This window comes from Xenopus laevis, chromosome 1L (assembly GCF_017654675.1).
Source record: "Xenopus laevis strain J_2021 chromosome 1L, Xenopus_laevis_v10.1, whole genome shotgun sequence".
In the NCBI taxonomy this organism is placed as follows: domain Eukaryota; kingdom Metazoa; phylum Chordata; class Amphibia; order Anura; family Pipidae; genus Xenopus; species Xenopus laevis.
The window spans coordinates 151,541,584-151,656,258 of NC_054371.1; the positions used below are offsets into that span (position 1 = coordinate 151,541,584).

General features: G+C 39.2%; 5 protein-coding genes across 12 annotated transcripts; 3 read left to right on the forward strand and 2 right to left on the reverse strand.

The window, feature by feature from the left end:
* Positions 1–2,370: 2,370 nt before the first annotated feature.
* On the reverse strand, positions 2,371–55,096 carry acin1.L (apoptotic chromatin condensation inducer 1 L homeolog). Its single transcript, XM_018259573.2, has 19 exons — positions 54,611–55,096; positions 48,694–48,759; positions 45,942–46,053; positions 38,971–39,087; positions 38,097–38,185; positions 34,351–38,016; positions 32,760–32,996; positions 31,483–31,604; positions 15,005–15,125; positions 11,279–11,324; positions 10,429–10,580; positions 8,104–8,253; positions 7,299–7,479; positions 7,038–7,186; positions 6,513–6,620; positions 6,193–6,300; positions 5,627–5,915; positions 4,323–4,423; positions 2,371–3,210 (listed from the first exon to the last, which is right to left on the reverse strand). Exons 1-19 carry the CDS (start codon positions 54,746–54,748, stop codon positions 2,932–2,934), a joined length of 6,231 nt encoding a protein of 2,076 aa, XP_018115062.1. The 5' UTR covers positions 54,749–55,096; the 3' UTR covers positions 2,371–2,931.
* LOC121394321 lies at positions 16,028–25,240 on the forward strand. 3 transcript variants are annotated; one of them, XR_005961653.1, is made up of 2 exons: positions 16,028–24,886; positions 25,132–25,240. XR_005961653.1 is itself a non-coding variant. In XM_041565063.1 (2 exons), the coding sequence occupies exon 2, from the start codon at positions 18,746–18,748 to the stop codon at positions 24,581–24,583; it is 5,838 nt and encodes a 1,945-aa protein (XP_041420997.1). In that variant the 5' UTR covers positions 16,028–18,093; positions 18,339–18,745; the 3' UTR covers positions 24,584–25,240. The 3 variants fall into 3 exon arrangements, 2 of the variants coding, with proteins under 2 accessions (XP_041420997.1, XP_041420998.1); XM_041565063.1 differs by having other exon boundaries at positions 16,028–18,093; positions 18,339–25,240; XM_041565064.1 differs by having other exon boundaries at positions 16,028–17,109; positions 18,339–25,240.
* On the forward strand, positions 53,943–59,427 carry c14orf119.L (chromosome 14 open reading frame 119 L homeolog). The gene is made up of 2 exons (XM_041565095.1): positions 53,943–54,022; positions 58,246–59,427. Exons 1-2 carry the CDS (start codon positions 53,950–53,952, stop codon positions 58,623–58,625), a joined length of 453 nt encoding a protein of 150 aa, XP_041421029.1. The 5' UTR covers positions 53,943–53,949; the 3' UTR covers positions 58,626–59,427.
* Positions 57,913–72,966, reverse strand: LOC108714878 (leishmanolysin-like peptidase 2). Of its 6 annotated transcripts, XM_018259585.2 has the most exons (15): positions 71,640–72,947; positions 67,113–67,197; positions 66,727–66,778; positions 66,495–66,641; positions 66,238–66,363; positions 65,394–65,478; positions 63,979–64,115; positions 63,340–63,520; positions 62,764–62,833; positions 62,596–62,692; positions 62,409–62,498; positions 62,031–62,153; positions 61,664–61,929; positions 59,549–59,734; positions 57,913–59,246 (listed from the first exon to the last, which is right to left on the reverse strand). In XM_018259585.2, exons 1-15 carry the CDS (start codon positions 71,944–71,946, stop codon positions 59,036–59,038), a joined length of 2,163 nt encoding a protein of 720 aa, XP_018115074.1. In that variant the 5' UTR covers positions 71,947–72,947; the 3' UTR covers positions 57,913–59,035. The 6 variants fall into 6 exon arrangements, 5 of the variants coding, with proteins under 5 accessions (XP_018115074.1, XP_041421011.1, XP_041421008.1 ...); XM_041565077.1 differs by having other exon boundaries at positions 57,913–59,734; positions 71,640–72,953; XM_041565074.1 differs by lacking the exon at positions 66,238–66,363 and having other exon boundaries at positions 71,640–72,948.
* Positions 72,967–80,256: 7,290 nt separating this feature from the next.
* Positions 80,257–100,210, forward strand: nrl.L (neural retina leucine zipper L homeolog). The gene is made up of 5 exons (XM_018259602.2): positions 80,257–80,370; positions 82,946–83,032; positions 86,417–86,484; positions 96,768–97,190; positions 99,042–100,210. Exons 1-5 carry the CDS (start codon positions 80,298–80,300, stop codon positions 99,417–99,419), a joined length of 1,029 nt encoding a protein of 342 aa, XP_018115091.1. The 5' UTR covers positions 80,257–80,297; the 3' UTR covers positions 99,420–100,210.
* Positions 100,211–114,675: the final 14,465 nt, after the last annotated feature.

The following is a 114,675-nucleotide window of genomic DNA, read 5'->3' on the forward strand; positions in this document are numbered from 1 at the left end:
TGACCATTAGATTGTTAACTCCATATCCTTCAGCTTGGAAACTCCGCTGGACAGAATCTGCACCGAGGGGTAAGTAAAGCGTTAGGGGCATTTGCCCGGGGTAGCAGCTAGGCTTGGGGGGAGGAGGGAGGGTTGGTCTATGTAGGATAGGGGGGTAGGTTTTTTTTTACTTTACGGTTGAATTCTCCTATGAGTGGGGATTCCTCTCTCAGTTTAGAGATCACCAGCTGTGTTATTTGAGTGAAGTTGCTCCTGGCTGGCTGGCAGGCTAGCTGTATCACTGGAATTTAAAGGTATAGTGTCCTGCCAAATAAATCCATCAACCTTTCCACTGTTTATGTGTATTGTGGATCAGAGAAGTTCCAAGGGAGGGGTATTACAGTCCTGATTCATTTTATAGTGTACCTGCTCTCCCATATAACGGAGGCACAGGACTCCTGTAGCTCCATACACAAGTAAATGCGTAATAGATCTCATGCAGTAGCAGAAGACGGCTATATAAAAAAAAAAAAAAAAAAGGAATATGGATAGGAGAGGGCCTGAACAGTCATTAGCCATTCTATAACATACTAAAAGTTACATCATCCCTTTACAAAGTACTGAACTGAATGCTTAGGATTTATTTTCTTGTGTGTTGCTATTTTTCTAGCTACTTTTTAGTGTTTCTCCCCCCAAGTTTAGGGTATATGTCACAAACTTATCTTAAGAGTAAAGTATTACATAATTGGATAAATACATATTTTAAGGGATTGATATCTGGGCCCTTCTCCTAACCTCTAATTCAAAGAGTAGATTTGTTTTCCGTTAATAGGTAAAAGCAGCTCTAGTTAAAGCAATCATAAAAAACTCATTTCTGTATTTGACAAAAATGTAAAGCCGTATTAGCTCCTCCTACTAGAATGCTATGAGTATTGACATAGCTGCACTATGCAGAAATGCTGGCTTGCTAATTTCCATTAATATGTTAATTATATGCTAGTGGAACTAATAAAGTCAAGTTGAAGGGACAAAATCCTTTTCTTGGGAAAAAAAAAATTACTGCTACGAAGCCCAGCTGGCAGTTAGTGTTAGCAGCCCTGCAGCAGCACCTCCAAACAGCTTCAGTTAGGGAGACAGATAATAATAAGCATATTCTGCATGCCACTCTAAAAGAAGCCCATGTTCAATGCCATGGATTATCTGCCCCTCAATATGCTGAATAAATGTGATCCAAGAAATGCTTCATTCAGAGAGATGAGGGCAATGAATGGTGGCGGATTTGGTTCACTCATTACCGCAACAGGGTAGAACACTGTACAGCTGTTGGGGACAGAATGAAGCACAGCAGCCTTATTTTAAAAGAATGACAATATCTCTGACCATAATGAGAATTGGTTTTGACTTAGTATTAGACAATCGTATTGTGCATATACTGTTAAAGGGGTTGTTTACCTTTACATTAACTTTTAGTATGATGTAGAGAGCAATATTCTGAGACAATTTGCGTTCAGTTTTCATTTTTGATGATTTGTGCTTTTCGAGTTATTTAGCAGCTTTCCAGTTGCAATTTCAGCAACACTGTTGCTAAAGTCCAAAGTACCCTAGCAACCATGCATTGATTTGAATAAGAGACTGGAATAAGAATAGGAGAGGGCCTGAATAGAAAGATAAGTAATAAAAAACATGTAGTCTTCCAGAGCATTCTTATTTAGATGGGGTCAGTGACAACCATATGAAAGCTGGAAAGAGTCAGAAGAAGGCAAATAATTCAAGAACTGTAAAAAAGAAAAAATGAAGGCCAATTGAAAAGTTGCTTAGAATTAGCCATTCTTTAACATACCAAGAGTTAACGTAAAGGTGAACCACCCCTTTAATATAGTTTTAAGGACTCTGTTTAAAGGGGATATAAATCCCCTAATCAATTTAAACTAACTCAGAGTTGTACTGCAAGAGGTGTCTCCCTTCTCTGCATGAGTAAAGACCCATCGGACAGACGTTACCAACACGTGAAACCCAGAGACCCGCACAGCAAACTCATAAATATGCCCAATGCAGCTGTACTCTGCACTTTGATTTAATCTCGGCTCCTCACTGAAAAGAACAGATGCATCGATGTGGCTGCATTTTCATCTGACATCAAGCCGCACCTATTGTACTTACACTGGCTTCCAAATGTGTGCAAGGATCTCAACACATCATTCAGTGGAATTGTGAGAAACCAAGCTGTGGCAAAGTTGCTGTGACTACTGGAATGTAACAACTCTCATTTGAAAACCAAAGAAATCTGGCAGAGTGATGCAATCTTGTCTGTACTGTTGTAATGTGTTTAGAAGCTGCTAATGCCAAGTACCATACCACAACTGAAATAACATCCAAACTGAGCCAGGGTGATAAAACTAACTCAGATTTTTATTTTCTGATAATCCACTTCATTTATAATAAAAAAAATAAACAAAAATAGGTTTAAGTGGGGAAGATGCCACATGTGAAAGCCACTTGAGCAGAGGATGTAAAGTAACCTTCTTTCTACCATGGATATGTCCTTGGGCATAAGGCAGTTAGAAGATTAAGGTGGGAACATTGGAAAGGGAGAAAAACCTCATTGCACAAACTGTCCAGAAACACCCGGTATGTTAAATCTACACCCGGAAGTATACAATTAAAATGGGGAGCGGGGGGTGGATAAAATAAAAAGGAAATTTACATACCAAAGGGGACCAAACAAATTGGCTTGCAAGGGCAAAGCTTCAAAATGTATTTTGGAACCACAGAAGCTATATCCTGCATTTTAAATACACCTTTCCCTTTGGTAGGGGCCTTAAGAAGCACCACTTCTCTAACCACATGGTTACTGTACATCTGTGTGAACCGGTGCACTATTAACCCCTTTGATGCTGGACAGGAGTTTTAAGAGGCTGGATGTCAGTAGAGGAGGTCATCAGCAGGTTGTGTTCAGCGCCGGCCTCCTCTGTCTCTCACTGGTGTACTTCTACTGCGACTACGGCTGTGCCTCTTAGTTTCCCGCCGCTCTCTTTCACGTGGGCGCTCTCTACTGTGCTCTCTTCTTTTTTCTCTATCAGCCTCTCGTGCTCTCTCTCTATTTCTTTCAGCCTCTTTTTCCCTCTCCTTTGCTCTCTCTTTTCTCTCCTCCTCTTCTTGCTCCTCTTGCTCTTTCCTCCGCTTCTCTCGCTCCTTGGCACGCTCTGCCCTATCTGCAACTTTTTTCAGAATCTGCAAGAAAATATCCAGTTAGAACTCAAGGTTTCCCTTAAGCTAAATTGTTCAAGCATGATGAGCTCAAGATAAAAACACTGAAAATGGCAGTCGTCATTATCAACTGAAAAATCGCTGGTTTGCATGTTTTGGGCAATAATCACTCCAATAGAATGACTCATAGTGCTAACCACTGATACGAATAGAGATATGTTTTGGTAATTGTACGCAAGATGAAAAGCAACATTTGTTTGCAGTGTGGAAGCCTATAATTGTATTTAAACTAGACATGCTGCAAGTTATATATGGGCACCTGTTGGGTTCAAGTTACTACATAAGAGAAGGTAAAGTTACAATATGAACTGAAAATTCAAGGCCACTGCACTGACTGCAAACGGATTACATTTTAATGAAATGCAAACAATTCAGCCCTGTAAGCCTGGTTTTCTACAGGTGTCCCTGATTTTTCACAAGATCTGGTAACCTTATGCTGCTGTTAATTCCAGGCAGTGTCGGACTGGGACACCAGGGGCCACCAAAAACCCTTAGACCAGGGGCCCACCCAAACACCTTTAGACCAGGGGCCACTCTAAGTATTATTTTCTTCCTTTCCCTAGTCAACCTCTATTCTCCTATTCGCTTTTCTTTCCATACTATTACATTATTCCATCTATTTAGCCTCTTTATTCTCATAGAAATAGGCAATAACCATGAAATATGCCAAATGATTAGAAGCAGGAGGGCCCACTGACACCATGGCCCACCGGGAGTTTTCCTGGTATGCCAGTAGGCCAGTCCGACACTGATTCCAGGGTTCCCTTGTGTGTAAGGTAGAAGGCACATTGGTGTTTTCTGCAAGTTGTTTAATGAGTTGTCATATTGGTTTTTCCATTGTGAACATGTAAACTAGTAACTCTCCTAAACCAAAATTAAAATAAGTCGTTTGTACAGTCTTCTGAATGTTACATTGCTTGCAAGCACAAAAAAAGCATGATACAGAGACACTGGAGAGAGAGCTGTGGTTGATGAGGGCTTGAAAAGGCAGCAGATATTTCAAAAGGAACACATTTTAACATCCTTTACGGTCTTAAATTAACACAATAATCTGCAGTCTAGGCTAATGCAATTACCTGGTCTTCAGTGAGTGGGAGCCAATATATACAAGGGGCAGCTTTGGTTTTGTGAAATAAATCATCCAAGAGTTTTGCTGGGGGTTCTTCTTGTACTTTCTCTGTAAAAAATCAAGCACAGTGGTGCATTAGATTATGGACTTTGAGCTTTGAAGAGGACCTAATAAGTTTTAGATCTGGATAAAAATAAACCACAAGACGGTGGTGCTGACAGTTTCACTAGCAACAAGAAAATGCCAAAGTACTCATGCAAAAGATGCTACAAGCTACTATGGCATGCTGCGTTATCAACTGCCTGCGACATACACAAAACTACTTTGAATATTTGAGAACCACCAGGAAATGAAAGGGCCATACAAGCATGTAAATGTAATAGTCACTTAGCCTACACTACTAAAAGAATTTGGCACAATTAGATGGAATAAATTGTATTAAAAAATACAAGTTTTCTGGTAAGGCTGTACCTCATTTAAAAGGTACAATACATACTGTAAACATAAAAACCTATAGGATGTTTTTGCCATCAATATGGCTTTATACTACCCCAGTTAAAACCAAGTAAAACATAAAATTTTAATTAAAAAAAAAAAAAAAAAAAAAAATACAGGGAAAAAATCTGTCAAAAATGAAGAAAAGAATTGTTTGAGTATTTCAGATAGTTCTAGATAACGTGTTTTTGGATAAGAGATTACATACTTGTATCTGTTTAAAGCTGAATGTAGAAGACGAAGCAGAAGACAAGCCATGCAATTCACACATGGCAGTAGCTGCTACTTCTGCGCTGGCCACACTAATATAATGTTTCATATACTACTGAACTATTACAACTATTCTGGTAATACAAATAACAGTGCAACAGCAATATCTACACACACGTTATTTCAAAAAGGTTAGGCATGGGTTTTGAGCTGACCTAAGATAGCGTCATGAGACCTTAGTGAATACAATCCTAATTCAGTGCATGTTTAGAAAACAGACAAGAGCCTAAATGTTTGTGTGGTTATCATTACAAAGACTAGAAGAACAACAGTTTAAGGTATAATACCAGAAGCTTGCACTAATAGGTCTGCTTGAGAAAATTCTATAAAAATTCAGTGGCTGCTAAAGGGATATTAGTATATTCTTCCTCTATAATTGGAAATAATTACTTTGACTTGGCCTATGGAGATAAAGGGAAAACCTGTTGTGTTGAGTGTATATGACGCGATTTCCTTACACACGAAGGTTGAAATTGAACTAACAGCAATGTGTTCAGACTGGGTTGGGGAATGTACTCATATTTAATACTTTCTAAAAAGATTCACCTTTCTTTTCGTTCTTCTTCTCCTTGGACTTTGCGTGTTCTTTCCTCCTACGGTCTCGAGAGCGTGATCTGGGTCCTTCCCGGATCTTATCTCTATCCCACTCTCTCTCTGAACGTGTGCGTTCTCTTCTTTCCATCTCTCGCTCTCTCTCTGCCCACTGCTCTCTAGCTCCTCGTTCGTGCTCTCTGTGCTCACCTCGCAAAGCAGGGATGTGGGGGTGGGGATGAGGTTGTTCCTCTGGTTTTGGCTCTGGCGGGCGCTCGACCAAAAGACCCCGATGGAAATCCAGCTAAAATAGAAAAAAGACTCTGGTGTCTTAACAAATAACCCCTTTTATGCGGACTGTAACAACATTTTCCAGACTCAATTTACATGACTGAAGCAAAAATGTATTCTCTCAATATGACTCCTATATGTGAAAGAAGAAAATCACAACTCGTTTGATAAATCACACACACTAATAACTAATCTCTGCATAGAATTTAACTGTAGAAGGATCCAGGATCCCCATATTTTTTCTTGGGCACTTATAAATATATTTGCCAACAATAAAATTGCAAGTTTACCTCATCTTGCTCAGCAAAGTCAACGGAGAGAAATTTTGGATTGGACTGCGGCCATTTTACACCATGAAGAGAGTTCCTAGTTGCAACAGCTTCTTCTGTTGTGGAATACTGTCAAAAAATGAATAAAACACGGAGATAACTTCAAAGAAAGATATATGTGTCCGAGTACAGGGCATGAAATAAGACTGAAGGAGAGACTTAAATATAGGATTATTCACCTAGATCTTATTTAATGTGATTCTTTTAGACGTGCGTTTACAGGTACAGTGTGACTTTAAGAGTATAAACAGCGTCCTGTATAGCTCTATGGTACTTCTTACCGTGACATAGCAGTGCGATTTGATTTTGTCTATCCAGAAGTTTTCCTCTACTATAGTTCCTGAACGAGAAAGCAACTCCTTCAGTTGTCCCAAAGTGAAAGGTCTGACCTAGAATAGAAAACCATTAGACTGTTAAAAAAAAAGGTGTTGTTCCTTACTTGATACACATCCAGCAAATAATGGTTCTGCTTAAGTATTTTAGGGTGGTACCAATCAGCAACAGTTATAAAATGTGGCCGATCATGCCAAAAAGACTATGTACTTAGAAATTAGCTAAAAACCATTAGTGCTGCCTACAACTCAACGTCATAGATCAGGGCGTAATTTGCAAAAAAAAAAAAAAAGACTTCAATACAGGAAAAGTAACATTCACAGGGGATGAACAGTTTTTTTTATTAAAAAAAATAGGCCAAAATGCAGCGGCCAATGCTCTCATTGAAATGTATCAGAACATAAAGGGATTGAAAAAAAAACAAGGGAAAGTGGAATCTTGGCTGACTTGTGACTTTCCTTCTTAGAACTTACCAGATTACAGATATGCACGATACAGCTAATTTTGTTGCGTGGGGGAGAAGGAAGCTGAGATGCTGTTCGGACAGGGTCATCTATAGTAACAGAAACACCACTCTTTTGCTGACTGATTGAACGCCTTAAGAGTGTATCTCCCAAAGTTACTGTAGGAAGAATGAATTAAATTGAATTGTTAGAGGCTGTATCAAAGTTGATGGAAAAGTAAAGCATCTGCAGAAAATTAAATCAAGGTTGACAATGTTCTGATCCACTCACCTCTAACCTCTGCTCTTGCAGGACTTTCTTCAGGGGGCTTCTTGACTTCTGGTTCACTAGGAAGAGCTACCTCAGTCTCCACTGGAACAGGACCCACTTCAGGTTCAGCAGCATTTTCTGCCTCATCTTCTCTCACTTCTCCTTCCTCTTGTCCATTCTCTTTAATCTCTGCTGGTACCACCTACCAAAAATGTAAACTATGACTCATGCCCATTGTGTCTTAAAGGGGAACTCCACAAAAACATAATTTAAGCTTTTTGAAAAGTAAACAATTTCAAACAACTTTGCAATATACAGTACATCATTAAAAATCATGAAAAGTCTGCATATTTTTGAATTGGTTTCTGACAATTCCCTAAGCCTCTCCCCGTTCTTCTGATGATCTTTCTGACTACTTTGCCAAGCTGGCTGACTACTGTTACTTTGTATCAACAACCAGCTGTCCTTAGACTGCATCCTCCAAGTCCCACAATTCCCTGCACAATTGATTTCAATAAGGAACAGAAAATCACAGTGCAATGCATTGTGGGTTATGTAGTTCCTGCATGCTGTCTGTAAGCCGTGGAGAGGTTGTTACAATTTGAACATCAGTGTTTAGTCCCTCCTTCCCTGCCAGATTTTCAAATGATACCGAAAGAGAAAAACTGTTCACCAGCTGGATTTCAGCATAGAAATTACATTTATTCATACCTTTTGAAGAAACAGGTAACTGTTTGTGGGCCTCTTTTATCAAATTTTGGTTTGGAAGCCAGAGTTCCCCTTTAACAACAGCAATTCCTTACTGGAGATAACACATCAAGCTCACCTGTGTAACCGTTCTGCAAATTTTGAGGCCTTTGTCATGGGAATTGTCATCTCCATTTCTCTCTGCCTCGTCTTCAGAAATGTGAGTGTCTTCAGCATGAAGGTCCACCACTGCCTCTTGCTTTATCTCCTTAATCTCTGGGATTAGGTTCTGGGAGAAGAAAACTCAGTTTTTGATTGTTGCATGCACATTCTACATTTGGCAGATACTTTAACTGCTTAATGGCAAAAGATTCAGACATTTTGTAAACAGACACATAGATTATAATTCTTCCAATAACAATAGCATATATACATATATTTTTTCTTTGGATGCATATACACATTACTGTTATAATACACAGTTTTGGTAGCTGGTATCTGGCACAAATCAAATATATTCAAATAAAGCACCGCAGATCACATTACATGTTTGCTGGGGTTTCAAGTGATCATTTCCCATGCAGTTCTGTCTTGACTGCTATTGATCTGTGATGCCAGGAAACAGATATGGCAAAGAATCCTAAATGTCCTGGGTAAAGTGCTCTCTGAGAAGACAGAGGCTTCTAGGTTAGTCTTTGAAACTGACCAAGAGCTAACTTCTGTTCACTACAGTGCAAAATCATTCCAGGAGATGCCTATACCAAGTTTGAGTGGCTTCTTTAGGACTGTTCTATGCAATAAATGATTGCTTCAGTTTTGGTCAGGCCCCCAATAACAGGCACTGCCTAGTAATTTACCTTAATAAAATAAACTCAAATACACCATACTGTTTGGTACCTGATCTGCACAAGTGTATACTGGCCACTGTGTTGTTCTATGAGAATGATGAAACCCTAAAACAGGTTATATTTTCTTAAAGGCAAATAACCTCCACTTGGATGTTACGGTTACAAGGAAAACCGTCCACCCTACCTGCATAATAACTCTACCTAAAACACAAAGATGTAAGAAATTTGTGAGCACTATGGCTAATTTAAGTACGTATTATGCAGTAAAACACAGCAGCAAACAAAAAATACACTAAACTAAAGAACTAATGCAGTATCAATCAATGTGACATAGTGTATAACAAATTAGTAGAGGTATGAGACTGGTATCCAGAAAGCTCAGGGCTGGAGATTTTCAGATAAGGGGCATTTCCGTAAATCTCCATACTCAATATAAGTCTGCTAAACATTAAATACACAATAGGATTATTTTGTCCCCAATAAGGATTAATTAATCTTAGTTAGAATCAAGTACAAGGTACAGAGGTAAAAGGAAATACATTTTAGAATTTTAAATAGTTTGATTAAAACGGAGTCTATGGGAGATGGCATTGTAAACAGTTGGTGCAGCAATTACAACCAAAATCATCCGACTGTACAAAATTGTACTAACTGCCGGTGCATCTAATTTCAGTGAGGCTACTCCCATGTTAGGTAGCGATTGCAGCCAAAACGTAACCGACTCAAAAGCTGTAGTGTGGAAAACTGTTTATAGACACCTCACTTTTTTTTTTCTTAATTCCATTAAACATAAAAGTTCTGTTTGCATGTACAGTAAGTTATACAGTGAAACCTCAATTTTATATTCCCTCATTTTAGAATTTTTTGTGGTCCCAGCAATGGATAATGCATTACCCTGATGTTACTTTTTCCCAGATTTTACACCATTTTTTTCTGGTCCCCTGAAAAATGTAAAATGAGGGTTCTACTGTATTCAGATATCAATTTACATTTAAAAGTGAATGCATGAAATAAAAATAATAAATAAATTTAATCAACAACAGCTAAAGCGGTTGTTCACCTTCAAACAACTAGTTGTTTACAGATAGTTCACCAGAAATAACTTTTTCCACTGACTTTCTATTTTTTATTTGCGACTGTTTTTCTAATATTGATGTGGTCATTTTTCACCTTCAGAAGCAGCTGGGGGGGGGGGACGTTTGCCAACCCTGTAAACTATTCTAAATGGATACATTTAGTTGATACATGTCTTATCTTTGTCAGTGCTCAGCAAAATCTCTGGGTTTCATTGCAGGCAGCTGTTAAACTAGATACATTTCTCAGCAGCATCTCTGGAGTATTAGCAACTATTGTATCAACTAAATGTTGCAAAATTGTAACAGTCTAGAAGAGTCTGCCCCTGAATTACTGAGCTGCCGGACTCCACCAGACACACGAACATTCAACTTTAAACTTAAGATTTTGGAAAAACCAGTAACAAACAAATAATGGAAAGTAATTAAAATAAAGTCTTTATTTCTGGGGAACAATCTAAAAACAACTGAATTTAAAAAAGTGTTTGGAAGGTGAACAACCCCTTTAAATTAGCAATAACAGCACCACATTCAATATTGTACCTTAAGTGATTCAGTGGAGATGCTTATTGAGGGTTTTTTCTGGGTTGTTGCTGTACTGGCCCCCCAGCGCCTCCGTCTTGCTGGATGAGCAGCCTCATTGTCGCTGTTCGTTGTAGTGGATGATGAAGGCTGAATAGAGCATTTACCAGCAGCTTATGGGAAAGAAAAATGTTATAATGTTGCAGGGCAAAAATATTTTCCTTACTTATAAAACAAATTGCAATGTTCCATCTAGGCCAATTAAAAAAAATGAAAATACATTCAGGGCAATGGAACACTGATGATAATTGTGTGCATACCTGAGTGGATTTCCTTTACTAACTTGGGGCTTATTTACTAAAATAGGTGTTAAACTGTACAAGCAAATATACTTGTTGCAACCAATCAGGTCTCTGCTGACATTTTCTGGATCAGAAGCAACTGTTGATTTAGGTAACTGTTGATATAGGTAACAGTACAAGTGCAATCTGCCATGTTTTGTCAATTAGCCCACTATAAAAGGATTTTAGTTGAGAAGAAGGAAGTTGGAAGGCCAGAATTGCTTCTAAAATTTCCATTAACATGGAATACCTTAGATACTGAAACTCACCCATGGGGTTTTAAAACACTGTGGGTAAGGTTAAGTCTCTAGAGAATTCCATGTAAATGAAATGGGCTTCATTCCAAGAATTATTTCCATCAGATGAGCCTACTAACAGATAAAGGGCATTTCTATCAACTGAGAGTTCACAGGGAGAATTCCTCAGCACATTACTCATTTTCAGAGGCCTTATTTGGTGAACTATATTTTAATGTCCTAATCTTGCGATATAAGTGAATGAACTGAGTGAATTACTAGCTTTTTACTTACATATAACCGAGATCTTCCGTTTGAATGTTCTTGGTGGAGTAGTACTCTAAGGAAAGGTAGAAAGTGGCAAAAGAAAAAGTGGGGTGGATGTAAAAATTGCACCCCGGGAAGAAAAGACAATTGTTAGTCATTTTACAATATTTTTTTAAAAAAAAAAAAACAAAGAAATTAATAAAATAAAAATCCTGTAGCTGAAATTCAGTATGATTGCGTCAGTCAAACTTCATGTAAGTTAAAGCATCAAAAAGAAATCTCAAAAGTGCTGGTATAAATCAATGATATTACAGACATATTTCTCTAAATAGAAAACTTAATTTCTGAAATATTCCAGGATTTTAGAGAGTAAAGTTTTAGCATATTTGCAGTGTAACAGGTCATTCTCAAAATCTGCATGTAGCAGAAAGTTTATTTAAAACTGAGGTTTTAAAGGCTAGTAACACCATGACAGAATTCAGGGGGAAACAAAAGCCCCCTTTTTTTTTTTTTTTACATAAGCTCATTCAGTTGAGCTTATCCAAAAATGTACACAAACTTACAAAAATATATATATTTTTTTTACATAACTATGATTCATTGAATTGAAAGGACACCTTGACAGTTTTGCCTCTAAAGCTGGCCATACATGGGCATATAAAAACTACCAAATCAATACCTCCAGAACAAGTCATCCTCTTATTGGCCCATGCAGACAGTGTATCTGGCTAAAAATCAGCCAAATATCTGCTGGATTTAAAAATAATGCATAGGCAGGTTGAGAAAGTGCTTTCTGGGTTCCAATTGCATTCTCTTGATCAGCTATAGCAAAGATGGCAGCCACAAATACAGCTGCGCTGCTTCGCCCTTGTCCACGGGTACAGGAGCAGACTGTGGGAAGGGCTGCTAGTTAAAAAAATGAGGGCTACTAGTTAAAAAAAATCCTATTCTACATGAGAGGTTCTAATTATGTAATCCTGTAGAAAGCCAATAATGGTGTGACCCCATTTCTTTATTTGTAAGAACTAAAACTATTCTACACAGCCTGTTATCTGCTATGTAATCGTATGCCTTTTGCCTTATTCAACCTGATTTACACATAATTGAATAAAATCACTTGTGATTAACATGATCTAAACCAGCACCAAGGGATTCACCAAATACTGTTAGCTGCTTTTTCTTACAAGAAGAGAGAGAGAAGGACATTTTAAAGGGATTTGTCATGCCACTGCTCATAAACTGTTGTCTGCTCCTATGAAAATAGACCATACAATTGGAAGGAAAAAAAAATATTCCTGTTACAAATGAAAAAGAATGGGTTATATGATAGAATTAAGTCTGAGAGGTAGCGCTTCCAATTACAAGAATTTAATCAGCTTCAGTTTAGCTTTGTTCTATAGCATACAGGGCTAAGGCTTTAACCCACTGTTTTCACTAAACGCTATCATATTACAAATGGCTCTTCTAACGACAGCTGCTTGGACAATTTTCTGTTATGCCAAACATAATTTAACATTGGCTAATTGAACAGGTCTACTTCCAGTGAAATAGACTTAAGATTTATGGACAGTGGTGAGTATCTTTGCCCTTTAATAATCCATCAGCATAAAAAAGGGGGGGGCTAAGGAGACAGAGGGAAAAAGAGATAAAAGAAAATATGTAAACCAACGATTAATCAGGAGTGAAGAAGTGTCCTGGTACCCCGTGTTTCTCTCCCACGTGGCTCGGGAATGGCCAGCCGATGCCCCTCTGAATATTTTGGAATTGGTTTTGTCGTAAATTTTTGGAGGGTGTGATGGGAGGAAATGGCGAGCGGTGAGGAGGGTGGGTGAGGGGGGAAATTGTCCCATTGAGATCCTTGCCATAAAGAGGCCATAAGTCAATTTTAAGCAAAAGTTCAAATTCATTTAGATCTTGTAGAGAGACCCTTTCCAAGGTGCAACTCCCACAGGTTCAAAGTGTTACTGAGGGGATGCATACCTATGACCCTTAACACAAAACTTTGGTCTGCAGAAGATAAGCACTGCTGGCAAAATGGTCCAAATCTTCATACCACCATCTTTAAAGGCCAAAATAACACATAGTTGAAGCGTTCCAATCAGATCGTAATGCCATGTGGTCTGTTGAATTTACAGCTTATATGTAAGAAGATGAGAGTCTTTGGTAGGAGCATGTTAGATGTTGCAGTTTAGCAAGACAAGATCAAGAGTCTGTATAATGTCCAACAACTCTGCTCCATAGAGTCTCGGAAGATCCTATTTTCAGTATAGCTATACTTTCTTGTTTTCACAACTTTTTTCATTGTGCTTGTGAGCTGAGCAAATCCAAGCTGTGGAATTCATGTTTGTGTGTCATATGACTGAACTAAACAAAAGAATATTCTGGAGACATTCGTTGCCAAGACACTTTTTTTGTAAAATAGGAAAACCCCAGCGGTAAACAGTCAAGTGTTTTAAACATATATCATTTTTATAGTGGATGCAGAACATTGCTCATTCATGAAGAGCAGCTCACACATATTTCCAAGTGTATGGCTTTCTTAGAGTACATAATTGCACCCAGTCTTTGCTTTGGGACCATGTGTTAAAACAATTATATTTCTTGACATCAGAATCAAGCTGAGCGGGATATGATGCCCACCCATTCCTCCTTTCTTATGGCACACAGCAGCGTCTGTCCAACACCCTCCGGGCTGCTTGGGTAAAGCTGGGCTCTGAATGGGTGGTGCTGTGCCCGGTAGTCCAGCAGGGATTTGGTGAAGGCGCTGGGGCGATGGGACACAGGTCTTTACAGAGGAAGGAACGGCACACACACACATATACAGGCTTCGCTGGTTGACAAGGGAGGTGGGAGAGAGCAGGGAGCACCTTATAACACCCTCTCACCCTCCCAATGAATACCCCAAACTGCAAATTGTTGTGGTTCCAACCCACAATTCCTAGTGTTTCACCTTTGTATCGGCTTTTCGTTTTTTGTAGCTGTATCAGTCCTAAGAAAATTTTTAATTGACACTAATTTTTTTTTTAGCCTTCCTGTTCTACTTTTTTTTTAACCTCAACATTTACCTTTTTTGGGAGTAGAAAAAAATAGCCCATGGAGTGTAACCTTTCTAATAAACCCATCTCCTCTTAATTTTGCATTCTGACTTCAAATTGCTGCCAGGTTACTATGATAATTAAGCCTTAGAAGTCAGATAGATCTAAATTCAAAGACTGGAAGCAGCATAAGATGAAAAGCAAATTACTCAAACAACGCAAAAAATAAAAGGCAAATTAAAAAAACAAAACAAAAAAAAAACCCTACAATCTAAGACATGCTAAAAGCTAAAATATTTGACTCTAATTAAGGTAAGGTCATGTAAAATGTTCGTTTACCAAACGCCCATAGTGAAGTCATTACACCCATCAGCACCTTCCATCTTAATGCACTTGTGTATGTGACTCCACACACCAAATTATTATAGTAACATGGTTACTACTATGTTACATAGGTTATATAAACTGCGATAGATTAAAATGTAGGCAATTGTTGCTTATGTTTAATCTATAGAATTTCATATAACCTATGTAGCATTGAATATTAAGATATGGAAAAAGCAGGTGTGGAAAAGCAGGGTCAAATCCATCAATAACGGATTGCTTATTTTGTAAGAGGGTATTGGGTCCCATACAAATAATGTTGCAATACTCTGTAGCTAACTGAATACCAGTCTCAGACCCATGAAAAGGAGGGTGTAGAGCAATATTTGCTTACCTCTTTTTTGTCATCTCCTTCACAGCAATCCTCTGAGGACTGTGGGGGTGCAGCCTCTCGGGTCTCACCCTCTGGTTGACACTCTGAAGCCTCCATCACCACGTCCTCGCTCTCTGGTGTGCTGCAAAAATAATAAAAAACAGCAATTTAGAAAGAGCAAATGACCAGTCTATATGAACCACTGCATACAATATTGAAAACCATATTCATTCCATATGTCGCATGTTAAAAATCTTTATTGTACATGAAGGAAGGCAGTAAATGTGTAACAGACATAATACAAGTCAGTGGCGCAACAGTTTTTATTGGGAGAGAAGGCCCTAAGTTCCCCTTAGTTCTGCTAGGGCATCTTGTGATTAAGAATCCCCATTACAAATACAAAAAAGCATATAAACAACTCCTTTTAGAGTACAAAAATCCTGAAAGCTGCAGCAGTAAATATGGAGTTTTGACAAACATTATAATGCAGTCAGGTTACAAATGGTCTTTGTGACAGACAACAGACTAAACAATAGGACCACAATCATAACTCATTGTGCACCCCATCATGCCATATATTTACCATTACGGTACACTAATGAAGACTTCTGAGCTATGACTATCCTACATTATTTATTAAATATGCACACCACCTATCCATTCCAGCTCACTGCCACATATGCATGTAACATTACTCACAGGACACCATTTGATCTAGCAATTTGCACAGAGAAAAAAAAGAGAAGAAACGTGCAGACAAAGGTAGCTTTTTGAATTCGAAAATTTGTAGTGCAAATTGTATCCATTTGTTAAGGATCTGTAGAATGGGACCTACATCCAGAGACAGACACACGACAGAATCAGTTGGATACAATAAGTACCAGCTATCTGGACAATCTTGCTAGGAGGAAGTAGTATAATACTATCCCTTTAATAAAACAAAATGTTTATTAGTGTGAGAAAAACAGACACAACCTATTCAGCCCAAACACATTCTCTTATGGCATCTAAATCTAAGTAACCCAAATCTGTCCTTAAATTGCCCCCTTATTTGCTTCCTTTCTGCCAAACAACAAAAATTTTCCATCAGGACAGAATTGTTGTTCTACCAAGATTGCAGATATTTGTCTAAAAGGCAAACCTGACTTAGTCTAAATTTACAGAAGGATGAAATCAGCCAAACTGCAATCAAATTGCCCTATATAGTGTAATCCATCTGGGAAATAGATATACCTTTTGATGTTGTAATAATAACTACAAGTTTCTTTCTTCTTTGCTTATAGATTGAACCTCAAATGCTTCAAGTACAATAAAGAGGTGTCCCCACCTACAGCACAAGCTCACAGCTCTGATGCCTTAAACCATTCATTCTAGTGAACTTTACAGTGGAAAAAAACCCCATACAGGACACCTAATACGGAGACCCTCCAGCTGCTGTTGAACTACATCCTTCAACATTCCCCTGGCAGGTAAGAATGAGAGGTTTGTTGAATTTGAGACAGGAAAGGGTGGCCCAGTTGCCAGTTAAATGGACGAGCATGACGTCGAGCAGGAGGCCACGAAGCCCAGGAGGCTATAGCCCACACAGCACGCAAGCCCTAGGCGCTCACCCACTGCGGCAGCTCCAGCACGTCCTGCTCGTCACATGGCTTCCCGGCACCAATGCAACCCTGCCGCCCAGCCACCCCACGAACACTGTAAGCACCTCTAGCACCCACACGGAATCCTCTTACCAGTCTTTGTTTTCTGATAACATTTCCCTGGCAGCCGGCTGAAAGGAAAAGGGGGGAGGGATGGGAGGAGGGAGGAACCTTTGGAGGTCGAATGGAGTAGGTGAGAGGGAGAAAGGGAAAAGAAGCAGCGGGAAAAGGGGGAAGTAAATGAAAGAGAGAAGAGCGAAGGCAGCCGCGGGTCTCTGGCCTGGTCTTCACGGTACTACCAAATTTAGCTCGTTCTCCGGCAGGGGAGCTACACTCAAACATGCTCGGCAGCCATCTTGATTATTACCCAGCAGCCCCCAGTGCAGAGAGGAAGGTTCTCAGAGGCGGGCAGAGGGTGGGACGCGACTGTGAGCTGCTCTGGTTACAGAGCGTGGAAGCGGTTTCCGACCGGATTGCTGAGCAAAGGTAAAGCACTGCTATACACGCTGGCACGTCAGCCCACGCACAACCCCCTTGTAGTTCGGCTACAGCTGAGAAAGCTTGTATTTGTCATTTCTGCATTCATTCGTTTTCGCTTATTACGAAAGCTGACTATTGCTTCCGGGCCTCTGGATCAAGCTGGACTACAACTCCCAGCATGCTATAGGCGCACACAGAAATGTACAGAGATTATAAGAAAGAAATGCTTACATTTCTCTTTCAATACTGTATGTAATAGAAGCGGTTGCATGTACCGTAATATAGTGGTGGGGCAACGTCTATGCAGGGATTACAAAGGCCCAGTAGCTAAGTGTTCCAATAGAACAATGGAGGGTGTTGAATGGAGCAGTACAATCCCTGCAGGGGAGTCCAGGTCTGCAAACAGCTGGGCAAACTTAGTACGCAAGCAGCATTTCACAACACTGAACGTAGATACCTAACTGGTTGCTAAGGGTTACTGCTCTGAGGCATTTTTGCACAGCGACCCTGTCACACGTTGCATTTTGTCCAATACAATACACCTCTCTGCACACTATGTGGGTGCCTTGGCAGGGTTGTATCTGTCTGCCAGTATCACACACTTTTGGTGACAAGAGTCAGTGGGGAACTAAATTGACATGGTAAAGGAGACTTGCTGATCCTTTATGCAGTTTGTGGGATCTACTGTACATAATATGCAGTGTTCTGCCCCACATCAAGGGTTGAAGAATCATTACTACTTCAACAAGCTAGAATCTGTATAGCTAGTTACGTAACAGCGCCATCTAGCGGCAGTAGAAATCCACTGCAACCTATGTTTCTTACATTTGTATAAATAAAGTTCTTAATTATGCAACTACAGTGCATTGTGGGTGGCTAGTGCATTCTGGGAAGGAGAAGGGAGCCACCATACTGTTTACAGCACATTTGCATAGCTCTCCTAGCATTCCTGCTTCTTAAATCTCCACTACCCCACAGCCAGCATATCTGGTAAGAATTATACAAGTCTCAGGATAGTCTGTTCTTTAGTGATGTTTTTATAGTTCTAATCTGCACTTAGTAGTTGTTACTCTAGTAGATAGCCAGTCATGCGGCCTTATAGGTTGTCAGCCATCTTCAACATGTGCTTGTGCTATGTAATATGTTCAGACATGCTGATTTAGAATGAATGCTGCTGTATATGTTATTCATATGTTTTTGCTATATACTTATACAAACCATTTGTATCTTTATAGTTTTACCACATGAACATGCATCGACACACATACATCGATGCTCCTGTTTACTAATTGCAACTGACCACTTACAGTCAAACAACCTGTTATCAATAAACAAGTTAGATTACAAGACGGTCTGCTTATTTGGAAGACAGGGATGGTTAAGCTGAATGTTGGATTGCACACTGTGAGAACGTGTATGAAGGCAGAACAGTAAAACAGATGCTGGTCAGCAACGATAGTGGATGTGACCAAACGGAGCTGCCATCACACACGCGGTTCTGCGTATACGATTGCAGCGTCTGCCACACGGTCAGTGACAAGAAGTGAGAGTGCAGCTCAACACGATCCAGACCACGCTGAAGCCCGGTCCTATATAGACTGAGTCCACAAAGAGACATTAAGCGGCCGGCAGAACAGGCACAATGTCTGTTAGCCGAGCATCATCATACAAAACCAGATCACGAGCAAGCTGCTCTAGCAAATCCTCCATAAAAGAAATGGCTGCTCTCGCACGTGCAGAAGCTGAAGCTGCAAAAGTAAAGTCTTCCTTCGCTGCACAAGAGATGCAACTAAAGAAAGAGAGGGCATCATTAGAAAAGGAACGAGTAGATCTGCAAGCGTCGCTAGAAAGACTAGCCGCAGAGAAGGAAGCGGCAGCCGCAATAGCCAAAGCAGAATACCTGGAAGCCCTGGAGTTTTCCGGATCTGAGAAACACAGCCGAGTACTTGGGCCAGACCTAGATGAACAAGATCCAGCCCAGCGTGTCTCAGAATACGTCCACCAACACCCCAAGACAGAGGGCAACTATGAGCCAGGACATCAGCCAGCTTATAAAGAGTGCCAAAGATCCTACCTTGAACCACAGTACCTTAGGCAGGACGATATGCGACCAAACGATGCTGACAACTACCGCCCTATGGAGCAGAGACTACCACCTTTGCCCCGAATTAAAGGGACACCTTTTGCATCAGAACGGCATTATACTGACTGCTCTAAGCCAGAAGCTCTTAAGAGGTATGGTAATACACCACACGTGCAGCATAACAGCACACCGGATTGTACTAATGCTAACTGGGCCATCATGGACTTTGCTAAGTTCTATGCTAAACGGGAGCTGGTTACCAAGGGACTTACAAAGTTCACCGATCAGGCTGAGAACTACAGGTCATGGCGAGCCTCCTTCCAAAACGCCATAAGAGACTTAGACCTTTCCCATCAGGAAGAGTTAGACCTCCTGGTAAAGTGGCTTGGAAGCGAGTCAGTTGAACACGCCAAAAGAATCAGAGACATTAACATAAACTATCCTGACAGAGGCCTAAAGATGGTGTGGGAAAGACTTGATGAGTGTTACGGGTCCATAGAAGCCATTGAAAATGCTTTGTTCAAAAGGATTGATAACTTTCCCAGAATAGTGGGTAGGGGTTACCAGAAGCTCAGAGAGCTCAGTGACTTGTTAAGAGAGGTACAGGTTGCTCAAGAAGAAGGAGATCTACCAGGGCTAGCTTTCCTAGACACCGCCAGAGGGGTCAATCCTATTGTTCAAAAACTCCCTCATAACCTACAAGAGAAGTGGGTCACACATGGTTCTACTTATAAACGGGTTCATAATGTACCATTTCCCCCCTTCGAGGTGTTTGTAAACTTTGTCAGTGAACAGGCAAGAATCAGAAATGATCCCAGTTTTGATCTCACAATGTCATGCCCCACTACCCCTGGTGTCAGACCTCATAAAACACCAGTGGCAGTCCATAAAACTAACATTGCCTCCACAGGTTCTCCATACAAGCCGTCTAAGTCTTCTCAAGAAGGGAACGGACACAGAGATCTTAACAAAGAATGCCCCCTGCACAAGAAACCACATTCTTTACTAAAATGCAGAGCCTTCAGAGAAAAGACTTTAGAAGACCGGAAAGAGTTCCTCAAAGACAACAACATCTGCTTCAGGTGCTGCACTACAACATCGCACTTTGCCAGGAACTGTGAGGTCAGTGTGTCATGCTCAGAATGTGGTAGCACAGAACACAATACGGCTTTACACCCTGGACCACCCTCTCAGGCAGTGCACCAAACAGAGGATCATGAAAAGAAGCAGATAGACACTAACAAAACCAATACAGTAGTCACTTCTCAGTGTACCGAAATCTGTAAAGGAGTGGTAGGAGGAAAGTCCTGCTCGAAAATCTGCCTTGTCAGAGTTTACCCGGCCAGTCACAGAGATAAGGCGATCAAGGCATACGCAATCTTAGACGATCAAAGCAACCGGTCTTTAGCAAAATCCACCTTTTTTGACACCTTCAACATCATAGGACCTGGTTCTCCCTACTCCTTAAGGACATGTGCAGGTACAGTGGAGACGGCGGGGAGGAAGGCAACGGGATACAAGGTAGAGTCCATAGACGGGCAGACCTGCTTGTCACTGCCAACCATACTGGAGTGCAACCAAATTCCTGACAACCGTTCTGAGATACCTACACCAGAAGTAGCAGCATACCACCCCCACCTGAAGCGTATAGCTCACCAGATACCAGAACTGGATCCAGAAGCACCAATAGCCTTACTCCTAGGAAGAGACATACTACGTGTTCACAAGGCTAGAGGACAGATTAACGGTTCCCAAAACGCTCCATACGCCCAGAGACTTGACCTAGGGTGGGTCATCATAGGAGACGTCTGTCTAGGAGGAGCACACAAGCCGATCTCTGTCAACAGCATGCTCACCAACACACTTGAAAGTAGACGTCCTTCCTTATTCCAACCATGTCAGAACAGTTTCCTGATAAAAGAATTGCCTCATAGAGATCCTGTCCCTTGTCCCTTCATGGATCCTTCCAGCGAAGACCACGCCTGTGATGGTGAACGAGATCACTTAGGGTGTACAGTTTTCCATAGGTCAAGAGAAGACAACAAGGTCGCAATGTCCATAGAAGACAGACTGTTCTTGGAGATCATGAATCAAGGAATGACAAAGGACAAGTCAAAAAGCTGGGTCGCGCCTTTACCATTTAGACTCAAGAGACAACGCTTACCTGACAACAAAGAACTTGTCTATAACAGATTTATCTCCCTCAAGCACAAACTTCAGAAGACACCAGAGATGAAAGAACATTTCTTTACCTTCATGGAAAGAATATTCCAGAACAACCACGCAGAAATGGCACCCGCGCTCCGAGACTCAGAGGAGCGTTGGTACTTACCCACATTCGGCGTATATCATCCTAAAAAGCCAGGCCAGATACGAGTAGTGTTCGACTCAAGTGCCAGGTGCAAAGGCTTATCACTAAACGATGTCTTACTGTCTGGTCCAGACCTCAACAACCGACTTCTAGAGGTACTTCTGCGTTTCCGTAAAGATTCCATAGCATTCATGGCCGACATACAACAGATGTTCCACTGCTTCCTTGTCAAGGAGGAACACAGAAATTACTTGAGGTTCTTCTGGTACCGCAACAATGACCCTAACGAAGACATCGTAGAGTACCGAATGAGGGTGCACATCTTCGGAAACAGCCCTTCACCTGCAGTCGCTATCTATGGTCTCAGACTTTCAGCTCAAGAGGGTGAAGCGAAGTATGGGTCAGATGCCAGATCCTTTGTAGAGAAAGATTTCTATGTGGACGACTGCTTGAAATCCACACCCACGAATGAGTCGGCAATCAGTCTCTTAAAAAGGACTCAAGAGATGCTAGCTTTGTCTAATCTGAGGTTACACAAAATTGCCTCCAACAGCCGTGAGTTAATGGAAGCCTTCTCAAACCAAGACCATGCAAGCGACCTTAAGGACTTGGATCTTGACACCGATTCCCTTCCCATGCAACGGAGTCTCGGTTTGCTCTGGGATTTGAAGGCAGACACCTTTACCTTCCAGATCAACAAAGAAGAAAAGCCCTTCACACGCAGAGGAGTTCTATCTACAATAAACAGCTTGTACGATCCTCTGGGATTTGTAACACCTGTCACCATCCAAGGCAAAATTATGTTAAGAGACCTCACCACAGAGATGTCCGATTGGGATGATCCGCTTCCCACAGAGAAAAAGGACCTGTGGACAAGTTGGAAAAAGTCTCTTGAAGCTTTGACCAGCCTTCATGTGACACGACCCTATGCTTCCATACCATCTACAGAAGTCAAGATGCAAAAGCTACATATCTTCTGCGATGCTTCAATCAAGGCAATTGCTGCTGTAGCATACCTGAAGACCATTGATGCCAAAGAACAATGCCATGTAGGGTTCGTCATGAGTCGGGCCAAACTGACACCTCTCCGTGAACACACGATACCCAGACTGGAGCTCTGCGCTGCTGTGCTTGCGGTAGAGTTGGCTGAACTTATAACTTCAGGAATGGGCCTAGAAATCGAAGAAGTCGAATTCCACACGGACAGCAAGGTAGTCCTAGGATATATCTGCAACGAAATTAGACGCTTTTATGTCTATGTCTCCAATCGAGTGCTGAGGATCAGGAGATCCACTAGTCCTCAACAGTGGCACTATGTGCCTACACAACATAATCCCGCAGACTACGCAACCAGATCCGTCGCAGCCTGCCACCTGAAAGCCACAACATGGTTCACAGGTCCTGCGTTCCTGTACCGTTCAACGGCTTGCAACATCGGATGTGACACATTTGAATTGATAGACCCAGACGCAGATGAGGAGATCCGACCTGAAGTGTCTGTTCTTAACACAGTGACTTCAGATCGTCAACTCGAATCCCATCGTTTCAGCAGGTTCTCCACCTGGATGTCTCTGGTCCGTGCGATAGCCATCTTGATTCATATAGCTAAGTCCTACACATCTACATTACCTGTGAGTCAGAAACCTTGTAAAGGTTGGCATCACTGCAAGAGCGCCTTTACAGCTTCCAATCTGGAGAGGTCCAAGGACATAATAATCCACACAATTCAACATGAATGTTACACTAAGGAGATAGAATACCTCAGGAAAGGCCAAACAGTCTCTAAAGACAGCGCTTTGAGAAGACTTGATCCCGTCATTGACCAAGGTGGGTTGATGAGAATAGGAGGCCGCCTTCAGGAAGCCAAAGTAGACTTCAGAGAAAAACACCCTATAGTAATTCCGGGACATCACCATGTCGCGACCCTACTCATACGACATCACCATCTTCAAACAAAACACCAAGGCCGAATGTTTACCGAAGGGAATCTACGAGCCGCTGGACTATGGATTGTTGGAGCGAAGAGACGTGTAAGCCAGGTCATTTTCAACTGCATTACCTGTCGCAAACTTCGTGGTGGGTCTCAGAACCCAAAAATGGCCAGTCTCCCAGCTGAAAGACTCAGCACAGATCCTCCCTTCACTAACGTTGGCTTAGACGTATTCGGCCCTTGGTCAGTGGCTACCAGGCACACAAGAGGTGTTCACACCGGTGCAAAGCGTTGGGCAGTCATGTTTACTTGCATGTCCAGTAGGGCAGTCCATATAGAAGTGATCGAATCTATGGATGCTTCCAGCTTCATAAATGCATTCCGACGGTTTATCGCCATTAGAGGACCTGTGAAATGTATTCGTTCAGATAGAGGCACAAATTTCGTTGGAGCAGTAAAAGAACTCCAAATTCCTTCCAATTTGGATACGGCCAAGGTGGACAGATACCTAAATGAGCAAGGATGCACATGGACCTTTAATCCACCGCATTCCTCCCACATGGGCGGCGTCTGGGAAAGGATGATAGGGATAGCAAGGAAAATCTTGGATTCCATCTTCTCGCAGGTAGGGAGTACGAGACTCACACACGAAAGTCTGGTCACATTCTTGGCAGAAGTCTCAGCCATCATGAACGCAAGACCGTTGACTACCCTTTCCAGTGACCCTGAAGATTTGACGATCCTTACCCCTGCCATGTTACTCACACAGAAGACCAGCACCCTGAGTGCTCCATCTGGAGAATTTACCGAAAAAGACCTGTATAGACGTCAATGGAGGCAGGTGCAAAGTCTTTCTAATGTCTTCTGGGACAAATGGAGAAAAGAGTATGTCTCTACCTTGCAGTCGAGAAGGAAGTGGCAAACTAACAAGCCGAACATCAGACCTGGGGATGTCGTGCTCATGAAAGACCACCAATCACATCGGAACGAGTGGCCACTGGGCCTCATCACCAACACGTTTCCAAGCAAGGATGGGAATGTACGTAAGGCCGAGGTCAAAATTTGTAAGCTTGGCGAGTGCAAACTATTCCTCAGACCAACAACAGAGCTCGTGTTGTTGTTTTCACCTGAGAAGACAAATAGTGACGTCCGTTGACGCCAGACGGGGAGTGTTCTGCCCCACATCAAGGGTTGAAGAATCATTACTACTTCAACAAGCTAGAATCTGTATAGCTAGTTACGTAACAGCGCCATCTAGCGGCAGTAGAAATCCACTGCAACCTATGTTTCTTACATTTGTATAAATAAAGTTCTTAATTATGCAACTACAGTGCATTGTGGGTGGCTAGTGCATTCTGGGAAGGAGAAGGGAGCCACCATACTGTTTACAGCACATTTGCATAGCTCTCCTAGCATTCCTGCTTCTTAAATCTCCACTACCCCACAGCCAGCATATCTGGTAAGAATTATACAAGTCTCAGGATAGTCTGTTCTTTAGTGATGTTTTTATAGTTCTAATCTGCACTTAGTAGTTGTTACTCTAGTAGATAGCCAGTCATGCGGCCTTATAGGTTGTCAGCCATCTTCAACATGTGCTTGTGCTATGTAATATGTTCAGACATGCTGATTTAGAATGAATGCTGCTGTATATGTTATTCATATGTTTTTGCTATATACTTATACAAACCATTTGTATCTTTATAGTTTTACCACATGAACATGCATCGACACACATACATCGATGCTCCTGTTTACTAATTGCAACTGACCACTTACAGTCAAACAACCTGTTATCAATAAACAAGTTAGATTACAAGACGGTCTGCTTATTTGGAAGACAGGGATGGTTAAGCTGAATGTTGGATTGCACACTGTGAGAACGTGTATGAAGGCAGAACATGCAGAGTGCTGGCCTCTCCAAGTCACTGCTTTGCTTGGGCAGTTGGTCACTGTGCTGTGGAAGTGAAATCCATCTGACAACACAATGCTCCGCATTAAAGGAAAACTATACCCCCAAAATGAATACTTAAGCAACAGATAGTTTATATCAAATTGAAGGACATATTAAAGAATCTTACCAAACTGGAATATATATTTACATAAATATTGCCCTTTTACATCTCTTGCCTTGAACCACCATTTCGTGACTCTCTGTGCTGCCTCAGAGATCACCTGACCAGAAATACTACAACACTAACTAACAGGAAGAAGTGAGGAAGCAAAAGGCAGAACTCTGTCTGTTAATTGGCTCATGTGACCTTACATGTGGTTTGTATGTGTACACAGTGAATCTTACGATCTCAGGGGGCGGCCCTTATTTTTTAAAATGGCAATTTTCTATTTATGATTACCCAATGGCACATACTACTAAAAAAGTATATTATTATGATAATGGTTCATTTACATGAAGCAGGGTTTTACATATGAGCTGTTTTATGCAGTATCTTTTAATAGAGACCTACATTGTTTGGGGGGTATAGTTTTGTTTGGGGGGTATAGTTTTCCTTTAAATCAGAGGACAAATCTTCCACTACTAATGGCTGATATTTGTTCAAACAGTGGGTGCATGTACATTTCTGCCTCTGTAATTGTGCTCATTACTGTATCTTGCCCCTGAATTTGCTCTCCTTTATAGCTTCAACTTAAACAGAGCACTTTATAGAGGCTCTAATCCAGAAGTGCCCATACATTACGAATGCGAGGTCTACTTTTAGTAGACCCATTATGATCTACATCCATAAAAGCATTGTTAGCATTCTGTTCCATGGAAACTATTCCTTAAACATTGATTTATGAGAATGTATATTGGTATATTTAACAAACAACTATTGCTTATGTAACCTTAACATAATAAATATCTGAATGAAAAGCACGAAACAGGAGAGTGATTTAGACAAGCCGTTTGTTGACAGTGTCTTGAAATCTACTGATCACCAGCTAAAGGTCTACCATTTTTCTAATATTGAACTCTAAAGTGTCATTTCTTACCTTCTAAAGCAGCTCGGGGAGGGGGGGGGTCGCCGACCCTGTAAACCAGGGATCCCCAACCTTTAGAACCCGTGAGCAACATTAAGAAGTAAAAGGAGTTGAGGAGCAACACTAGCATGAAAAATGATCCTGGGGTGCCAAACAAGGTCTGTGATTGGCCATTTAGTAGCCCATATGTGGATTGTCAACCTACATTGAGGTTCTGTTTAGCAGTGCACCTGGTTTTTATGTAAAAAAAACGCAAGACTTTGCAATTTTGCACCAACACGAGCAGAGCATGTTTGCACCAGAGCCAACAAAACAGTTCTGGGAGCAGACAGATGAGGAGGCCATTGCCACGTAGGGGCTGATTTGGCATGCATACTACAGTCCCTGAGTGGCACGACTTATGTACAACTGAATAGTCTAAGCCCAAGTGCAGTAAATACCAGTTTGGCAAATAGCTTCGATTAGCCAACCGCAGATGGATTGTGAAACTATGTTTTTCAAATTTGTAACAAAATGGGGAAAAATGGAATATAACAAAACAGTAACTTGTACTTGATTCCAGCTAAGATATAATTCATCTTTATTGGAGGGTAAACAGTTCAACTGGGGTTTATCTATTGTTAAAATGATTTTTAGCAGACATAAGGTATGAAGTTGTAAATTATGCAAATACCCCTTATCCGGAAAACCCCAAGTCCTGAGCATTCTGGATAACAGTACAGCATTGTTGCATTTCACATCCACCTGGGGTTAGAAGCTATTAGAAACCAGCTGTATGGGGTCCACTAAATTTAGTTACACCCCGTGTCCAATAAAGGCATTGATCACTATGTATTTCAAGATATACCTGTCTCAGTAAAGGGGAATTTATTATTATTATTATTATAAGCAAGTCACCAGTGCTTCTCACATCATTGGTTCTGGCCAATAAAGAGAAATGCTACCATGAATGGGGTTTGGCACAGAACCAAGATCACTGTTCAGGGATGCAATTACATTTACAAAAGAGCACATCATAATATGCTACATTTTAATGGTAAATATGGGATTTTTGATAAATACTCTTTTAAAAATCCATCTTAGTAAAAAGTAAAAGGAGAGCACTCAAATTGCAGATTTAACTGCTTATGCTTGTTTATTTCAGTCTGTGAGATACAACATGTTTCGGGCCCATAAAAGCCCTTTCTCAAGTGTGGGGCTTTTATGGGCCCGAAACATGTTGTGCTAATACTCCAGAGTCTGCACCTGAACTACTGAGCTGCCAGACTGAAACATGAGAGACAGGAACATTCAACTTTAAACTTAGATTGTGGAAAACAGTATAAAAATAAATAATGGAAAGTAATTGAAAAAAGTCTATTTCTGAGGAACAAACTAAAAACAACTGAATTGAAAAAAGTGTTTGGAAAGTGAAGAACCCCTTTAAAGGTGAATTCAACTAGTGGGGAAAAAAAACCCGTACCCTGCTTCCACCAGGCTAACTACCCCCACGGGGAAATACTCCATACTTATCCCTCGCCGCAGATACTTCCAGCGAAGTTGCACGCATCCATCTTCCACGTCCTCTGTAAGCTGACTGAGAGATCACAATTTCAGTGTAATTCCATGAATGTGCAGTTGTCGCAAACCGGCAAACTGCTCCAAATGTGCAGAAATACCGATCTCTCAATCAGCTTACAGAGGACGTGGAAGATATATGCGTGGAACTACGCTTGAAGAATCTTCGGCGAGGGGTAGGTTTGGAGTATGGGGCATTTCCCCCGGGGGGGTCTACCTGGGGTGGGGGTTATGGGTTTTTTTCCCCACAGGTTGAATTCTCGTTTAATGCACCCAATCAAGTACTGCAAAATACTGGGTAACTGTTAATATATGGAGAACCAATTCTCACCCGCATTTACCTCCTATAAAGGGAAATCATTGTCTGAAAAAATTTTTTTACTTTGTTTTGTTTTACTTAAAAAATGTTATAGCCATGTTCCAGTTGCTCACTTAAAAAAAAAAATCAGATGCTAGTACTTGAAGAGGGACCGAGCCCTTGCAGTCATACAGTTGCACTGGAATCCCTGGACTCACTTTGTTGCAGAGGCAGAAGTCTTTGGAGGTAAGAGATTAGTTATATTACTCAGTCCTCTTGTGTTCAAGCAATTACTACTATTATCCATAACCCAGCCACCTCACACTCAAACTATTACAAACTACTACTTTTCTGAAAATACATCTTAATCATGTATGCCATTCATGCCTAAAACTATATGCTGAGCTTTTACAGGTCTTACATGTTCTCTAATGTGGCCACTTTCATTTATTAGGCGGACAAAAATATAAAGAGAAACATAAGTGTAGAGAGAGATTAAATGAGTCTTAATTTGCCTTTACTTTTGTAAATCACTATAATCAGATGCCAGTACTTCTAAAACTTAATATGGCAAAAATGCAATATTTTATATACTGAACTTATTGCACCAGCCTAAAGTTTAGCTCCTCAATAGCAGCAATGATCCAGGACTTCAAACTTGTCACAGGAGGTCATCATCTTGCAGTACAGCAGTAAAGTGTGATTGAAGTTTATCATAGCACAAGTCACATGACTTGGGGCAGCTGGGTAATTGACAATATGTCTAGCCCCATGTCAGACTTCAAAATTGAATATAAAAAAAAATCTGTTCTCTTTTGAGAAATGGATTTCAGTGCAGAATTCTGCTGGAGCAGCACTATTAACTATTTTTTTCCCCATGACATTATCCCTTTAATATGTCCCACCACTGGGAAATGCAGGAAGAGACACAATCCATGCTTCCTGACTGGGCTGTACTTATTGAGGTGCATGCAAGTGCAGAATGCAGGTGGAACATAACTTAATGCGTGCCACTTTAGGGGGGGGGATGCAGGAACAAACGCTCATGTATAAGGGTCCCAAGCCACTTCTAAGCTAGGATCTAATATGGATCACAGCAGCAGGAAAGTGCGATAGGTTGTCCACAAGTCATACATTGTCATATACATACAGACATGAGTAACTGCAGAAGCGTTCAGTGATTAACTCCTATCCTATGTACATAGCATAAGACACATTATAAGACCCACGCTGCACCTGCAAATAATTTTGTGCAATTATTTATGTCTTTCTTAAATGTAGTTGAGCTAGTTGGTTATTTGTCTTTACTAGCGGCGTGTTGCGGGGCAGATCTAATATATTTGGAACATTTCAAGTTGTGAAGTGAATTGACTCATACACAATTAGCAGCTGCACACTGCAACAAAAAGAGGGTGCCAGTCAAACAATTAGTTTAGTATTACCAGACCACTTGAAACCTCAGGGACAGAACTAGAAAGGCTGCACTGACTGCAACTGAAGTTCAATGCAGTCACTGCAGCACTGCATTTGTTAGACAAGTACTACATTCAAACTGGCAATAATGGAGCCCTTTGCAGACCACCCCAGAAAACGATTACATCTCTGGTCTTATGTGGTTCTTGCCCAGTTGGATTTTCAATCCTGCCTGATTTCAATTCGTCTGAATATGTCCAATGTCGAACTGCATATGGCCAGCCTTACTCTGAATAAAAATCTATTCAAACAAATTTGTTCTCACCAAGGACTGAATCACAAAGAATATTTAAAGCCCAGATAACCGGGATTTTTTTTTAACACTTTTAATACTAAAGAGAATGACAGCTTTCTATGCAGTATAAATCAATTTAAAGTGATACTACCACTTTCTTCTTTCAGGTTACCCCATGTGAATGCTAACAAGAGCAGAAAATGAATGCAAATCAATTAAAAAATATTGCATACTAAAAGTTAACTTAAAGGTGGACCACCCCTCTTAATGATAATTTAAAAAAAACTCTGCTGTTTTATGTAAATAAATATAAGTTTGTTGGAGTCAGTCTTTGTTAAAGGGATTATGTCATGATTTTTGTGGTGTAGTTTTTATTTCTAAATCACACTGTAAATAATTCACTCTACCATATAAAATTTAATTCCTGAACCAATAAGTGTATATTTTTTTAGTTGTAACATTGTTGTGTAGGTAGCCATCTCAGGTCATTTGCTTTCGGAAAGAGCCAGAATTTTTTTTGAATGCTGTTCTTAGATCTACCAGGGAGCTGTTATCTTTTGTTAGGAAGCTGCTATCTGGTACCTTCCTATTGTTTCTACTGATGGGCTGCTGGAGGGGGGAAAGGGAGGTGGGTGAAATCACTCCAATTTGCAATATAGCAGGAAAGAGTGACTAAAATTTATCAGAGCACATGTCACATGGCTGGGGGCTCCAGGGAAACTGACGATATGTCTAGCCCCATGTCAGATTTCAAAATTAAATATAAAAAAAATAATAAGATTGCACTTTTGAAAAATGGTAAAGTGTGCAGGAGCATCACTACTAATGCTGAAAACATGTTTTCCCATGAGCGTATATCTTTAATTACTATATTGCTTGCCATTACAAAGCTTAACGAAATATCAATTTCAACAGCATCCTAAGTGGCAAACCATATAGGCCACTCAGTATGGCAGCTCTCATTCACGTGTATAATTTGGCTATGTTGCAAATAAAATTCCCACATGAGCTGCAGTGTGCACTTTCAATTAAAATTCTTACTAAATAATTTCTAATGGGCCATATTAGTATTAGGCATTAACTCCCCTCTCTAACTACTTATTGCACTAAGGGTCACAATTCTGTCACTGCTCCAGCACTTGGTCTGAAACCTATAGTAACATAGTAAATGAGTCAATGGTAGGTCTTGTTGAGCCATATTTCATAAACATATAAATTTGAAGAGCTACTGCTAAGCTGTAATGGTTAAACAAGCAGATACAATCATTAACTTAGCTTTTTGGGTGATTCAAATTCAACTAGTCATTTCTACTGTAATACAGATGAATGTGATCTATTGCAAAATACAGTCATACTGCAAAAGTGGAAAACCAGTAACTAAACTTGGCAGTATTAATACATGGTAACCATACTAGTTTCCAGCAAGTGTATGAGTGGGATGGCTAAAGTGTTGTGCAACATGTAATTCAACGGGAATTTTATAGATACAAACTGACACAATTTTAATGCCACTTACCCACTGCCGACTTCTGGACTTTCTGGACTTTGCTCCTCTTCCACCTCCTGCTCCATGGGGACTGGACTTTTAGAGTCCCGGTCCTCAGATTCTTGCTCCAATCTTATTCGTTTAGTTTGTTCCTAACATTAGGCAGAATGAGGGGATGAATCAAAAGGGATAGGAAGTTAATAAGAGGATAAGAGGGTAAAGTGAGAAAGGGAATGATATAGAGGGGTGTGGTGGAGTGAAAAAGGAGACAGTTGAAAGATCATTATTCATAATTCATAAATACTTACAAAGTTCACAAGTGCCCTATTACAGTGTATAGTGCAAATAAACGTATTCATTGTTTTTTTTAGTGTTGTGGTACAAGGATGCTTAAAGGGGAAGGAAACCTAGTCGGCGCAAAAACCCTCCCCCCCCTGCCGTGTGTTGCCCACCCTCCCTCCTCCCCCCTGGCCTACCCGTCCCGCTGGGCAAATGCCCCTAACTTGTTACTTACCCTTATGCGCAGGTCCAGTCCAGGGAGTTCACAGACGATATCTTCTTCCACGCGATCTTCTTCCTGCTGTGAACGGCGTTTTGGCGCATGCGCAGTAGGAGCATTTCGCCGGTACGGATCTACTGTGCATGCGCCAAAAGTCACAAAGTTTTCGTGACTTTTGGCGCATGCGCAGTAGATCATACCAGTGAAATGCTCCTACTGCGCATGTGCCGTTCAAAGCAGGAAGAAGATCGCGTGGAAGAAGATGTCGTCTGTGAACTCCCTGGACTGGACCTGTGCAGAAAGGTAAGTAACAAGTTAGGTGCATTTGCCCAGCGGGACGGGTAGGCCAGGGGGGAGGAGGGAGGGGAAGCAACACACGGGAGGGGGGAGGGTTTTTGCGCCAACTAGGTTTCCTTCCCCTTTAACAGTCTTAGGTTTATTGTAGTATATTTCTATCAGCAGTGGCATTTTATGTGTTTTTATCGGGGGGGGGGAGTGGTAGCTTTGGTGCCAAGTTTTCGGCAACTGCAGTCACTGTGATTGTTAGTATCTTTAAAATAGGTGACCAAGCTCCTCCACATCAAGTAGAAGGACATGCAGAATGCCCACCTTTCATGCATTTGAATTAATTGGGGATGCAAAAAGAGGAATGTGGCTGCTGGCTGTAGATGCAAAAAAAAAACATCCCTATGCCAAAATACTTATAGATTATGATTGTAAAAGAAGTAGAGTAATTCATAATTATTATTACAGTAGCTACAACAACTAATGCAATGCTATATTAAGAATAAACAAATACTTCACTCACCTGCAAGTCTGGGTCTTCTGAATCTGAATGCAACTGCCGACGCACCCCACGACCTGGTTGGAGAGTATTTTGTAAAGGGGATATTATGTCTTCCTGCAGCTTCACTGGTGTAGATGAAGGAGGTGGAGAGCTGCTCTGCGGGGGTTCAGATGACTGCTGATGAGGAGGGGATGGGCTCCTAGGAGGCCGATGATCAGGAGAATTCTTTATTTCTGGGCTTACCATTTTTGTTGCCACCTTAAAGAAAATAAGTTTTCCTCATAAAGAAAACAGCAATAACAAGCAGATGTGCAGTTGATTGCATTTGCATTTCTGCCACAAAATGCAGTTCCTTTTGGCATAAAAAGAGGACATACTAGAAGAGAAATAATCAAAAAAGTATTTTAAAGACTTTTGTGTAAATTGACTCATAGTTGAACATGTTGTAGTAAGTAAATGGTGGAACTTACTAATGGAAACAGCATCTTCAGCCTCTCAGAGCCCTTTACCACCCCAGTTATATGTATACACGACTGGGACAGATAAGGGTTCTGGACCCCAGAATTTACATATACTACGGTAACATGCACATATATCACTTCAAAACCCAGTTTAAAATTCAGTTTCTCAATCCCCTCTGCCTTATAATGTCAAACCACTAATACTGTACAGGTATGGGACCTGTTATCCAGAATGCTCGGGACCTGGAGTATTCTGGATAAGAGATCTTTCTGTAATTTGGATCTTCATACCTTGAGTCTACTAGAAAATCATGTAAATCATGTAAACATTAAATAAACCCAATAGGCTGGTTTTGCCTCCAATAAAGATTAATTATATCTTAGTTTGGATCAAGTACAAGGGAGATGTCACAAACTGATACATTAGTTGATACTTTTCTTATCTTTGGCCCTTATGAGCATAATCCCAAAGTTTCATTAAAGACAGTTAATTGATACGATAGTTGCCAATATTCCACAGATACTGCTGAGATATGTATCAACTAATGTAGCAAATTGTAACAGTTCTGCACCTGGGGTACTGATCTGCCAGTGAACACTGGAACATTAAACTTCAATCTTCACTTTGGGAAAAACTGTAAAAAATTTTTTTAAAATATCTTCAATCTGAAGATAATTGAAAAAAGTTTGGAAGGTGAACAACCAACTTTTATGCTAAGTATTAAAATAGGTTAGACTAAACCTTCATTGGTTTAGTCAATGGCTTGATGCCAATGATGAACAGTCTCTGTAAAGCTCATTGTCCGACTTCCTATATATTCTCTGCCTTTACTGGCTTCTGCCATGACTTGTGTATTCACTTTTTTCTACATATACCACCTTATTTGTTAGAGACAAATTCCTTTCCTAGCCATTACTTGTATTTTTAATGGTCTGCACAGGTTCCATTTTTTAAATTAAAAAGATTCCTCTCAAAACTTGCAACTATATCTTAGCTCGATGTCAAACTTTATTTTTAAGGCAAATTATATTTTCATAATCCCTAAAGAATGATAAAACCTGCCATATATTCAACTGTGAACATCTGAGTCAGTAAAAGTATAATTACGCATATCCATACTAATCAAGACAAGTGTGCAGTGATGCCTCACCTCGTCACTGTGGCAAGAAGAAGATCTTGACTTAGATGAAGAGGCAGACGAAGATCTAGACCTCCGGCTGTACCGATCTAGAGACGATGACTTAGAATGGGAGCTATGTCTTGAATGGGATGATCTCTCTGAAGAAGAGCTTGATGAGCGAGAGGATGAGGAAGAAGATGAGGACGATGATGATGATGAGGAGGTTCTTCTTCGTGGTGAACTCCTGACAGGAACCACTGGTTCATCCTCATGTGGATCATGCTTTAGTTGTTTGTTACTGGAAATTTCTTTGTTTTCATCAATTAAATCACCTGTGTCTGTATTTAATGAAGGTTCTTCTGTTGCACGTGCTGCATCGTCTTGTTTTTCTACAGCTTCTTCTGTGCTGTGCATTTCGGAGTGAGGGAATCGAACAGTCTCGTTTTCATTTTTTTCAGGGCTGGGTTCTAATTTCTCAAGGGGAGAGGTTGGTGTCTTTTCCATGGGAGTTACAGATAGGCATTCTGGTTCTAATTTCTCAAGGGGAGAGGTTGGTGTCTTTTCCATGGGAGTTACAGATAGGCATTCTGGTTCTAATTTCTCAAGGGGAGCGGTTGGTGTCTTTTCCATGGGAGTTACAGATAGGCATTCTGGTTCTAATTTCTCAAGGGGAGAAGTTGGTGTCATTTCCATGGGAGTCACAGATAGGCATTCTGGTTCTAATTTCTCAAGGGGAGAAATTTGTGTAGTTTCCATGGGAGTTACAGATAGGCATTCTGGTTCTAACTTCTCAAGGGGAGAAGTTGGTGTCGTTTCCATGGGAGTTACAGATAGGCATTCTGGTTCTAATTTCTCAGGGGGAGAAGTTGGTGTTATTTCTATGGGAGTTACAGATAGGCATTCTGATTCAGAGGCAATATTGTCTTCCAATTTTTCTACAAATTCTACACTAAATGGCTGATCTACCTGTACAACTTTTGTGCAATCTGTAAGCTCTGTGCTTTCCTTGTCAATAGTTGTGCTTACTGTAGGTTTGTCTATGCTTTCCTCTTGATTTGTGGATTGTGGCAAGCTGTCTGAATCTATTATGTTTGGCTCTTCCATAACTGAAAAAGCAGCCTTGCTATCTTCCAACACATCTTCCATCTTCTCTATTTTTTGAGAATCATTATTGGCTTCATTGGTAGTTTTGCCATTTTCTAATTCATTACTTTCCTGTGTAATTAATGAGGCACTCTCTTCTAATTGCACAGTTTCAGAAGGTTTCTGATTGTCAGTCAACATCTCTGAGGCCATCATTTCAGAATTTTCATTGTTCGTGGGACAACCACTCTCTTTTACCACTAGGTCTGAAACATGATCATCCTGTAACTTTATGGGGGATTCTTCCATTACTACAGTTACTGTATGCTGTTGTAATGCTGAATTGGTGGTTTCTTGAACCGCCATAGAACTTTCATTAGGTGACAACACTGTTGTAGGTTCTTCATCTCTGATATTTTCCAAGCTGGCATGGATTGTTGGTTCATCATCAGCAGCAGGCTCTGATTCATGAGGAACATTTCCGATCACTGCTGTAATATCAGTTTTATCTTGGATAAAAGAAGTATTTTTTCCTTCTGTTGCTTCTAGTTCAGAGGTATCTTGAATTATAGGTGTATCAAAAATGTCCTGATCCACAGAATCTGTATTAACATTAGTCACAGATTCAGTTGTAGATTGAAGAACAGTAAGTTCTGGAATAATTTCTTTCGAATCTTCATTATTTATTAGAGCAAGGTCTTTTTCTTCCATTTCTAAATGCGTTTCTGGAGTTTTTAAAGGTGTTACTTCCTCTACACATCCAGGAATGTTATGTGGTTGTTCCAAAGCTTCCTCTACTGCAACATTCTCTTTTGGGGACACCAAAATAGGAGTATCTTTTTCTTGCTCATATCCTGCAGATAGTTGATCTTCTGTACATACAAATTTGTCATGTGGAAGTAATGTAGTTGATGTGACACATAAAACTGTTTCAGATGTCCCTTCAGAAACAATTTCCTTCACTGTCTCCAAAGATGCTTGTTCCTGTTCTTTGGTATTTTCTATTAGCGCTACACTAATATCTTCTTGAATGCTTTGTGGCACTTCTTCTTCAGTCTTTAATACTGAAGTTTCCTGAATCTCCAATGATATGTTAGAATCACTTCTTAGAGCTGTAGGGGGGTTTGCTGCATTCAATTCAATGGAAACAGGTTCTTCTTCTTTCGTAGCACCATCAGGGAGGCTATGTTCCTTTGCTATCTCTAAAACAGATAAACAAGTGGAACCAATTTCTGTTTTTTCCACCAGCTTTTCTTGATCAGAAATACTATAACTGGAGTCTTCTCCTCTTTCCACGTGTTCTTTTGTATTCACATGTTCCTCGGTCTCCATACTTTCCTCTCTCTCTAAATGCTCTGCAGTCTCCCTATTATCTACCTGCTGATTTATCAAAGATGTGTTTTCCATCTTTTCTTTTTGATGGGGTGTTGCAGTTTTATGCTCTGATTGTTGCTCACATTCCTTTACTTGAGGCACAAATGGTACATCTCTGCATACAATAATTTCACTTGATTCTTTACTTAACTCTGGTGTCACCTTTTCCAATTTGGCATGGCTATGTGCATATCTTATTTTCGCTATATCATGTTGTGAATGATCATGTGTCTTAATTTTCAGTTTTCTCATTTTGGTTAAGGGAGGTGCACCCAAGGAGGAAATTGCTAGTGACTTTTCTGATTCAGGAGATTCAATATCTGTTACTTTCTTCTCTGTTTCAGGTAATCTTTCAGTATCGGGGCAAATGGATATTTGCAAAGATTTGATGTCTTCTTTGATAATTTTATTTGTGGTTGGCTCTTGTTTTTCTAATACAGACATGGCTTGAACACCTCTTCCTGATGACTTTTCCACTATTTGAATGCTGTGATCTCCCACTGTTGTCTTTCTGTCTGACCTTCCTTGAGAAGGAGGCTTAATTAAAACCAGTGCAGGGCTTGTTTTTATATCCTTTGATGTTGGACTTTTTGTTATAAATAAAGGTTTGAGTTCTCCTTCATTCTCCTCATTCAACTTGAGCTCTTGATGTTTAATTCTAAGCTTTTCTGTTTCCTGGCTCCAGCTTGATGTTTTTCTAATAACAAATGAAGATTCCTGATATTTTTGTGCATCTGGCTCTAAACCTCGTTCCATCTTCTCCCTAGCTTGACGCCCCCACTTCTGAGGAGACTTGTAACTCCTGTCTATTTGCAGAAATTTTGGGGATGCTGGTTTTTCAGATTCTGGAGATGTATGCTTCTCAGAAATCTGTTGCTGTATGCCTTCTAAAGGCAGCAATGGTGGAACCCTCTCCTCAGGCACTTGTTCTGCCTCAGCTGATAGTGTTCTGCACCTCTTTTCTGTCAACCCAGACGGAGAAGGTGAACGATTTGGTCCTGGTGACTTTGTGGCTTGAGGAGTGACTGTCCTTGAAGATGACCTTCTTCTCTTGGGAGTTTCTTCATCAAGTTTCATCTCTTGATCTTCTTCCATCTCTTCTTCCTCTTCCCCCACATCTTCTGCTTCATCTTTTAAAGTATTTGCATCACCTTTAGACCGCCGCACACGTGTAGATACCCTCCGTGGCTCCTGCTCCTGTAATGGCTGCGCCAGCACCAAGGGCTTCAAAGTTTTGGCCTGAAAAGAAAAAATAAACATTAAGCTGAAATTTGTACAAAATAGAATGATCCTCTAATTTAAGTATAAGGATTACTTACCTGCTTTACCCGTGGTGATCTTCTCTCTCTTTTTCGAGGAAGCTCTTCCTCTGAATCCTCAGGCTCTTCCAAAACTGGCTGACATTTTTCTGTACATATTATTTAAGTTTAAAAAAGACAAAACAAAAACACTAATGACTTTTCCATTATAGATATTTTCACCTTACTGATTATATTCCTAAATTCCTTTACCATAGTAATTCATTAATTATAAATATATTTTTACGTTTAAACACAAACACACAAAAAATAAACTGTTTCCACAAATATTAATGAACTGAACGATTTAAAAGTAATATAATTACAATTCAATTAATATTACAATTCAACAGCCACATGTAACCTGGCTGTGTCCCTGGTGGTTAAAGAATGTGATAACAGAATTAAAAACTACACGCTTAATTAAAATTACTTTCTGTGCACGTTAACAGAAAGAAATAGTGAATACTGAATAAGAGATTCTATTAAGAGTACAGGAAGTGCTGGAAATGGTGTAGCAGCCCATCTTCCCCAATGAAAGTTTGTATCAACCACACTTCCTAAGTGCTCTGTAATGAACCAAAATAATATTAATCTTCAAGAATTCAGTTCCTGGGATAGGATCTTTAAGAATTTTAAAAATGTGTCAATATCTCTAACTGAACAACCCCACAATGACTTAAAGCAATTGTAAGGTAACAATGTTATAAATGTCCTTTTGTCAGCATCAATTGGTCTGCATTTTGTCATATATTTCAAGCACTGGCTTCTTCACAAACTAACTTGCAGGCCTAGCTGGCATCAGAATGTTAGCCTAACACCCTTCACATTCACCACCGAATATGTCGGCACTTTATAATTACTTGCTAATAATAATATATATGGCAAGACATACTTGGTGTGCGCTTTTGCAGCCCTTCTTCTGGAATCTTCATAACAGAGCGGATTAGATCAGGTGGCTCTGGAACCATGTCCGTGGGTATGTTCTCATCTTCAGATTCTGCTAAAGGCTCTACATAGCAGAAATGCATGCTGTGTATGACTTATTATGAAAATAATGATTTCCTTTACCCACAATCACTATTACTATTTATGAAAATAAACTCTTGATAGAGCAAGAATTTGTTAGAGGAGAGAGATTTATAACTATGTACTTAAAAAGTAAACATCCACAGTTATGAATTTCTTACCACCACCTAAGTTAAGGCCTAATGCCGATACAAAGCCATATTCTCTAGTCATGTGCGGGCTGGCCAGAAACGCACGGGTTGGGCCAAGTTTTTCCTGACCCACACATCACTAGAAAACTTTAGCTGGAATTCCTTACAACCCGCTCCTAATCCGAACTCACAGTTTGATAAATCTGCCCCTAAATGCCCATTGCTTTAATTAAAGGGGTGGTTAACTTTTAAATTAATTTTAGCATATTATAGAATGGCTAATCCTTAATAATTTTGCAATTGGCCTTCATTTTTTCTGTTATATAGTTTTTTGGATTTTCTTTTTTTTTTTTAAATTTCTTTATTTAATTAGTTTTTCCAAACAAAAAACATAGTAAATACAAAATACAAAAACAATAACCAAGAAAAGACAATAACAAAAAAAAAGGGTACAGAAAAAAAAGGGGTAAGGGAAAAGATACTTTGCACCTCCTTATACCCTATTTGAGATCACATTACAGGACTTATCCGATTCTCCCATAAACCTATGCCATGGATGCCATGTTTTCCAATAGGTGCCACTATTATTATGATAGATATATGTTAATTCCTCTAACATTCTTATTTCTTCCACAGATTTTAACCAGTTATTATATATCGGAGCATCCTTGTTCTTCCAGTTCCTTGGGATCAAAGCCTTGGCTGCTTGCATTAATTGAAAAGTAAGTGGATCATCTAACATCTTATTTTTATCAGGGAATACATTCAGCAATATTGTCGCATGATCTGCAACGTCCAATTTTATAGAGGTTATTTTATAAATGCTTTCTAATACCTGAGTCCAAAAATCTTTCAATCTTGGACAAGTTAACCAAATGTGTATGTGTGTGCCAACTTCTTTATTGCATCTCCAGCAAGTGTTAGAAATCTGTGGATGCATCTTATGAAGTTTAACTGGGGTGTAATGCCATTTTGTCACCATTTTATAGACTGCTTCTCTAATTTTCTCCGCCCTTGTCATCTTGTTTCCATGTTTAAAGATCTTTCTCCATTCCTGGTCTGAAAGGTTATATCCCAATTCCCTTTCCCATGAAGAGCAGAAGCCTGGGAGTTTAAATTCCTCTGTATTTAGTACAATTTTATACATTTTGGATAAAGGTTTGGTCAATTCTTTATTCTGATTGAGTAGCTCCTCCCACTCTGTGAGGGGTCTGTCCCAATCCCTTTCTTTTTTTCATTTTTATAAAATAATGCAGTTGGTAATATCCCCAAATCTCTCTTGGATGTTTCCCCCACCTCTTTTGTAATTCTTCTAATGGGCTCAGTTTTCCCCCTTTAATCAAATCCTTTATCCTCGTGGGTCTTTCGTCCCACTTCTCCCAAACTGCAAATACTCCTTTTTCCATTCCCGGGGGGAAATTTGGATTATTTCTTAAGTGTTGTAGCACGTAAGGTGCTTTCGTCAAGTTCGATGTAACTTTATTCTTATGCCAAATTTTTAAGGTTGCTCTAATTATCGGGTGTTGACTCAGACTTATGTGCTGCCCAGTTCTCATCCCATAATGAATTTTCTAGTGGGTAATGACACCATCCTTCTTCTAACTCACACCACTCTTTTCTTCCTGCCCTCATAGTCCAATTCCAAAGTCTCACCAAATGCACTGCTAAGCAATATAAATAAGTATCTGGTACTCCCATCCCTCCTTTTTCTTTTATTTGGGTTAGTTGCTTAAAACTAAGCCTTGCTGTTTTCCCTCCCCAAATAAATCTAATAAAGATCGATCTTAGTGTATTAAAAAAAGTAAGGGGGACGTCTATGGGAAGAACTTGGAGTAAGTATAAAGCTTTGGGCATGACCACCATCTTTATCGCTTGAATTCTCCCAAACCATGATATCTTTATATTCTTCCATTTGTCAATTGTTTTTTGAATAGAAGCTAATAATGGTACATAGTTATCTTGGTAAGCTCTTTCTACGTCACCTCTTAAATTCACCCCCAAGTATTTAATAGTAGAAGTCGCCCATTTAAAAGGGAAATTATCTTTTATTGTTGTGACTACGTCCTCCTCATTAATATTCATTAGCTCAGATTTTGAGTAATTAATTTTAAAGTTAGATAGTTCTCCAAATCGCTTTAATAAGCTCATTATATTTGGTAGTGTAATGCCTGGATTAGTTACATAAAGCAGTAGATCATCCGCGAATGCGGTGCATTTATATTCCTTTCCTTTTACCCGTATACCTGAGATATCTGGATTATTCCTAATGTGTGCAAGAAGTATCTCCATGACCAATAGAAACAGTGACGGGGACAGAGGGCATCCCTGTCTCGTTCCGTTGTGGATCGAGATCTTCTGAGACAATGTGCCATTAATTTTTATTTTAGCCGAGGGTTTATCATATAGGGCTAATATTCGGCTTCTAAATTGTTCCCTAAACCCAAAGTTTATCAATGTCCTTTCCAGGAATGTCCAGGATATTCTATCGAATGCTTTTTCAGCATCAGTCGTAAGTAAGCATGTTGAAATTTTTGATATTTTCGCGTATTGTATTAGTGAGATAGTTTTTGCTATATTGTCTTTTGCTTCTCTCTTAGGTACAAATCCCGCTTGATCGACATGTATCAGATCCGGTAAGTATTGTTTCAACCTTTTCCCTAATATTTGTGCGTATAATTTCATGTCTATATTTATTAAAGATATAGGCCTATAACTAGAACATAACAGCGGGTCTTTATCTTGTTTTAGTATAATGGTTATTAATGCTTCCTGGGCCTGCGTATAAAACCCATTTTCCCCTGTAATAGCATTAAAATACCTGTATAATAACGGGGTAATGTCCGCCTTAAATATTTTAAAGAAGGATGCTATATAGCCATCTGGGCCTGGACTCTTTCCAAGGGGCATGCTCGCAATTCCCTCTTCTATTTCTTTATAGGAGAATGGTGCTTCTAAATCTGATGCTTGGTCTGGCGTGAGGGACTTCACCTTAGCGTCTTTAATAAATTGCTCCAATATATCCCCCTTTTCTAGTGATTGGTCTTTTACCTGTATTTTATAAAGCGACTGGTAATACTCCTCAAAAGCCTCTGTTATCCCCTTAGTGTCATGATGAATGACGTTCTTAGTGTTATTAATCGCCAAGATATTGTTCTGGCTCTGTGTTTTTTTCAAAATTCTCGCAAAATATTTATTGCACTTATCACCGAATTCATATAGGTTCTGTTTAGTTCTCAAATAGGCTTTTTTAATTTTATGGTTAAGTAATGAATTCAATTGCATTCTCTTATTTTCCAACTCCACGTATGTCTTTCGCGCTATTGTTTCTTTATGTGCCTGCTCTAATTGTGCAATTTCTCCTATTAGGCTCTTAATCTCTTTTTCTCTCTTTTTTTTTAGGTTTGACCCTAAGGCTATCAGATGTCCTCTCAAAACGCATTTTAATGTTTCCCATAGTGTTATTGGGTTAGTTTCCGGGGTGTCATTATTGGTGATTATTTGTTTAATCCACTCTTGTATCCTTTCCCTGTTTTCCTCCTCGTGTAGTAAGAATTCATTTAATCTCCAGTTAAACTCAGGTTTAGAAACCCGTGGTATATTATATTTTACTATTACTGGTGAGTGATCTGAAACATTAAAACTCGCTATATGTGCCTGTGTAAATAAATGTGTCCATTGTTGTGATGCCATTATGTAATCTATTCGCGAATAAACTTGATGTTGTTTTGAGAAATGAGTGTAGTCTTTCTTCTTAGGATTCATTATCCTCCAGATATCCACTAATTGTAAATCAGCTAAAGCTCTTTTTACCCCTTTCAAGCTTTTATAAGGCTAAGGGCACACTAGGCGATAGCGCCGCGATTTGACTCGCGGCGACTTTTCGCCGCGACTTTTAATCCGCAATCGCTGTGGAAACTTTGGCGCTGGCGTCTATGGGGAATCGCGACAAATCGCCAGCGTAAAAACACACGCGGCGATCTTTTTTCTATTGTCGCTCGAAATCGCCTAGCGAGGCGATTTCGAGCGACAATAGAAAAAAGATCGCCGCGTGTGTTTTTACGCTCGCGATTCCCCATAGACGCCAGCGCCAAAGTTTCCACAGCGATTGCGGATTAAAAGTCGCGGCGAAAAGTCGCCGCGAGTCAAATCGCGGCGCTATCGCCTAGTGTGCCCTTAGCCTAAGAGATACTTGTTTTACCCGATGAGGAATCTATCAGGGGATTCAGCGTTAAATTAAAATCACCTCCCAAAATCAGTAATCCTTCTCTAAACGCCTCTAACGTCTGTAGAAATGTAGTCACAAAGTTACTCTGTTTACAATTCGGGACATAAACATTGGCTATTGTACACTTCTGATTGGCCAGCATACCCTTAACCAACACATATCTTCCTTCTGTATCTCTCTTGTTCTCTAGCATTTTAAATGGTAAATCTTTATGGATAAGTGTCATAACCCCCGTAGCTTTCTTTTCAGGATTGTTACTCAAGAATGCTTGAGAGTAGTTCTTAAAATTTAGCACAGGTAAATGATTCTGTCTAAAATGAGTTTCTTGAAGCATGACTATTTTAGCTTTATGCTTCTTACATACATATATAACCTTGGCTCTTTTGACAGGTTCATTGATCCCGTTTACATTTAACGACAGTACATTACATTCCATATTAGCAGGTTCAGTCATAAGTATACAGATAGATCAGCTTTATATTTTTGTAAAAAATTGGGAGATACCAGATCATTTGCATGAGCATTTGCACTGCATCGGAGCAAAGTAGGGGAGGAAAGAAGAAAAAAAAAAAAAAAAAAAGATAACAAAAACAGATGTCAACATAAATTAAGCCGCGCCCGCTGCCTGGAACCCTTTTCCAAGGGCTGGCTGGTACTACTTGCGGCTCTAGTGGTGTTTCCACTATTCTTGGGGGTCTTGGCCGCCACAGCATCACAAAGGCCGTGTTCTTATAAACACTCAGACTCACTCTCCCACCCCTCTATTTAATCTTACTACATTTTATGTAAAGGGATTTTCCTCCTTCTTCCGACACTTTTGAGCTTTTATATGGGGGTTACTGACTCCATAATAAAAAAATAATAAGTAAAGCTGGCCATAGACGCAAAGATCCGATCGAACGAATCGTGGATTCGTACGATTTTCGGACCATGTGTGGAGAGTCCCGACATTTTTCGTCCGTCGGAGATCGGTCGTTTGGTCGATCGGACAGGTTAGAAAATTTCTGTCGGCTGCCGATAATATCTCTGCGTGTATTGCCGATCGTACGATTTTCAGAGGGAGACTGTCACTAGTGTTGTGAGACATAAGTATTGTACGATTGCTGTCAGGGGCAGAACATTGGGTGATCTGTTCTTATTTGATCGGAATGGTAAAGACTTTGATCTGAATGGTTAGTGGAGGGTCGGGAGATGGGAAAGTCCGATCGTACGTTGATTCGTACGATCGGATCTTTGCGTCTATGGCCAGCTTAAGGCTACAAATGTTCTGTAAGGCTACAAAGTTATTGTTATTGCTACTTTTTATTACTCACCTTTCTATTCAGTGCCTCTCCTAGTCTCTTATTAAAATCAGTGCATTGTTGCTAGCGTAATTTGCAAACTAGAGGGCTGCTGAATATAAAGCTAAATAACTCAAAAACCACAAATAATAACAAATGAAAAACTGAGTGCAAATTGTCTCAAAATATCACGATCTACATCATACTAAAAGTTAATTTAAAGGTGAACAACCCCTTTAAGACACTTCTCTGGTTTATGTTATTTTTTTTGCACTAAACAGGAAAAGCAGTGAATATGAAGTTACTTTAATTTTGCAACATCCTGGTGCTTCAGAGCAATGAACGAAAGTAATTTAATGAATTAAAGGAACAGTAAAACCAAAAAAAATGAAAGTTTTTTTAAAGTAATGAAAATATAATGTACTGTTGCCCTGCACTGGTAAAACGGGTGTGTTTGCTTCAGAAAGACTAAAATAGTTTATATAAACAAGTTGCTGTGTAGCCATGGGGGCAGCCATTCAAAGCTGAAAAAGGAGAAAAGGCATAGGATACACAGAAGATAACCGATAAGCTCAGCAGTATACAATGGGATTCTTCAGAACTTGTCTGTTGTTTACTGTGTATCCTGTGCTGGAATGACTGCCCCATGGCTACACAGCAGCTTGTTTATATAAACTATAGTTATGTTTCTGAAGCAAACACACCAGTTTTATAATTGCAGAGCAATAGCTCATTATATTGTCATTCCTTTAAAACACTTTTTTGTTGTTACGGTTCCTTTATATCCTGTTAAATCCCCAGTATAATGGACTCCACCTCTGCAATCCTGAGACACAGGGTAAAGAGATCATCGCTCCTTAGTAAGGATAAAAAATTAAACCATGATCAGTAATTTTATCTTATGTATACATAACCTTCCCAAGTTGTGTCTCAGGCAGAGAATAAGCCAAGTGTGACCGTAGCCATGGTGTTTAAAATCCCATTACAAGAAGCCAGAAAAGAATGTGGCTTATCATCATAAAAGTTAGGGGAGTAGCCAGCCAACCAGGGCCATTCATGACACTCTCTATATCATAGACAACTCCCTAGGTTTTCTCATACATTGTAGAGAACAATATCTGAAAATGGTATTGCCCTGTAGCAATGACATTTCTGCAGAAAAAAATGTAAGATAGGCCTTTAATACAGATGTACATCATACCTGCAGTTTCTGCAGCTTCTCTTGCTTCCTTCTGTAGTCTCTGTCGAAGTAACTCTTGTTGCTTCTCTAGATACTGTTTAATAAAGCTGTTTTGTCCCATCTCCTCCCCCATCTGTAATTTGAAAAAAAAGTGTCCCATTATTAAAGCAGGAATATAATAAGGCATTTTGCTGTAGCGGAGCATTGGGTTTAAAGGAGTTTGTAGTAAGGGTGAAATTGCTCTGTACTTATGCAGTGTATCACCCTTTTAAATTAGAATCTTGCACTGGTGTCTTCTGAAACTGCCCATTCATATAAACAGAAAGCAATCCATGATGAATATAAGCGTTTGATCACTGCCACATGTAGGAGCAAAATGGCATCATTCTTACAATATGAGGTTTGCCATTTGTTTCTTGCAATAGCTCAAACATAATCTAGTAAAAGTTGTAAAATACTAAATGTTTTACGCTATGACCTCTAGGTAGTCTACAACAGAAGAGAATCTACTATGATGTACTTAAAGGGATTCTGTAATGATTTTTATGATGTAATTTTGATTTCTAAATTACACAGTTTACACTGCGATTAATTCACTCTACAATATAAAATTTAATTCCTGAAACAGCAAGTGTATTTTTTTTTAGTTGTAATATTGGTGTGTAGGCAGCCATCTTAGCTCATTTTGCCTGGTCATGTGCTTTCAGAAAGAGCCAGCACTTTAGGATGGAACTGCTTTCTGGCAGGCTGTTGCTTTTTCTGCTCAATGAAACTGAATGTGTCTAAGTGGGACCTGGATTTTACTATCGAGTGCTGTTCTTATATCTACCAGGCAGCTGTTATCTTGTGTTAGGGAGCTGCTATCTGGTTACCTTCCCATTACTCTGCTGATGGGTTGCTGGGGGGGGGGGGGTGATATCACTTCAACTTGCAGTGCAGCAGTAAAGAGTGACTGAAGTTTATTAGAGCACAAGTCACATGACTAGGGGCAGCTAGCAAACTGACACTATGTCTAGCCCCATGTCAGATTTCAAAATTAAATATAAAAAAATCTGTTTGCTCTTTTGAGAAATGGTTTTCAATGCAGAATTCTGCTGGAGTAGCACTATTAACTGATGCGTTTTGGGGAAAAAAGTATCCCTTTAAAGCACATTCATAGTAACCCATATCAACTAATCAACAATTAGCTTTGATCACTCAGTTGCAAGTTAAGCTGCTCATAGACCACGATTTTCTCGGAACGATCGTACAATCGCACAAATTGACCATCAACTAAAAAGACCAATTTGCCAGGAAAACAAAGTGGAGCTTCCTGCTTGGCCCTGCAAACATAGATAGATTGCACTGGGACCGACAAAGTTTTTTTGACATGGCCGATCAATTTCCTGATGTCGACCGAAAAATCGTAAGATGTACAATCGTTCGAATCCCACTAACTGCACGATAATTTCGAAGGATTGGTCGGACTTCCCTAAAATCGGTCGTTCGGCAAGAAGAATCGTCGCGTCTATGGGGAGCTTTAGATAAGGAAGGCAAATATCTTAGATTTTGTTATTTGAACTGGTGCTAATTTCTCTATATTTGTATATAAACCACAGTGAGACCACCCATGCCGATTTTGTGCATTTTGATCACAGTTCTTCTGGACTACTTAAAACTACCACAATCAAAATACCTGAAATCTCCCCACATACTGTTACACTTGTGAAGGTATAAAATAGACATATGTTTGCCTCTCTGTTTTAGTTGTTAACTCTCGCACTTGAAAAGAATGTAGTTATTATATGCATTGAAATCATTAGCCCTGCAATGCACAAACATCTGTTGCTAATCTACTGGTTGGTAAGGTTTTAGATTCGGGTCTCTTGTCACATACTATCTCCCCAAGGAGCAAGAAAACAGATAACTGCATGCCCATGGGGAAGATGTAAGCATAAATAGTAATATATATAAAACTATAAACTAAATATACTCAAAAGGATTCAATGAACAGCACAGGTATTTGGCCTATTATTTGGAGTGCTTGGGACCTGTGATTTTCTAGATAAAGGGTTTTTTATAATAAGGAATGCCATTCTTTAAGACCACTAAAACACTTCATCATTAGAAAAACACCATCATTTTATTTTTTACTATGGACATGGATTTATGCTAGCTTAGTGAATATCAAGTACAAGGTGCTGTCTTATTATAAAAAAGAAACAAACAAGTTACGAGAGTGTTTGTTTTAATATGACACTATTGACAATAGCTCCAAAATAAGGCAATGGTATCTGAAAACTATGTTTCTGAAAAATGGATGCATATCCCTATATTGAAATGAAAAAAGTACAGATGAAGGATTGGCAGTGCTAGTTTGCAGATTTCTTGCTGCCCATGAACTAGAATTGTGATAAGTGCAAATGAATGCTGAATGCACAGTGAAAATATGCAAGCATTTTAATGCCAAGTTGCAGAGTGGTGAAATAGCAGACTTACAATTGCTGGTAGGAACACACCAGTAAAGAATAAATTAAGGCATTACAATTGGGTCTTGAAATATTCATAATGCAGGTTGGCAGGCCAATGACTGCTATTAAATACTGGGAGGCCACTGTTTTACCTAGTGAAGGCCGCATAATAACCAATATTTTGGCAACCACATACATCAATAATGAGGTTTTTGGAAATCTGTTTACTTGGGCTTTTCAAGCAGTTACTACAGGAACAAGAGGGATTCCCTAAGTATTTAAGCTCAGCTAAGAAAATCTTTAGTATACAAGAATATACAAACCTGTGAATTTGGCTGAAAACCAGCATGGGGAGTAGATTGTTTCTGTAGACTTTCCAGCATCAATGCCTGAAAAAGAACAAAAAATCAATAGAGTAAAATCAAAAAATGAGATGGCCACAAACTATATAAGCAAGTTTGCACTTCTTTTAGATTTAATTAGTACAGACTTATGTATTTGTGTAGAAGAAGATATACAGATATAAATGACTGTGGAGTAGAGAATAGGACCATATGCCAAAGCTACCTGTTAAACTGACAAATATGAAAATGCTACACTAAGAAAATGAGTGCATTCGTTTATTTAAGCTTAACAGTCATATATAGACCAACCTCTCACCTTGACAGGGCTGGTAAGCATAAATACTCTATGGCCATATGGCATGACAAAAAAATCCCACTTTATTAATGAAGGGCAGGCATTTTTTTTTTTTTGCAGCAATGAAAATGCAAGGCCAAAGATTGCTCCTTTGGCCACCGTGAGAATCACTTGAACGCACAAGTAGCTGTGCTTCGTCTCTTCTCAGAGGGGCAGTGAAGGGAGTATATCCTGCCAAGAGTTTGAAAGTTTAACCAGTTCTTCTTTTCCCGCTCTAAAAAATCTGAATGCAAATGTTGGTTTTAGACCCCTCTTGTATACAGAGAGTCCTCAAGTTACATACACCCGACTTACATACAACTCACACTTACAAAAAGAGGCTATTACAGTATTGTACTGTGGTTTGCTTGACTTTTATTAGCATTTATCTTTAATAAACCACCTGCTCCAATCCCCTCTGGCGTGTTTTGTCTAATGTAGAGCAATGAAAGGTAAAAATAAATATGCACAGAAAGGTAAAAATAATATCTTAAGACAAACATCTGTCTTGTTGCATTTAATAAGTAAATATACTATTTGTTTCAACTTACATAAAATTCAATTTAAGAACAAACCTAATCTTGTAAGTAACCCGGGGACTGCCTGTACTGTGCTGCTCTGAGGATATCAATGCTGGAGACATGGTTAAGAACTACTGTACTAGAGAGGTCAACGAATTGTCAACATTTCCTCTCCGAACCCAGTTAGCTGGTTATTTACCCCAGCCTGACCCAACCCACCCCCATCAGACACTGTTAGGGTGAGGAAGGGCTAGCGTAAGTTGATTAACTAAATGCAGCAGCAGGGAATTTCATTGGACATAATTGAAGATGAGCAGGATGGAACAGCAGGGTCCTGGCTAAGCAGGTTGTAAAGAGTCGCCAGAAACTGCCTGACTCAAAGGTATTAGGCCAGCCTGCACACCACTAAAGCATATTTCTTTGAGAAGATAAATATTGGTCTAACAAGGCTGTATTCACGTGCAAAAGTAGTACAGATATAGGATCTATTATCTGAAAACCCGTTCTCCAGAAAGCTCAGAAATTATAGAATGGCCACCTACCATAGACTCCATTTTTAAAATGTATTCCCTTTTTCACTGTTATAATAAAACAGTATATTGCACTTGATCCAAACTAAGATAAAATTCATCCATATTGGAAGCAAAACCAGCCTATTCGGTTTATGTTTACGTATTTTTTAGTAGACGTAAGGTATGAAGATCCATATCACAGAAAGATCCATTATCCGGAAAACCCCAGGTCTTGAGCATTCTGGATAATTGGTCCCATACCTGTATTCCCATCCTGAAAGTAGTTCCACATATAAGTTTATCTTAAAATTCCATTTGCAGTGGTCAGGGCACCACACAGTTTAAAATAAGGTTACGCTTATTGGAAAAGATTTGTTTATTAATCATTCAGCCATGGTGGAAATAGGCATTCACTCCAAATCTCACCCTAATTAACCTTCAGTCTGGACTCCCCTGCCACTGGTCCAGGCCCACCGTTTGTAAACTGTTGCCCTATAAGCTGAAACACTGTTTTAATGCACAGCTAGGGTTTATGCTTAGTAGATCCCAATCACAGACTATGTTCACCCTTATCGGGAATCATCAGTCTAATGCAGGATTTTCCATTCCATCATATGCAGTCACAAGTGGTTCCACATGAATAGCACATTCGGCGTTAGGAGACCCTGCACATATTTGTATGCAAAACAGCAGAAATTCTGGGAAGGAACACAAGTTTCCTGAAAATACACATGAACTACATTTCAAAACATTCTAAATCACAAATATAAATTGCTCCCTCCTGCAAACAGCTGCTTACTTTAGAGGTTGAAATGAATCCAAAAATGCTTAATGCTAGTTGGAGTATGTTGCTGGCAAAGCTGGCCACAGTGGGGCCCCTGGAAGGTCCACGGATGATGAAATGCATCACAGTTGACTGACTAAAAATGGATGATCATCTGAAACAGTACAATTAGGCTATTCAAATGCCTGGCTGATGGAACAATATCTGAGATATTGGCCCAAGTGGTTGTATCATCCAAAAGCTAGTTTAGCTATGTATATCCAGTGAACGAGCTAACTATATCTATTATTGAAGTAGAGTGTACACAAGATTCTGCTGCTACTTGCTACAAACTGAGCTTGTTATAGTACGGCTGAGAAATGGAGAAATGTTGTTCCTGTAATTTGTGTCTATCCTTTAAGCGGTAGAGCCAAGCCTACGGCAGGATTAGGCCATCGGGACCCAGGATTCTACCCAGATAGCAGGTGATCATGATGTTCTTCTTGGACAAGGACCTAAAGCTGGCCTTAGACGCAAAGATCCGATCGTACGAATCGAGGTTTTTAGACAAGAAGGTGAACTCTACAGTGGAAATATTCAAAGTTCGAGAAATCAGATGATTTATTCATTAAAAACTTTTGTTTACAAGGACACCACACTGGTGAACGTGTGTCTGTGAGTGAAAATTTACTTGTGAAAGTTTGTTTAATGTCAGTGTAGGCAAGCAATAATGTTATTCTGCATACACAACTTTACTAACCGCAAATAATATCTCTTCGGCTTTTCTGTCTGTCCCTGGAAGCTGTCATTGTGACATCTGCACGCAAAAGGCATATAGACACAGATCCTATAAAATGGACTTGTCAGTTTAAAATCAAGACCCTAATTTTGGTTCTTAAAAAAATTAGCTGGGTAACTGAATTCCCCCCATCTTAAAACCCATAGTCTGCAAAATAACTTTAAGTTAAACTATTCAGTAATGAAGCACCCCTTTCACAAATTTTGGAAACTATTTAATTTGTCCAGGCCCAGTCACCCCCCCTACAGTGCCATATACTGCATTTATTATCAGACCCCAACGTATATGTGTGGGATTATTTTTATTTATATAGCTGTTCAGAGTTATGTGACACGTAGCTGCTACTTCTAGCTTGACAACAGGTTCTTTTTCTGAAACAAGCTGGCACATTTATAAACAGTGGGCAAAGCAGTAGTAAGGTGTCGAGTTTTTTTGCCCACTATGCACCATTCTCTGTATATTTTGCCTCTGCAGAAATATAGGATCCAAAGACTTGCATCTGCCGTTTGAAGGGCAGAATATAAACCACACAGGCAAATGTCAGTTAAGAAACGTGCTGAGAAATGCTGCCAAGAGTTTCCATTAGGACACTAAGTACATGCCTAAAGTCAGCTCCAAACAGGAGTCCTTAAGATCAAAGAGTATCAAGGGCATCAAGTATTATGTCTCATCTTAAATGACTTTGACCCCCAGTTTTGGAAAAAACACTTTACAAAGTAAAAAGAGGTGACTATATATGCAACAGTCTTACACAAGTAAGAAAGCAGGATACTTCAGCGTGCCCCATTTTGAGAACTATCTTGGTTACTATAACCCTTCATAGAGTGCCTTAAGTAAATTTAAGAAAACAACACATCATGAGGTTACCACTTCTGTTTTGTTTCAGTACAGTATGGCCTTGACACACAAGCTTAAATATTATAGCTATGTCGTACCAACTTTTCTTTAAAATATAAAATACAGACAGTCATATAAAGTGTTGGTTAACTTTAAAATATGCATTTTTTTCCTGTTTATAATGTGAGTTCTTTTATCAAAGATGTCCATTTTTCTGTAATACATGTACTATAGAAACAAAACTCTGGTAAAAGCCTCCTGATCCGAAGGCAGGTGCAAAGTGAGATATATGCTGCACAGAGTGCTTTATGGATGCATTGCACTTGTAAAGCTGGCCATAGACGCAAACATCTAATCGTACGAATTGAGGATTCGTACGATTTTTGGACCGTGTGTGGAGAGTCCTGACATTTCTCATCTGGCGGAGATCAGTCGTCTGGTCGATCGGACAGGTTAAAAGATTTCTGTCGGCTGCCGATAATATCTCTGCATGTATTGCCGATCATACGATTTTCAGAGGGAGACTGTCACTACCTTTTGTCGGACATAACTTTCGTATGATTGCTGTCAGGGGCAGAACATCGGCTCTTTTGTACTTTATTTGATCTGAATGGTTAGTGGCGGGTCGGGAGATGGCAAAGTCCGATCGTACGATGGTTCATACAATCGGACCTTTGGATCTATGGCCAATTTAAGAATAATATACAGATTGTTTTTAGATGAACAGCAATATCTCCAAAGCCTAGTCTGACGATAATTGATACACAAACATGATTAAAAGCATCTAGAAGAGTACTTCCATGATAAGACACTAACAAAATACTATTACCATTCTATATATATATATATATATATATATATATATATATATATATATATATATATATATATATTTCACTATGGACAATCATGTGATTTTAAGAGCACATAGTGTCTATATGACAAAACACATTCAACAATAGAAATATAAATGCAAATTAATAGCAAAAGTTATCTATGCATCTGTTTTTTTTAAAAAAAAAAAAGAAGTTGAATTGTAGGTGAAAATAGCACAAAAAGAAGAGTATCCATCTGAAACAGGAAGAAAAGCGCTATAACCAGGTGCAGCACTAAACAATTTTAAATGATAGAGTAGGGGTGCAATGAGGGTGTGACCACCTAAGAACATTGTCATTTCATGCTAAAAGCGACAGAAAAACTCCCATCTCTAGTGATGGCTGCCTTTGCTGTAGTTGGACGCTTCGAAAATACTTCAAATATATGAAGAAACATTTCACAAAATGTCTTGATGTCCTTCATAGAAGGATACCGGTGACTAGAAGGATCTCCTCCTGAGGCAGTTAAGTTGTGTCACTACCATATTGCAAATAGAGAGGTCACAGCTCTCTATTTGCAATATGCTTTCGGACCGGCTCCAAAGCCCTCAAATGAAGGTCCAACAAGCAGTAGGCGGGTCGCGGACACAGCGCATGAACTCATGTAAACAGGTGGCTGTAGCCATTGCCCTCGGACACAACAGCGTTCCCAGTCCGTCGTGCAAAGGTACAGTAGATACACAATTGCACTACTAGCAAGACTATAGGGCAGATAATTCTTGCAGCACCCACAGGAGACGATGCTATCAGTTCCACATAGTCCGCCTAATTATATAAACACAGACGCAAAGCAGTTGTTAAATAACATAGCGTTTATTTGCGCTTAACCTTACACCGGTGCCACTTAACATTTCACTTTAACTTGTGCCCATAAAGCACGCTAAATAAACTAAAAATCGTGCTTCACACACGAATTTATTTAATCTCATTACGGCCTGTAAGACTTGTGTGCGAGGACGCACACTTGGGGTGGGCCTTAATAAGTCGACGTGCCCGCGCCCGTAGGAAGCTTATAAATTGGGTAAGGGCGGGAAGCTGCCTCTAGCTGTCAGACGCGCATGCGCCACAGTCACAAACAGGAGACAACGCATGCGTGCCAGCTGCCTTATTCCTGTACGCATGCGCAATTTCGCTACACCGATAGGAAGAGGAGGGGGCGGCGGGAGCGCGCTAGGTTGTTGTGGGGGGTGCGCGTTGCCGTACTTTTTGCCGTTAAAGCGCGACGCGGGAAAAGCAAGGCAGGAAATTGACTTACCCCTTTAAGACGCTTAATAAGTGCGTTTTTTTGGCCGCTTTTGGCCAGTCCCCGTTCTTCTAACGCGGCTCTCAAATCGGTGACCCGTAGGCTGTCCAGCGGCCTTCCGTCCAGCGTTACGTCTTCGAGCTCTGCCATGGTTTGCGTCCTAGAGCCCCACTGACCGGGGAAAAAGATGCACCGGTCGCGGGGCACTGCACGACCGAGCTCCGCTGAACCCGCTGCGTGACGTCAGCCTCGGGCACTTCCGCCTCCAAGCTCGGATCCAGTCGGAGAAACTATTCCTCCTCTTTCCTGTGACGCAAGTTTACTCTCAAGCTGATAGTCCGTCCCCTTAACTTGAACGAAGTAGTTCGTTTGTTTCCGGAAATTTAAAGGGCTTTTGTGGACCTGTTTGGAAAGAGCAATAGCGCCACGTAGTGATTTGTGTGTGATCTACAGTGCTTGCTGTGAAACATTCCTTTAAGCGTTTTTTTCTGACAGGTAAAAACCTTAAAACTATGCGTTATAAACAGGTCATATACTTGCAGTCAAGCTATATATTTGACGAATTAGTTCGTTTTAAGTAAATCAAAGGAACATTTTTGCATTTTTTTTGCTTTACTTGAAGTGGCTACTTATTGACCGTTCAAACACGAGTCCTTATTGTCATTGCTTTTTTGGCTCTAATTTTGAACTGGTCAAGGCGTTAAAGGGGTTGTTCACCTTTAAATTAACTGTTAGTATGATGTAGATGGTGATATTCTGAGACAATTTGCAGTTGGTTGTTATTTGTGTTTTTTTTTGTTTCTTTTTATTCATCTGTTGTCCAGTTTGCAATTTCAGCCATCTGGTTGCTAGGGTCCAGTTTACCCTAGCAACCATGCATTGATTTGAATAAGTGACTAGAATATGAAAAGGGGAGGCCTCAAATAGAATAACAAGTAATCCAAAGAAGCAATAACAAAATACATGTAGCCTTACAGAGCATTTGTTTTTGTGATGAGGTCCGTGACCCCCATTTGAAAGCTGAAAAGAGCCAGAAGAAAAGGGCAAAAACTATAGCCCAAAAATAATTAAGACCAATTGAAAAGCTGCTTAGAATTGGTCATTCTATAAAACATTAAAAGCTAACTGGAAGGTGAACCACCACTTTAAGGAACCTGTTCGTAAGCGTTTATAATTTTGACAATAGATTGGGGGTTCCTATAATGTGGGGATGTCCACCCAGGGGGTCCAGGATGATTAAGGTGAAATTTGGGGGGCGTACCTTTGCTCACATAAACATATATGTCCATAGTTTGTGAGTCCATTCAATAGAGCAGGTGTATGAGCAAAATGAGCATCAAAGGCATCAGTTAAAGGGGTTCTTCACCTTACAAACATCTTTTTCACCTTACAAACATCTTTTTCCTTTTCAGAAGGAAATACTTTTTAAAAATTATATTCCTTGTTTTATTATTGACCCTTTGTCCAAAATTGAAGTTTAAAGTTGAATATTCCTCTCTTCTTTTTCATTTGGGGATTTTAGTAATCCAGGTGCAGATTCTGAACTGCTACATTAGCTGATACATTTTTTTCAGCAGCATCTGTGGAATATTAGCAACTATTGTATCAATTTTAACAGCTGCCTTGAATGAAACTCCGGTATTCTGCTCAGCAGGGACAAAGAAAAATGTAATCAACTATAAGACATAAGAAGCTGAAAAATGAAATATTATAAAAAAAAAAAAAAAAAAAAAAAATTGATTTGAAAGTGTCATAAAAAAAAAAAAAAGGTCATGGCAATTAGGAATCAGGTTTTTCTGGACCTTCAGTCTTTTAACTTATAGTGCTGATGTGATTTTTGGTCCATTGGAAAAATACAAACTAAAAGAAAAGTCATTTTAAAATACTTGTAGCCCCCCACTTTTTTACCCTTAGTCACTTGTCTTTGTACATATGGAATGATCAAGTAATATGTAAACAACGTTTGTATTGAGACTACAGGGCGGGAAGATAAAAAGAATGTATTTGCTTTTCTGTGTCAATCGATGGTATTTTTGAAATGGTTAAAAATTGAATATTTATGTATTGTATACATAACGGTTTTCTGATTTTGGATTTATCAAAGTGTGGAATTAGAACTCCCCACAGAAATACCCACTTTCTATTAAAGGTGGCCATACACAGAGAAGATCCGCTCGTTTGGCGATGTCGCCAAACGAGTGGATCCCATCCGATTGAGATCTGGCCGACTTTCGGCCAGATCTCGATCGGGGAAGCCCATCGGGCCAATAAGCTTCCGACTCGGTCTGTCGGCAGCTTTTATCGGCCCATGTATGGCCACCTTTATTCGTATGGGATTTTTAAAGCGTGAAAGTCAAAGTTCACTATTTGATAAGTATGCTTCTAAAATCCCATAGAAATGCATAGAAAGTGGATGAATTGTTCTGTGTTGAGCTCTAATTTTAAATCTGCTCCCTAGTGTTCAGGTCTGTATATGTAGTAATCTGCAAAGTGCCCTTAGGTGTATTTTAACATTAGGGGGTTTGTTTATTAAACCTCATTTTTTTTTTTCTGGTCCAGTTTTTTCTTGAGCAAAAACTAGGTTTTTAGATGAAAAACTAAAATTGTATGCCAAAAAAGTCCCAATCAGAAAAATCCGCTATCTCAATCCTGTCAAAGTCATGTCCCTTTTACAGTTTGAATATATTATGATATGCGCTAGGTTTAGTCCAGTAATCGGAAAAATCTGGGGTTTTCGGGTGATAGCCACAAAAAATTTAGTGATTCGGGCGTCAAATCTGAAAAATTTGCGATTCAGGTATTCACTCGATTTTATAGAGTTTTTTTTCCCCAACCTGACTTTTTCGAGTTATTTTATTGATAAATAAGATAAAATCGTGGATGAGTGTGTTTGGTCAAGCTTGGTTTAATACAATTATGAGAGAAATTAGATTTTTAGTAAATAACCCCCTAGGTGTCCATACAAACAGTAATTAAGCCTGCTCTGACCCTATCACCAGGAAAGCTGTTTGAATAACAGACTGTATGGGAAAACTATGAAAGTAGGTGATTAAACACCACTAACAACATTATGATACTTTGTATTATGTTTAGATTAACTTCCTTTTAAAGTCTGTATGCACCAATGTTTGTTATTCGCCTATGTTATTTCTGCTCCGTTAAACGATTGGCTGATGTTTTACAAAATCATGTATGATTATACTTAGTCCTATTTTGCTACTTAACAGCTGTGTTCACTCCCTAGAAAGTATACCACACACTTATTACTTTTTAATATCAGAATATCCAGACAGTAATGAGTACAGAGACAAGTATTGAAACTAGCATAAAGTACATCTTTGTATATTTTTATATATATATTTCGTTTTGCTGGAATCAAAGCCATGGAGATATAATGCAAGTCAGTCACTGAATAATATGGAAGTCCTGTCACTTGTAAGTCAATAAATATGTGCCCACATGCTAATTCAGATTTGCATGAGTTCTGCAAAGGTCCTGACACTTTATTAATGTTTTGTTACACACCCAACAGACTGAATAGCTTTAGTTTTAATTCCATAAACTTGCCCTGTGTTCTGAATTCACATTTTTCATGTACATATGTCATTGCTTTGTCACTCTAATTTGCCAACCCTTTTTATTGACAGGCCTCTCACATAGTTTTCCGATCTGTCAGGTCATGATGGAGACCGAAAACTTCCTCTCGTATATCCCTTTGCAGGAAATGCGATGTGTTCTGCACTGGTTTTCTGACTGGTCAGAATCACAGCGCAGTCGTTTTCTTCAGGACCTGGTGTGCAAGGCTGTTCCTGGAAAGCTATGTTTGCTTTTGGATGGATTGGGGTCTCTTCAGCTATCTGCCCCACCACCCAGTTTGTTTCAGTGCCAGCTTAGACTCTGGGATCAATGGTTTCAGGGATGGGATGAAGACGAGAGAAATCAATTCTTGCATCGCCTTGAGGAGCAGGATCCCGGCTTTGTGGCCAAGTTCTACGAGGAGGTGGCAGGGACTGCAGGGAAGGACTAAGGAAGGGTATTTTCAGTTTAAAAATGCAGTCGGCTTCCACAGAGCATGAAAAAAATGGAACATGTACCATAGGAGACAGACTGGCAAAAAGAGATATAATCACACTTTCTTCCAAAGTGCCTGTCAGTTACAACTTATTTTTATTGGGATCCTTTCTTGTTCTTTCATATAAATCCATGTATATGTGGCAAGATAATTGTCAGCTTCTCTCTGTGCTGATTTGTGGAGGTCTTTGCTTTTTTACAACTTGTTCAAATGGCTGTAGTTTCAGCAGAAAGCACTAATGGTTATGTACCAAGCACTTTTGCATTTTGCTAGGTTTTTCACAAAACCTAGCAGCAAATTTGATTTGACAATTTGGAATTTTTACATGAAATATGTTTTACAGAAAAAAAAAACGATGTCCTTAGTCACACAAGGTCCGCTGGTATTTGTGGCCTTTCATGATTACTTGTTTCTGGTGGATAACTGCTGCCCACGCGTAAGAATTGTCTTCGCAGTTTATACCAAAAGAGAGCAAATATGATTGCTGCACCACAAACCGCACAGCAGCCGCCTCCAATCACATAACTGTAAAGCATATGACTGACATATAAAGCAGGAGGATCAGAGTCTATAAACCTGTGGAGAAATTGAGCGAGACATTAGGAGCAGAAGCCAATAAATAGTGGCTTGTCTGAGCAAAGAAAAGTGTTGACAAAAGGAGACGGTTGGTGCAAATGAACTAACAAAGAAATACTTGTTAATATTAAGGTTCTACCAAAAGTTAAATGCCATTAAAAACTTTAGTTTTGTCTCAAAACCGATCTTTTGTGGCATGTTCATTGTTGTGTAATAAGAAATCGGGCCACAAGGTTGACCTTTCTGTTATAGGCCATGTAGAAGTAGTGCAGTGGGGTCTGTCTGTGGTTTTATTCTCTCACCTGATGCTGACTGTAGAAAAGTAGGAGGAATTATATATTATATATGGAGCACCATCTTGATTCAAGGTTAGCAAAGAAAATGCTGCTGTATCTGCTTCAGGGGTAGGGGGGCAATCTGTGGACCATTTTCCCACAATAGCAAATGATAAGTCCAGGTCTTCTTTCATATGGGATTGGAGAAAGCATCTGTTGTATGAGGGAAAGAAAACTCTTAAAGGAAAACTATACCCCCAAAATGAATACTTAAGCAACAGATAGTTTATATCAAATTGAATGACATATTAAAGAATCTTACCAAACTGGAATATATATTTACATAAATATTGCCCTTTTACATCTCTTGCCTTGAACCACCATTTCGTGACTCTATCTGTGCTGCCTCAGAGATCACCTGACCAGAAATACTACAACACTAACTGTAACAGGAAGAAGTGAGGAAGCAAAAGGCAGAACTCTGTCTGTTAATTGGCTCATGTGACCTAACATGTGGTTTGTATGTGTGCACAGTGAATCGTACGATCTCAGGGGGTGGCCCTTATTTTTTAAAATGGCAATTTTCTATTTATGATTACCCAATGGCACATACTACTAAAAAAGTATATTATTATGATAATGGTTCATTTACATGAAGCAGGGTTTTACACATGAGCTGTTTTACTCAGTATCTTTTAATAGAGACCTACATTGTTTGAGGGGTATAGTTTTCCTTTAAGTTGTATGTATTACATCAGATTTCCAAAACAATTTGCAGATGTTTATTCCCCCTCCATAAAATGATTTTAGTTTATTACTAAAGAGTTCTGTGTTATTTTGCTATGTACTTGACATTTTATTAGTTTGGCCAGAGAAAGTTTGGCCAGAGAAATAAGTCTGTATGGGTAACCATTACTACATTGAGGGGGAATAGCTTGGAAAGAGCACTGACAGTACAGAAAGAAAGCTAGAAAGAGAAGACAATTCACTTGTGCAAACATTGACTGGGTTGGTGGTATTTATTGCATTAAAGGAATATGAATTATTGTTAGGCGAATATCTTAATTTTCACCAGATGCCACAAGTTCTTTTTGAACTTTGATACACACTGATGATAACTGCACTGGGAAGCCTAATATTTTCAGCTATGCTCAGATTTGTTTAAATGTCTTTATATAAAGTGATACAATTTATTGAAGTGTTGCAGTGCTAAAGAATTAATCATGTGCAAAATAAATTTAGTTTGTAACTGAACTGAATTACAAAAGTCCATAATGTTTGTAGACTGGAAATATTTGTTTCTGTATCTCTCTGGATTTTGCACACATTTGGGATTCAATACATTTCCATAATTTGTTACACTGTACACTTTAATTCAGTTTCTTTATATACATTGGAAAATATAATGTACTGGTACAACTGGTGTGTTGGCTTTAGAAATTCTACCATACTTTATATAAACAAGCTAAAAAAGGATAAAAGACACAGGTTACACAGTAGATAGCAGTTTTTAGAATTTTTGTAGTATAGAATGGGATTCAATAGAGCTTATCCCCTACTGTGTATCTTGTGATTAAATGGCTGCCCCATAGCTAAACAGCAGTTTGTTTATATAAACTATATAAGCAAACTCACTAGTGATGTGTGGGCCAACCTGAAACCTGCAGGTCGGGCAGCTTCAGGGCTGACTAATGCACAAAATCTTCGGGTCGCGGGTTTGGGTCGAGCTCTTCTCCTGTTCTCCCCACCTACAACCTAGCAGTTCCGGCTACCAGTGCCAGAATTTATAGACTTCCGCCTGGGTCTATAAATAGAGGCGCAGGGCAACAGTACATTATATTGTTATTCCTTTAAATTGCTAATTTTTACTTTTCCTTTAACAGTCACTTACATGTTAGAAGACAAAAGCAAAGGTCTGATTGGTTGTTGATGGGCTACATTACTTTGCCTCTAATTTCTTTAGGGGGTTTAGTGGTTGAGGAAACCATTCCACACGTATGGAGTAAAATCAAAATCTAATTTCTGTACCCAAAATGGTTAACATCATTACAGCAAAGCTATGCATGTACACATTCAGCAATTACATTCATTTTCTTACAATGTTTAAAATTGTTTTGCAAAGGCATCTCTTCCATACTTTACCTCTGCACTCCTGCTTTCTGAGCAATAACTCCCAACACTTCATCCAGGAGAAAGGATTTAATTTCTGAGGTCCATTTGTGTCTTTGGGACACTTCCACCTGCACCCTAAACTGCACAATTCCCTCAGTAGGGTACACATTGTTTTCCTTAACTGTGGTAATTTGGCCAGTGACATAAGTAGGGGTTAGTGTTGCAACGTGAGGGGTCTGGAATCCCAAACATAAACAACCAGATGGACATTGAATGAACCCTTCATAACCTGCAACCTAAAAGGGGAGAAAAATCCAGATTCAACCTTAGAAAATAGAATGCTCTGTTTTTTGAAAAATATGTTGTAATCAGCCCCTTAAACCTGCCAACAACACACCTGAATCCAAGCTCCAGCTGGGCAGTCTGTCCATTCTGATTCATGAACTTTGACCTGGAAGTGGTTTTCACCAAGACACTGATGCAGATAACAGCGACCTCTGAACTCTTGATTTGGTGAGGCCTGTAACATGAACCAAGAAGGCCCCCATTGTCATCCTAGCTTTATTTGTGCTGTCTTGCATGTCATTAGGTTATCTATTGTGCCCTGTTGATTCTATTTTTTTGTTAGTCGTGCACTCTCTTTACACGTGTATTCAAGTTGCTTTTAGGTAAAAGTCCTATATTTTAGTTAAAGGGTATCTTCCACAGAACAGTAATTAAAGATTTGCTGCAGTGAAACACAATTTTGGTTAAATTGAGAATGTCATGCACTTACCCCCTTTGTAAGATTTGAGTAAAAGCACCGACTCTGTGCATGAAATATCTCATCTGGGTCCCCACTGTTTTGATGCCGCCAGCATTCCCCCTGCAATGGTGGGTGAGACTGTATGTAACAGGAGAGTAGACAAATATACATGTGAACATTTTGGGATAGTAGAAAATGTGTTGCCAGGACTACTTACGCCATGTATAAGGGGACTGTATATGTGACATCCCTCTAGATAGGAATCTGTAGAGCAGTTGCCTTTGTCCAGATGCAGATGGTGACAACCTAGCTTGCTTTAAGAAGATACAAATATTATAACTTTAAGTGGGGCATAGACTTGTGCTTACTTTATGTTAACACCCACCTTCCTGTACAGAAGAATCCAGTGGAGGAATCTTGACATGTGGTGGGAAGACCAAAATATCTACCTGCACCTGAATAAAAAGAAATCTCTTAACTTTTTAATTATACTCAGGGATGTAACTAAAGAGGAAGCAGACCCTGTGGCTACGTATAGGGGCTTCATGATGTCCTAATTCATATACAATTTCAATAAATATTTGTAGAACAGGTCAATCTATAGACATTTTGGGGGCTTAATTTGCTGTGGGGCCCAGTAATATCTTTTTACGCCACTGGTTAGACTGTCCAAAATTCTCTGCATCAAGGGCATGTCTTTGTGTCCCCAGGAATTACCTCAACTGACAAGCTTAACACCCAAAAACGAAATGTGGTCTAAGTGTTTAGGTGCAGATGGAAACTAGCATGTAGTAGTTAGTCCACTTTATTACCTCCCATTATACTGTTTTAGCACTTAATTCATACACAGTCACTTCAGCAATCATATTAGTGGAAGAGGGCATTCCTTTTCTGTTTGGTCTCTAAACCTCACCACAAAACAACTGATATTGAATCCTCAATGATCCATAGGTTCTCTTACCTTTACCCCACATTAGTTGACTTTTAATGGTTGCATTAACCTTGTACCACCCCATGTCTGTAAAGGCTGCTAGAGTGATGGGATCCAGATGTGTGAGGTGGGGTGGACTTAGCAAGGCTGTCATTATGGAACCCTGAAAGAAACGTGATTCCCAGTGGGAAGAAGCCAAGTTTGGAAATCCCTGTTGAAAAGAAAAATTAATATTCTGTATTGTACTCATGATGACCTTTTATTTACAGTCAAGTTTTTAATATAGAAACTCTACAGGGTGTTATATTGCTTTTATTCATTCAAACACTACATCCATTTTATTCGTTTCATCCAGTGGCATCACATATAGATATTTAAAGACCATATTCCTGTCACTATGCTATCAATAATACCACTCCTGCATGCAGTTCAGGTTATTTCTATGGTGTGCTTTTTTAAATAATTTGTATTTGAGCAATGGTTGTTCAAGGTTATTTCCTCTCTGTGGAGAACTAAATGTCATTGTAGTAGTATGATGGAAGAAGTTCAATAATACATGTGTTTGTTTTAATGTTTAATTTCATGGTTTCATTTACCCATGCCTTTGATTTAGACACAGCATTATTATGCATACATCTGTAGCCTAGTGACTTGAAATATACCACTCACCTTATTCTCGAGAGGTGCCCCCACACCTTCTACTCCTAAATGCTCCCCCATTTTCTGCATTACAGTTGGGGTATATATACGAAACTGACCATTTTCGTCTGTATTTGTGACACGAGTACGAGAAGAGCAAGCTTCCCCTATGGGTGATATGGAAGCAAGGGGATATATATTAAGGGGCAGATTTATTAAAGGTCGAGTTCTGTTTTCCATGAGCAAGGGCATTTTTGAGTCAAAAATCAATTTTTTGGGGTTAAAAAAAGAAATTCGAGTTTTTTTAATAATAAAAAAAAAATCTCTAATTTTTCGAGATTATTATGTACCCTGGAAATAGTTTGAATCTGAAAATACACCATCTAAAAACCCTCTTATTTTTTCTAGATTTATTATACCCTGAAAATAGTTTGAATCCGGAAATACACCATCTAAAACCTGTGGAGGTCATGTAGCAGTCCCTTCGGTTTCACTCAAAAACCCGATCCATTCAAGGGTTTTTTGCTGAAAGCTCAATCAATTCAAGTTTTCAGATTGTTAACCCCGAACTCCCTGATTCGAGTTTTTCCCATTCTATTATTTTCTTAAATTAGAAACCATTCGAGTTTAAAAAAAAGCTCACATAACTCTAAAATTTGAGTTACACAAAGCAGATTCGGAGAGATTAGTTGCCCCAGCGATCTGCTCATGTGGCCAGACCCTAAATGAGCAGATAATAAAGTAACTAATGTGGAAGAGGATTCCAATTTCCAAAGTTTTGTGCTAAAAAAAGCTTATTTCAAAGGTCTTTGGTAGTTTTGGGTAGAAGGAGACATCTGAAATGTGCCACATTGTACACAAAGCAACCTTTTGAAGATAAAAACTGTACTGAGCGTGACATGGGTATAAGCTTTTAAATGTAAGTACAATTATGAAACTCAAATACAATACTGTTTGCACAATTAAAATTACTTATAGGAATATTGCTATAAGTAGTCATTTTCCCTGTGCAAACAATATTGCAGTGTAGTTTTACTGAAAGTGATACTTAAGGATGTAAAGGTCATATGTATTTTGGCTCTTCTTCCCAAGCCTTTCCCATCTGTATTGGACTATAGTGTTTGAGGTTCTGGGTTGACAGAAGTTCTCAAGGGAACCCTATGCAAGATTTGTTGCTACAACAGCAAGGTTCTTTTGGATAACCATACCCCCATACTTCAGGGAATAGAGAAATATTATATTAAAGAGATCATTTATTTTTTTTATACTGCTTTCTGGCCAATGAAAGCCCTTTAAACTAGACAATGCCTATAAGCCCTCTATTAACTAACACGAAAACATGATCATATTAAATTTATTGTAAGGTTTCTGGAAATCTTTCCTTATTTGATTCTCTTCAGAGCACCTGTTATGCATACTATGAATACAGTGGTGTGTTTATTTACCATACTCTGCAAGACTGCAGTCTAACCAGCTTGCATACAGACTGCTGGAAAAGCCAAGAGTGTGGAGTAGTTCATGGAGGGCTACCTGCAGGAACAAATCAATGAAATGATTAAGAAAAAATAGGTTGCAAAATAGCTAGTAGCTGCGAGGTTGAAAATACCATCTGAGCAGTTCAGCATTTTGGGGACCTGTAGACAATGTGGGAGATTTATTGTAAACCATGATCTAAAGGGACACTGGGGCTCATTAACTAATAATCAACCAAAAGTGCACTTGTGCACTATTTTATTTAGTCTAGTATAGTCCTTGAACTTAAGGGCCAATGCCTAAACCTTGGGCACTTTTGCCCTCCAATTTGTGCCTGAATATTATCCATCCACTTAGACCAGTGGCTCATGAGCAACATGTTTCTCACCAACCCCTTGGAAGTTGTTCTCAGTTGCCACAAAGCTGGTGCTTCTTTTTGTATTCCTGGCTTGGGGGCAACTTTTGGTTGCATAAAAACCATGAGTACTGCCAAACAGATCCTCCTTTAGACTGCCAGTCCATATAGGACCTACCAAATAGCCAATCAGAGCCCTTATTTGGCACGTTAAGTACCTTTTTTTCATGCTTTTGTTGCTCCCCAATTCTTTTTACGTTTGAATGTGGCTCACAGGTGAAAAGATTGGGACCCCTGACTTAGACTGTAAGCTGTATAAGACAGGGACCTCCTTTCCAGCATGTCACTTACCACATGGTAATTAATTTCTATGTATTTATACTTATTTATTGTATTTATTATATTACTTGTCCTCCCTGTGTGTACGTTTGTACATTGTTTAAAGCCCTGGAAGTTTTCACCTGTATAATGTGTCTTTGGTTGTATTCTTCTTCTCTCAGATGATCAGTACAAAACACAATCACCCCAGCAAGAGGACGCCCAGTTGGGTCTTGCTGGCAGTAAGAAGCATAGGCAATAACTGAAGGCTTGAGAAGGAAATCACACGGGAGAAGTTTGTTAAATAATAGAAATATTTTTATATCACAAATATATATATTTGTGAGATACAGATAATTCAGGTTATGAGGCATATACTGTACATTGAGCTGAGCCTCACCTGAGCTGCACATTTCTGTGTCTGAGCCACTTGCACATACAAAAGAAAATCAGTATCAGGAACACCAGCACCATCCTCAATCACTGTCCTTGGTTCTTTTTCCAGATCACTCCACACTTTAACTCCTTGTAAGTGGAAGTCAGGGATCTAGGGGGTTATTAAAGAGATTCATATACAAATACAAGGAAAAAAAATACCCGCAATTCTGGCCATTACACTAAACATAACTCACTGTGACGTCCAAACACTTTTCTCCTTGATAGGAAGTTTGCATGTATGCACACCTGACAATGGAAAAAACGAGTTAGTGGCAAAAATAAACTCATCTGTCACATGTGGCATTTTTCACCATAACTTTCTCAGAAGAAAATTTCAGAACCTGTCCCTGATTGCTTCTTATAATGGGGTTACCAGATCACTTGAAAATTCAGGGACATTCTTAAAAATACATGTTGCAAAGCCACTTTGCATTTACAGTAAATTAAATTGCAATCAGTGCAGCCCTTCTAGCTGGATTTTCTACATGTATCCTTGAATTTCCATGTCATCTGTAAACCATTTGACTGGTTGGTTGGGTATTATTAGAGCAATTTTTTTTTAGAGAAGAATGTCTCTTACTTGTTGTCATTGGGTGCTCTCCAGACTGAGCGGCAAAATCTACTGATATCTCGGTTCAACAGAAGGGAGCCTTCAGATCTATGTACTAGAAAAAAAAATATTAGCCATAACTGAATTCAAATATTCAGCATCTTTGTTTGAAATTGTTTTGGATGAGCTTATGGCTAGTGCCACATGGGGCTGATTCTCAACCAACATATACACCCCACAGCCTGTATTTATAATCAGCCCTGTTTTGCCCTAGTCAGGGTCGGACTACGGCATTGGAGACCCACCAGGGCGCAATATGAAGGGCCCTCCTCGCAGTCACTGGGAGCCCCCTCCAGACCTCCAAACTCACTCCAGTGCAAATTCATTGCATTGTGTGCATGCGCGAACACCTGTACTCTATGTTCCAGCCGATCGGGGGGAGAAGGTCTGGGCCGGTGGGGCCCATGAGAGCCAGGGCCAACCCGACCCGTTTTTCCCCCGATGTCCTGCCAGCCCAGTCCAACCCTGGCCCTAGTATAAAAGCAGGTCGAGAATCAGCCCCATGTGGCTTTCACCTACTTTTGAAACGGCAAAACCAGTGATCTGTGGTCATATATAGGCCATAGCAATTTGTTCCAATGCCTCTTTTCCTGGAATGATGTACAGTGGGTGCTCTGAACAACTTGTTGGAAAGGTGGTGATGAATGTAAACAAGGGATGCACCAAATCCACTATTTTGGGGCTGAATCACAAATCCTTCATGAAAGATTTGGCTGAATCCCAAAGCGAATCCAAATCTCAATTTGCATATTCAAATTAGCGTTCACTTCCTCGTTTGTGATTTTAAGGATTCAGCTTTGGTTTGACAGGCACTTGAATTCATCTGAATCAGAATCCTGCTGAACAAGGCCAGATCCTGAACTGGATTCAGTGTATAATTAGTGTAAACAATACATTGTGATTATTAAGTGCAATTAATAATTGATTCAATGAGTTTTATTTCTTTCATTTTGGGATAGAAAAGGGTGCCCCGGCAAACCGTTGGGAAGTGGAGGAGATGGGGCCATAACAGGGTCTAGGAAGGTAGACATAATGTTTAGGGGTTGTGGGACATGTAGTGCAGAAAGTGATCAGGAAGAGTCAGCAGCCATTTTATTTTAGCAGCTCCCCCCCACCCTCCCTTATGGGGTTGATGGGGAAATGGAAAAGGTTACGGAAACAGTCGCAGCCAATGGCGGAAAAGGTTTAGGCCTGAGGTTAATGGTTGTGGATATCAGGCGCTGTTGAAAGGGGAGGAGTTAAAGGGAAAGGGGGCTAGCCTCAGGGTTGACGCAATTTAAGGAACAGGGGATCTCCATTAAATCAGCCTTCAGCGGCTAGGTGGGGGAGATCCAGTGGGTATATTATAAAGTTGGTTATGTTTGGAAATGTATATGAAAGTTAACTTGTGTTAATAAAATTTGCTGCGGCCTTTTCAACCCATAAGGTGTGTAGACTGGTTAATTTCAGGGGTGATGCCGGCGGCTGGAAGGATCCAAGACTTGACACTGCCCATGTCAAGGAATTTTGTCTCTTTGAGGCTTTAAGAGCAGATGAACATCTAGTAGGGTTGCCATATTGCTGGATAAAAAAAGCCAGCCACCCTGTCCATATCAGCAACCTTTCTTGTCAGCTTTAGATTGGCATCTAAGTGGAGACTGATGGGCAATGCTTACGGGACCGCAGTATGAAACAATGCTTCAATGTGCAGCTATTGAATTATTATATGCCAAACATGTAGTGCAAAAGTGAAGACACGCTTGAAGAAACCATACTCATGTATTTATGTATTATTCCTTGCCTAGGCCAGATTTACAGGGTGTGCAGTGACCCCTCTCGAAGGTAAAGGCACTCAGCCCACACGAGTTACCTGTGGATACTGACTTGCATGCAGTTTGTCACTCATGTCAGCAGTGCTGGGTTATGCCTGGCAATTCAGGCTAATGGCTCAGTGTTTCCCAGCAACAGGATAGTGTTGCCGAGGAAACGCTACTTGCCCAATCGACAAACAAGCTTGTGTGGGACTGTTGCCTTTATTTTCAACAACTATCCTGCTGTCTTTATTATATATAATTTTTCTATAAAATGCTCCCTATTCATACTATATATACTCGTATGGTATGTTGATGGCACTGCACTATATAGATACAGGGCCAAGTTATAAAAGAAATGGGTATTGTTGTGAGGTCGGGTCTCCAATCTGAAGGGAATGATAAATGCCCAATTAGTTCTCCTCCGTGTGCTGTTAAGACTACAACTCCCAGAACCACCAGATAGCCTCCAATTGTGGGAGTGAAGGGAAAAGTCACCTCTCTACCCCAACAGAACCAGTAGAATTGTAAGAGCTGAAATTCACAGTTTTTGTTGTAACAGGAAGTTTTTCATGTGGGACAGTGTAGTAATTCTCTCATAACAGCAATGGTGGACAGAAGCCCCTCTTGCTAGTTTGCCTCACATTTCGAAAAAAGGAAATACAAAGAAAATCTGATTCCTTATTGTATAGCTGTGTTCTTTGATCTTTGTTTGAAATCCTGCTTGTTTAATATGAAAACAATAAAAAACAGTTAAACATGAAGAAAATCTGATGAACCAAATGTAACCATTGTGTAAATTTAAAAAATAGTGTTTTTGAGAAGGGATTGCTGACAAGGTGCCTTTAACTTATATACAGTGATTAGTTATTAGATACACTTAACTGCACTTATATCATATCTACAAACTTGTAACTGACTGCAAATTATCCTATAAATCACTGAATAAATATGATATAATGATCAGCAGTAATATTACCTCACACGTGAACTAAGAATCTCAATGGGGTATATTTATCAAAGAGCGAATTTAGAGATCACCACCGTCCGCTAGAGGGAAATACCACCTCTCTCCGTTCATTTCTAGGGGATTTTTAAAGGCGTATTTATCAAAGGGTGAACTTTCACCCTTTGATAAATACGCCTATAAAAATATAAAAAATCCCATAGAAATGAATGGAGAGAGGTGGTATTTCCCTCTAGCGGACGGTGGTGATCTCTAAATTCGCTCTTTAATAAATAAACCCCAATGACACATATCCTCTGAAGAACCCAACACACCTTTTGCTTTACTATATGTCCATACCACGTTGCCCCCCCCAAAATTCATTACAGAGCCCACTGTTACCAAAACGGCATAATGTTCACAAAAACCCCTACATACATAATAACAGAGATTAAAAACTGAAATTATATGTCAAAAAATGCAGTCACCAATAATTATACAATTTTGGGGATACAGTACATGACCATAGAAGTAAACTTTTGAAGCTCAGACTGCCTTTACAGAACTAGCCAGCACCTGTTACAATTGTACTTTCTGGTTCAAAACGGGTTGCAATCTTATAAAGGTAGCTGATGTTTATTAAGATATATGTAGGAGGCGCCTGGGGACTAGAGCTTCTGGTTTCTTATCTCTACAGGGCAGCGTGTTTGTCACAAAGAGTAGATATGTACCCTCTTCTTATCAGTTCAGACACACTACATGCCATACCACATGGCATTTTATGTGTGTAAGCGTGGGTGGAAATTCACATATTTTTATATGGTCATAAAAGGGAGATAAAAACGTGTACAATAAGGAGCTGACATTGACAACGATTTTAGCACTGTTGTCAGGAATATGCAATTAGTGTTTGGTGTAAGAAACAGAAGAATGTGTAATGAATGTTTTATTAACTATAAGATCCCTACGCATATGAAATAAGTAATTTCCAAAACAATTAATTAGCCCTTTTTTTCCCTGAAGGACTATTTTCTGATTTACCCTGACAGATTTGTTAAGAGTACAGGTGATTTTAAATGCAGCTTTCCAAATGTTTTTTTTAAAGGTAACCATACGTTTTTAAATTAGAATTTCAAGCATTCATCTGACAGCCAAAAGTTGGCAGGGTATGAGTGTTGTAGTTTAATGACATTGGGAGGGCCATACTCTGCCAGTAGCTAGGGATACACTGAACTCACCTGTGCTGAACCCCCAAATCCTCTGTATTCGATTTGGGCAAATACCGAACCAAATTCAAACCCCCTGCCCCACCGAAAATTGCAGTTGTGTGGGCAGAAATTGTTAATTTATATAGGGTTCAGATCCTCCTGAAAAAGGATCGGATTCAGCTGGATCCCAAACCAAAATATGGGAATCAGTGCATGTTTAAAAAAACAAAGCTATGCAGTTATGCTCACAACCCAAGATCTTCTGGATCATTACTAGCAGTGTACCTATCTTGCCCACGCTTCCTCTCCCTTTTTAAAGCTATAGAGAAAGCAGGTCCAGGCCCTCCACGACCATAAAGTTTCCTTCCTCTATAGTTATAGTCATTCTAAATGTGGTTTACACTGTTCAATTAGTCTTTGTTTACAGTGTCCTTCTTAATGGAAGCTCTCTATAACTTATTATACATTTCTAATAACAAACTCTGTTACAGCCACTACTGACTAATAGTAACTGTGAGTCCCCACAACAGAATTAACAGAATGAAATGCTCACCTGAAAGTGTACTGGAGAGCATTTGTGTAACTTCTTGCAGGGCAATCTTCAGTTGTCTTATCTGTCCTTGACTGATGAAAGCATTCTCACCTAAAAGATACCATGGAGTGACCCTGAGAGGCTGGAAATAATCCGAAGAGGTGGAACGGGGGAACAGACGGGGGACTCTTGAGGAAATAATATTGGAAGACACCACAGGGGTTTCTTGTAGTACAGAGTCATGAATACAGGCCGAAAGACACATGCTTGTCATGAAAGACAGCCAGACCAGTCTGTAAATCTGAAACATGCTGAAAGAAACAGTCATCTAGTTGCTTTAGTTTGTCAAATCCAAAGTCAGCTGTGAACATCTCCAAAAGAAGGCTGTATAAGGCCACTATCCTAACACTTCTTAACAGGCACGCTCCAACTGTCCAGTCTTTCTGATACCCATCCTCCCTTTTGTTGTGGTATGTACAGCCTAGCAAAGTTGATCAGCTAGTTTCTATAGCTCAGGAAGTTAATGATCAAGAAACAGAGGGAGAGAGAGAAAGGGAGAAGTGGGCAGAAAGCGTGAAAGAGGAGGGTGAATGTCATGTGTGAAACAGAAAAGGAGGAAAGAGAGAAAAAGGAGAGGGGAAGAGTGATAAGACAAATAAAAGCAATTTTGATCATTGTATTTATGTTTATAGAAAGCCAAATAAGCGATAAGACAAATAAAAGCAATTTTGATCATTGTATTTATGTTTATAGAAAGCCAATGTTTATAACTAAACAGATAGCTGTCTCTGTGAGATCTCAAGCTTGGGATAGCGATGTACAAGTGGGTGTTGGGAAATGCTGCCTGCTAGATTCCATAGCAGAGGTGAAACTACAGGAGGTATGATGCAGCTGCACTGGGGCCCTGCGAGAGGGGATCAATGGGAATAAAAAATTTGTTTTTTACCATTGAAGAAAATAAATAAATGGAGTATGCAAATACCTATGTATTGTGTGCATTAGAGGAAATAACTACAGGTATGGAAGAAGCAGACCCTGCAACTGCTCGGAGGCCCAAGAGGTATTGTGAGCCCAGTGAGGCACTGATTGGCTGATAAGCAATTTTTTAAATATGTGTATGAACTTGTTCCCAGATATGTATGTCTTATTCCCAGAGGTTAGTGGGGGAGCCTTAAAGGTGAACTAAACCCTAGAATGAATATGTCTAAAAATGTATGTATGTATGTTTTATGTACTTAACTTAAAGTTTCAGCAATAGGGAACATGCTAAGTGGATTCTGAGCAGCTGTTCAGAAGCTAAGCTTAGGGACTGTTTAAAACAGAAAATGAGGTTGACCTGCAATATAAGCTGATGCTACCGGGCTGATAATTAAAGTAGAAACAAAACCCTTATTAAAAAAAAACCCTACCCCCCATAGACCCCACTCCCTCCTCACCCACAGCCTAACTGCTACCCTGGGCAAATGCCCCTAACTTTTTACTTACCCCACGGTGCCGATTCAGGGATCGGAGTTCACGGCAGCCATCTTCCGGGGCTTGCCACCCATTTCGGTGCATGCGCGGTTGTCACAAACTAGGAAATTGCTCCAACTGCGCACGCGCTGCTCCACCGGTCTCATTCTCAGATTACCGAATACCCGGAAGATGGCTGCTGTAAACTCCGATCCCTGAATCTGCACTGAGGGGTAAGTAAAAAGTTAGGGGAATTTGCACAGGGTAGCAGCTACGCTGGAGGGGGGGAAGAGGGAGGGAAGTCTATGTGGGGTGGGCGGTAGGGGTTTCTTTTGATAAGGGGTTTGTTTCTCCTTTAAATGCTGATGCTAGTTTCACTGGTTTCTTTGCTGCCTATAGTAATTATGTCTATTTATTAGTAATCAGCCATATATTGTGACATATATATATATATATATATATATATATATATATATATATATAGTGAATAAAGTACCCCCTTTTGTAAAATACAGGGATATTATAAGTTACCGAGGAGTTTCATGACCATATAAAAACACGAGGCCGAAGGCCGAGTGTTTTTATACAGGTCATGGAACTCCGAGGTAACTTCTAATATCCTCATATTTTACAACTGGGGGTACTTTATTTATTATAATACACAAATTTCAATGAGTCATGTGACAGAAAAGACATCAGAACTCACCGTTTATAACTGATGACATCAGAACTCACCGTTTATAAGGATATAATTTACAGGATATTCATGGCTTTTGTGTATTATATATATATATTTTATGTGTATATTTTGAGTCAGTCTCTAAGCTCAGGTAAGTGAAAGCAGCACAGAGCATGTGCAGAGAATCAGCACAAAAGAAGATGGGGAGCTACTGGGGCATCTTTGGAGGTACAGATATTCACTGATAGGGCTGTGGTTGCCCTGGGCTGGTATAGAGGCCAAAAACATAATGTACAAAATTTCTAGCTACTTCTTTAGTTAGCTTTAATAATTCTCCTTCAAACTGCTGTGAGGACCAGTGACTTAGAGTTACACCACTAGAGTACATTCTGATGTACATTATAATGGAACCTGAGAAGTTAGGACTGTGTCAAGTTCTTCTACTTCCTGAAAGCAAAGGGGTGTTATCATAGTAAAACAGGAATTGTAACTGATTTACATTAAATGGTATCAGGTGCTCTTTTCCAAGCAACAAAACACATCCCGTGAATAGTATTCCTCCTTCAACAAACACTACAGTCAGAATGACATATTCAGGCAGTTAGCATTCTCCTGGCATCAAACCCAGACAGCTCCTTCGGAGATTAAGTCTCCACTAGAAGTAAAGAAAGTTTAGTCAAAGGATATATGAATTATATTAAGCTCAGCTGAAAATAATGGAATTAAAATTCCATGGGTGGATTTTTGTTTGGCTACCTGCTCTGTAATGGCAGACATTTTTATCTGTTGCACAAACGAGCCGCAATAAAAAGTAGCACATCAAAGAAAAAAATGTTACTGGTCTTTTAAGCAATAATGTTGAGAGTCCTTGAAAGAGAACATTGCATACACTAATAGACAGCTAAATAATTAATACTTGAATCAGGAGCATGCAGGCAGTTTATCACCAAAATAAAGCTGGATTCTGTTATAGGCATGTAATGAAAGTGGCAATAAAATTGGAGGCAAGTCTAATTTTCTGCGTGCCCATTTCTTCCCTTTATCCAGAACATAAAATAACCATCAGTCATATCAAACTCTTAGTCCGTTCATGCTTCAAAGCCAGGCAGCATAATATTTATATCTGAAGAAATGATGCCTGCAGCTCAATTTTATATTCCATTCCAAATGCTGTGCATGGAATGGACAAGTAGGAATAAGCTATTATATACAGAAGAAAATCCTCTGGCAGCAGTACTGGGATAATGAAACCGAGCTTTGCAAACTTCGGATACAGGGGAATGAGTCAGGAGGGGAACTTTTACAGTCGCCTCAGAGCTGGGGGGGGGGGGATCAAAGCCTTCCTTTCATCATGGTTTCTATAGAAGCTATATGGGTAGTGCTAAAATCCAACTTTGCATATTAACCAAGTTAACTTGCATTCATGTCTAATTTGCATTTTCTTGCTAAATAACAGGAAGGGAATGCTGCTGAATATGGAAATGTGTGGAATTACTCATGGTGATTTGTATGTTTGTGTTGTAGTTATACGGGGTTAAGAAAAACTCGCACCCGACCTTAATCCAAATCCTGAGAAACCGACTCTAACCACTGTAATGCCATGGAAGACGGCTGGGGTACACCGGTATGCAAGTATATAAAAAGGAGCACGTCCGGCGGAAATGTGGCACTAGCAGGTCGCTAGGGGCTCTAGGAGTTCGGTCTGCACCCACCCGAGGGCTGGAAATTTGTGAAGAAGTCGACTGAACTTAGGGTTGCCACCTTTTCTGGAAAAAAAATACCGGCCTTCCTATATATTTATGCTTTTTCCCTATTAATAACATTGGGATCAAGCAATACCGGCCTGATGGCAACCCTAACCAAACTCGCCCCAAACTCGTAGGTAGGGTCACCTGGCCGGTATTTTACCGGCCTGGCCGGTAAAAATGAAGCTTGATGCCAATGTTATTAATAGGAAAAAATGGCAAGAATATAGGAAGGCTGGTATTTTTTTCCAGAAAAGGTGGCAACCCTACTCGTAGGTAAACCCGCAGTTCCCACGGACTTCGGGTTGGTCCACATCACTATTGTGTTTGCGTTTAAACTGTGTGTATGTGTACAGCAGTATAATAAAACGTATAAGTTGTTAACCTCAGATATGCCAGTGTTTAGAAAGAATAGACTGCAGCTTATATTTTGGGAAGTGTCCTCTTTTTGAAAACAAATGAACCCTTTAATATGTAGAGCACAAGTATAATTAAATAAAAATAGGCTTATAAACAGTGGAATAAAAATACATGTTTCAGGGGTGAGATTTCAGGAAAAAAGTATATACACTGTATACAGTAAGTATATAATGTGTTTATATGTTTAAAAGTATATATTGCAGAGTAGCTACCAATGACTACATAAATACATCTGTTAGTAAGACATGCACATATTCTTATGGTTGCACAAAAATATAATAAAGAGTTGAGCATTGTTACAGACATACCACTAGATATTTAAAAATAGATAAATGAAAAGAGCATATCAGAGACAGCAAACCCTGTAGTAAAACCTTGTATTGTTTTTGCTATTGTGTATTGCTGCAAGGGTGGAAGTAATAAAAAACTCCAAATATCCCTTCTACACAGAGTGCCCGCCTCTTGCCCGCCTTGATGTTTCCTTTGGTGTGTCCTCTACCCCCTTACTGATATGTCAACCACTATGACAGTACTCAAAAAGGTTTGAAACAAAACTGTTTATTGTTGTTCATTGTACGGTTCGGATGACAATGTGGAAGTACTATGTGTCTTCAGAGTTCTGTAGGCTGGGATACTCCCAGTGACTACAAATCTAGAACCACGTTTGTGTACAATTCCTTTCTTTGTCTTTTTATCTGCAAATAAAAATAAAAATGATTGAAAAAAAAAAAAAAAAACTCCAAATATTTATAAAAAAAGTGAATGCAGTGCAGCCACAGGTCTTAAATAATGTCAGAAAAGTATAATGGTAATAATTTTAAATGCCAGTGTGTCGCCTTCTCTTTCTGCTAATACATTCAGTAGGGCATAAAACTGTTAAGCTCTTTGATGTGGGCATATGATTGGGGGGGGGGGCTTCTTGTATGCAGGGATGTCATGCATAGATATGCCAGAGCTTCTGAATAATGTAACAGTGGGCCCAGGGCAAAGAATTTTTTTTTAGTGGGACCCCTCTGCCTCAAGAAGTTTGTGGCAGAGCTAAGGTCAAGTAGGTAAACTTGAAAATAATAAGACAGGCAACAAAGTAATGGTTAGTAATTCTCTAATTATACCTTTTGATAAGGCAACTATATAATTATTTTGTCTGCAGTTTACATTTCTGAGATTAAAACTCCCAAATGGCTTTCCTCAGTGTCGGACTGAAGTGACTAAGGTCTGCCAAGGCTGCCACCTCAGGAGCCCAACATCCCAGTTGCGAACTCTTATCCTCATTCATGGAAAATGCTGGCAGCCTCCAAGCCACAACCCCTCATGCATGTGCTGTACCTTTTACCATTCCCTTGCTGCTGCGATCAGGAGTAGAGCAACCAAACAGCACAGAGTGGACTTGTGTCTAGGGGTCCACAAGGGTCAGGGCCCATCTGGTTTTTCCACTGTGTCGTGCTGCCCCAGTCCAACACTGGTTTCCCTTTCTTATTGGACAAAGATCCCCAGAAACTGGGAATGATAAAGGAACTAGCCCCTGCTTTTCTATAAACTAACAGCAAAAGGCAAAGCTGTTCTCAATGCTACATCTTTAAAATATAAAGCAGGGTACAATGAGGGTGTGATCACCAAATTCTCACATACATAAAAAAAACCTCAGTTTTTGGTAACGTTTTGCACAAAATGCCTTAATGGCCTTATATATTGATATGGTTAAGTGCAGAACATATTTTCTTCTGTCTGTTGCAATGTTTAGTGGTGAGCACAGCTTTCCTTTTTGATACCAATTGATCTGTATATAATTAGCAAAGTTATGCTTGCGTGACACCACATGTAATCTATTATTATTATTAACACTTTATGATGGGTGGGGGGCAAGGGTCACATAACTGCCAGGAAAATCTCCTCTCCTGTGAAGCACATGACAATACATGACCCTTCATATAGATTGAAAACAACACATGTAAAACATGGTTTGTGTGGCAATCCCAGGTAATCGATCGAAAATGTCCAAGGAGCGATTACTCTGGATCTCCACATGCAACAATTCCAGCAAACGTGAAGGAGCAGGTATTGTCTGGCCATGAAGCACCTAGCGTTGCCACTTTTGCAGGTGGCTAAACCTGCACAAAGGGGTGGGACTGATAGCATTGGGGGTGGAGCAGTGATGTTCGGGTGGGCATAATGACATCAGCGATGATGTTGCGGAGTTATGATGCCAGGTCAGGGTTATTGCATCACTATATGAAACTGGCTGCATTTCTGTCCAGTTTTCTCAATGTTTTAAATGGGACAGAAAGTTTTGATTGGACAGCCCTTTAACAAACTGAGATGTCCAGTTGAAACCCATATGTCTGGAAACCCTCTATCTATTCTGCCCAATGAGTAAGACCAATCCTTTAACTTCAGGTATGGGATCTAGTATACAGAAATAAGTTCTCCAGAAAGCTTTGAAATACAGCAATGCTCATTTAGAAAAAATATTTCTTATTTTTGATGATTTGCTTCGGTTTCTGTAATTACAAGGAATGAACTGCACTCGGTAACAACTAAGCCATGTCAAGGTGAGTATCTTGGTATTTAATTGGTTTTCATATATTGGCCAGATTATTGTTCACATTTCATAAGGCTGAAACCCGAACAGAAAGTTGAGACCCAAACAGGACTTAGAAAAACCGAACAGGTGGCAACCCTAGAAGCACCCCTTAAGTCCCATCCCATAAGTTTCCTATGGGTCCCTACTACTAGAAAAAAAATGCTACAAGACCATTTTACTCTAAAAAAAAAACAAAAAACAGAATTGCTTTTTAGCAGTGGTCAGCATGGGCATGGACAGCAATGGCCTGAAAAATGGTCAATGTTTATGTAAAAATGCTGAGCTCATCATCAAAAGCCCTGTCCAAGCAAAAAATCCTGTTATCTACTGCTAAGGGCTGAAATTGAAGTAAGAAAAATGTACTGTACAGCAAATGGGCAAAGACAAGATAACATGAGACAGCAAACAGCTCACTGTCTGCTACAAATCATATAAACAGTGTGTGATGTCAAAAAAATCCTTATTTGTAAGATAGAAACTGTAGCTTGGTACTTTTACTTACAGGAAATGATAGATGCAGTTCATGCAGTTCTTCTCAGGTTAGGGGAAGCACTAAATATATATATATATATATAGTCACTTCCAAAATCGGCACTCACTACGTTCAAAGCAAATCCTGGTGCCTCTCTCATAAATAGAATAGTTAAACGCACTGGAGGCACGCACGGAGATCATTTTAGGTGAATTTATTCAATCCCCACATCAACGCGTTTCGGTTCCTTCTGAACCGTTGTCCTGATGACGTTCAGAAGTAACTGAAACGCGTTGATGTGGGGGAAGATGGGAAGATAGAATATAACTATATATTTATATATATAAATATAAATATATATATATATATATATATATATATATATATATATAAAACAAACAAGGGAAAGTTGTGCTCACCACTAATTTTTAAAACCATTAGGCGGGGGTGCAATGAGGCTGTGACCACAAAATACATATAGACAAATACAAGAGTCCTCTGCACTCAACCCATTATCAATATATTTAAGACAGCGACATTTTGTGCATACTGCTACTAAAAAATGCCTTACCCTTTAAACAAAACAGGTATTGTTTGTCCATATATTGCAATAAATTTAAGCTGGCCAACTACATATATATAATTTTTTTTATTACATTTATAATTAATTAAAACATTTTTTTATATATATACAGATTTCAAGGAAAATTATACAATATATATATATATATATATATATATATATATATATATATATATATATATATATATATATATATATATATATATTATTTATATAATTCAGTAGAGAAGAAGAGTGAGAACTGTTACATTAAAGAAGGTGCAAGGGCAACAATAATGGAAGCAGGCCCAGTGACTGCCTGGAGGTATAGAGGGCCCAATGGAGCACTGACTGATAACATTTTCATTATATGTTTATAGGTATATCTTATTCACAAAGGTAAAGGGAACATAAATTTACTCTGAGGCCCAACAACTTCCAGTTACGGCCCTGGGTGATGAGTTTATGAGAGATCTAGCTATTGTTATAAGTCACTGTTTTTTTGGAGTCCATAAAAAACAAAAAAGCATGGCAATTCACATAGCTAACCAAACAAATTCAGAATAATGCTGTCCATCAAAAATAACCCCTTCCCAATAAAGCTCATTTTAAAACAATGCAAAAAAACACAAGTAATCTGCTAAATCTAAGAAATAAGGTCATTGATAAAAAGCAAAGTCATACCAAATGCTTCAGCAGGAGTTCCAAACCATTATCTCTTGTGCAAGAGAAAGATAGGGTCATTAGTGTGCACAGACACACAGAAGCATGGCAACTCAGCATCGTCATACTTTTACATTACAAGCCCTAATGTCCTGCTTGCCGAACGCTGATGATGGAGGTAAATATAGATAGAAAAAAATAACATAACAGCTTACCAAAATTAGTTTTTTTTAACATTTTAGTATTCAAAATTTCTTTTTACATATATACTGTATATAATATTTGCTGCTTGATAAACTTCACTGACCTGTGCACGGGGAGCTTACTAAACCCTTTTGTCAGTAGGTCAGTGCTTTGGTAGTTTATTTAGTTAAAATACCTATATAAACTAGTCTCAGCACAACTTTAACACTGCTGTATAAATTGGTTGCTTTGGTTAGTGTTAGTGAGTCACAAAGGCTGCACTGGAATATCACACTCTGGAATAAAGTAGTGTTAAAAAAATAAAAGCTTTGTTTACATTTAGTTTCCTTATACATTTGGAACATTGTGTTCTGCAATAGATTTCTTGCTCCTATAAATGTTTATTTCTGTATTATGTTCAATGATATATTTTTAGCATAAATAGCATATCTATACAATTATGGCAAAACAGCATTAGAATATACCAATCAAGTTTGTAAAAGAATACATGAAGCCTGTATTATTCTGTGTATGTTACTGTGTAACTGACTCCACAATTTTTCACTGCCTCGTTTGTCCATTGACTTCAGTGGGATACACCAGGTCTGAGGTGGTTTAAAATTGAAGTGTAAATTACAGCTTTAACTTAAGGTAAAAACAATTATACACTTTACTATATCGATTGTAATTTTTTTTTGTAATTGTGATGCAGGGTGTTAGGGCAACAAATCCATCAAGCAACAAATTATAAACCTAAAACAATACAGGGTTCTTAAAATGGCAAAGTGGGGAAAGCCTCAGTATATCTTTTTAGTGTGTAAATAAAGTGTATAAACTGCAAAGTATTAGTTTATGAAATCTGCATAAAACAGAATTGTACTATATACTACAAAGCACCTTTCAGGGCAGCCATCCGACTGCAGAAGTTGCGTGCATGAATACACATGCTTTATTTTAGAAAGGGTGTGCCATTTAAAGGGTTTTCAGAGTTCAATCCCACTGTTTTGTGTATATACCACTGTTGCAAAATGGCTGCACATAGCTCTGGAACATAAGAACAAAGCCTATTGGAACAACATGAGATTACAAAGTATTGATATAATTCAAAGATATGGTTGACACCCTCATAAAGCTAAAAATAGACTTGCTTTATACAAAATTTAGTAATGAAAATGGATCTTCTGGTTCAAGCTCCTCTTTGAGGTCCATCGCTCAGGGCTTCTATCAAGGATACAAATGTAGGAAAATGACTATGGCAAAGGCCATTTAGATATAGCCTCAAGGACAATTAGGACAGCAAAGCTATAGTCTCAAGGACAATTAGGACAGGGGAAACTCTTTGTTAGGGGTAACATGAAGCATCTGAATATTGCTAGCACAGAGTGTCCCTGGGAATTTGCAGTGGAGGAAACTTCTGAAATGATCTAGTCAATTGCCCCATTGAAAGATAGTCATATAGGAAGGTTCTGGGAGTCTATGAGAGGTGTGCCAATAATGATAATAAAAGAGCCTATGGAATAGTGAACAGGAAACACCCATGCAATAATGAGATACTATGGCGCAAATTTAATAACCTCCGAAAATTTGCCAGCAACACTTCGCCAGGCGTAGATTCCGCTAATTCACTAAAATCTGAAGTTGGTCCAGGGTGCTGAACTCTGGCAAAGTTACGCTAGCCTTACTGCGCCAAGTGAAGCAAAGTTGCGCTAGCGTTGGCTAGTTTGCATACAGCGGGAAGTTAAAGTTGAATGGACGTACTGTATATGTTGCAGCAAATACATTACACTACACAAGCCCGGGAAACCTTAATAAAAGAGTTGTTATATTGCCCTACACATGAGCCCAATGTATAGTTTATGTGCCATATGTTAGGAAATGTAGGGGGGAAGCCTGTTACCCCCCAAAAAATGTATGCTCTTTTGAGGCCTATCACCCTGAAAAAAGAAAAAGACGCTAGCGTTTTTTGGGACTTAGAAAAATTTTCAACTATTTTTTGAGGAACTCCTATCTACCCTATTGCACTTCGCCTGGTTTGAGGTGGCAAAGGCAAGTCTGGCGCAAGAGGTAACGTTCAGTAAAATCCGCATCTTTGCCTAAGAGGCCTAAGAGCAAATCTTGTCCTGCAAGGTAATTCAGAACTGATAATGTCACTGGTAAAAAAAAATCCGAGATATGTAACATGTAGTGAGGTAAAGGACAGTGTTTGTGCCTCTCGACTGATACTTGTAGGGCAACTTAGATACACAGCCTGTACAGGGATCTAACAAAAAAGGTAACATAATGAAATGAAGACTACAACACATATTGAGCGTAGGGAGTTCAACAAAGTTCAGGTCTAAATGGAAGACATCAAACCTGGGCATCTATGTAGGATACTATGTACTACCTAATTGTCAGATTAGTCTGTCCAGAATTATTTCCATCAACAGTTACTAATGTTGATGTTTTGTTCACTTTGGTATATCTGTGTAAAGGTTATTTGTAAGCTGAGGGAGGAAACACTCACGGGTCTGATCAAGAGAGATCATTCTTATCCCCGAACTAACCATGTTTGCTTCTTTGTTTTCAAGGCTCATGGAAACAATGGGTTTCTGGGAAGCATCCAATGCAGAGCACAACAAGCAAAGAGCAGCAAGAAAGATTGTCTCCTGAAGCAGGTACCATCAGGATCTAAACATTTTTCTCACTGAAATTCATCTCTTTCTAACAAAAAATTTGGAAGTAAATTAGGAGATAATCTTTTCTCATCAGATCGAATCTTGCCCAATGAGTCTTGGGAGAAGGCCAAATCAAAAAAATGAATTCCTAAATGTCTTTGGCCATCCTCCCCTCCTTAAAGGGATACTGTCATGGGAAAAAAAATGAATCAGTTAATGGTGCTGCTCCAGCAGAATTCTGCACTGAAATCCATTTCTCAAAAGAGCAAACAGATGCCCCAAGTCATGTGACTTGTGCTCTGAAAGACTTCAATCACTCTTTACTGCTCTACTGCAAGTTGGAGTGATATCACCCCTCTCCCTTTTCCCCCCCAGCAGCCAAACAAAAGAACAATGGGAAGGTAACCAGATAACAGCTCCCTAACACAAGATAACAGCTGCCTGGTAGATCTAAGAACAACACTCAATAGTAAAAACCCATGTCCCACTGAGACACATTCAGTTACATTGAGAAGGAAAAACAGCAGCCTGCCAGAAAGCATTTCTCTCCTAAAGTGCAGGCACAAGTCACATGACCAGGGGCAGCTGGGAAATTGACAAAATGTCTAGCCCCATGTCAGATTTCAAAATTGAATATAAAAAAAATCTGTTTGCTCTTTTGAGAAATGGATTTCAGTGCAGAATTCTGCTGGAGTAGCACTATTAACTGATGCGTTTTGAAAAATTGTTTTTTTCCCAGTATCCCTTTAAAGAACCACTAAACCTTTAAAATGAATAAGACTAGAAATGCTGTATTTTATATACTGAACTTACTGCACTAGCTTGAAGGTTCAGCATCTCTATTACTATAATAATGATCCAGGTCTTCAAATTTGCTACAGGAGTTTTCCATCTTGGATTTTTTAGGAGTTTCAGTGACCTGCACATGCTCAATGTGCTCTGGGTAGCTCATGAGAAGCTAATCTTAGGGGATATTTCAAATCATCAAGCAGAAAATAAGGTCTGCCTGTCATATAAGCTTATACTACTAGGCTGATTATTACATTGTGAGTGAAGCAAATTGCACAAATTTTTTAACTGCCATGTACTAATATTCAGAATGAATTACAAATCAGCCTTGTGTTGTGACATTTATATTCTATATTTATACAGTATATTGTGCCGGTCCCTAAGCTCAGTAACTGAAAGCAGCACAGAACATGTGTTGCCAATCAGCAGAAAATAATATGGGGCACTACTAGGGGAATATATGGCACATATTTTCCCTGTTAAAGGGCTGTGATTGCTATATTGATACAGAATGCCAAAATATCATGTGCAGCATTTCCATCCTAAGTCTTTGTTAAAAGGGAGCTATCACGAAAATTAAAATTTAATATGTTTTCTCATACTGAAGTAAGAAACTTTTTAAATACAATCAATTAAAAATCCTGCATTGTTTCTGAAATAATCAAGTTTCTATCCATTATTACTCTCTCAGCATCTGTTACTCTTCATTTTGTCTTCATGCAGCAGTTGGGTGTCAGCTGAATGATCTAATATATCTTATAGGGAAAGCTTCCTTTCCTAGCAGATGTATTAGAGCTCACTCAAATAACTGATTGCAGTACAAACAAAATCTAACAAAATAACTGCCTTTTGCACAAATTCTACATGTAGAGAGAATTCTGGTGAGCTCTAATACATCTTCTAGGCAAAATGAGCCCCCCTATAAGATATATTGGATCATTCATCTGACACCCAACTCCTAAATGAAGGCAGAATGAGGAGAAACAGATGCTGAGAGAAGAATAGTAAAGATTAATTAAATTATTTCAGACATTTTTAATGGATTGTATTTTGAAAGATTCTTATTTCAGTATGCTGAAGCTAATATTACATTTTCATTTTCGAGATAGTTCCCCTTTAAACTTTAGTTTTCTTTTAAGATGCCAATTCAATATACCCTATTCCATCACCCAAGAACTTGCTTCTGTTGGCTACACAATCTAGAGGTGGCCATAGAAGTAACAATTATGATCGTTCTTGCAATCATTGGTCGCAGGAAAGATTGTTCATTTCGATTCAGATGTGTAGCGCTGAATTGTCAGATATACAGGTAGAAACAGTAGAATTCTACCTGTATCTGACGATTCAGCACAATGGCCGATGTTTGGGTGCCTTCAAAGACGCCCAATCAAAATTTTCCGGCCACCCTGATCAACGAGCTGATATCTAAGTCTTCTGCCGATACGGTCTCCCGCCATACACACACCGAATATCGTATGAAAATTTGTTTTCTACAATATTATCCATGTATCTATGGCCACCTTAACAGTCTGTTAAAAAATCTTCATTTAACTAGAGTCACTCTTTGCATGAGTTTCTATGTATAATTGTGCCCAACCAGCTATCCAGTAGCTGCTGCTTGCCTAAAAAACATGGTATCTACTGGCACTAAATGGTATTATATATATTTGCCTTTATCATTCACATTGTGTAATATTGTGTTTTAATGATCTGAATAACATGTTTCCTGCTGTAAAAATATTTAAATTTAAAAATGTTTGTATTTATAAAAAATGCATTTAACCAGAGTGACTTTATGGCTGAGGCCACGTGGAGCATCGGCTCCACTGCATTCAGCCTGTGTTTTTTTTGAAGGCTAAGAGAAGTGGATCCGGAGTTGGGGAAGTGAGCAAATCCGCTTCTTTCAGTCTGCAAAAAACAAAACACAGGCTGAGAGCAGCAGATCCAATGCTCCATGTGCCAGTAGCCTATAGCTGAAAGCAAAGGAGAAAGAGGAATGACATAGTAGAAAAAAATAAATAAAAATATAAAAACCCTGATAAAAGAAAATGTAATTCTAAGCAACTTTCCAATATACATTAATTACAAAATGTTTGTCTTTAAAATTATTTTAAAAATAATAAATAAATATATATCACAGCAAGGAGTGCAGGTAATATAAAGAATCAGACAGATACTGCTTTTAATATCAATTACATATATGAATAACTTTAAAACTATTTTAATCAATGTGTATTGAAAATTTGTCTAGATTTACATTTTCCTTTTTTGTGAAGTTCTGTTTGGCTGAATCTTTTTGTTTTTCAGAATTTGCAGAATATTTGCGTTTTAATGACATTTCCATTGAGACCTTTAAAAAACATATATCTGTTTTGTTTCAAACTGCTTTAGATACTTAGGAGTAGGGCCGAAATATGATATTTTGAGTGTTATTTGTATTTTTCAATAAGTTGTGCTGTTAAAATAAGTTTGGTTATCTTTATAGAGCGTATCTTGTTTATACATTGAGAAGAATTCAGAAATAGTTATAAAACGTGTACTGCTGATTAATGAAAAGGTGTAGAATATTTTTAATTTGTTAAAAATCTTTTCCAGGTACTCGCTGTTACTGGGTCAGTGCTCCACATGAGACTTACTTTAAGTGCACTAAGCCTACCATACAGGTAATGCATAATGAGCTGAACTATTATTGCTGCACCATATTAACTATATCTTACGGAGTGAGTGTCTTGCTTGTACAAAATAACCAACAGAACTATTTAAATATTTCCGTAGGTTATTTTGTACAAGCAAGAAACATCAGAGAAAGTGATTCCCAGGCAGAGAAACTAAAACTTGAGCCTCTCCTGTGTATATTGCTAAAAGAACAGAATAGGTAGCAGGTCTGGACTGAGAATTAAAATAGGCCCTGGCATTTCAGGTACACCGAGGCTCAAACAGCCCCTACCAGCCCACTAAATACTGACTGTCTATGGCAATGTATAGCAGCCCCTCTGGCAATTGCAAGAACCCACAGATTCCCAGTCCGGGCCTGATAGGTAGGATAAATGCTTTCTACCTGGGGTGAAGTCCTGTTTTTCAAATTCTATAGAATCCAGCCCACTGCATGACTATTACAGGCTGTGTTCATCTGTGTGTGTTTCACTTGTCTATTTCATCAAAGAAGTTTCTCACTCACGTGTGCCTGGGGGTGGGGTCCTGCATCTGTTGAATCATTTTCCAGAACAATTCACCACTTTAAATCCAAAGCCATGGTGTGACACAACATGGAACAAGTTGTATTGTAGTCATATCCTCTGCACTTATGGTAAACATATAAAAAACTGTTAGGGACATCATGCTTCAGAAATATGTGCTTCAGAAATAGTGATACAAACTTTAAAGAGATGACCAGAGCACAACCTCTGACAGCATCTGTATTCATTACAACCTACAGACAACTGCTGAAGGCACACAGGGCGTATTTTAGGCTTGAGTATTAGGCCTAACTAGGGGGGTTATTGGTATTCTGCTTGTGCAGGTGTAGGTTTGTAACTCTTTGTATTTTTCATAGGAATGCCATTTTCCCCCTAGTTCTGTCTCTGTGGGGACTTGTTGGAGGTAGTGTTGGTGGGGTGGATTTACAGGGGGAACCATTAGGGTTGCCACCTTTTCCGGAAAAAAATACCGGCCTTCCTATATATTTATAATTTTTCCCTATTAACAAAATTGGGATCAACCAGCATTTTTACCGGCCAGGTCGGTAAAATACTGTCCAGGTGGCAACCCTAGGCACTGTACATATATGTCTTGATGGAGGTAGTGTGGAGGGGGGTGGGAGAGGATTTACAGGTAGTGAGCAGGGGCACATTTAATGTATTAGTTCATGCCTTGGGTGAAAATACTACTTGTCCTGGGACTGGAGGTGAATATGTATTTTCTGTCCTAGATATTCTAGGAACTATAGCAGCAGGTCCGGACTGAGAATTAAAATAGTCCCTGGCATTTCAGGTACAAAGAGGCCCAAACAGCCCCCACCAACTAAATACGACTTTCTATGGCACCTTATACAGCCCCTCTGGCATTTGCCAGAACCCACAGATTGCCAGTCCTGGCCTGTATAGCAGAATGACTAATTCAGCAATATTTCCCCAATATTTCTACCTACTTCATAAGATAAGTGGGCCCTAACCAAAGATTGAACATGCAAAGGGGAAAAGGTTGGAAAATGTTGAATCTTTAATGGAGCTTGAACTGTGAAAGTTTGGCAACCACTGGTATAAAGTCTGTATAGGCTTATGGTGAAAATATGAAAGGGCTAATGCAATGTGTCCCATACTGAGATCCACTGTGGCCTGGGGCCCCTCAGGAGATCCTCTAGTATTTTGGCAGGCCAATCTGTCCCTAGTGGTTTGGATAGCATTGTGATATATTATAAAAAAGTCACACTGCCATATACACACATAGATTAAGTGTGTCTTTTGGCTTTACATAAGTATATGTAAGCGTAGTCTGTTTGCACAGCATTTTAAATGTATAGTTGTAGAAGGACCCTAAGACAGAAGGGCATGGTCCTTAGAGTGGCGTGCAAGTTAGTACCTCTGTTTTGAATCCAAAAACACAATACAGGCACATAATGTCAGAATAACTATATTCACGAGCAAGTCAAGAAATGATCAACTTGTTTCCATTCAGCTGTACTGACACTGTAGGTACCAGTATGAACATTTGTTCAATTCAGTTTTTTTCTGCATATACAAGTGCTAACTAACATCAAAATCAACGTTCATTGTAAACATTATATCTTTTAGTACCTCTGTAACAAAATTATGTTTAAAAGGCTTATGCACAACTGTGTATTAAAAAAAATGAAACTATTTGATTTCAGATTGTCGTGATGAATACATTTGGAATTCTGTGGTCCCTTTGGCACCCTTACTTTTTCAACATGGTCAGGGTTGTTTAGCATGAGTGGTGCTGAGAAACTCCCATCACTCTGGTCTTTGGAAAGGATAACAAGGGTTAAATACATATTCAGAAAAGCCCCTAAACCAGCTTTTATAGACTCTTTCCAGTCCAGCTCAGATGTACATAAGCTTATAATATTGGACCATAGTTCTTCGCTAAGGGAGTTGTAAACACAGCAGGTGTTTAAATATACTATTAAAATACAATCTGAACTCATGAAAAGTATATGTTACATTTAATGTTTTTTTCAGTGGCAAACAAGTGCATAGTAGTGTAGTCAATATACATTTTTATTGTATTTAAGATGATCAATAAAGCATAAGAAGCAGTATGTTGTGCTTCAGATCTAAAAACACTTGTAGTTACAGGACTAAGATCTGTTATCGGATAAGCGATCTTTCTGTAATTTGGATATCCATACCTTAAGTCTATTAAAAAATTACTAAAACATTAATCAAACACAACAGAATGGTTTTACCTTCCATAAGGATTAATTCTATCTTAGTTGGGATCAAGTACAATGTACTGTTTTATTATTACAGAGAAAAAATAAATCATTTAAAAAATAATTATTTCATTAAAGGCCTTCCTGTAATTGGGAGCTTTTTGGATAATGGGTTTTCCAGATAACAGATACCATACCTGTATGACAAAAATCAAATTTGAATCATTAGCTTATTTGTTTAGGTGCAGGGCTGCTCCTGCCGCCATTGTGTCAGCCCAGGTGCAGGCACAGGCAGCAGATTTCGGCGTGAGTATTCAAACTCTTGCATATCCCATACCTCCTATCATTTGTAAAATAGAATGATGGACAAAAAGATCTGCCATGTTACTATTCCCATTTTATGGCCACATTCCCATAAATACCACATCGATTTTATAAAATTTGGTAGGTTATGGAAAGTTTTAACACATTTCTGGGGGTTATTACAGTTTTGCAAATGAAGGTGAATTGCCCTTTAAGCTGCAAGTCACAGATTCCCCAAGAGATTTGCTTATCTTAAATAGTTACAATTGTATTTTTGCGTATCTTAAATGGTTAAAAATGTATCTGCCGTGTAGCTGCCAAGTATTCTGGGCTCTCTTCCAAAAGCCTCTTTATTTAATTACATTTCAGAAACTTTGTATCTTTTTCTGGCTGTTCAGTGCGGGAGATCAAAGAGAAACTTGGGACATTTCAGTAACAATCCGGGACTGCGGGTTGAGCTGTTAAAATCAGGACTGTCCCAAGAAAAACGGGACAGTTGGGAGGTATGATATCCTCACCAAAATTCGCTGCAGACTGCCAGTGTAGGGGGGCTGAATCTGCATATTTTATTCGGCTGATTTGAGGCAATAGTCCATTATGGCTTGTTAATCTTTTCCATTCGTTTGAAGTGATTATATTTTGTATATTTAATCTTGTATACATTCAGTATAATTTGGTATATTTGAATTTCATCTGTTTATAGCCATCATATATCCAAAATAATATCCCCTTTTTGCTACATTCACTCATTTTTTTGTACTTTTATTCTTCAACTTTCTCATTGCCATCTTATTTCTTTAGTTTCACCCTCTCACGCTGTCTTCTTTCAAGCAATACTTTTCTACTATTGCTGTGATGCGCCTCACCAAATTTTACCCTTTTATAATCCATTCATGGCCACTTGGTGATTCCATTCAAGCTTAGAAAGGCCATGTTGCTTCAATATCCATAATATCTGCAATATCTGTAATATCTGCCATTAATGTGTTACTTTCTATATCCTGCTTGTCTTACAAAGATCCCAGTGGAGGGTCCTGTATTCATATTTGTGGTAATACTTTTACCCACACACACTCGGCAGGCACAGATAAATGACCATATAAAAAAAAAAAAACATTCCACAGAGAAGTTATTATATTAATAGCACATATTTAAAGGTCCAAATCTTCCACATTGATGTGCAATAGATGGCTGTACACATCAAATATACATATTATATACAAATATTAACCAATACAGGGGTTAAAGATATTAACCAACCACATGTGATTAGAGTGATTATGATCTATTCCAGACACTGAAATTTTATTTTGTGTTACCATTTAATCTTAGGAGAGATTAGGTTTTGATACATCCAAGATTGAAGAATTATCTGACTGATGATTGAGGTCATCACTTCCACTTCCAAGCCAACATTGTGTATATCAAATATTCCCAATTTGCAGCACCAGCACCCTGGCTTGGGGTTAGTTGACATCTCTAAATAAATTCTGGGAGCTGTAGTTCAAGGGCAGTTGTAGTGTCACAGGTTGGACAGCCCAATTTTTTAAGATCAATTCTTTATTGATATATTTACACAGATCCATTCCTCATTCCCCCTCAATCTGCTACCCATCTTTCTGTATATACACACTGTCTGTATGTCACTGCGTGAGTTTAATCCCATCTCTCTTTAAAGGATTGTTTTGTGTAATCCCTTTAACACTTCATTCTGCTAATTATCCAGAGATTGGAGGGGGGGGGACAGGCACCATTACATCATGGACAGGGGGAGGTAGTCGGTGTGACCCCACGGTAACCGCACTAACCCAACAATAGAGGCACTGCCTGTAACTAATACACTGTGACAGGGGGATTAGAGAGGGATTCACACAAACACACACACACAATGACAGCCTGACACACGAAGACAGACCCACACCTGATACGCACAATGGCAAATCAACGCCAGGAGCACAACATTTTGGATACATGTATTCCAGCACACAGCCACTGATATGCACTTGTGTCACATAAAATAACGGTACTCACTATTATACAACAAACCTCTGAAATATAGTGTCTAACTTTTTTTCTACAAGTAGCCTGCTCGCAGCATTCAGTATAATATTATTACCTTGCTTTTTAAGTTGTACAGCTTGACAAACACTATTGATGCTGTGTAAATAAAGTTTACTTGTATTACAAACAGCAGTGATACACACAACCCCTTTTAATCAACTACTCACACCTGTAACTGACACACACACACTGTTGTATGGCCAGCAGCGGTTTGTACACATTAGTATGTACAGGCAACAAAGCCTTTGCCATACAGTTAGTTTGTAGAGGTGACTTGCTAATAATGGTTAATATTAAAGATGGTCTATTTATTATGCAGGAGTGATATCACATCTATCAATCAATCAGTCTATCTATCTATCTATCTATCTATCTATCTGTCTGTCTGTCTGTCTGTCTGTCTGTCTGTCTGTCTGTCTGTCTATCTATCTATCTCTCTACCCAATGCATCATTCTATTACTTATCTATCTTTCTAACCAAACAATATCCAGTTATTTAAGTATCCAGTGATTAAGTTGATCTATCTATTGCTCTATCTCTCTCTCTCTCTGTCTTTATTAATTAATTTATCTTCCTCTTGACCACATATCTCCTTCTCTATCTATCTATCTATCTATCTATCTATCTATCTATCTATCTATCTATCTATCTATCTATCTATCTATCTATCTATCTATCTATCTATCTATCTATCTATTATCATTTATCTCTATCTCCATCTATCTATGTCTCCTTTTTTAGTCATCTGTTAAACTTTATCCATTCATACAACCACATGTGTCTACATTGTTACTGGGTAGAACTCACATGTAGAATGGGCAGAGACAGTGCCAACATTTCCGCCCTCCACCTCGTACATTCTGCCCACCCCCCTAACTAGAGAGATTTAGCCCTGTCTCTGACCGCTCCAACATTCTGTGAATAATTTTCTAACCCCTCTCATTGCCCTCTGTCCCCTCCTCATCCAGCCTCCAGCAGCAGTCATTGGAGAGCAGCTAATGAGATAAATGTGAGCTCACAGGCCTGCTATTTAACCCCTGCACCTGGGTCATTAGTTGCAGACAGGGCAGTTTAGGAGAGTGAAGTTTCGGTAAATTGGCACCAAGGGGCAGAGCAGGCTTTGCCCAGGACTCGTATGGGGATCTGTGAGAAGGCAAAGAAAAGGAGGAGCTGAGCCCAGTGTTACACATTCAGAGTAAGTTACACTCCTACCTGCTTCATGCACTTGTCAATTAAACATGTGCCTGGTTATCATACCCATCTGGGTTATGCTTGTTGCAGGCTTTGTACAATTATTTTAGAAATATATCAGTATCAGCATGTCTTATAATGATTATTGCCTATTCTCCTACACATTCTAACCAATTTCAATTTCTAGACTGTTTAGAGTGTAAGCAGTATATAATCACAAATCAATGCAAATAGTGTCAAGAATAATGCCCTTGGGGTCATTAGAAAGGCAAACTGCAAATAGAAAGTAAAAATGTGGATACAGATCTCACTGGAGCTATGTAAGTCCTCCAGTTTCACTTGTTTCTTGTTCATATAGACTGAAATATATTAGTAGAATGGATTAATGACTAATTGCTAAATGTTTAATACAATACAGAACTGGGGAAGTGCTTATTCTATTTTTCTATAACACATTATTCACCAGACAGAAAAAAGTCTACTTTACATTAATATAACTCAACCCAGGTTTTGGGCATTACAACTCCCAGAATCCTGGAAAAGATTGCTGGACCATGTATTATACATCTTTTTAATCAGTATGTGTTCCTAAATCCTCTTCCTACCTCTCTGATCTGAAGCTCAGTGACCCTGATATCCTCAAGCAAAGTGAAACATTACTTTTAGGAATCCAACCTGGTATCCCCTTGTTAGCCTAAATAATACTCAACATACTTTATTTTATACATTTGTATTATTATTTTGCTATTAGCAATCATTGTATGTCTTTAAAAGTTTATTTTGCTATTCATATTACCTCTTTTCCTAATAACTCCCCCTTACACACTCATCCACTATAAAGTGTTCTGGATGATGCTCTTTTGAAGATGGGAAGCTGAGGAGGAGGTTGTCAGACAGTATCACTCAGAGCTGAGTACTAAATCCAGGATAAGAAGCAGCTCAAAGACAGAATTATCTTCACGTTATGGGACAAGTGAGGTCTTGGGAAACATATCCTACTTTCTGGGATGGTGTTTTAACAAGGAATCCTGAAAGAGATGAGAGCAATTTAATAGAAAATACAGTTTTTAACCATTTGAAGTGAGGGTGGTGTGGATAAGAAAGTTAGATGGAATAGAGATTTATTGGCTACACATTGCACAAAACAGGCTTGTGTCCTTTATAAAGACTTGATGAGGATAGACAGACAGTACTTAAAACAGCTATGTAGTTACACAATATATATATTTTTTGTAACATTTAATTAAACCTAAATCCCATCCCTGTAATTTCCTTTCAGTGACTTGAAACCTATAGTTATTGTATATTATGTTCAGGCAGCAAATTGTATCCGGCTATATTGTTACTGCTTTGGCAGGTAGTGGTCTATAGAAAATGTATATAGGAGTGGGATCTGTTATCTGGAAACCTGTTATCCAGAAAGCTACAAATTCTCATAGACTGTATTTTAACCAAATAATTCACATTTTAAAAAAAATATTTCCTTAACCTCTGTAATATTAAAACAAAGTGAACAATTGCCTTTGTGGGCACTTTGCCCCTCACACGACAGTAGGATAGTGATTGTGAATTTTATAGTTTGCGATGGTGTACAGTGTATGTAATAAAACTTCTTAATGAAAAGTTTTTTCCAAAAGTTTACTCCACTTTCAAGCAGGTATTAAAGGTTCTCAATGCGCTATTAAAATTCGCAATGTCATAAAAGCCCAATGAAGAATATTACATTGCCGCATGCAAATTTTTAATCGCAAATTTGTTTTCTTTGCAAATTTTATTACATTTCCCCCAAAGGATCTTTTGGGGGCAAAACAATCCTATTGGGTTTAATTAATTTTTTTTTTTTTAGCAGACTTAGGGAGAAATGTTATAAAATTCACAAAGAGCAAAAGTTTGTGAATAAAAATTCACCTGTCGCAATGTAATATTCTTTGTTAGGCTTTTATTGCATTGAGATTCTTAATTGTGCATTGTGGACCTTTACCACCTGCTCTGGGGTTGCGTTGTATACGCATGGTATACGCATTGAGAAATTTTTATTACATACACTGTGAACGTTTGCAATTTGGTTCCTTTGAGAGGAAGTTGCTAACGCTAGCAAGCATCTTTGTGAACGTCTTTTTGTGATAATGAAGCATATTACATTCCCCTTTAAGGTTTTGTGTTCCAAATTACAGAAAGACCCTTTATCTGGAAAACCCCAGGTCCTGAGTTTTCTGGATAATAGGTCCCATACCTGTATTAGGAGCTGCACACACTGTTTAAGTCAGTCCCATATTAGTCCCTGTCCAAGTGAAGCTTACTGTCTAAGCTCCCTTTGACATTCAAATACACTAGGACCTATCTTTCTAGATCATATATCGTCCCGACTTGGTCAAGCATAATATTCTTGAAAGGTATTTAGGAGCATACCAAATAACATCTTCACTATTTTTTCATGTGGCCTCATAACCAGAAAAAGGAAATTGATTGATTATCATAGTGTGATATCAATAAGCCTGAATCAAATCATCTGAGGAATTCTTATATGTGGATGGCCAGGGATTGGTGCAATAGAAAGTAACATATAGGGGCAGATTTAGCAAGGGTCGAATTTTGAAGTAAAAAATACTTCGAAATTCGACCATCGAATTTAAATACTTCGAATTCCAATATCGAATTCGAACTTTTTTCATCGAATTTGGGTATTCTGCGGTCGAAGTAAAATTGTTCGATCGAATTGTTAAATCCTTCGAATCTAATGATTTGAACGATTTTATCGTATGATCGAACGATTTTACTTCGACTTTAAAAAACTTAGAAAAATGCTGTAGAAGCTCCCCATAGGCTAACATTGCACTTCAGCAAGGTTTAATTTGGCGAAGTCAAAGTTTTTTTTAAAGAGACAGTACTTTGATTATCGCATGGTCGAATATTCAAACTATTTTACTTCTAATCAAATTTCGAAGTCGTAGTATCCTATACGATGGTCGAAGTATCCAAAAAATTACTTAAAATTTTGAATTTGTTTACTTTGAAAATTCCCTCAAATTCACTTCGACCCTTGATAAATCTGCCCCATACTGTGTATTGATTAGTTCCTTTATAGGGTCAAGCTGTTGTTCATGTTTGATCTTTTCACATCAAATGGAGCCTTGTCTCCTACATTAATTAACAGTGTTATTATACAATCCCCTCCTTAGTTACAGGCCTCTCCAGGACAGCATTTTGGCCAAAATTAACCTTAGGTACTCTTTGGTGGTCATACATGAAACTTAGGGTCCCACAGGTTAAATCTACACTATTGAATTGTTGTATTAATTCAGAATGATGGCTGTTATTCTGCTCACTTCCACTTGTAATAATGCCTTATCCATGTGCAGAGTTGATCATCTTCAACTTGTATATACTTGGCCAGGAAATATGGGTAAAACCTACTAGATTACCCAGACAAATCTGGGTATGTACAACCACCTTAAGGCAGAGGTTTTCCAACTTTTTATACGCCAGCATATTTGACAAGGAGACGTTTCTTAGACTTTAAAAGTCTGATCAAGGGTTGCCACCTGGCTGGTATTTTACCGCCTGGCCAGTAAAAATGATGGTTGATCCCAATGTTATTATTAGGGAAAAAAGATAAATATATAGGAAGGCAGGTATTATTTTCCAGAAAAGGTGGCAACCCTAGTGTGATCATATTAGGGTGACGACTCAGTTGAGAATAATTACTCATTTTTCTTCCAAACATTGGTTTTATATTTATTGTTGTCTGTTAGAACCCTGGCAGTTATCTTATAAAAGTACTAAATAGTCAACACTCCACAGTTTTTATGTCTCCCTTAAACTAAATTCCATATCTAAATTCTATACCTCCCCCCCAACGGTATTTTGCTAAGATTTGATTGTTCTCAAATCTACTGTTTGAGTTTTGATCTTTAGTTTGTTTAATAATCACGAAAGGTAATTTTCTTAGGCATTATCAATCTATTAACTATGTCTTCAATTTTGCTTTCTCGATCTAGATGGCACTCGCTGATCTACCCAGCACTCCCTTGGCCCTTGAATACCTTAATGATTTTGATCTAATGAAGTTTGAGGTGAAGAGGGAACCACCTGAACCTCGGGCCTCACGTCTTGCTCCTCCTCCTTCTCTGGGTTCAACCCCATGCAGTTCTGTGCCACCCTCACCTACCTTCAGTGACCAAGCTGAGTCATGTCCACCCAGGCCTAGTCTGGAGGAACTGTATTGGATGGCAGCTTTACAGCAGCAGATGGGGGGCGAAGGACTACCACTGACACCAGAGGATGCTGTTGAGGTCCTAATGGGAGGTGGTGGAGCACCAACAATGCAGGGTATGGAAGGGGGTTACAGGCCACATCCCCACAGCTCCCACCCCGTTGGCTACCTGTTAAGCCCAGAAGACATGAATGCACAACAGCACCAGGTGAGTGAAAAATAAGTGCTGAGGAACAAAAGCATACTGAACAGAGACAGAAATTAATTTAAATTAATGAATAATCTGAAAAATTATACAGTGAAAAAGAACAAGAATATAAAAGCAAAAAAAGAAGAAGAAATTTGGGATGTGGGATAAATTCCACATTTTGACAGCCTAGCATGTCCTAACCATTGCCTACCTGGAAACAAGAAGAAAAGAGAGCAGATGAGACATGTGAATGGTGATCAAAATGAATTTTACTGGAACCTTCAGTCACATGATTTCTCACAGGATACCCAGTGACAGACAGTCTGGGTCAGTCTCCCAGGGGAAATGAGTACAAAATAGCACTGAGGTGATAAGAAGAGTCAATTTCTGTCGTGTGGCATTTCCCCAAATATTTCAAACGTGGAGCTGTCAATTAAAAATAAAGTTGAGGCAAATTGTGGGTTTTTGATATTTTTGTTCAGTTCTATGTGTAGAAAAAAATTATTAAAGGGGTTGTTCACCTTTGAATTGACTTAGTATGATGTAGAGGGTGATATTCTGAGACAATTTGCAATTGGTTATCATTTTTTATGTGTGTTTTTGAGTGCATTTTATTCAGCAGCTCTCCAGTTTGCCCTTTCAACAATCTGGTTGTAAAGGTCAAAATTACACTGGCAACTATGCACTGATTTGAATAAGAGACTGGAATAATAACAGGAGATGGTCTTAATATAAAAATGAATGAGTTACATTAAAATGTGTTAAACACAAATCCTTGCTGAGTGGGTTGTCCACTTTCCTCTGTCAGTGTATACATGCCCTCACTTCTGTAGCTCTATTGATAGGCCTGGTGTTGGCCGGTGTGGAGCTACATGGAGCAGATATCAGTGAAGAAACGTGATAGTGTGCATTTTCACATCAATATCTGCTCTGTGCAGCTCCATACATGCCTGTAAATGGAGCTACTGGAGTGAGGGCATGTATACAGTAGATTTGCTTTCTTCTGCCTGTGTATAAAATGCAGGCAGGGTAAAGCAGACAATTCTCTAAATGTGCCCTTGCCCTAAGATTCATACTAACAAGGTACAATTTTCAAGAGCCAATTAACTTTCATTTATGTGCTTTTGGAGTGTTAAAGAAAAGCTTAGTACCTAGAGGAAACCCATGCACACATGCAAACATCTTCTAGATAGTTCCCTGACTGGAATTGAACTCAAGACCCCAGCACTGGAAGGCAGCAAGTTGCACTTTATAAAATTTGCTAAAATGATGCACTTTTAACATAGTTCCTGATTTAGCTGGCAAAATCTATGGATATGGTTTCTCCCTCCAAAGAAAATGGATTTGTGAATTTCTCACTATGATTGATTTTAAACATAACATTGCTCAGGCCCTTTCATCAAGGCTTAGTAGTCTTGTATATAGTAATAGGTGAAGATGCTTTGTGTATATGTGTGACACTGTGCGTGAGAGGATTTGTCAGTACCATTATAGACACAAAGCCGGACATGTCACTGATCACTTAATCTGCTAATATCAAGAGATGTGGGAGGAGGGAGAGGAAACCAGAAAAAGAAGCCAGAAGGGGGATTAAAAGGAGAGAATTAATAGAATAATAGGGGAATGTAATACATGTTACAAAGTTTTCTACAGATCTAGTAATACACACAGCAAACCATCATCAAAAGCAACTGGTCTGCTGTCTGGATGCGAACAAATAAACTGTGCACTTATACAAAAAAAGAGTATTTATCAAAATGACTGTATTAAACCACAGCACCCTTATGTTACCAATTTCCTTAAATTTTCAAGGTTACCCTGTTCTCTATTTCTTAGCTGCCTTAACAGACCACTCCTCTTGTTCCCTAGCTTTCGCCTTTGTCTGAGCGCTTTTCTGATGACCAGTTGGTTGGAATGTCTGTCCGGGAATTGAACCGGCAGCTTCGTGGGTTCAGTAAGGAGGAGGCCTTACGACTGAAGCAGCGCAGGCGCACCCTGAAGAACCGTGGATACGCCCAGTCATGCCGATACAAGAGAGTACAGCAGCGCCATGTCCTAGAGACAGAAAAATGTCAGCTCTCTCGCCAACTTCAACATCTTCAACAAGAGGTGGCCCGTATCACCCGAGAAAGGGACGGCTGGAGAGCTAGATATGAAAAACTGCTGAGTGCCACGGGAGGGGGGGCAGGGTCAGATGTACTAGGGGCAGGGGGAAACACAGGCCCAGGAGCTGAGCTCTTTCTGTGATCTTCAAATCAGAACACTCCACCCCAAATCTAAGGAGCTGCTATTATGTAGGGGGCACCCCTCTTCTCAAATAGAGATATACTCCACCACAGAGACACTGGGCACATGGCCCCTACAAGTTGATAACATTCAATGCAATCAGAAGCAAGAAAGGTCACTCAGGGCTGTTCCCCTAATGGTCTTCAGTTAGGAAATACAACAGCTTTCCAAGATTCAATAAACTATACTGAACTCCTTTAGGCACCATAGGGGATAATATAATAATACTGTTTTGGTGGTCAGTCCCACTAATTTCCAGCGCCAGCATGTCTCAGAGTCCCCAAGACAGGTCTGCACTTTTATTTTAAAATGCAACAATTTCACCCAGAGCCAATTTAATCTTCTTTTTTTTAGAGGATTCTTCCTTGCACCATCCCTAGGATTTATAACTGATTTATACATTTTTATATCACTGATTGCTCTGGGGCTGGCTGAGCCTGTTCCTGATATTTGAGAATTACCTTTACCCCTACTCCCATTAGCATTCACCCCTTCACGAAACTGAGGAAGATTCTGGTTGTATTTTGAGGGAAAGAGTAAATTATTTTTTATGTGTGATTGTGAACTTAATTAATATGCAGTATATTGCATGCTCCTGCCCCTGCTTTGGTGGGGCAGAGCTAGCAGGTTACTAGGCAGAGCTGACTGTGTGTGTTGTGAAAAACTTAATGAATTGTTTTTTTTTCTTATTATTTTGTATTCCAAGAAAAATAACACAAAAAATAAAATAAATTACTTATTTAAACATAGAAGAATAAACTATGCAGAGTTTTTACAGCAAAACAATGTGCAAGATGTTTATTAATGAGTAGATTTACAGGTATAGGATCCTTTATCCAGAAACCCGTTATCCGGAAAGCTCTGAATAACCGGAAGGCCATTTCCCATAGTACCTAATACTTGATCCCAGCTGAGATATAATTAATCCTCATTGGCTGCAAAACAATCCTATTTTATATTTACATTATTTTTTAGTAGACTTTAAGTATGGGTATGCAAATTACGGAAAGATGCGTTATCCAAGCATTCTGGATAACAGGTCCCATACCTGTAATAGAATATTTGAGACAATTACATTTCCTTCTGTATTCAAGGATCACTATACATTCATTTTTCAAATGCCACTACCACCAACATTCAGATTAACTCTGTCATCATATCAAATATTGACTACTGTAAGTCTTTTATATGGCCTTTTCCTCCAGAGACTGTCTCCTCTCCAGTCCATAATGAAAGCAATACATACACTCTGTACACGCACACGCACTTATCTGCCATGTCACTCTGCCAGTCTCTGTGCTGGATTCCACTATCTTTCAGAATAAAATTCAAACCAATGACCCTGACATTCAAAGCAGTCTCTGCTCTATTCCTACATCTCTGAACTCAAGGTCTCCTAAAACACATTTCAAAAACACATTTACCCTTATCTAGCTAATTATGCACTATACATTTTTTAATGCAACTATCAATGCAGCATCTCTCACTTTGTTGCCTCCTGGTCTTCCTCATTCCCACACCTTGTGTATCATACCTCTTCTCAATTAGAGTGTAAGCTCTTTTGGGCAGGGTCCACTTTACCTCATATCGGTTACTGGTTGTTTTGTATGTAATCTTGTATGTTCAATGTATAAATCCATTTATTGTATTTCATAATAATGACCCAGCCTAGGGGTGCATTCCTACCCTAGCAAGCACATAGCATTGCATAATGTCGTTAAAGGGCACCTGTCACCCAGAGATAAAAAGCTGTATAATTAAAGTCCTTTTCAAATTAAACATAAAACCCAAATTATTTTCTTAATTATGATACCCATACCTGTTCTAAATATATTTAAAAATGTTATCTGTCAATCATAAATTGCCTGCCCCGCCTCTATGCCTTAGGCATAGAGGCGGGACAGGCAATTGCTTTCACTTTCCATTCTGCACTTCCTAGATGTCACTGCACTCTTCACATTCCCCCTCCCTCCTCATCCTCAGATTATGCAGCCAGTTCATGGGCATGTGCATCAGATCCATAATTACGGCGAATAAATAAAATTATGGAAATATACAATGCTTTCCTTAATAACACTGTTCACAAAATGACTGCTGCCTGCTTGCCAAGATTGATTGAGAGAATGTATATAGTATATAGTGTAAGTAAAGTTTATTTTGTTTGTCCATATAGAAAAAAAATTTGAATTATTTCTTAGGGTGACAGGTCCAGTTTTAGGCTTTGCCAGCCAAATAGGGGTATAAATGGCACTTTTCATGGCAGGGATAACTCCCTAGATTTTATATAGTGTGAACTGAAATATAGCATTATGTTTACCAGCATACCTTTTCCACTTTATTAAAATGATGCCACACTGGCCCTTAAAAAGAATTAAAGTAAACAAATATAAAATAGAAATAATGTACCTTAAGCATAGATTTACTGTACCATGAGTCATAGGCCTAAAAGCAAACCTCGTAAAAAAAGCAAAAGAAGCCTTTCTATGGGGCATATTTGCTAAAGGGTTAAAATGAAAATTTGGTGTCGTTTTACCAAAAATTAATATTCCCCTTAAAATAGGCAATTTACTAAAAGGATAATACACCATGTTTTTGAGAATTAACCAACTAACCTTCATTGGTGAAAATTCTCTTTGCACTGGCGTAAAAGCACCTTTCTTCTTTCTAGAGTATATTTGGATTTTCTTTATGTTTTATTAGAGTGAGAAAAAGTGGAGTTTTAGTAACCACCTCTATAATTTCTAAAAAAATGAGTTTCATTAGCCTAAAGGTACTTGTGGGGTTTTGCTGGATACCCTTGAGCAGAACCTCACAAACCACCTCTACACACCCATAGGAAAAATCCTCTCTGTCAAAAATGCACCATTGCTGAAAGGCCTACGATCCCATCCCACCTCACATTTTGTCAAACTGTCGTTCTTGATACATTTCTAAATGTTTTTTTTTTACAGGAATTTGCTTTAAAATGTTTTGATATTAAAATACCCACAGGGAGAAGGCATTTGCCTGTTAATAAGTCTGGATTCAACATAGTATGCTGCAAATACAAAGCTACTTACATTAATCCAATAAATACCTGATAAGACTTGCATCTGCTTGATCAAATGTGCAATATTGTTTGTTAGAACCATTTCCTCATCAGAAACAAATGTGAAAGGAACTTGACAGAGTATGAGTTTGTGCACTGCCAATAAACAGTTAATTAAAAAAAATATTAAAAAATAAATATGAAATGCATATTTTTATACACACACGAATATACATATATTTTTTTTTCCCTATAAGAGCTTTTGTAATGACACATTACTGTGGGGGCTTGCTTGGTCTTTTTGTGTGTGCATGCAATAAATAAAAATAACTTTACAGTGGTGCTTGCAAACACCTATCCATGTGCAAGCTCGGTAGTGATGGTTGTTATTGATAAGGTCTAGATGAAAAAAAATATAGAACCTCTATTCCAAGCCACTGTCAGTTCACCAAATGCGTGGATTTGATCCGATTTGGCCAACTATGTGCTGGGCCAAATTTTGCTGATCCGATCGCTGGCTAATGATCGAATCATGGGGCCTGACATGTCGGTCAAGGACTGTATGAATGCACCAATGGACTCCTTGTCCAGTTTTAAACCAACCATACCTACAGTATTGGTCAAGCAGGCCAGTTTGTGGGCCCTATACTCAGGCAGATATGTTATTGACTTTGTTTGAAGGGGGTGAATCTGTATATTAAAGGGGCTGTTCACATTCCAAACTCTTTCTTTAGTTCAGTTGTTTTCAGATTGTTCACCAGAAATAAAGACTTTTTTCAACTGCTTTGTTTGAGTCTGGCAGCTCAGTAATCCAGGTGCAGATTCTGAACTTTTACAGTTTTCTACTTTAGTTAATATATTTCTCAGCAGCATCTGTAGAATATTATTTTATCAATTATTAACAGCTTCCTTAAATGAAACTCAGGGACTCTGCTCAGCAGGAGGAAAAATAAAAAATCTATAAACTAATGTATCAATTTAGTACAGTTTACAGAGTCGTTGATCCCCCTCCCCCCCTTCCAGAGCAGCTTTAGAAAGCCGTAAAAGTGGTGGCACACTGGGAGATTTAGTCGCCTGTGATAAATCTTCGCTACTGCGGGCGACTCATCTCCCAAAATGCCTTCGCACTGGCAAGAAAGTGAACCGCCAGCGGGATGGCATAAGCGCCACTTTGGTTTTTCCGAAGTTGTCTCACAAGGAAACCGGGCGACTTCGGAAAAGCATAGGAAATATCTATCGCAGGCGACTAAATCTTCCCATGTGCCACCACCCTAAGAAGGTGAAAATTAAACTTTAAACTTGATCGCAAATAGAAAGTAATAGAAAAAAGTATTTATTTCTGGGGAACAATCTGAAAATAACTGAACTGAAAAAAGTGTTGGAAGCTAAACAACCCCTTAAATCTTCCAAAGTATGGCCATCTTTAGTGAAGAGATTCCATACTTCTATTCATTTGTTTAGCTTTTTATTCAGCAGCTCTCCAGTTTGCAGTTTCAGCCATCAGGTTGGTCGGATTCAAATTCCCCTAGCAGCCATGCATTGATTTGAACAAGAGACTGGAATAGGAATAGTAGAGGCCTGATTAGAAAGATGAGTAATAAAAAGTATCAATAACATGGCATTTGTAGCCTTACAGAGCATTCATTTTTTTGGATTTGGTCAATTAATTCGAAAGCTGAAAACAGGCAGAAGATAAAGGCAAATAATTCTAAAACTATAAAAAATAAATAATGAAGACCAATTGAAAAGTTGCTTAGAAATACCAAATCTATAACACACTAGTAAATGATAACTTAAAGCAGAACCACCCCTTTAAGTTAGATATGGTAGCATTTGCACAATATTCTTTATGTACCCATCTTCTTTCTGAAGGTGGGATCTACCTACATTAAAATGGAGACATTAAAAATAAATCCATGCATAGGTAACATAGGTTCCTAATGTATTTCGAGTACAACAGGAGACTTGTAGTAAGTGCACAGCATTCACTTCCAATCTGTGAATAACATGTGTATTTATTTATAATGTAACCATGGCCTGTTAGGTTTCTGAATTAAACAGTTCAGCTGCATCCTCTAGTGGGCAAAAAGCAAACCTTGTATTTTTATGACTGCATTTTTGGCCTTGTATTTCCTATACATTTGTTTAGTTCTTGAACTACAATTCTGCATTCTTAAAACCCATGCATTTTTGACTTTTTAAACCAAAAAAATTAAAAGGATATACAAAAGTATTTTATTCTATTAAATGTCATGACTCCAGGAAAGAATATGTAATTTAAAGCAACTTCCCAAATGCATTAATTAAATATTTTCAATGCAAAGTTCAATAAAAAGTCACTTGTGAAATCAATAGCACTATATAGCAGTTCATCTGTAACGTCATATTCTCTTCATTGCTTGTCTGACTACAGAAGAATCAAATGTATCACTTCTACTCCAGGGAAGGCTCCATTAAAGGAGAAGGAAAGTCGTTCAGCACTTGGGGGTGGCAAATGTTACGCACCCCAAAGTGAATGTATATACTTACCTGAAACCCCGGGCCGGTGCTCCTATCAGCAGAAAATTGCACCGGCCCGGAGTTATTCCAGTGAGCACCACTTCTCCACTCTATTTCCAGCTTTTACTTTCTTCAAATTTCCCGGGGCAGACACATGTGCAGTAGAACGAAATAGCCGACTTTTTAGCTAAAATAGATAATAAGGAACTGTAGGACAAATGCAGGATTACTGCTAAAAGTGCAGCTTTATTACAATTCACACAACATGTTCGGGCATGTTAGCCTGCAGGGGAAACAATTCTCCATCAATAGGTGCCGTATAAATGCAATGCCTTGCACAGTCTCCTCAGTTCTTTTAATTCCAGTAAATGAAAGTCACTGTGGGAATTGGTTGGTGGACAAGTGACTACTGACACAATGTTTCAATACTTATGCACTTTATTGGGGTACAGTATATATATATATATATATACAATAATGCAGATGATACCCACACTCCTTCACAATATGTCTTTTTTCCGGATGCTTGGTCAAAATGGTATACAAAAAATTGTAGAGAGGACCAGCACTCCGTTTTCCAAAATTCAATGATTTACTGTAATATCACAGTGCCTCCAACGTTTCGGCCCACTTTGCATCCTTGATAAAGGCCCCTGAGACAATTTGCAGTTGGTTTTCATTTTTTATGTTTTCTGAGTTATTTAGCTTTTTATTCAGCAGTCTTTCAGTTTGCAATTTCAGCAATCTGGTTGCTAGGGTCCAAATTACCCTAGCAACCAGGCACTGATGGAAATAAGAGACTGGAATAAGAATAGGGGAGGGCCTAAATAGAAAGAGGGATAATAAAAAGTAGCAGTAACAAAAGATTTGAAGCCTTACAGCGCATTTGTTTTTAGATGGGGTCAGTGACCCCCATTTGAAAGCTGGCAATAATCAAACGAAGAAGGCAAATAATTCAAAAACTATTTTAAAAAAAGTAGTAACTTATGAAGTTTATGATTGACTGTGATTATGCCATGTAGCCAACTGAAGCAACTTCTGGTGTGCAGGAATGGGGGTGGTCAGGTTAATTATAGAGCGGGCCCCAGAAGCAAGAATGGATGGCCAAAAGTAGAATTAGGATTTAGATTTAAGGATAAGTTTTTGGTCAATGTAATGTCACCAAAACACTCACCTGATGGATGTTGGGCTGGTTGTGGGTTTTAAATTGGAAGAGGACTTTGGGTTACGGTTAGGGTTCTGTTTGGGAAGCAGTAAGTTAGTGTCAGCTAAAAGCTAAAAAAAAACATTTCTGACTTCAGTAATGGCAGCAGCCAATTTTATTACCATATTACCTAATTTATATAAAACAGTCTAATGTCAGTCAAAATAGCACTGACAATAGAAAACCAGTTAGAATGTTCTTTTTTTTAGGAGGCACTAGGATGGATTTGTTAAAATTGCAGATACAGGACCATTTAGCAAAATACAGTTTAGATAAATAACAGCAGAACTTTGCTATACCACAGGCAACTTATAACAACACTACAGCTCTTTTCTAAGGGAGTAATCCTACTTCCTCCTCTTGTTAATCTTTTCACTGAGTCTATGACCTGAAAGGTCAATTATCTTACATGGTCTCATAAAAGATGTTGATATAGGTAAGTCAGCTGTTTTTCTCCTGATCCTTGACTTGTAGTCCTGTCTAGTGTGCCTTCGGTGATTCCTATTGGATACACAGGCTGCATGGATGCTTGGCTAAATAAATGACATTTCAGATGACATAATGTACATAACAAGCTACAAGATAACTAGCAATCTTTATGGTTTGCAACTATTCAGTTTTGTTGGTTTATAAGTATCCTTGTATCTTCCAGATTAGATTGGCAACTGTTTGCACTATAATAAAAAAAACTCTACTGCACTCAGAAGCAAACTCTTAAAGAGGCATTTACACTTTTAAACTTTGCATCAATTATATAAAATGACTCTATGTAAGAACATTAATAACCAGGCCTAGATTTGTGGGCAGGCCACAAAGTCAGGGGTCTAGGGCAGCAAAATTTTGGGGCGACAATGACTGGATGGAAGATTTTGACAGTGATTTGAATCTCCTGCCCACCCAGTCCCCAGTGGAAGAGATCGCAATGGGCCCAAAGAAGCAGAGCCGTTGGAGGAGGCAGGTTGGTGCGAGGATTGTGAGCTACAGGGGGATGAGGAGATGGGTGCAAGGGGAAGGTTGCAAGCAGGGGAGTCAGGTGCAAGCAGGGGGTGCAAGAAGGAGGGTCTGTTGTGAGTGGCGGGGCCCTAGATGCACAGCATCTTGAAATCTGGCCCTGTTAACAATCACACTGTATACTACATATAACAAATAGCAGTTCACCAAATACACATTTAGACAGTGAATAACTGGCGACATTCAAAATGTTTTAGGAGAGATTTAGACATTTCATTTAGATGGAAAGGTAATTTGTCGGTTTGCTAATACTGATGCTTAGGCAGTGCCTTTCCTTCAGCACACTGCTTGTCACTTGTGACAAGGATTAGTGAGTGGCAACTCCCAGTAGATCATGCATTACATAGGACTGCTTCTGGCAGAGGGTCCCTAGTCGAGGAAAGGAGAATAAATATTGAGGAACCTACATCTGGTTAAATAAAGAGTAACAAATAGCATCAGTGTGCTCACTCAAAATTCTTATCTGTCACCCCAAGAACCCTTCAATATTCAAGTTCAATATACGAGTTCAAAATGCCTTTGTGGATCCCCTAACAGGGAGAAAAGCTCTAGCTTGGATCCATTGCCCCTTTGGTCCTTGTACTAAGTGGGTGTCACCGGGGCATTACAAACCCCACAGTACTTCTCCTTGACTGAGCACTGAACTCCTCTTGCTAGATAACCAATGCTGCCTCACACTCCTAGTATTTGCTATAATATTGAACTAGGATGTCAATATCTAGTCGTCAAAGATGCCCTGTAACCTGACCTCACTAATGTGAAACCTACATCTTAGGGTTCTGAAGACTTCCCGTAAGCTAGGCAACAGAAGTTCTGAACAGCAGAACTGCTACATCAGTGTTTTTTTGCACACTTTTGCCAAATTCTGAACACCTGTAACCATGGAATTCTGCTGCACTGTGTTTGTAAATTTGAACTCAAATCTCAACAGATTAAGTCGGCAGCTTATTGGCCCGTGTATGGGGCCCCCCGACGGGCTTCCCCGATCGAGATCTGGCCGAAAGTCGGCCAGATCTCAATCGGATGGGACAAAAAATCCCGTCAGATTGCGGCCTCATCTGTTCGTTGATGCGGTCCCGCGATCCGACCCCCGTTTCCCATGCGTTAGGATCCGATCATTGGGCCCTAGGGCCCACGATCAGATCAGCCCGATATTGCCCACCTTGGGTGGGCATATCGGAGAGAGATCCGCTCGTTTGGCGACATCGCCAAACGAGCGGATCTCTCCGTGTATGGCCACCTTTACACCCAATATTGAAATGTACAAAATTGTCACACAAATCCTCAGAATGGAGTGCTATTGAGAGGTGTGGCCTGGGTGTGAAGACCAAGACTCATTTGGATCTAAAATATAAGGGTCAGTGTTGCCACCCTTCCAAACATGCTTGCAGGGACAGTTATGATGTTGTGGGAGTTAGGGGCATGTGGAGTGATGAGCAGGAGGTGGGGAGTAGACAGCACGGGGATTGTGAGCAGAACTGAAGGGCTGGACTAGGTGTAGACATATAAGGTACATGCCTTGTGTCCATGTGCCTACCTCCCCACCGTTCTATGTATTGCTCTAAACATGTGCCTCTTCTGCCTGCTCCTAGTTCCAGCTCTGCTCAGTGTGATGCCACTCGGTCTTTGTATAAACATCTTTTATGTAAACTTAATTTGGGACCATAGTCCTAATTAAAATTATCTGGATTATTTAAGTGCACTCTCTGCACTGAGCACAAATTCTGCTTAAAGAAACTGATTTTGTCTCTCAAAGCAACCAGGAGTGGCTTTCTTCAACCCAATGGTGCCAAATTTCTCAAATTGACTTATGGCAGCAGCACCCCTGGGTCTCTCTCACAAAAAGGACCTTGCCAGTAACCAATGCCAGTGTGCACTTCTTAGACAAGCAGTAAGGACCTTGTCATTACCCAATGTGTCACTTTTGCATGTGTGAGAAAAGCAAAATGGACTCTATGACCTTTTTCTTGAACAGGGCTAGTGTGCTGAACTTATCAGTTGTACAGCTGTCAAATCTATACATTGGAAACCATAATTGAAATAGATTTCCTTGCATACTGCTATGTCATATTTTACAGAGACCACTGAATTAGATGATTAATCTTAATGATGTTTATTACAATAAAACCAGAACCATATAGAGCAGGGCTGTCCAACTGGCCCCAAGCCCCGCCCCAGATCCCACCCACTCTACATCACAGTTAAAAGACCACACAGACATCAGCGCTAAAAAAGGTAACCCCCGCACACACACGTTATAAAAAGCTATTGGTGACCAGGGCCCCCCTATAAGTTAAAAAAAACACTTTCGGCTATTTTCGTGGATTCAGGTCTTTTCGCCAGTTTGGGTCTTCGGCTGTTCGGCACTTCCGCATTCGAGACTTCGGCTTTTTGGCACTTCCGCATTCAGGACTTCCGAAGGAGACGGCACAGCTTTGAGCTTCAGCGCTGTCAAGGGGGGCCCGACTCTTTCAAAAGTTCAGCACTGCCGGGCCCCCCTTCAGGCCCGGTACATTCGTACCCCCGATGGCAGCCCTGGTGTCACTGTATGTAGCACAGGATAAACTGTTCATCTTAGAGTGGTCCTGATAGGTTTCCCTCCCTGTGTGTGCCATACTCTTCCTGCCTTATGCTCCCTGAGTGTGCCATATTCTGCCTGCCCTATACTCCGTGTGTGTGACACCATACTATGCCTGCCTTATTCTCATTGTGTGCCATACTCTGCCTGTGTGTGCCCTGCTCAACCTGTAGAACATAAATCTGCTATTTGTTCTGGGGTTTGTAAGCATTTGAAAATTATTGTTAGGAACCCCTAAGGTGTTTAATCATGTGCTAGGGGGTGCTGTGTTATCCACAGAGGAGGATGAGGCATATGTATTTAAGGGTATGTCTTAATATGACAACTTTTTTCACATATGAGTGATATCCCTGCAGTGAGCGACAATCATTTGGTTTTTTGGTGTGTTACCACAATTAATGTGGACATGGTCTTGTGGTAACATGGGTGTTGTTTAAAGTGGGTGTGGTTTAAAAACAGGAAGTGGTCAACACCATACCTCCCAACATTTTGGAGATAAAAAGAATGACAGAAATGTTGCTGTGTGTAGCGTGGTGAATTTTTTGACCACGCCCATTTTTGTGGCCACACCCCATAATTACCATGTTCATTTTACAAAGTTCCACAGGTTATAAAAGTTTGAAAATATTTCTGTGTTTTTTCCCCCAGTTATTACAGTTTTGCTAATGTAGGTGAAATGCCCTTTAAGCTTTGAGTCTAACTTTTCCCAAGGGACCTGTTATCTTATATTGTTACAATTACTTATTTGCTTATCTAGATATATTAGATTTGTTACAAATGTATCTTATCTTCTGTTGTGGCTGTTCTGGACTCTCTGCCAAAAGCCAATTAAGTTAGAAACATTGTTTCTTTTTCTGGCTGTTCAATGCAGAGAAAAACAGGACTTTACTGACAGTGATAACTTTGTTTTATTAATTTTTGCCATTGAATCTTCAGTTCTTTGGACTGGGGCATATAGTGCGTATGTTAATGATGCAGTGCCTTGTATGCCGTGAAGCAAGCTGAAAATCTTACCCCAGGCAGCACTTTACCAGGAGCAGCAAGAAGCAAAATACTGCTTAAATACAATTTATGCCCATCATTTAGTTTTGTGCTGGTTTGATTGAGTTGATTGAGGTGCTAGGTGCTCAAGAGGGCCTGCAAGCAAACTTGTACTGCAGACGGAATTCGATTAGATGATTTCACATCTAATATTGACACCTCAACTTTTAAACTGGCAAATGAAATGCTCATATTTCAGTATTGTTACTGAAGCTATTTGTATTTCTGATAAGTATTTGGCCTGGTTTTGTCCATGTGAATTTTTGAATGATTTGGTCATGGATGGTAAATGCTGCGAAAAATCTGGATTACTGATGCCTGGTAACGTTTTTTTTATACGGGATTCAATATTTTGTTAGTGGTTACTAATAATTACTTTTTAGAAATTGTACACAGATTTTGAATTCTGTTTTAATAGGAAAAAAGTTAAAATACACATCAGAACAGATGGATCTAAACAATTGTTTTTAACATGGGGTCCTAGCCGACACACTATACTCCTTGTTAAAGCCACCACTGCTCTTTCTGGCTGGCCTAGTTGCCTCTCAACACTGAGGTGAATGCTACTGGTCTGACTAGCACATAGCAAGGAACAGCTTCCCCACCTAACCCTCCTTTTAAGGCTTGTGCTGCCACAAACTTTTTCTTATCCTACAGAGGGTATTCCTTGTATCTAAGGCTCATACAGAAGAGTGTTTTGCCTTGCCTTCCCCTGCGGTCAGTTTTTTTTTTTAAACAAGTCTTTATTTTTGTTTTCAACAGAAGGGAAAGAAAAGGGGCAAGGGGAACAACATACAACAAAACGTGGTTCACAGTCAAAAGCAACCATTAGTGCGTGGGTCTCCAATACACTATTTAGGAAGAGCCACTTAGTCATCAGAGAGATACATAACATGTTAGCTTACACAACACCATACAGTGATACAGTAGTACAAGCTTTTCCCTATTTGGGTACAGGGTCAGTCATCATGCTGTCAGTTTTAAAGCATTCCATCACAGGGGAGGGCAGGACGTAATGCAATATATTCTTCTAACGGGGCTGTACTGACACATGTAAAACTGAACGCAGGTGTAATTCAACATGTTGCAGGCAGGCTGAAAACCCCATCTGTAGCAGCCCTGACTCTCCTAAAAAGGTTCTCTGTGTCTGGGACTTCAATAAAAAAATCTAGGGCAATCCCCTACATGAGCAACATAAGAGGTCGCTACCACCTACTGGACAAACTAAGATATATTTTAAGTATATCACTCATAATTCACCTCATGAAATATTAGGGACAGGCCCGGACTGGCAATCTGTGGGTTCTGGCAAATGCCAGAGAGGCTGCTATAAGGTCCCATAGAAAGTCACTATTTAGTGGGCTGGTGGGGGCAGTCTGGGCCTCTATGTGGGCTATTTAGGCCTCTGTGTACCTGAAATGCCAGGGCCTATTATAATTCTCAGTCTGGACCTGATTAGGGATGTGCTGAATCCAGGATTTTGTTTAGGATTCAGCCAGGATTTGGTCTTTTTCACCAGATTCAGATTTGACTGAATCCAAGATTCTCGCAAAACTAAAATCAAATCCTTAAAATCATGTCACTTCTTGTCACAAAAACAAGCAAGTAAAACAAAATGTTGATTGTGTGCTGTGCTTGCTGCTCTTTTTGGCCCTTACTGGCCATAATTTTAATATGCAAATTAGGGTTCAGATTCGGTCAAATCTTTCATGAAGGATTCTGGGTTCAGCCTAATCATAGAATAGTGTATTCCGTGCATCCCTATTAAAGAGAAACTAACACCAGAAACTAAACCTTTTTTACATCCAATTTTGCCATAAAAGTATTTGCCCAATGCTTTTATATTACCTATCTAGTCCCCCTTGTTCCTGTATGAGAGGTGCTGCCATATTTGTACAGCAGTAGTCTGTTATCATTAGAACTTCTATCTGACAGTTTGATAATGGACAGTCAAGTTGGCAAAACATTCAGGTTTAGGAACTTCAAGTAAAAATTACTTACAAAAGCAGCCCTATCAGCAAATGACCTATAGGTAACTTTTAACGTACATTAATATTTTGAAGAGTAGTTTTTTCGTGTCAGTATCACTTTAAATATGCAGAAACTGTAATTGCCCTAATTTCTGTTGTTTTTGGAATGTTTATTGACTAGTCTTTATGTGCACCCATACATGTGGGCATTTGTTATTTAGGAAAAGTTGGTATTTATATTTTAGGGGGAAAAACCTATGAATCAATACAAATACATATCAAACTAGTAAAAATACTAGTTTAAGGGGATATTTTACATAGTAAACAAGAAGAAAACAAAAATAAATGACTTTATTATGCATGTACCCAGTATGGGCAGAGAAGGAGATTCCTGGGAAAATGAATTAAATCCTTTGAATTTATTACAGAATTGAACTGCTGGTCTCGGGTGGAAATTTACCTAACCGTTTGTCACTTCTCCAGTGTATTTGAATTTATTTGTCCTTTAATCACATAGTATATGGTATAGTGCTGTAGGCTTTATGACCTATGTCAGGCTTATTATAATAATATTAATTATATAATAATTATAATAGTATAAAAATCTATTGAGCAGTGCTTACTTATTGTATTGGTCATATTCAGTGTAACTTATTTATTGTAAAGTCATGTGAAATATGTCAGTGTTTTATAAATATGTGTTTCTAAATATGTAGAGCTTTTCATCGTTATGTGAATGTATGTGCATAACTAGTGCGGAGGGATTTTGTATTAAAAACAATTATTTCCACCAAACGGAATGTGGGTTCTATTGTGTGGGGTAAAATGTGGAGTGACAGGTGCCCTTTAATGGAGAGTACCTGCTCGCCAGACCATTAAAGCAAGTATTCCAAATATGAACAAACTGATGGTTGCCAAGATCTGAGTCACCACTTCAAGAATGCTCCACAATACTCATGAAAAACAATATTTAAAGCAGACGTTATTATTTTATAAAATTCTACCCCCTGACAAAAGGGCTGATGTAAATGGCATTGCATACAATCACTTGCAAGTTATGTCCTATGGACTTGCCATGCATTCTTAAGAGAAATAAATAGTTATCATGCCATTCTAAGAGCATTCTAAGAGCAAGTGGAGGGGGTGCAGCAGAGTGTGTCAGGGTGGAGGTGGTGTGCAGGCCCAGCAGAGGCAGGGGCAGGCCCTGGCAATCCATAGATTTTGCTCAGATGGGTAGCTGTAAGTTTCCATTGACAGTGACAATTAATTGGACCTAGGTGGTGCTCTTTCGTGCACTATATTGAATCCCTGTCTGGACATGAACAAAGTGTCAGAATGTTATACAAGTAACATTATAGGCGAAATACACTTAAGCTCAAAACTGCAACCTAATGACTTTTTTAGCCCATTATATTTAGGACCATTATTAAAATCACCTTACAATGTTCCTTTTATGATACTTTATTTGTACAGATAATTCCATAGAACAAATATGGTTATTAAATTAAATAGATATATTAAAAGTGCTGAGTTTTCTGTTAAATATGATCAGGGATGTATTAGCAGCCGGGACTGCTGTAAGAATCGGTCAGCCACCAACCCCCTTTTCCCCCATTTGGTGCATGCTCAGTATAGGCTTTGGCCATGCTCCAAATAAAAGAGAGAGTTACCACCCTCAGTTTTAACCAGTGGATTTAGAGGTAAGTTACCAGTGGACACCCTGCTAAACTTGCCACCCTAAGCATGGGCTCTCAGGTGCCTATATGATAAGTATGGCCTTGAATGTGATTATGATTAATACATACTCTCCTTCCCTTTATTTTATATATTATTTCTAAGACCTTTTTGGGAGATATTTGGGAATCACAGGGCTGCTGGCAAATCCT

Excerpts from the sequence above, each read along its gene's own strand:
- nrl.L (XM_018259602.2), top strand. The coding sequence starts at position 80,298 with ATGGCAACTCAGCATCGTCATACTTTTACATTACAAGCCCTAATGTCC. Across the intron at positions 80,371-82,945 it reads GCCGAACGCTGATGATGGAG|GCTCATGGAAACAATGGGTT; the intron begins GTAAATATAGAT and ends TTTGTTTTCAAG. Across the intron at positions 86,485-96,767 it reads GCACTAAGCCTACCATACAG|ATGGCACTCGCTGATCTACC; the intron begins GTAATGCATAAT and ends TTCTCGATCTAG.
- c14orf119.L (XM_041565095.1), top strand. The coding sequence starts at position 53,950 with ATGAACTCATGTAAACAGGTGGCTGTAGCCATTGCCCTCGGACACAAC. Across the intron at positions 54,023-58,245 it reads TCCCAGTCCGTCGTGCAAAG|GCCTCTCACATAGTTTTCCG; the intron begins GTACAGTAGATA and ends TTTTATTGACAG.
- LOC121394321 (XM_041565063.1), top strand. The coding sequence starts at position 18,746 with ATGTCTGTTAGCCGAGCATCATCATACAAAACCAGATCACGAGCAAGC.
- LOC108714878 (XM_018259585.2), bottom strand. The coding sequence starts at position 71,946 with ATGACTGTTTCTTTCAGCATGTTTCAGATTTACAGACTGGTCTGGCTG. Across the intron at positions 65,479-66,237 it reads ACCAAAGACACATTATACAG|GTAGCCCTCCATGAACTACT; the intron begins GTGAAAACTTCC and ends TTGTTCCTGCAG. Across the intron at positions 62,834-63,339 it reads TCAACTAATGTGGGGTAAAG|GTGCAGGTAGATATTTTGGT; the intron begins GTAAGAGAACCT and ends CTTTTTATTCAG.
- acin1.L (XM_018259573.2), bottom strand. The coding sequence starts at position 54,748 with ATGGCAGAGCTCGAAGACGTAACGCTGGACGGAAGGCCGCTGGACAGC. Across the intron at positions 6,621-7,037 it reads TCGTGCATATCTGTAATCTG|GTCAGACCTTTCACTTTGGG; the intron begins GTAAGTTCTAAG and ends TTTCTATTCTAG. Across the intron at positions 3,211-4,322 it reads TCCCACTCACTGAAGACCAG|ATTCTGAAAAAAGTTGCAGA; the intron begins GTAATTGCATTA and ends ATTTTCTTGCAG.